Source organism: Lactuca virosa, chromosome 3 (assembly GCF_052849685.1).
Source record: "Lactuca virosa cultivar CGN04683 chromosome 3, Lactuca_virosa_CGN04683_v6, whole genome shotgun sequence".
Lineage (NCBI taxonomy): Eukaryota > Viridiplantae > Streptophyta > Magnoliopsida > Asterales > Asteraceae > Lactuca > Lactuca virosa.
In genome coordinates this window covers 25,753,235-25,897,413 of record NC_136428.1, presented here as the reverse complement: position 1 = coordinate 25,897,413, position 144,179 = coordinate 25,753,235, and the positions used below count along the sequence as shown (strand labels likewise).

Below are 144,179 nucleotides of genomic sequence, written 5' to 3'. Positions count from 1 at the left end.
ATGTTATTATGTATGCATACTAAAATGCTAGTGGTATTGTTTTAAGTACTCATAAATCATTAGATGAATATCACACATGGTTATATGAATTATAATCTTATGGATGATCACGTGTGTATGATTCAATGTTAGTGGTATTGTGTTAAATACCCGTAATATAATAGATGAAAGATAGAGTATTTAAGTGTGATTATATGTAAGTGATATTTTGTTGAATACCCATAAGATGTTAGATGAAGATAGATTATGATTATATGTTTTTAATCATGTAAATGAATATATATGTATATTTATATAATAATGCTATTATGTTAAATACCTACAAACTGATAAATAAAGCTAGAGTATATATGTGTGGTTAGATATCGATATCGTTCGTTTAAATGCTCATCATATATTAGATGATGATAGTGTAGAGATGTATGGATAGATGATAATGGTATTGTGTTGAATATCTATATGTTAGTAGATAAAGATTTGGATTACGTACTTAATGGATTAAGTACTTGAGTGGTAGAAGAAGAACTCTTCATGAAATGATGAGATAGAATGTTATGTAACATTTGATGTATAAAACTATAGGAGACCATAACATTCACATGAAGGATTATGAGAAGGAGATCATGATTCCTTTGGGAATGAGATTTTGTTTCCTTCAGGAATAAAGATATATGATTCATTTGGAAATGAGATGATGATTTATTCGGGAATGGAGATAGATGATTCCTTTGGGAATAAGATTTTGTGTGGTTATAGAAGATTGTTTCCATGATTGGAAAAAGGCAAGAAGTTTCTTTAGAGAAACATGATATAATTTGTGAGGGAATTTTAATCCATTCTGTTGCCATCTTCGAAAATACGAGCCTTTGAAAAACGAAAGGTTATGAAAAGGGTATACAATCAATAGTAAAACATATAATTGTGATGAAAAACAAAATCCAATAAAAGTATTATAAGAATCTCTATACAGAAAACATACTTGAAAGATTACAACCACGAATTTGTAGAGATTGAGGCCTGTAAGTACTGTCCTAAGACAGAAATTTCCAGGGTATGGATATGTCTTGAGGGTACAAAAATATATTCAATATATAATCTTGAATCTGTACAATGTCTCCTTAAACATAGATGAGAAAAACGAGGATGAATGTTTCAGATATTTGTGTGTAGTGATCAACTCGAAAATCTGAAGCAGTTGTGGTATTTATAGGCTTTGAAGTTGATTGTTATTAACTGTTAACCAACTCTAACTTCTAAAAACTTGCATGGAGAGAAACTACCATAAACCTGTTAAATGACAGGTAATTTCAAAAATTAAGATAAAATAAAAAATAATTTTCGGAATTATATATATTACTAATTAATCTGAAGAGTCCAAGAGCCCCAAGGCTCAAGGCCAATCATTTCACCACTAGTATGTATGTATATATATATATATATATATATATATATATATATATATATATATATATATATTCTCTATTTACTTACCCAACATCACACAATTGACCCATGAAGCTTTATCTAATATTTGAACCATTTTCTTATATAAAGTGGATAAAGCCTTTAAAAGTTGTCACAAGTTTTTCTCCTCTTCCTATGTGGGACAAGTCCCACATGGTTATTCTCAAACAAAGTTCTAATTATACCCCACATTTGCTTCTCAAACTTCTAATAGTACCCCACATTTGAATAGAAAATATGAGAAGTTTGATATTCAATTTAAGGAGATAAAAGACGACATGCATTTAAGAAGGTGTTTAGAAAACTTGAACCTTTCATAGTGAATACTATTTGGATCTACTTTGTGGGTAGTGAACTAGAGTCTTGAACTAACCACTTATTGTAGTAGAATAAAAAACAAGAGGTATCATACATATCATATCTAAAGATTGATTGATTCTTACCGTTGTGTTCATTTCAGTCGCGAACAATCCTTTCTTCATGAGACTTTGAGAGGGCTTATCCATATTAAACTCCAAAGATTCGACCTCACATCCAATTTTGCATAGGTAATGCTAATCTAGAATAATCCGTACTATTCCACTATAAAAGCTATCAACATTATTAGAATAAAGATTCCTCCCTATATCATCAACGGAAAAAAACAAATAAAATATCGTAGGAGTGAGCATACCTTTGTGTTAGTGCTACTTTGAGTCTTTGCCGACTACTTATCCTATTCAACCTAGACATAGGATCTCCAATTTTGCTACTTTGTGTTTCCACCAAGTGGTGAATCATTGTATTGGCTTTAAGCCTATTCCCCTCGATGTAAAGAGAACTTGCTCTATACTAATGCATTTTGTTAAAGGATTATCTATATTTTCCTTTGAATTTATGTAACTAATGGAAATGATTCCATTTTTGAGCAAGTCTCTTAATGTAATGTGTATGCGCCAAATATATCTTGACTTGACATTGTATACATGACTTTGTGCTCTATTGAGAGCAGCCATGCTATCATAATGTAACTAATGGCAGTGACAGGTTGAGGCCACATAGGAATACCTTCTAGGAAGCTTTTAAGCCGCTCATCTTCTTCAGCAGCTTTATGTAAAGCAACAAACTTTTCCTCCATTGTAGAAATAGTATTCATAGTTTTGTTAGATGATTTCCAATATATGGTAGATCCACCAAGAGTGAACATATATCCACTTGTGGATTTTGCCTCAAAAGTATTGCAAATCCAATTTGAATAAAACTATCCTTCAAGAAAAGGAGGATATCTCATGTAATGCAATACATTATTTATTATATGCTTTACATATCTAAGCACTCTCACTAACGCATACCGATGATCTTTCCCAACATCGTGGGAGTAACGACTCAATCTACTTATGTTTTATGCCATGTCCGGTCTAGTATAATTCATAATATACATTAAGCTACCAAGAACTTGAGTATATTCTAACTGAGCAAAACTATCACCTTTATTCTTCTTAAGATGACTTGAAGGATCCAAAAAGGTGACTATCAGATTGACAACATAGTGTCCAAACTTCTTGAGTACATTTTCAATATAATGGAACTGAGTAAGAGTATCTACATCTTTTGTTCTTTGAACTCCTACACCAAGGATAACATCTACTACTCCCAAGTCGACGGAAAAAGGAGGAGTGCAACATTTTCTTGATTTGATTTATCACATCCAACCTAGTACCCATTATAAGCATACCATCCACATACAAGCATATGATGACACAAGCATTTCTTGTATTGTTTGACATAAACAAATTTATCACATTCATTAATTCCAAATCCATTAGAAAGTAATGTGTTATCAAACTTCTCATGCCATTTCTTTGGAGCCTGTTTTAGTCCATAAAGTGATCTAAAAAACTTATAGACTTTGTTTTCTTGACCTTTAACCACAAACCCTTCAGGATGATTCATGTATATCTCTTTATCTAGTTCACCATACAAGAAAGTTGTTTTCACATCCATTTGGTGTATTTCCAAATCATGATGGCTGAAATTGCTACCAATGTACGAATTGATGTAATTATTGTAACATTTGAATAGGTGTCAAATAAGTCTTTAACTTCCTTTTGATGATACCCTTTAGCTACTAAACGAGCTCTATACTTCTCAATGCTAGCATTAGGTCTAAACGTCTTCTTGAATATCCACTTGTGCCCAACAGGTTTTTGACCACGTGGGATATGTACCAATTTCCAAGTGTTATTCTACACAATGTAGTCAATCTCACTTTTGATTGCCTCTTTCCAATAAGGAGCTACATGTAACCAGGTCCAAAATCTATGGCAAATTTACCCCGTTTGCTTCTTCTAGGTTCTGAGTGTTGGATTAGGTGTTTAAGCCCATAACTATAGTTGGTATGTACTTGATCCAATAGTAGCATGGTCCTTTTGGGTTGCCTTCACCGGAGCAATTTGATAGAGATGGATATTTGAGAAAGAAGTTATTTATGATTTATTAATATATGATATGAATAATATATTAATTGAGAAATCATATTATTTAATTTGTATTGATCAAGAATAAATTTGCAATTAATTTAGTGATCAAAAGAGACTAATTAAATTTACAGGGACTGATTAGGTAAATCAGTAATACTTATAGTTTGGGATAATGATCCATGTTGATTAGTGATGGACTAAATCTATATGAGTGTCCATGAAGTTTTAGTCCAAAGGGACTATCAAATGTGAAGAGTCATGATGAAGTAGGGTTTACAAGTTAAAACCCTAGGAATTTCACACTATAAAAGTAACCACTAGCACCCCTAAAATCAGCCAAGACTTCCAAGAAGAAACCCTAGCTGATTTTGGTGCCTCCTGTTGAACCAGTTGACCATACCTTACCTTTGAGACTTTCAAGAGTTAAGCGATGAAGGAACGTCTAACACTAGCACTCAACCTGAGGATGAGACTCATGTTGAACCAGTTGACCAGTCCTTACCTTTGAGACGTTCCAGTAGAGTTAGTGTTCCACCTGTGTTATATGGTTTTCATATAACAAGTGAAGGTGATACGTTTATCAGTGATAGCACACTGGTAAATTTGGATGAACCTAATAACTACAAGGAAGCCATGGCGGGACAAGAGTCTGCAAAATGGAAAGAGGCGACGGACAGCAAGATTCACTCTATGTATGACAATCAAGTTTGGAACTTGGTTGACAATGTACCAGGTCGTAGGACGGTCGGGTGTAAGTGGATCTTCAAGAAGAAAATCGACATGGATGGGAAAGTACACACATATAAGGTACGATTGATTGCGAAGGGCTTTACTCGAACTCCTGGAGTTGACTATGACGAGACCTTCTCACCAGTAGCAAAGATCAAATCTATAAGGGTTATGCTAGCCATAGCTGCGTTTCATGATTATGAAATATGGCAGATGGATGCCAAACCCGCTTTCCTTAATGGGAAGTTGGCTGAGGATGTTTACATGAGTCAGCCAGAGGGTTTGGTAGATGCGAAATACCCTAATAGGGTGTGTAAGCTTGAGAAATCCATTTATGGATTAAAGCAAGCATCTCGCAGATGGAATCTTTGTTTCGATGAGAAAGTCAAAGAGTTTGGTTTTTCGAGAAGCGAGGATGAGTCATGTGTATATGTCAAGGCTAGTGAGAGTGTAGTTAGCTTTCTGGTGTTATATGTGGATGACATATTACTCATAGGAAACGACGTTCCAACCTTACAGGAAGTAAAGTCTTGGCTTGGGAAGTGCTTCGCTATGAAGAACCTCGGCGAAGCAGCTTACATTCTAGGGATAAGGATATTGAGAAATATGAGTAAAAGACTAATAGGACTTAGTCAAAGTACCTACTTGGACAAGGTGTTGAAACATTTCAACATGGAGAATTCCAAGAAAGGAGAATTTCCTATCCAGAGCAATACCAAACTGAGTAAGACTCAGAGTCCGAGTACCGATACCGAAATAGCATAAATGAGTCGAGTACCATATGCTTCCGCCGTTGGCTCGATCATGTATGCTATGACATGTACTCGCCCTGATGTGGCTTTTGCTTTGAGCATGGTTAGTCGATATTAAGGGAATCCTGGTAGAGCTCACTGGATAGCAGTAAAGAACATTCTTAAGTACCTGCGGAGGACTAAAGAATGGGTCCTTACCCTCGGTGGGAGTGACAACTTGAGAGTGACAGGGTATAGTGACGCCAACTTTCAGACCGACAAAGTTAATTTCCGCTCTCAGTCGGGCTGGGTATTTACCCTAAATGGAGGAGCAGTAACATGGAATAGTTCTAAACATGAGATTGTAGCTGATTCAACGTGCGAATCAGAGTACATAGCATGTAAAGGAGCCTATGGAGATTTTCTGTGACAATGAGGGTGTGGTCGCCTTAACCAATTAACCAAGGGATCATGGCAGATCCAGGCACATCGACAGAAAATATCACTTCATAAGACATCGAGTAGAAGAAGGACTCCTCGTACTGAAGAGGGGATCGTATGAGGATAACCCAACAGATCCCCTTACGAAGGGACTGATTAGGGTTAAGCATTTACAACATCCTAAAAGCATTGGCCTAAGTGACGATATTAGTTTTAGTGATTAGATAGACAATTAGAAACTTGTAATAAATAACTGTAATTGACATTTGATGATTAAATAATAAGGATTTTATTTATGAGTAAAGTTTACTGTCTTCTGTCAATTGTTTATTTTATGTTTCATTTTTTTCATGTTTTGACTTCCAGAATAATATGATTATTCGAAGTATCCACATTCGATCATACTTTGGAAGTAGGTTATGAAGTTAGACTGTCATGAATTGGCTTGCAAGAGGTTATTTTTGATTTATTAATATATTAATTGAATAATATATTAATTGAGAAATCATATTATTTAATTGGTATTGATTAACATCTAATTTGGAATTAATTTAGTCCAAAGGGTAAATCAGTAGTACTTATAGTTTGGGCAAATGATCCATGTTGATTTGGGATGGACTAAATCTATATGGGAGTCCATGAAGGTTTAGTCCAAAGGGCCTATCAAATATGAAGAGTCATGATGAATTAGGGTTTACAAGTTAAAACCCTAGGAATTCCACACTATAAAAGTAACCCCTAGCACCCCTAAAATCGGCCAATACTTCCAAGAAGAAACCCTAGCCGATTTTGGTGTCTCCCAGCCTCTCTCTCACTATCCTCCTTTTGCTTTTGGTGTTTATGACTTATTAGAGGTATCACATTTGAAGTACTAAGATTTTGAAAGTCCAAGAACTACAAGCTACAACAAATAGGTATTCATCTAACTAGTTTTTATGTTGTAAATCTCCAATTGTATGCTAGCTAGGGTTCATGCTTTGGAGAAAATGAAATTACATCTATAACTTGAGAAAACTTAGATCCAAAACATTTAGGGTTGTATGTGCACCATAGGATTGTTATTTTTCTCAAAACCCATCACTAAATTGTCTTCTTGAACCTTGGAAGAAATCTCTTCACTTGATTGTAACTCTTGTCAAGAATGGTTTCATTCAGCCCATCATCTAGAGGTCTTTTCTTGGATCAGGAAACCTCTTTCCCCTTATCCTTAAACGGTAATTTTTTTAAAAGAATTCAGCCTTTACTGATTCTCTGATGGTATGATTATGGATATCAACAACATGTCATTTATAAACAAGAAATCTATAGCCTGCACTATTCATGGCAGGGCCAAGATAGATGCAATCAATGGTTTTTGGTCCAAGTTTAGTCCTCTTAGGAAAAGGTACCTGTACCTTAGTAAGGCAACCCCACATTTTCATCCTTTTTGTAAGATGGTAATCTCCTTTTCCATAGATGATAGGGTGATTTATCATTCATTTTATGAGGAATTCTATTAAGTATTGAATTTGCTGCAAGACATGCTTCTCCCCACAGATTATGTGGTGCTCCAGAAGAAATTAAAATTGAACTAATCATGTTTTTCAATGTTTTATTCTTCCTTTCAGTCATTCCATATTTTTGAGGGGTGTATAGAGCAGTTGTTTGATGTACAATACCATGTAATAAACACAATTTGGCAAAGTCTTTGGACTCATATTCTCCTCCTCGATCAGACCTTAGAATTTCGATTTGTTGAGTTGATTTTCAACTTCAGCCTAATACTTCTTAAAATAATTCAAGGCTTCATCCTTTGTATTTAACAAATAAATATAACAATACTTGCTGCACTCTCAATAAAAGGTATATAATAATTATTTACTCCTCTTCTAAGTGTTGCTATAAAATCACATAAATCAAACTGGAATATGCCAAGTATGTTATTAGATTTTTCTACTAATTTATGAGAATGTTGTGAGAATTTTAATTATACACAAACCTCAAACTTCATATTTTTATCTAACGAACATTTTGGTAACATGCCAAGTTTCACCATTCTTTGAATAGAACAAAAATTGACATGTCCTAATCGAGAATGCCTTAAAAATGAAGGATCATCCATATACATAGAAGAGGGGATAGTAGTGCCCTTTATTGCATTAGCATTAACATTTGGTACATCATTATTGTTTGGTGTTTCAATACCATAGTACAAAGGTAAAAGACTGACTTTGAAGAAACCCTCACTAAGGTATCCCTTTCCAACACACACCCCACCCTTGGTGAGAACAAACTTATCAGACTCAAATACTAGTTTTAATCCCTTTTTACTAAGAATAAGACCATAAATAAGATTCTACGTAATCTCAGGAACAAGAAGGACATCACTTAGAACAAGTTCTTTGTCAGAAGTCAGTTTCAACTTCATTTTTCCATTTCCTTTAATTTTTAAAGTAGTAGCATTCCCCATAAACATTGGTTCAAAATCAAAGACTTTATAGTATCTATAGAACATGGTTCGAGAGTTGCAAATGTGCCTTGTGGCTCCAGTATCAATCCACCAATCCACACAATTGCTAACCATGTTGGTTTAAATCACAACAACAAACTGATTTGGTGATTTAACCATGTTGGTTTGACCATGAGTTCCTCCACCAGAGTTTCCACCATTTTCCCTCCATTTTACCTCCTCTGTTGCCTCCTTGACCTTTCCTGAATTTGCAATCTTTGTCCTTGTGTCAAGTTCTACCACAAACATAACATGGTCCTAAATTCTTATTGAAATTATTCTTGTTTGGGCCATGATTTTTGCCATTTTCGGAAGAGTTTTTGGATCCATTTTTCACTTTCGTGTTGTTATGTAACGACCCAAAAATCAACGGTAAAAATTTCATCTTTAATATAACTAAAACATTGATACCATTTATTTCAAACATTCCAATCATCCTTAAGCAAAACATACATAATCATATATCATATAAATATCTACACATAACACAAACATAAACCTGTAAGGATTCCATGGGCTACCCCACATGGTCTTAACCTAGGAATGTCATGGGCTACCTCACATGATCTTACGTCCAATTTCCAAGGGCTCCCCCCGGGGTCTTCCATGCAAGTATCACAAAGACAAGTAGCATATCACATATCATATAATCACTAGCATACCACTTAGCATAAAACTAACTACCATACCACGGACCTCTAGTACAACTATTGTACCACATAACATAACATGGGCCGGCCTTGGTGCCTTAGACTCATTGGTATGGTGACAAGACTCACCTCGCACTGCAGAAGCTTCCCGCATGAATTCCTTAGCTGTTGCCCCGCAAGCTTCCCGAGCTGTCACTACCAATCAATATACCCAATTAGCAATTGGGTCCTATACCATAATCCCTAATCCATGCATGGGGTAAAATGACTATTCTACCCCTGGCCCAGTATGATCCGAAATTAAGGCCCAATCACAAAACAAAAGCCCAACACTAGGTAGGCTTTTCCAAGCCCACTAGTGGCCCACTAATGACCCAATTTGCTAAATTGGGCCCAATCCCTGGAATGGGCCTTAACTTTAGCCCAAACATATTCCTGACCTAAAACATTTGACTTATCATGGTCCACTATGGCCCAAAGGCCCAAAGTCCACTGCCTGGCCCAACCCGAGGCCCAAAACACTCCAAGCCCATAACTGATGAGTACGCGGGGCGTACTCCCTTGTACGCTAAGCGTACTGGCTGAAGGTGGTGTACGCTGCGCGTACCTGCATGTACGCCCAACGTACTCCTCTGTTAAGCTACTTTTCCATTAAGTGTTTAATACTCCATTCCAGCAGCTACAATTACCGATCCAAGTCCTCTTCGACATCTTAAGCCATAAAGTTGATTACTTGGTGGCTTGTAATCCACCAAATGAGCCCAAACTTTAAATGTGACAACAAACTTCCATGAAAAGGGCTAGATCTCATGCATGGCCACAAATGAGCCCTAAAGATTGAAACTTTACTGCTTATGGGACTCATATGATACTAAGGGTGGCAACCCTAGACTTAGAAACGTGCTTGAGTCATAAAGATCCATTCTTGGGACCAAAAGAGTCTATAAACTCATCCTAAGAAAGATCTAAGAGATTAATCATCAAGCTCAAGACTTTATACCTTGAAAAGGTCTGAAGTGAAGCAGGAATCCTAGATCTGAAACTTCTCTTTTGCACCAACACCTTGCCTTGACCTTTGCTTCCTTGAAGGGTGGATCCAAAACACCAAAATGCTCTCACAAATCCCTCCAAGCTTCAAGAACACTCAAAGAAGATTAAGGTTTCGTGAAAATTGTCTAAGGGTGAGAAGGAGGCTGACCCTTGAGGGTATAATGTTCTTTATATAGTGGCACACCCTAAAATTTAGGGTTTAGGGACTCTGAGCGTACGTTGGGCTTACTTCTCGTACGTTGGGCGTACGTCTCCAACACCCGCGACCACTTATCCCCTCTACGCTGGGCGTACCCCATCTTACGTTGGGCGTACTCTTGTGCTGGCCACCTTGCATGCATGGGATCTCCTTGCCACTTTTCTCCACAAAGGGCCAATAATGCCAATAACCTCCAAGTACTATAACTTCTTCATTCTAAGTCTGTTTCCTACGAACTTCATATCCACGAAAAGTTGGTGAGAAACCCTACGCTCCCAGCTCCACACCCGAGCCCTTTAACCTTCCGATTAAGACTTGAGACCCATGAAAGGCCGAATTGGGAGGTTATGTTTATACCCTTGGCCTTCGAAGTCGCAACCAAGCACCTTCTAAACCGGGTGTTACAACTCTCCCCCACTTAAATTAGATTTCGTCCTCGAAATCATGCACCTCCGTCCCCGTCGTACCAAACAACCTGATCACATCTGCTCCGTCTGAAATCTGAAGTTTCGAGATGGTCTGTCTCCCTGAAAGACTGCCCACATCGAATCATCATCAAACTGATTCCACAAGAAAACTACTCTAAATAGAATACTTTCCACCCATCATACCTTTAGGCTTCCACAAGGACAAAATCACTGGTCAACTGCGGTTAACGAATAACAAGCAATTCCACACACAGAACCCAAATCACTGAAGTCGCTCCTACTCCTCTTGCTGCCACATGACTGCTTTCCTGAAGAACAACCAGCGACCCCCTTGGTTCCTACCTGTCTGCCAACTGTCCGAAACACTGGACACCTACTCGATAGCTGAGCCGAAAACACACGCGACAGTCCCCTGCGACCTCCGAAGGATACCTCGTCTAACCTAACAGACCTATCTCCTTTAATTTGTTTGATCCATCCGATCGTGATAGGCTGACAACATGTCGCCACTGAATCCGATGCAAAAAGGTGAATTGTAAGGTCCTGAAAAGGATCTTTACCAATGATCAAGCAACAAACAATCACAATAGAAGTAGAAAAAGAAAAGAAATCAAGCTTGCACACGTTTATAGCATAAAACTTCTGGTACAACTCGACACAGTACACCGTAAACTCTCTGGAATCAACAACTAGACAAAGACCTACACCTCTACTATATATACTCGACTGGGCTGCAAACTGGGTTTACGGCCGTAAACGTGTTTACGACCGTAAACTCACTCACCGACCGTAAACAGCTAAACAACCCAAAAAAATGCATTAAAGACTCATACTGAACTAATATAATGTAAGCCTAGACCAAACCATTAACTGGACCCTTCAATATCCCCCTTGGTTTGGTGCTAGCTTGGACTCAGTTTTTGTCGATCACCAGCACATCAGATTTTCCCATAGCTCGTTCCACATCTCTTTCTTGATAATCTCAGCAACCATTGAAGTGTACTCCTTTGCAGCGGACTCAAAAAGGTCTTCAGCCACCTTGATGTGATGAATGGAGAGCTGATGTATATCCCACTTACCAAATTGAAGCAAATCCCTCTTGTCATACAAGCGGATACAATCGTCTTTAAGCTTGATGACAGCAGAAGACGTAGTTTCATCAAACACCCAGTATTACATGGATGCGAGAGAACCATCTGGATGATTTTGAAGGACGAGAATCTGCTTTACTTGAGCAGTAGCGGGCCACATCACTAACCGAAGTGGCTGACTTGTTTTGGGATCAATAACGCTAAGGTAATTCTTGATGATAGACTCTGCAGTCTTCATTGAAGGGAACCCCTTAGCCACTTGATCTTCCAAAAATGATTTGAACTGAGTCGCCATGGGATTATTTGATGGATTTGAGAAAGGAGCATTAGACAGCTCCGTAAGATCAACCCTAGTGAAAGAGTGAAAATCGTGAGCATCTTTGTACATTTCAGTATTGCCGCTCTTTCTTCTCACCATCCACATGTTCATAGTGTCATGGAATCCCTACGAAATGATTCCTGGCCTATCACCATAAACGTCTCTGAAACGATGTTCTCCCAGATCCGTAAAGGTGATCTTTGATTGATCCCAGGGAGCATTATGATCTACGCTCCTTTTGAATAGAAATTGACCCTTTTCAGCTGACTTGGCCAATTTAGCACTTTTCAATGCCACTACACTTGGAGCCTGAGCCGATTCCTTGTCAAAACGGTCAACAACGGTGGTTGTTCTTGTAGGTTGTGGAACTATGGGAGCATCTTGATCAGGAAGATAGATCTTTGGCTCGTCAACAGATGACTTGAATTTGTCGCCAAAATCTTCTTCCAGCTTCTTCTTAAGATCGTAGTAGCTGGCGGTCAATAAGCCGAAATGCGTCTGAAGATCAGTAATTTGCTTCGTCTTCAGAGCTTTATCTTCGATAAGTTCGGCAACTTGAATATTGAGCTTTGCATTTTCGGTCTGAAGGTCTGCAACCTTGATATCCAGCTCAATATTTTTCTGATCTAAATCAATATTTTTCTGATTCAGAGCATCAATCTCCTTCTGAAGTCCAAGTAGTGAAGGATTCTCTTCTCCTGAGCTGCCACCTCCAATAGAAATTCCTTTGCCACGTGAGGGAGGCGCTGTGAATTGTTCTTCGGCCAAAAACCTGGCTAGCCTCATAGAAACAACATCATGGTCTGGCCTGGGAGGAGAGAAACCTATGGGGAAGGAAGAGCCACCAGCTTCATGGAAGGTGCTAGGACCTTCACTGACGGGTTCAGATGAAACTATGGCAGGAGTTGTTGTTGGTGGAGTTGTAAAGCTTTGAAATACACCCAAATTAGGAATTCCCTGTCTAGGGTCAAGTCTTCGTCTTTTTGTTGTAGGTTGAGAGGCCTGTGTAGTTGTGTGATCACTTTCCAATGGCTGAGATGTAGGTGGAACAACATCAAAGGGAGGAATCCCTGACACTGTCACCATAGGAATTGCTATTTCCGCCATTGGATTGGTAATAGGAGGTGTGGCTTCGAGAACGTCTTCATTTTCCCTTATCTCTGTTGCTGTTGAGCAACTTCATCGATATTGTCAAGTAGCGTGTTGAGGTTTTCACCAGTCATGAAGTCTTCATTACAACCAAAATTTAAAGGAATTTCATCGTTATCAAACCCTGTGAGATTGAGGTCTTCATACAAATCAGTCTCCGTTCCAGTTTTAGAAGACCCCTCGTTATAATCGCTTTGGGCCTGAATAGATGTCAGTTCATGTTCCTCAGCTACTTATGCATTAGGAGCTGAAGTGTCTTCTTCTTCAGCGCGATCTGACACTGTAATAACATCATCTTCCGAAATAACTCTCTCAGAAGAAGTGGGCTCAGATGACATTTTTTCTGACGTTCCATGAGATTCGGAGGATTCATTTATCTCAGCAAATTTTCCGAATTTCACAAGAGGATGTAATCCTTGAAAGACGACCTTGCCCTTGCGATTCTGCTTAATAAGACCAATAGTGTGAGGGCCTAATGACTTCATGTCTAGCGTGTCTCCCTCTTTGACCATCCCGGAAATTGGTTGTCAACGAACAGCTGAATAAACCTAGGATACAGAAAGAAAGAATCTCTGGTCTCCCGGCTTATAGCATTGATGTTTACCAAGAACTCATCCAAAATGAACTTTGAGAAGTTGAATTTGAAACCAGCAACCACTGAAACAATTGCCCCTATGTTCCTGAGTGAGATTTCATCAGCACCTGATCTTCTGCCCGAGATACAGCTCACGAACACATGCGCCAAGAATCTCCAGTAGGGTGGCAGAAGCTTTTTCACCGTGAGAGGGTAGATGCCTTCATACCCCATTTTCTTGAGAATCTTTTGCACATCTTCAATCCCGATTTCAGTAGGAAAATCGGGTTGATCATTGATCAGCAATGTTTCTCTGATGTACTGCTCAGTGATCATAATCTTGCATCCTTTAACCACAGCTTCAACTGTAATCACTCCATTAGCTTTTGACATCTTAGCAGTCTGCCAGAACTCCCTGATAATCTTCTGATAGATGACTGGATTCACAGTAATGGCGAAGGCCAGGCAGCATTCTCTCAGCCTGTAAATCATCGATCTGAAATCTCCATGAACAGCAGGAGGGTCATCCAGTACAATTGCCAGGTTATGCATGTCAGCAAACTTAAGACTTGCCATTGATCTGCACTAAACCAGGCCAAGTAAGAAAACAAAGTATTTAAACAATTAAAGCTTTAAGTTTTCTTAATTAATCAATTTCATATTGGCCTTAAAAAGAAATATTTTGATAAAAATTTGGAGTTTACGGTCAAACGTGGTCAAAGTTGGGTTTACGGTTCAAATAGGGTTTACGGTCAAAATGGTCAAAGTGGGGTTTACGGTCCAGATTGGGTTTACGACCGTAAACCCACTGCAGTAGTCTCCTGACCGTAAACGGAGTTTACGGTCGTAAGCTCCAAAGGAGTTTACGGTCGTAAGCTCCTAGACCGTAAGCTCAGACCGTTTACGGTCGTAAGCCCTCCCTAAATCGTATCCTCCAGTTTCAGTCGAATCGATGAGCAAACCACATATCCTCAGTCGGTTTTAGCATACCTTTGATGTGGACTAAACGATTTTGCAAAATCTCACAAAAAATTTTCGAGGATGAGAGAGAGTGGAGAGAGTTTGCAGCCGGAAGGAAGAAAGGGGAGGTGGAAAGGGTTTACAGCAGTAAACTCCACCTTTTATACCTCTTTTGAATTTTACCTGTCTCCCACACAGTATAAGGCACAGTCCAAATCCCAATTAAATTTTCAAAAATAAAACTAAAAATAAAATAAAATAATTTCTAAAATTTAAGAATTAAAGAATTTAAAAAAATAAATTTTGACAATTATAAAAATAAAATAAAAGTAAAATAAAAATAAAAATAAAAATGAGATAAAATAAATACAGGCAAAATTTATCTCAAAAGTCACTGAAAATAATCTTGTGATACTGGGATCAGAGTTGTTAGATAGCCTTAATCCACTTGTCGGTACCTTTATCTTCACGTCTTTGTCTGGTCGATCGCCGGTATTGTGGTCCACTTAAACATGAAAAATTGTGACAGAATTAGGACATCCCATTAGTTACAAGACAAAGTGATCCTAAGTTCCTAGATAATATTTCTTAAGGACCATTCAGCTGACGATGACCAGGGATATTGTTATCCACCTAAATTGAGCAGCGAGATCTATAGACAATCTGTAAGTGTTCAATTTTAATTGTACTAGAACATGTTTCCCGCTTCCTGATATGCTCTAGTAATCAAGGACTTCCAGAATACTCCTTACATCGGGTGAGCAGACAATTATTAAGAGAGAAGATAGATTTAGAATGCATATACTGTGTACCATATGACTAACTGAAGTTTTAGAGGGATTGAGAGAAAGAATGATGCATATACTGTGTACCAGGTCGGATTGTGAGTCATGCAGAGGAGACAGTATATGGCTAACAGATAGAAAGAATTGCATAGATAGAAGATGCAGAGAAATGGAGTTGCATATGTTATAGTCCAGGTCGGATCTTTCGATCACGCAAAGGAAGCAACATATGACTAATAGACAGATAGAGAGAAAACAATTTTCTACAGACCTAATTTATTGGAATTCACCAGTCACCCCATCAATACCGGAATTAAGGACATAATCCGCACATCGAGGAAAAGTTAATCCACGGTTCCAGATACAGGTTCTGTTAATGTGACTAGTAGATTCCCATATTTATCTCCCTGCTCAACCTATCCAAGCGTCGTATTGTCGGGCTAAAAGGATCTAACTAGGTCAAGATTTGTCAAGTCTATGAATTCCTTAAGTTCAACTCTGCCTAGTTATGACAACTGTCAATTCAGGTCATTCTCGGACTCATGCATCTTTATAAAAACCATTCATGCACAACATGCCATGGCCTAGTAGTATAAATTAGGTCAAAATCTTGCATAAACTAGGATCCAACTAAGATCTAGGACTAATATACTTGACTCTTACGATTCTAGTAAGTTGTTTAACTACAATAGGAAATGCCAATATCATAATTAGAATGAAACTTCAAACTTTGTTACAATTGAAAAAGGGTATAAAACCCTAAAAATAAATTAAAATATTCTAATTTCATTCCAATATGATGGTGAATATCAAACAATGTTCCAAAAACTCAAAAGAGCCCAAAAATCCAAATTTATAAACTTTAAAGCTTAAAAACTTTATAAAATTTGCTATAAACTTCCTAATATAAAATTTTTATTAATCAAATTATAGATTATAATCAATGAAATAGAAATTTAAATTATCATACATTAATCATAATTTATTAGTTAAAAACAAGATTTTTAAATAAATCAAAAATTGCTTAAAGAAACATTTTTATAAAAATTTAGGTTTTATAAAAATTGAAGGGAGAATTATATAATTTGAATTTTTGGAGAGAGGGAGCCTCTCTCACTCATAAAATTCGTGCATCCTCTCCCCCATGCCCTCTCTCTTCCCAAAACTTCAATCATTAAAACACAATCCCCACTCTTCCACTTCTCTCTTCACTCTCTCTCACACTCCACCCTTTCAACTCTCAAACTCTCCTCCTCTCTCTCCAAACCCACGAAAATCATCAGCCAAGAACACCTCTCCACACTCAAATCTTCATCTTCTAAGGTTGTTCTTCAAGGTATTCACGAAAATCCTTCATTTTCCTTACTTTTCCTTCTTGTTTTTAAAGGGTTTTCTTGTACTTCTCCTCCTTCTACACCATTCTTTATGAACATTCATGAACATGCTCATGAATATCATGTTTGATGATGATGGTGGTAGGGTTTCACCCAAGAACAACATGCATGTTGTTTAATGGTGAAATCCAAGGACCAAAACCTATGTCAAACACTAAGGTTCGGATTTTTAAAAGTTTTAAGGCTCATACACCTTATGCATTCAAGTATTTCCTTTAAAAACATCACTATAACAAACATATGTCCATGCATGGTCTTCAAACCGTGATGCATGTGAAGAACACCAAGCTAAAGAGCTTGATGATCAAAGTACATTGTTAATAGTGCATGTAAATGATTTTGTCTAGAAAAATATCTAAAAGTTCTTTTCTGCTCAAATCAAAATTTTTCCAGATTCCCATTAAGGTAATATGAATATCTGGAAAATCCCAAGAGTTTTTATTGTTTCCTTGATTTAATAAAATTGTTGCAAGAAAACAAGGGCATAAATCACATAAAATACTTCCAGAGGTCTATAAATCCGGAATAAATTCGTGGATGACCCCTATGGTGAATGATGACCTCTCATTAAATTTCATCGATTTATGTTGCCGTTTAGTATGATTTTCGATTTTCTTTTTGTTTGGGTGCAATAAATCACAAAACCACTTTAAAGAGTGTGAAAATTGTATCTAACAATTTTTGCAGTTCTTACCTGTGGTGGGAGACTCAGAAAAATAATTTCAGAATTTTTCATCATGCCTTTCTATTTTTCCCAATTTTTGGTAGTTATAATGGCCTAAAAATAAGAAAAATAGTTCTGATTATCCAAAATTCATGAATATTTACCAGAACATCATGTTGTACATTAGGAGGATACATAAAAATTTTGATGATTTTCCTCTACTGTATACTATTTTTCTCCTATTTTCTAAGGTTAAATACACTTAAATACACTTAAATACACATAAATATCCAAAACCGGATTATACAATATGAAAACCACTTTTGGTATTTTTTCCCAGATTAATTACACTGTAAATGATGTCACGAAAATTTTTGGTAATTTATTTTACCTGTTTGTTATTTATTCTTCAATTAATGATTATTTAAGGGGATAAAACAAGCAAAAATAGAAATAACCACTGAAAAATATCTTTTATATTTTTCCCAGCCTAGTTATGTATAATAACAGTTAAATAAAAAGTTTGAGTAATTTTGGAAACTGTTTTCTATTTATTTCAATTTTTATTAGAATAAATGCTCAAAAATCATAAAATATAATTAAACAGCTTGGAAATCAATTTTTATATTTTTCCTAGCTTAGTAATGTATAATAACAGTTAAATAAAAAGTTTGAGTAATTTTGGAAACTGTTTTCTATTTATTTCAATTTTTATTAGAATAAATGCTCAAAAATCATAAAATATAATTAAACAGCTTGGAAATCCATTTTTATATTTTTCCTAGCTTAGTAATGTATAATAACAGTTAAATAAAAAGTTTGACAATTTTCATCCTTTGAATGCTATATTTCGTGAATTTATTTGCTTATGAAGGCTTAAAAACTTGGAAAAATAGTTAACCATATCAAAAATTCAAGGGAAATTTTCTGGAAAACCTCTATTGTATTTAGAATGAAAATACAAGGTTTGACAATTTTTGGAAACTATTTGATAATATTTTGCATTTTTAGGAATTTAAAACACCTTTAAATGTGTTGAAATACCCCCAAATTATATTACTAAATCTGGAAAATTAATATCCAAAATTGTCTTAATCACATAACTTATAGAATTTCACCATTTCAGAAAAATTGTAACCAATTAATATAAATCCAATATTAGAACATAAATTGGCATTTCACTATATGTAGAGTTTAGTATATTACCATTAGACTTCGACATGGAAACTCACTAGTGTATGTTTGATGTCATAGGATCCCGGTAGTAAGACGTTGGTGTATTCCGAGGCACCACTTGTACCTACTCGAAACATTGTGAGTATTCACGCACTCCCTATTTTCAGTTTTTATGTTTTGGGGTGGAAAAGCATGTCCCGAAAAACTATTATTTGAATGTTGTATTTAAATTGATTTGTATCAAACATGATTGCTATTTTATTGCTATGTCTATCTATGTATGTCTATGCATCACGGAACATGAGAACTTATCGTACTAAGGCCCTTCCCTTATCTCTAACCATTAACTCTTTGAGCCAATGGTCATTATGGATAGCGCTATTAGGAATTGACAACTCCTCACTCGCCCTATTGCTGGAGTGCATGATACCATATTCATCTATGGAACGATAAGCATAGATCTTGATAGGGCTTCAGTCATAGGTTTGGTTGAGACTCATTGTTTGCTCATACACATACAAACTCGTTACACATTATAGCAATAAACTTGTTATCTATTATGGCAATAAACTCGTTTATCAATTTTAGCAATCAACTTTGTTTCTCATTATAGCAATGAACTTTGTTCTCATTAAAGCAATGTACTTGTATTTATGAAAAGTCTTATACCAAATCTTGATTTTATAAACCGGTGAACTCACGAACTATTTTCATAGTTGACGCTCGTTTTACATGCTTTTTCAGGAAATAATTAGTAAGTGGATATAGAGATTCATCATCATAGAGCATGCTGCATCGTGTGGAAGTTATTTTATGAAGTTATATTTTGAACAATGTCATTTCGGAAAACTTGTACTTTGTTTTGTTTAAGCTATGGGTTGTAAACTTTTAAATATTGCTATGGTGATGTATCTTTATCTTTTGCAATGAAACCTTTGTCGCTGTCATACCTTGCGTTTCCATTTTAGCGGGGTGTGACACTAGTCAAGTCCTTTTAGAATCTTTCATGCCTACCAGCGCATCAAACACAGAGCATAGACAACTTAATTTTGGGTACGTTACACAGAGTCAGATTGCCTGTTATCACTTGATAATATCACTTCCCAGTACAACATCCACAAGCAAGACTAACAGAAACATATTTTTGTTTTTTTATTTGTTTTATAATGTTTTTGGATTTTTCTTATTTTCTGAAAAAAATAAAATAGAAATAAAATATTTTTGGATTTCTGATTATTTCTCCCCCTAAATTTGTGCATAGGTGAGAATGAAATCACTAAAATGCACAAATTTAAACTAACCTAAGTAAAAACAAAAATTTAATCCTCAAAACGAATCATTTTTAAAAATCCCACAAGCACATCGAATCGAGCTTTGTTAAAAGGCTTGGTGAACATATCCGCCACATTATTAGCAGTGGGAACCTGTTCCAGCCGGATGAGCGAGCGCTCATAACAATCTCTGATAAAGTAAATTTTGATGTCAATGTGCTTGGTTTTGGAATGTTGGACAGGATTTTTAGTAATTTGAATTGCGGCCTCATTATCACAGTGAATGGAGGTTTCTAGATAATTCAAACCGTAGTCCAACAGCTGATGTTGGATCCAGATAACCTGAGAACAGCAAGCAGATGCAGCAACGTATTCTGCTTCTGTTCTTGAGGTTGAGACGGTATGTTGTTTCTTGCACTGCCACGACACCAGCCTATCTCCAAGGAATTGGCACCCTCCTGAAGTAGATTTTCTGTCAAGCTCACAGCCTCCATAATTACTGTCAGCAAAAGCATATAAATCAAATTCAGAATTCTTCGGATACCAAAGACCCAATTTTGGGCTGCCTTTGATATACCGAAAAATCCTTTTGACAGCAATAAGATGAGAAAGTTTAGGATTAGCCTGATAGCGAGCACATTGACAAACTGCAAACATGATGTCGGGACGACTTGCAGTAAGATATATCAACGATCTGATCATCGATCTGTAGTGTGTCTGATCTACGGATTCGCCATCAATATATGGCTTCAGCAGGGGTCTTTCAGCCATTGGTGTCGATGCAGGTTTTGTGTCTTGAAACCCGAACTTCTCAAGAATATCCTCCACATACTTAGCTTGATGTAGCAGGATTCCGGTTGAATTTTGTTTGACCTGAAGCCCCAGAAACATGGTCATTTCACCCAGTGAACTCATCTCAAACCGCTTTTTCATCACGCCTTCAAACTCTTTGCATAGTTGTGGACTGGTAGACCCGAAGATAATGTCGTCAACGTAAATCTGGACTAGAATCTGATCATTACCAACATGCTTGATGAATAAAGTTTGATCAATAGTGCCGCGAGAGTATCCATGCTCGAGCAAGTGCTTTGTTAGAGTCGCATACCATGCTCGAGGAGCTTGATGTAACCCATACAACGCCTTGTCCAACTTGTAGACATGATTAGGAAACTTTGAGTTAACGAACCCAGGGGGCTAATCAACGTAGATTTCTTCCTTCACCTTTCCATACAAGAAGGCAGTCTTGACATCCATTTAGTAAACCGTAAATTTCATGTAGGAAGCATATGCAAGGAAGATACGAATACCCTCCAAGCGAGCCACGGGAGCATAAACCTCGGTATAATCAAGACCCTCAACTTGTCGAAACCCGCAAACGACCAACCTTGCTTTTTTGCGCACTATTACACCAGAATCATCCTGCTTGTTTCGATAGACCCAGCGTGTGTCAAGAGACCTTTTGCCCTTTGGTAACTCAACCAATTTCCAAACCCCGAGCTTTTCAAACTGATTTAGCTCTTCATGCATCGCATCTACCCAGCTGGGCTCATTCAAAGCCATGTCAACGTTCTTGGGCTCTATTTGAGATATAAAGCAAGAGTAGAGACATGCATTGACATCTCCACTCTGACTTCTGGTTTTAACTCCATCACCCAGCTGACCAATGACGTTATTAATAGGATGATCGCGTTGAATTCTTGAAGGTATGTCTTGGCTGATATCATTGAGTGAAACAGGAAGAGTGTGAATGTTGAAACCTCCATCATTTGCTAATTGATCCACATTAGATGAATCTACTACAAACTCATTAGCAATTTCTTCAGGTAAGAGTAGTTCCATAAAATTTGGAGTGACAGCGGAAGCATCTCTAGACATGAACTCTCTTTCAACAGGGGTAAGAGGTGTAGCGTCAGCATCAGGAGTTCCATTTTGAACTTTAGACTCTGGACTATCAAGTCGATCAGATGACTACCCTTCAGGTGGAGTAGAGGACTCCCCCTCAGATGGAGCAGAGGACTCCCCCTCAACCGTTGGAGGTCTGTAAACAACTTCTTCATCTTCGTCTTCAGAAACAATCTTCGAAGCAGAAGAGGATCCATTTGAACAATCTGAAGACACATTTAAGGATTTGAAAAGCGATGTGTAATCAAATAACCAATCAGGACCCACTCGAGCGTCTGTTTCATTCTCCTCCAACCAGTGCACGTCATAGGATTCGAAAATATGCTTAGTCTTCTTGTTGTAAACCCTATACGCGGTGCGCGCAGCATACCCTACAAAGTAACAATCATCGGCTTTGGCATTGAATTTAGGGTTGGGTTCCAAGTGAAGAAGAGTGCAAGGGCAGCCAATAGAGAATCTCGTACGGTGTCTTCATCTGAGCTTTGTTGATTAGAACACGATTCTGCACGTAGCAAGCAGTGTTAATCGCCTCGGCCCAAAAGAAAACAGGTAATTTAGAATCACAAAGCATTGTCCTTGCAATGTCTTTTAAAGTTATATTTCTTCTTTCAGCAACACCGTTTTGTTGAGGCGTGTGAGCAGAGCTGTATTGACGCACGATCCCCTTTTCTGCGCAAAAATGGTCAAGAACCGCATTCTTGAACTCATTTCCATTGTCAGTACGAAGCGCCTTCACCTGGTTGTTGGTTTGATTCTCAATCATCACAATGAACTTCTTTATCAGATCAGCAACCCCAGCTTTGTTGGATAAGAAGAAGACCCACGTAAAACGAGAGAAATCATCGATCACAACTAGACAATACGAACTTCTGTTGATGCTCAGGACGTTGACCGAACCAAATAAGTCCATATGCAATAATTGGAGCACCTGACTGATTGAGTTAACTTGCTTTGGCAGGTGTGGTTTTCTATGATGTTTTCCTTGGGCACAGGACACACACTTCTCAAATGTAATAAAGTCTCTGACAGGTAAGCCTCGGACCATCTCCTTTTTAGCAAGGCGATTCAGGTTTTTCGCGTTAGCATGACCTAGTCGTCGGTGCCACAGCATCGCATTTTGTTCGGACACTTTTGAAAATAGGCAAGTGACTTGTTCAGGTATGTTACTGTTCATGTCAATAATGTAAGCATTCCCATCCCGCTTAGATTTGACGAGAATCCACTCTTCCGAGATGACAATGCCTGGCTTGAGAATCATGCATTCTTTATCGGTAAAATGGGTAGAATAGCCTTTGTCGCAAATTTGGGAAACACTCAACAAGCTATGCTTTAACTCTGGAGCAAAGTTGACATTTTCAAAGCTTAGAACTCCATTTGTAACGGTTCCTCTCTGAGTGATCTTGCCACCATCTTCGCCCGCGAAGGAAACATACCCCCCATTAAAAGATTGAATGTCGCTCAATTGGGAGATGTCTCCTGTCATATGCCGGGAGCAGCCGCTGTCGACGTACCAAGGACGAACCATATTCCTCCGCAACTGTCCCTGCAAAATGAGCGGGATCATTTAGATTTGGGAACCCAGGTCATCACTATCATGGGTTTCCTTTTCGCTTTCTCTGATTTATCTTTTAATGTTTTCAAATTAGGATCCTCATTCCTAATCACTTCAGAGGATGGTGACGATGGATTGGAAATTGATTTGGGCATCCAATGATATTTAGGTTTTATAACATTGTCAGGTGGTTTTGAAATAAGTTTCTTATTAGTTTGCACTGAGCCTCTGGATGTTCTACCAGAAGTGGTTGAAGATCCAGAATTGCTCTTTGATGAAACCGATCTTGGCGGAGCCTTATTCGGTTTTGGCAAACTATTTGGAGCTTTGTTATTAAAAACCTTTTTATTCTTTTGAAAAACAGCCCTTTTTCTGCTTCGATCATCTTTCCAATCATTATTTCGAGAACGAGTTCTTGAGGATTTTCTAATTAAAGACCTTCCTCGAGATTCGTTCTCTCCTCTTTGTGACATATAGTTCACAAAGATCCTATTTTGACAATTCCTAGCTATATGACCACCAACACCACAATTAAAACAAATCTGTTTATTATTTGAACTTGTACTGCAATTTTCAGATTTGTTTTCTTGACAGACACTCTTACTCTTCTCAGAAGAACATTAATGAGAAATAGGTTGTGAGATAAGTGAGGGTGCCTCAGATGGTGTGACTTGTGGAATTGATGGATTTTCATGAGAATCACAAGCATCAGAATTACAAAACAATTCATCAAACATATCAAAGAAATTAAGTTCAACAGTAGCAGATGTGGAAACATCACACGAAACATTCTCAGTCTTAACATCAGAAACACAAACTTTTTCATTTGAAACAAAAATATCAGAATCAGAAACAGAAACAGAAACAGAAACAGATTCTCCAACTTCACGCTTTGCCTGATCTAAGGGTTGATCTGCAGGGGAAGTAGAAATGTTAGTACTTTCAACATTAATAAATCCGCCTGAAACGAAACCTTAATGGCTTGCCATAAATCATAAATGGTTCATTAGCAATCTCATCCTTGGATAGGTGTTGATACTGATATGTATGATTATAAGGAGGAGGTACACTATCATATCCTAAACCCTTTTTTTTTGGTTTCGTTTGAACTGCATGCAGTGATCAATCATGTTGGCAACTACCTCGCTTGATCCATCAAATTTTCTAAAATCAAAATTTGCAGTTTCAAATTGTCTTTTTAATGTATCAAGCTCGGTAATTAACTCATCATTTTGTCTCTTAACATAATCATAAAGCTTACATTTTTCACTGTATTCTGTCTGAATTCTTTTAAAATCTTTTATTTTTGTCTCTAACTGGGCCTTAAGGGGTTTCTGTCCTTTCCTAAGCTGATAGCCCTCATATCTAAGGTCCTCTACTTCTCTACGTAATAATTGAATTTCATCATGAAGAAGTTTTACATATTCATTACATGTCTGAGAACAAGACGGTAGATTTACCTCACTTTTCCTGGGCTCGGAAGTAGAAGACACCATTAGAGCAAACTGTAGCTCCATCATTTCTGCTTCAGGATCAGCTGCATCATTCTTCAGGGGATCATCATCAATTTGAGCTAGGTGAGCGTTTTCTGGCCCTGAAATATTCAAAGCCTGCATCTGGTCCTCCCAGTCAAAGGACTGAGCGACCATAGCAGTCTCACCATTAACCGCAGCACGTGCACGGTTGTTTCCCACTGCAACCATCGTGCTGTTGTTGTTCGTCCTACGATCTGGTTTTGGACACTCACGAGTAAAGTGACCCGGCTCATGACAGTTCAAACATCACAGCATGCCCTTGTTGAATCCCACCTTCTTGTCTGTATTCATGCCCCAGTTGTTCTTCCCTGTCTTCTTAGCAAACTGCTTGGCCCTAAAAACAGCCATATCAATCTGCCATGTAATGTCCATCTCTTCCACGTCTTCTGGATGAATTTGATCCAGGTCAGCAAATGATAGCTGAGGTGGAAGCTCTCCAGCTACAAAGGTATTGTAGCAGTTAACAAGCCCAGTGGCTAGAGCCAGATTATCATAAGTGTCTTTCGTGTTTGAGGAAGAGGCTACAACTGGCACATTTGGAGGCGGAACAGCTGGTGGAGTGACAAATGGCTGGCTTTGAGAATAAGGAATGGATGATGCATCAGCGAAGGTCTGAATCTGAGGTGGTTGAGCAGCAAAAGTTTGACCTGAGGAAGACATGATTGAGGAGAGAGCATTGTTGGATGAGATTCCAAGATTTGCAGTAGAGTACGAGTTCACATGGTTAATTTCTCTCTGTTTGTCATCAATATCACAAGCTTTGATGATCACCATGATTTCAGCAAGAGTGAGGCGATTTAGATCCTTGGTCTTCTTAATCACAGCAACATTCATGTCCCATGACCTGGGAAGAGCATTCAGAAGCTTCTTGTTAATCTCTGACTTGGTCAAGAAAATCCCAGATATATTCATGTCAGTGGTGAGAGTTGTGAACTGCTGCAGCTGTGCCTCAAGAGTCTCTCCGGGAATGTAGTTGAACATATTGAACATTTGTCACAACATGTCCTGGCGACTCTCCTTCACATCTTCATTGCCCTCATATACCTCAATTAGGGCTTCCCACAAATCTTTAGCTGAAGTATACTCTCGGAAACATTGAGCAATATCAGGAGATAATGCCATGGTTAGAGTGGCTAAAGCCCTTTCTTGTTCTTCAACTTTCTCAAACTCCTCATCTGTGTAGTTTTCAACAGCCTTGTCAATCACTTGTCCTCCAACTGTCATAGTGATTCTAACAGGGCCTCTAAGAATGCTTCTCCAGACTTTAAAGTCCTTCATTTTAATGTATTTTTCAATCTTGTATTTCCACTCAGGAAAACCATCTGCAGACATTAATCTTGGAATGCGCGTAGTTGTGCCCATGACAGTATCAAGTTCGTGAAAATGAGTTTGACTTTGAGATTCCATTTGAAATTAAAGCAAATTAAAGTCACAAAAGAGTTTATGGTTGATGTGATTACGAACGTAAACTGGATTTACGGTTAATGAGTTTACGACCGTAAACTTGGTTTACGGTTGAGGTGTTTACGACCGCAAACTGGGTTTACGGTTGAATAATTTACGACCGTAAACTGCGTTTACGGTTTGGATGATTACGGTTTGAACGTTTACGGTTTAAGCGTTTACGGTTATTGAAGCTTAGTTTACGGTTAATGAAGATTCACAGTTTACGGTTGTTTAAGGTTCTTGAGTTTACAGCCGTAAACTGAGTTTACGGTTGGCAGTAAACTCCCAGAAGATCTTCAAAAACGCGTTTTTGGTGTAGATTCGGTCCCTTTAACCACGAAAACACTAAAACCAATCTCGAACAACAAGGAATGTCAGTCTAAACAGCCGAAAACTCGATTGAGTGAAGCTTTGACACCGGTTTTTGCTCTGATACCAATTGTAAGGTCCTGAAAAGGATTTTTACCAATGATCAAGCAACAAACAATCACAATAGAAGTATAAGAAGAAAAGAAATCAAGCTTGCACACGTTTATAGCATAAAACGTCTGGTACAACTCGACAAAACGTAAACTCTCTGGCATCAACAACTAGACAAAGACCTACACCTCTACTATATATACTCGACTGGGCCGCAAAATGGGTTCACGTTTACGGCCGTAAACTCACTCACCGACCGTAAACAGCTAAACAACCCAAAAAAATGCATTAAAGACTCATACTGAACTAATACAATGAAAGCCTAGACCAAACCATTAACTGGACCCTTCATGAATACTACTAGAATAGTTGTAGTCTTACATCATACCCGGTCTCCTTCGACCTACCGTTTCCTGATTCCAACATGTCGTGGCTCTATTACGGATAGAGCCACCCGAGACACGTCACAAAGGCTTAAACTACTATCAAACCAAGCCGTTCATCACCCTGGAATGCTGCCCTCGATGCCCTTGGCATATAGATGCCCCACATCCCATCTCACTGAAATAAAATCCTGCACCAACACATGTGCGAATTCTGATTTCGGGTTCCTATCCAAAGCCAAATTGATCCTCCGCTCCTATCTAGAGATCCTCAAATAGGCATTTGCATAATGCACCACGACTTCCCGTCATCCTTTACTCGACCGATTAATAAATACCCTTAGCCGATTCCCTGAGACTACCAGTCTCGCACCCGGTCCAACCACCAGGTTCTTATGAGGTCCAATATCAGGGCTACCCTGCCGTAGCCCTATTGTGACATGCACTACTCATCCACATGATCCTATATCTCAAGATCCAACCCTTTTCTCAACAATCTCTATCGGTTCCAACCTGAATTCCCATAATCGTCGGGGCTCGCCCCCGGATAACTAATCGATCAATCACCTCTGGTCCAGATCCATCTAACTTGTGGCTCCCTACAACCCTGCAAACTATCCTACCCTAGTCCAAATCACCTGAAAGAATCCGTGAACGCTATGGCACCCCGCAGTCTTACAACACTTCCCACGCTATCTAACCGATAGTGAATGCTACGGCTCCCCCATAGTCTTACAACACTTTCCACACTGTCATGATCACTGCCCATAGTCCTATCGCTCATCTATCAATCCGAACACATCTCAACGAAGAGCGCCAACGTGGTCTATCATCCCAACTAAACTCAAATACTGACTAGAACTCTACCTGGTTCCCTCCCCCAAAGCCTACTATATGGCCTCTGAAAGACGCGATCCAAATGTTGGGGAGTTTCCCGAACTCCCATCCCACGATATCCTATATTCAATCAGCCCCTAAGGCCGCCTGTCGTTTTCCCAATGGGGATGTGAAATGCATCAGAGTTTCACACTTGCTTCTGCCCTGAGTATCTGAATGGTTCTCCCCCACTTAGATTCAACTAAGTCTGTTAGGCACATGAAATTTGAAGGATTCCCAATCCTCCTTTCGTTCCAATGTTCACTTTGCTGACGACTAGTGCTTACCAAAGCTAGCGCACCAAAAGTATCCCTGTCCAAACAACACACTTCCTGAAACCAGCTAACACCTCTTAAATCCTAACAACATTAGTGACTCCAGATGCTTAAAAATGACTGGAGCAGGAGACCTCACTGCTCCTCCCTGATCGTCAGACAATCGATCTCCTTGTTACCCATCTGATCACAACAAAGTAGAACGAACTTGCCCCCTATGGGCAATCCTTGATGACGTGGCCAAACCTGCTACACATGTAGCAACCCAAATCACTGAACAGATTCTGACAATGATTCAGAGCAATCACGGTACCCGCGGAACCCGCTCTGCAAGATACGCCCGTCTGAAGAATCCTCACACATTCCTCGGCATGCTGAATGGCATCTGACAACTCTTGCTAACTCAGACACTAGCAGATAATCAACCAGAGATCTAACTTATCACAATTCTAAAGCGATGCAAATTCCTGATATCCATTGGAAATGGTAAAAGATAGCATTTACGCAAACATATGAAGGAATCCTGACATCCTCCTCCTGTGTTACCTCGACCACCCTGACACACTCATCAGCTCAATCAACGATTGAACTGTAATTGCTGGAGCAACCCATGCTCTAAACCGGGCTACAAACTATCCCTAAGACATAGTCTCCACTCCCGAAAGTGCAATAGATCGCACAATCAATCCTTGTCGTCTGATACAAGAGATCCAAGGAAAACTCAAAATCCTGACAGTCCTTCCACTAGGTGGCTCACCACCGGATCCGGGACCAAACCCTGGTCCTTCCCATACGTGCTCATCCTCATTCTGCAAAGCAGCTATTCCGAGAGTCAAGGCATAACCAAGAATTCCCCTTCCCGTAAGCTTCTCAGATTCTCCAAGACTCTCACCGATTCGAGTATGGATCCTGTGCTTTCAGTAGTACGGGCCCAATACTACCTTCCACACCTATCCATACTTTCCTCAGTAATCCTCCTGAATCCTCTAAGTCACTTACTCCAACGGTATACTAAATGTTTGCTAAACAGCAAGACGATCTCTACCGTAGCACCTCCTAGGCTCCCCCTAGGTTCCCAACTTCACCGAATCGCCCCACTAAGCTCGCTAGAGCATATCCTAGGCTTTCCTAGGTTCCCAACCTCACCCTGCCCTCAGCTGTAGAAAGATTCCAATTAATGTCAACTAGCTACTTCATGAATATAGCCACATGTAGAAGAGATCACATAATCCTTCATGTAAAGGACTCATCCCTAGAACGGTTGGACTCATACAAGAGCTGCGCAATAGGGTAAAGTCCATCACTCTGAGATTATCCATTATGTGCTACATGTGACTTAGCATATTCACTTAATAGTTAACTCACATTAATAAAAGTCCTACAAAGCACAAAGCAAGCAGCATTCAGGTAATCGGTAAATCTAACCACCATACACTAGACAAGTCAGTCTATCCACAGATACAATCCGCAAGCAGGTAACGCTTGTCGCTAACCTCATCCTAGGGTAGTCTCCGACCCATGAACTATCATAAAACATTCAGCTCACATACCACCACTCATGTTGTCCGCATCCATCCATCCTCGCTGTCGGCTGCCTTATGCATGCAAATTGTACACAGAACAGGAAACGAGCCAGACCACTTATTCTAAGGCTATAAGATCCTAACCGTATACAATTTTCAAAACATACACATTGCAGTTAAAAATTCCAATTATCATTCTCATTCCAGCATGACATCCAATATCCTCATGGCTACAAGCACCACATATCAGACTAACCTATTGCTGACTACTCAGCACTAGCATGCAAGTCTACCACCTCATACAACATATACAGGCATCTCCCCTAGTCCTAACTAGCATGCGATTCACAGATTCATAATCAAATCATAACAGATAACAAATGTGGGTATTCTGGGGAAACTTACTTGAGCTCGGCTGATTGCATGTACCACACACTTCCTTTTCTTAGAAAATGTTTCCTTGAAAACATTTAAAAAAAACTTTACAGATCCTCAGTTTGAGTTCAGACACACCCGGAAATATGCCCGAATCCCTCAAACCAAGGCTCTGATACCAACTTGTAACGACCCAAAAATCAAGGGTAAAAATTTCATCTTTAATATAACTAAAACATTGATACCATTTATTTCAAACATTCCAATCATCCTTAAGCAAAACATTTATCAAAGTTCATCCCAAAATCATCCCTTGCGTAAATCATAGGTGTGTGCACTGCGATCAATCCAAGCCCTTCCTTTCCAAAACGATGATACCTGAAACCATAAACAAACCTGTAAGCACGAAGCTTAGTGAGTTTCCCAGAGCATACCACACACACAATCCACATATCATATAACCTATCAGCTATAAAAGCTACATATATCACATAAGCCATACATACATAAACCTGTAAGGATGTCGTAGGCTCCCCCCAGGGTCTTACACCATTGTGCCATGGGCTACCCCACATGGTCTTTACCTAGGAATGCCATGGGCTACCCCACATGGTCTTACATCGAACGTGCCATGGGCTACCCCACATGGTCTTTACCTAGGAACGTCATGGGATACCCAACATGGTCTTACGTCCAATTGTCATGGGCTCCCCCCGGGGTGTTCCATGCAAAAACATACATAATCACATAACATATCATATGTCATATAAATATCTACATAACACAAACATCAACCTGTAAGCATGCCATGGGCTACCCCACATGGTCTTAACCTAGGAAAACCATGGGCTACCCCACAAGGTCTTACGTCCAATTGCCACGGGATCCCCCGGTGTCTTCCATGCAAGTATCGCAAAGACAACTAGCATATTACATATCATATAATCACTAGCATACCACTTAGCATAAAGCTAACTACCATACCACAGATCTCTACTACAACTAGTGTACCACATAACATAACATGGGTCAGCCTTGGTGCCTTAGACCCATTGGTATGGTGAGAAGACTCACCTCGCACTGCAGAAGCTTCCCGCACGAACTCCTTAGCTGATGCCCTGCTAGGTTCCCGAGCTGTCACTACTAATCAATATACCCAATTAGCAATTGGGTCCTATACCATAATCCCTAATCCATTGATGGGGTAAAATGACTATTCTACCCCTGGCCCATTATGATCCGAAATTAAGGCCCAATCCCAAAACAAAAGCCCAACACTAGGTAGGATTTCCAAGCCCATTAGTGGTCCACTAATGGCCTAATTTGCTAAATTGGGCCCAATCCCTGTAATGGGCCTTACCTTTATCCGAAACATATTCATGACCTAAAACATCTGACTTCTGATGGTCCACTAAGGCCCAAAGGCCCAAAGTCCACTGCCTGGCCCAACCCGAGGCCCAAAACACTCCAATCCCATAATTGATGAGTACGCGGAGCATACTCCATTGTACGCTAAGCGTACTGGCTGAAGGTGGTGTACGCTGCGCGTACCTGCATGTACGCCCAACGTACTCCTCTGTTAAGCTACTTTTCCATTAAGTGCTTAATACTCCATTCCAGCAGCTACAATTACAGATCCAAGTCCTCTTTGACATCTTAATCCATAAAGTTGATTACTTGGTGGCTTGCAATCCACCAAATGATCCCAAACTTGAAATGTGACAACAAACTTCCATGAAAAGGGCTAGATCTCATGCATGGCCACAAATAAGCCCTACATATTGAAACTTTACTGCTTATGGGACTCATATGATACTAAGGGTGGCAACCCTGGACTTAGAAACGTGCTTGAGTCATAAAGATCCATTCTTGGGACCAAAAGAGTCCATAAACTCATCCTAAGAGAGATCTAAGAGATTAATCATCAAAATCAAGACTTTATACCTTGAAAAGGTCTGAAGTGAAGCAGGAATCCCAGATCTAAAACTTCTCTTTTGCACCAACACCTTGCCTTGACCTTTTCTTCCTTGAAGGGTGGATCCAAAACACCAAAATCCTCTCACAAAGCCCTCCATGCTCCAAGAACACTCAAAGAAGATTAGGGTTTCGTGAAAACTATCTAAGGGTGAAAAGGAGGCTGACCCTTGAGGGTATAACGTTCTTTATATAGTGGCACACCCTAATAATTAGGGTTTGGGGACTTTGAGCGTACGCTGGGCGTACTTCTCGTATGTTGGGTGTACGTCTCCAACACCCGTGACCACTTATCCCCTCTATGTTGGGTGTACCCCAGCTTACGCTGGGCGTACTCTTGTGTTGGCCACCTTGCATGCATGGGATCTCCTTTCCACTTTTCTTCACTAAGGACCAATAATGCAAATAACCTCAAAGTACTATAACTTCTTCATTCTAAGTCTGTTTCCTACGAACTTCATATCCACGAAAAGGTGCTGACAAACCCTACGCTCCCAACTCCACACCCGAGCCCTACTGCCTTCCGAATAAGACCCGAGACCCATAAAAGGACGAATTGACATGTTATGATTATACCCTTGGCCTCCGAAGTTGCAACTGAGCACCTTGTAAACCGGGTGTTACATGTTATGCTTTGTCTTAGAAGTCTTTGCATCTCCAACAAAGCTTTCACTTGGTTCCAAGATATTTGCATCATCCTTTCATTGAATCTGTTATCTTCTCTAACATGAATTCTCAACACAAGTTGCTCAAAACTGATGTCATTAGTTAAGTTCTTAAGATATAATTTGAAATTCTTCCAAGAAGGAGGAAGTTTTTCAATGATTGAACCAACACGAAAGTTAGAGTTTATTCCCATACCTTCAACTTCAAGATCATGAGAGATTACTTGAAGTTCCTCTACTTATTTAAGGAGAGGTTTGGTATCCACCATCTTGACTTTCATGAACTTTCCAATCACGAATTTCTTGGAACAAAACCACTTATGTTTTGTATTTCTTTTTCAATGATTCTCATATCTCTCTTGTAGTAGTAATTGTAGAGTAGATATATAGAGGTATAAAATCACTTCAAATTGTAATGTTATGACAAGGGTATAAAATCAACAACAAAAAGTTATGACAAGGGTATAAAATCAACAACAAAGATTACAACCACGAATGTTATGACAAGGGTATAAAATCAACAACAAAAAGTATAATTGTAATGAAAAACAAAATCGAATAAAAGTCTTATAATAATATTTATACAGAAAACATGCTTCAAATTGTTTTACACAAAGATTACAACCACGAATTTGTAGTGATTGAGGCCAGTAAGCAGTGTCCTAAGACAAAAATTTCCAGGGTATGGATCTCTCTTGAGGATACAACAATATATTCAAGATATAATCTTGAATCTGTCGAATCTGTACAATGTCTCCATAAACATAGATGAAAAAAAAAGAGGATAAATGTTTCAGATTTTTGTGTGTAGTGCTCAACCCAAAAATATGAAGCATTTGTGGTATTTATAGGCTTGGAAGTTGACGGTTATTAACTGCTAACCAATTCTAACTTCCAAAAACTACCATAGAGAGACACTACCATAAACCTGTTAAATGACAGGTAATTAATCAAAAGAGCCCAAGAGCCCAAGGCTCAAGGCTAATCTTTTGACCATTATATATATATATATATATATATATATATATATATATATATATATATATATATATATACACACACATGTACTTTTAAACCCAAAAGTATACGTTTAAGTTGTATAGATATAATATTTCAACAAATATATAAATGCATTTAGAGTGTTCTCAACGTTATAATGAGTCCCTATAATCGAGTTGTTGGTGAGTGGTTGACACTCCCGACGATGTTGTTGTACGTCGTAAAATGAATCTCGATGCGTCATCGGACATCTTAAAAATGTAGACAGTTATCACCCGATGTGACTCTTCCGTCAAGGTTGTAGCTAGCAACCACAGGTGGGAGTGTCAACCCATATAGATCTATATATAACTCTCCCACTCACTTAATAATTAACGGTTATAGATCAAGGATCTTTTCTAAGTATTACACTTTGTGATGAAATGTATCATGTAACCATCGAATTAACAAATCTAAATATGTGTGTGCCTTAAATTTAACTGCTAAATTTACCAGGCAAAAGTTTGACGGGTTATAACTATTGTATATAGTTTATAACCATATTTTGGCTGCATAACCACTATAAATGTTGTATAACCAGATTTTGACAGCATAACCATTGTAATTGTTTATAACCAATTTTGACCAATTCATAACTATCATACCAGATATGTAAACAAAGTTTCAACAACTGTACATATCAGTTTAAAATAAACATAGGTTTATCAAACAGATGAATAATGATTTTATATAAACAATAACTAACCATTTAAGGTTTATATAAATAATATATACTAGTTATATGCAAGTATTCTCCCCTAAAAGTTGTAAAAAGGGTTTGAAAATGGGGTCGTGCATACTCACTTTCATAGCGTGCTTTAACGTTTGGGTTTTTGTTAAAAGCGTTGGATCTCGTTTTAAAACAAATCGGGCAGCATTTCAAGCAGCTCAAGAAGAGGTCGGATCAGATTTGGAATGGCTAGAAAAATGATTGCCAAAAAACTTTTCCGATCGCCAGAATTCTCGTCGGACATCTGTTGTCGACGACAATGGAGTGGTGGTTGGCGGTTGTGTTGCGTTGGAAAATAAAGTCGAATGGGAGGGGAGGGCTGGTTTGGGTTTGGACATTGGCACAGGGGTTGTTCGGGGTTGCTCTGGTGGCTGAAGGGTGACAGACGGTGGCAGTGCATGGTAGCGCCAGTGTAGGCCGTCGGTGGCGCGTCGTTGAGATAGTTAGAGAGAGAGAGAGAGAATCTTAAAGAGAGGGAGAGGGTGATTTTGGAAAATCATAGCTCCTCTCATTCTTTTTTAGGGTGTTTGGTAATTTGAGTTGAAGAGAGCACGTCGTGTGTTGCATTCTCGGTCCGGATGCGAGGGGCCGATGATATCCGACATCTCGTCATACATTCGAAAATGGCAGATTAAAGTACACTATTTCCTGGTTCATAAAACATAAAATTGTATTTCAAACAGGTAGTGTAGCTACACGAACAAAGCGTTTGAAAGTACGATAATGGTGGATTCTGGTTGCTGTGATTTGACTGTTTTTACGGAAGTACTAAAACTTCGTAAGAATGAAATTCCAGGAACTGAATCAAATACTAGCATATTTACTAATTCGTATAATGTTAACATGTTCGTCAAACGAGTTGCGTAGCTAACCTACGAGTCGTTTGAAGATTTGTTAACGGGAAAGCCGGTGTTGCACTGTCCGATCCTTATGGATTTTTTGGGCAAAATGAGTTAAGGATAAAAGTGAATACTAGATCGTAGTGTGATCGAGGGAAATTGTTTGAAGTTGAAATTAATCATTTAAGACCCCTAACGAAGCATTTGAAGTTTCATTAATTACGTCGTTTGGCGGCCGACTTGTAAGTTTTCATCGAAAGCTCGTAACGTTTGCATACGAACTTCGTTTTCGGCACTTTTTATATCCACAGAATCATAGTTACATGTACTTTCTCATCATGGTATTATTTATACAAAATAATACTTAATACATATACCTATTTCAATATATGTATTAACTCCCCTTTTATGTACAACTACAAGTATTTTTTTTATCCAAGTTTTTCACAATTTGATGATTTAAATGGTATTTCGTATGCATATTGAAGTATAAAATTGTACTTGCATTACAATGAGTGGAATATGTCATAGTTCTCCAATATGATAAGTGAAGCTATCATATGTGGTTAGACTGGTTGGGTCTAAGGGAGAAAAGAAGGGCACGACATGAGAATATGAGAATAGAAAGGCAAAAGGCGAAAAGAGATGAGACAAAGATAAAGTAAGAGTAACGAAGAGATGTGTTGTTAGAGAAATAGAATGTATGAGATGGAATGAAGTTAAAGTATCATATGAGCATGGAAAGAAATGAGAAAGCATGAGGTAAGATAGAGTAAGAGTTTGAGATGTATACGAGAAGATATGAGGATATAATAAATGAGATGAGAAGAAGAGATAAGAGTTAAATAGGATGATTGCATGAAAACAGAGTATGATGTAACTCACCATAGTTGTGGTCTAATGTTGTAGATTTTTCATGTATTGTAGGTTTAGGTAGTAGTCGTTGTGCGTGAGGAGGTAAGAGCAGTAATGACTTGGATGAGAAGTAGCTTTTATTTTTGTACATTCCTTGTTGCTTTAAATTATGGTTAGGAATACTATAAACCCAATTGTAGCATGGGATGTAAACTGTTTTTGAGATTTATTATTCCGCATTTTAATAGAAATATCTGATAATCCCTAGAATAATTAATGGAAAAATTCGGGTCGTTATATATATATATATATATATATATATATATATATATATATATATATATATATATATATATATATATATATATATATATATATATATATATAGATCCGGTAAGAAATTTTTTTTGGTAGGAAGGTAAGAAGTTTTTTTTCTACATATTTTTTTGACGAACAAAATAAATGAATCACTAGATGATTCATTTGTAAGATGATTCACAAGAAAAAATTCCCAAAAAAACATCTTTATGATTCATTTTTAAGTAAATTAAGAAAAAATTCACTTTTATGACAATTTTAGTGAATAACAACAAAATCATTGTATAAATGAATCATCGAGATGTTTTTTTTGAGAATTTTTTCTTGTGAATCATCTTTCAAATGAATCATCTAATGATTCATTTTGTTTGTTCGGGAAAAAAATGTGTAGAAAAAAAACTTCTTACCTTCCTACCAAAAATTTCCTTCTTATTTGATCTTGACTATATATATATATATATATATATATATATATATATATATATATATAAGGCCCGTAGATTCGGGCTAGTAAATTTATAGATTATGAGCGTAAAAATGACTTTTAATAGAAGGTTATTTAGGATAAATAAACTTAACCAAAGTTATAATGTATGTGACAAGGGTTCCGTACATATAAAGAATGTTGAAATCCAACTTCGTATGATGAAGTTATGCTTCTTCGAAGTTTCGCGATTTAAATCGGCATGAATCTGTGCATCGTAAAAAGTAGATTTTTTTTCAAATTAATTTTTTGCTTTAGTAATCTAAATTAAAGTTGTAGGAGTCGCTAAACCGAGAGTGTGCATATAGAGATCGTCCAAATCTTACTTCGTGAGAGGAAGTTATGATTTTTCTAAGTTTCGGCATAACAGTATTATTCTCAAAAATCAAATTTTAGATCGGTTGACTTTTAGCCAAAATAATCTAAATGATAGTTTAAGATCTCATTTTTAGAAGTATAACAATAAAGGTCTGGTAAAAACGGACTCCGGATGAGAGAGTTATGCTTTTTATAGAGGCTTTAACAGTCTAAGCCAATGTGTAAAATCTAATTCAAAGTTATCCGATGGAATATAAACGAAAGTTGTAGATCTCGTCGAGGGCTTTCCAGGGATATAAAAAAGCCGAAAACAGAGTTTGTATGAACGACATACGCAATTTTGAAAATCTGAAAAATGGTACGCGTGCGTGTGAGGCACACGGCGTACCCGGCAAGACCACACAGCCCCAAACACTTTACGACACGTGTCAGACCAGTATTTCGCCAAGTCACTATGTTCCGAACAGGAGCGCGGTGTTCCACCATCATTCACGATGCGCATCCCAATAATTCAACCTATAAATAGCAGCTCATTCATTCATTTCTCCTTACACCATCCATTTGAATTCTCTCTAAAACATTCGTTATTTAGCCCATTTTCCCTTCATTTCTGCTCTGTAGAGAAGCCCTACAACGCCCCTAAGTAATCATCTGAGTAGTATCCTTCGAGTAGGAGATACTAAGTTATTATTTTTCCCGCATAGATCCAGGTTCTTGTCTATAGTACTCTTTAAGTGAGCTACACTTACTCTGCCTCTGTGTAATTTATAATTATAATTATAAGTCGTTACTAAGAACGTATAAGTAATATTTATCAATGATTCTGAGTCGTTATACTACTTGATCTGTTTACGGGTGTAATGTGTACGTTGGATTTAGTAAGGTGTTTAAAGTGGGATTTTTAAACAGCACACACTGTATACCAAACGGGCCCTACCTCCGATATGATCCTACTTGGTTATTCCTTGTTCAGATGTTGAAGTAGAATTTGGGGTTATTGAGGAATCTAAGCCCTTAGGATAATAGACTAAGACATAGTGTTATGTATATCTAAGGCTTTTGGAAAAGGTGTAAGGCAAAGCTCTACCCGATTCACCAATCACCAGACACGTTTGTCAGGTGAGTGCATAGTTATTTTCAAACTTCCACATAGATACAAGTATTCTAATTGCTTAACTGCTATGTGCACTATTTTTGTTGTGTTTAATATATTTGTACAATATGATATTATTTTTACTTGATCTAATCATATACTTAATAATATAATTGGGAAGTAAAGGGTTGTGCGTAATAATAAAGGAGAGGTTGTGTTAGGGCCGTATAAGTTAGTGGTTGTGATAGGTTATGTGAGAGTTGTGCGAATTAATAAGTCTTCACCTGTCATGCTTATCCAAGTACTATTTTACTGCCGTGCCTATCCAACTACTATTGTATTGCCATGCTTATCCAAGTACTATTGTTTTGTCATGCCTATCCCAGTAGTTTTGTACTGCCATGCTTATCCAAGTACTATTGTATTGTCGTGCCCATCCAAGTACTTTTGTACCATCGTGCTTACCCAAAATGTTATCATACTGCCATCAGAGATCCTTTAGGAAATATCTCTCGAGATCGTCACACTAGGAAATATCTCACCAAGTTTCGCAACATGACCCACTCAGTTTCTTTGAATCACAGGAAGCAATACAAAGTTACATGCATGATGAGAGATTCAAGGAGATATGGACCGTTAGATTATTAAGATAATGTAAGTCTCCATTTATGCTTATGTTTCTATATTGACGATGACATCCCGACTTTTATAAATAAAACACATTTCTTTGAAAGTATTTTAATAATATTATTATCATGTTTTTGGGATAAATTTCGCATAACTTTTCGAAGTGATAAGGAGAATTACACGTCTAAGCCTTCTATATCTTAGATTTCTCGTCCCGAACGACTACTTTGGGATACAGAACGTCATGGTGAGTACACGTAGTGGATTAGGAATCGATAACGAAAACTGCAGCCTGAACCCCATGTGATCGAGCCTGCACCTGAACTAGCGTCGGAAGTTGAACCTGCCATGATGGCAATGATTAAAACCATGTTAGCTGAACAGAGGGAGGAAATCAAACAGTTCATCCGAGAGAACGGAAGAGAATGCTATGTGCATGTTGTGCAGCCCGAACTGAATGAAGGTCAGTCGGAGGAAGGAAGTTATAGTAGAACCGTGAGTCAAGCTGAACCACAAGTAATTTGCAAGAACGACCCGGATGAAGGGGCTGTTAGGAACAGATGCAAGTATAAGGACTTTATAAATTTCAAACCCTCATCCTTTACCGGAAAAGAAGACTTGGTAGGAGTTATGGACTGGATTTCGGAAATGGAACAGACTTTCATTACTTGCAGTTGCATAGGAAAGTTGCAAACCACCTACATAGTGAGACAATTTAAGGGCTCGTTTGTTCGTTGGTGGAACACATTGAGAAATATATTAAGACCAAATGCGCCATTGCAACTTACATGGACAGAGTTCTTGGTGCATTTCAAACGAAAGTATTGTTCTGCTCAGAAAATACTAGAGGTGGAGAACCAGTTCCTGAATTTAAAGAAGGGGAGTTCGACTGTGGAATAGTACACTAATTCCTTCACAGATAAGATGGATTTCGCCCTGCATATTGTCCCGTACAAACTAGCCAAGATTGATAGGTACACCAAGGGGCTACCATGGGAGTACATTGTGACAGTTAAGCAGGAACCTACCTTTGAAGCAGCCATATGGACAACAAAGTCTGTGGAAGATATGATTAACCAGCGAACCGCCGAAAAGACTGAGGTTGGTGAGAAAAGGAGAGGTGAAGGAAACTCAAATTCCTATAAGAAAAGTAAAATCTCAAGGCCTGAACCCAATGAAAAACGGTCTGGGAGTGTCAACGAAGCAAAATGGTGCAATAAATGCAAAACGAAGCATGATGGGCAATACAAAAGAGAAGTGACCTGCTATAGTTGTGGAAGACATAGTCACTATTCAGATGTGTGTCTATACGATATAAGGGTGTCTTTTGAATGTAAGGAGTAAGGGAATTTCATGAAGGACTACCCAAAGAATAAAGAGGATGTCAATCCAAATATTCCACCAAATCCAAAAGCCAGGGCATATTTTATGGGGCTTGATGAGGAAACAAGAGGGCGAGAATTTGGAGCTGCTTGTTTGGAGTACTTGAGGGAAGGAGATAAATGAGTAGTATTAGGGTGTGTGGCTTGCTGTAATAGGAAACTAGTATAAATAAATCGTGTAATCATTTTCAAGAAGTAAACTAATCCTTAGTTATTTTATACGACTCAATGTGATAAGTTGTTGTCTGATCTCCTCTTATGGTACCTTAGTGAACTACGAGATGACTCTTGGGACGAGTATGAGTAGGTGTGAAAGGTAGTAGAGGCCTATACTACTGGAAGCACAAGACTCACACTTGGATCAAGGAAACTCACAAAGCTACTAAAAGTCTCTAAGTAGTGGAGCTATTTTATCCATTTCCATCATTTCCTTTGTTTCGGTAATGACTTAGGAGATAAGTATTAATCCGACCCTAGTGGTCATCTCGAATTGAGTCCGACTAATCTAAAAAGTAAGTTCGACATAGTGTCCAACTATAGTTATAATATTAATGAGGGCAGTAATCGATTGGCAGATTGTAAATCATCATTTGAGCTTGGCAGTCAATAGCTAGAGAGTGCTACCTGCTATAATGTAATTATACCACATTATTGAAGGGTTTTGAGCACTCTAGCAACCTTATGGTGCACATGCAACCCTAGATGCTTTGGATCTATGTTTTCTCTAATTATACATGCAATTTGATTTTCGAAAGCACACATCCTAACTAGCATACAATTTGACAATTGAACAATATAACTAGTTAGATAACTTACCTCTTAGTAGGACTTGTAGTTCTTGGCCTTCAAAAGCTTTAGCACCTCAAATGTGATGCCTCAAATGTGTCACAAACACCAAGTGAAAAAGGAGGCTTAAGAGAATAAGTTACTTAGCATAAAAATCGATTCACACTCTCCAAGAATGTATTGGCCACCAATTTTAGCTCTAGGGAGTTCCTTTTGTTGTGTGAAAAGTGCTAGGGTTACATCTACGCAAACCCTAATGCACCATGACCCTTCATATTACTTAGGCTCCATGGGTTAAACCACCATAGACTATCCATGTTGATTTAGCCCATCCTAAATAACCATGGATCATTGGCCCACACTGTAAGAATTATTGATTTACCAAATCAGTCCCCGTATATTTAATAATTCTCTTTTGATCACTAAATTAATTCCAAATTAATTCTTGATCAATACTAATTAAATAATAAGATTTCACATTAATATATTATACTTGTAATATATTAACAAATCACAAATAACCTTATTTTCAAAAGCCCATCCTATCAAATTGCATTGGTGAAGGCAACCCAAAAGGACCATTCTACTCTAGGGTCAAGTACATACCAATTATAGTTATGGGCTTAGAAAACTAATCCAACGGTCTCCCACTTGGATAAGTCTAATAACTATAACTGCAACTATGACTTAAACAACCGACTAGCAATCGTAACTCTTAAAAGCCGCTGTCGAACTCTTACCCAGTCAGTGACGCTTCCTTTAGATAAGGGATCATATAATCCTCTGTTCTTCAAGATATCAGCCGGACAAATACATGGAACAATGTCATACTTATTGTCCAGCAGTTTGTTTCTCGATTTTCGATTTGTTTGACGGAGAACTTAATTGAACACATCAATTTAGTCCCGAACGGGCCCGATACATAAGTCAAAACAAAATCATCGAGGGGCCTAAGATATCACTTTTAATCCTCCAAGAATTAAAAGGAATAGATAAACTTCGACATTATATGCTTGTACTAACTATTCATTAAATCATACACAACAGTGCGTTTTAGAACATCAAGTTACTGATGCGTTTTCGCACTATCAATGTACAACCAACTCATAGTCAATAACTCATATATCATGGTTTGAAGACTTATATGATATTATCATCTCACGATCATTCTTGATAACTTCCATGATGTGATTCAAGTGAGCGTGGGTTTAATCCAATATTCAGACCTTATGAGCACTCATGAATGTTGTAGCAATCTCTTGCTATGTCTAAAACACTTCAGACAATCTACAAGCCAAATTCATGACAGTCATGCCTCAATACCTACTTCCAATGTATGATCGACTGTGGACAGTTTGAATAATATAATTATTCTGGAAGTCAAAACATGCAAAATGAAACAATAGTAAACAACTGACACAAGATAGTAACTTTACTCATAAATAAAACACCTTTTATTTAATCATCAAATGTCAATTACATTTTATCTATTACAAGTTTCAAAATAGCTATCTAATCATTAAAACTAATATCATCCTTCAGCCCAATGCTCCTCGCATGTTGTAAATGCTTAACCCTACTCAGTCCCTTCGTTAGGGGATCTGTTGGGTTCTCATCTGATGATACCCTCTTTACCACGAGGAGTCGTTCTTCCACCTGATGTCTTATGAAGTGATATTTCCTGTCGATGTGCCTGTATCTGTCATGATCCCTTGGTTCCTTGGTTAAGGCAACCACACCCTTATTGTCACAGAAAATCTCCATAGGATCCTTTATAGCTGGAACAACTCCAAGGTCTCCGATGAAGTTCTTCAGCCATATCGCCTCCTTCGACGCTTCGCTTGCTGCTATGTACTCTGATTCACACGTTGAATTATCTACAGTCTCCTATTTGGAACTTTTCCGAGTTAATGATCCTCCATTCAGGGTAAAAACCCAGCCCGACTGAGAGCGGAAATTATCTCTATCGGTCTGAAAAGTAGCATCACTATACCCTGTGACTCTTAAGTCATCACTCCCACCAAGAGTAAGGACCCAGTCCTTAGTTCTGCATAGGTACTTAAGAATATTCTTTACCGCAGTCCAATGAGCTTTTCCAGGATTCCATTGATATCTGCTGACCATGCTCAAAGCAAAGGCCACATCAGGGCGAGTACAAGTCATAGCATACATGATCGAGCCAACTGCGGAAGCATATGGTACCCGATTCATCTCAGCTATTTCAGCCTCTCTACTCGTACTCTGAGTCTTACTCAGTTTGGTATTGCCTTGGATGGGTATGTCACATTTCTTGGAATTCTCCATGCTTAATCGTTTCAACACCTTGTCCAAGTAGGTAATTTGACTATGTCGAATTAGTCTTTTACTTCTGTTTCTCAATATCCTTATCCCTAGGATGTAAGCAGCTTCTCCAAGGTCCTTCATAGTGAAACACTTCCCAAGCCAGGACTTAACCTCCTGCAAGGTTGGAATGTCATTTCCTATGAGTAGTATGTCATCCACATACAACACCAGAAAGCTAACTATACTCCCACTAGCCTTGACATACACACAGGACTCATCCTCGCTTCTCAAAAATCCAAACTCTTTGACTTTCTCATCGAAACAAAGATTCCATCTGTGAGATGCTTGTTTCAATCCATAAATGGATTTCTCAAGCTTACACACTCTATTATGGTACTTGGTATTGACAAAACCCTCTAGCTGACTCATGTAAACATCTTCAACCAACTTCCCATTAAGGAAAGCGGCTTTGACATCCATTTGCCATATTTCATAGTCATGAAATGCAGCTATGGCTAAAATAACCCTTACAGATTTAATCTTCTCTACTGGTGAGAAGGTCTCATCATAGTCAACTCCATGAGTTTAAGTAAAGCCCTTCGCAACTAGTTGCGCCTTATATGTGTGTACTTTCCCATCCATGTCGGTCTTCTTCTTGAAGATCCATTTTCACCCGACTGTCTTACGACCCGGTACATTGTCAACCAAGTTCCAAACTTAATTGTCATACATAGACTGAATCTCGCTGTCCATAGCCTCTTTCCACTTTGCAGACTCGGGGCCTGCCATGGCTTCCTTGTAATTGTTAGGTTCATCCAAATTTACCAGTGTGCTATCACTGATAAATGTATCACCCTCTGATGTTATATGGAAACCATACAAAACTGGTGGACCACTAACTCTACTGGAGCGGCTCAGAGGTACGGACTCGTCAATCGTTTCACCAGGAGTTTCCTCCTCAGGTTGATTGCTAGTATTCGAGGTTCCTTCACCACTTGACTCTTAAAGCTCTTCAAGGTCAATTTGCCTCCCACTGTCCGCTTGGCCTATGAGTTCTCTCTCGCGAAAGACTCATCTCCTCGCAACAAAGACAACATTGTCACTCGGTCTATAGAAGAGATATCCAAAGGATTTCTGTGGGTAGCCGATAAAAATACACCGCTCACTACAAGGTTCGAGCTTGTCGTGAGTCTCGCGTCTCACGAAAGCCTCGCAACCCCAAACCTTGATGTGTGCTAAGGAGGAAACCTTCCCTGTCCACATCTCGTGAGGTGTTTTGGCAACCTTCTTAGTTGGGACTAGATTAAGGATACGGGCGGCAGTCTCTAAGGCATACCCCCAGAATGAGATAGGTAACGAAGCTCGACTCATCATGGAACGAACCATGTCCAACAAGGTTCGATTGTGCCTCTCAACCACACCATTAAGCTGTGGTGTCCTAGGTTGCGTCAATTGTGAAACAATCCCACATTCCATAAGATAGTCTTGGAACTCGATACTAAGATACTCACCACCCCGATCGGATCGGAGCATCTTTATCTTCCTGCCCAGCTGTTTCTCCACTTCTTGTTTAAACTCTTTGAACTTTTCAAAGGTTTCTGACTTATGTTTGATTAAGTAGATATATCCATATCTGCTATAATCATCAAAAAAGTCACATAGAAGCGATTAGCATCCCTTGTGGCGGTTCTGAAACGTCCACACACATCGGTGTGTATGAGATTAAATAAACCTTCACCCCTTTCATAAGTACCAATAAAGGGTGACTTGGTCATCTTTTGTAACACCAGTCAAATTTAGGTCAAAAATAAATTGATCAATAATCGTGATTGGGATGAACAAAGTGGTAGAGATTGTAACAAGGTTTCCAAAAATATAAAGAAGACTGAAATCTGAGTTATAACGAAAAAGTTATGACCAATCGAAGATCCGCGACAAAACCGACAAAACACTATTCAGTGTAAAATGTGAATTTTTGATAAAAGGCTTTTTAGCCTTAACAATCTAAATGAAAGTTGTAGAATATGTTAAACCGAGAACTTTCATAAAAAGAACGTAAGAATCTGACTTCGTATGAGGAAGTTATGATTTTTCTAAGTTTCGGTTTAGCAGTAGACAGCTAAAAATTCGAAATAAAAATCGATCGATATTTAGCTGACACAATTTAAACAAGAATCAAAGGTCTCGTCAAAAGTAGTACAACGGGAAAAAGACAGACGAAAACGGACGTCGGATGAAGAAATTATGAATTTTTAACGAATTTCCTGTCCCGGTCTGTTGAAAATAAGAATATTAAAAATAAAATCAAAATTAGCCGACGAATTCTAAATGAAAATTGTAGAGTATAATTTTACCTACGGGTGCATTAAAAGAACGTCGAAAACGGAGCTCGTATGCGAAAGTTATGAATTTCGCAAGTGGTTGGCACGAAAACCGAAAAATGTTGAAAACCGGGAAAAATCGCATGGTCATCCTTCGTCCACGTCACCTCACATGCGAGGCTTCCCCGTGTCACCACGTGTTCACTGCTGATTGGACCGAAGTTGCTCGTGGCACCTCCTGATTGAATCGAAGTTCGGTCCACTTCTGATCCGACGCGCATCCGAGACTGCCTCTTGCTTCGCTTCACCTTCTGACGCGTGCCCTCCTCGCATGCGAGACACCTGTCCTCCCTTCGGATCCGAGACTTCGGCCTCGTGGCCTTCGCTGCTGACACCGCGTGTCTCGGTAACTCATCTCGTCGACCGAACCCTTGCCCCTATATAAAGGGTGTCTGAGACTCTCCGGTTCTTAAGCCATTTTTACAACATTTTTGCTCCTTTTTCACCCCTTTCACTTCCATAAACTCACAAACAAACCCCAAGGCCCCGGTATCATATCTAAAACCCGAAGCAAGACCCGAAGCCTCGGAATTCTCGAGAAGCTAACCTCTTTCCAGTCTAAGTGCTGCCCGCATAAAGCCCGGTTTTTAATCAAAAACGCGCGGTTTCTGCGAGAAAGATCATCTATAGAAACGAAACGCAACCCAAATCACCACTTATCAAGTGAGTTCATACCCCTATAATCTACCTTTTTAATGGTTTTTAAATTCTTTTTAGGGGGGGAATACAAGTTGAACACAATATAAATTGTGTTAATAATTGTATGTGATAATAATCACACAAAGGATTTCCTTATGCTTTTAAGGATTACCAAATACTTCCAACATGACTTAAAGTCATGTTAAATCTTTAAAGTCATACGAACTCTTTTAATACTGTTAAATTCTTTGAAAAAGGTTTTATAAACTATTTCAAATTATAATTGTCAAAATCATGTTTATATATGGATAAATATATAAATAAGATTTGAAGGGCTTAGGACTAATGAATTATCTTATTTCCTTTTCCTTGTTTGGATGTGGAATTAAGGTGGTGTTATATATCTGAAGGTCGTTCCCTTCTTAATTATATATATATATATATATATATATATATATATATATATATATATATATATATATATATATATATATATATATATATGTATATTCTACATATATGAATATAAAATGTTACTTCATTCGGTATCATTACCTTTGTATCATGCTAAGCAAAGGTGTTCATCCATGAGAAATCATGCTAATCAGATAGAACATATAAATTATAATATGTATAATTTATGATTCAAACTAAATATACAAGTATGATTCACGATTGTATACTTTTCATTCCAAAGAAATCACTAACAATTCATTTATCTATACCAAGATACGTATAATACTTTAGTATATGGATAATATATTAAAGAAGTAATAATACATCATACCGGGTTTGCATTAACAAGGGTACAAATACAACGTACCAAGGTTAGCAATCACGGGGTAATAATACATCATATCGGGTTTGCATTAACATGGGTACAAATACAACGTACCAGGGTTAGCAATCACGGGGTAATAATACATCATACCGGGTTAGCATTAACAAAGGTACAAATACAACGTACCAGGGTTAGCAATCACGGGGTAATAATACATCGTAATCTCGTTGAAACAATAAATTTGTGAGACTCTTCATGGTGTACTTATCTAAGTACGACCTTAAGTCCTGACTTATTAACCAGAATCTCCTGGAGGGAGAGCGTGAATTTGTGTATAGATCTATACAGGACTGATAATCTCGCACCTTCACTGTTCGCTATAGTTTGGCCGGCAGGCCTAGGGTGACAAAGGTCATATCGTTTTCGACGCCTGAAGAACGTCGCATCAGGCACATCAATCATATTAGTATGGTTAATCACTACAAGAAAAAAGGGTATTAGAGACTGACATGATCAGTCTCCAATGGTCAATAATCAGTCTCTGATAAGAATCAGGGACTGATTTAGCTAGTCCCTAGCTTGTCCCTGAAGTCTAGTCCTAGATAGTCGATTTTTTATGTATCTAGGACTGAAAATCAGTCCCTAATACATCGAAGTATCAATGACAGAAAATCAATCGTTGATAATGTCTCATTCAGTCTCTAATTTGTTTTCCTCAAATCCCCGATTGGATGTCATATCAGTCCCGAATTCCATATTTTAGGGACTGAATATCAGCCCTTTATAATTATTATTCAGTCTCCAATATGTTTCATTGAAATCTCAATTTTATGTCGAATCAATCTTGATACTATCTTTTAAGGAATAAATATTAGTTTTTGATACTATCATGTGCATAGTTCAATATATTTCCTTCAAGGCCCCACTTATATCATACTAGTCCCTAAATTATATGGAATATAAAATAATAAATATAAAAACACAATATTATTATTTGAATTAAAATTTAGCTACTAGAACAACAATATTCTCAATATTGGAAACACAAGTATAAATGTTTTGCTAGTAAGACTCAAAACATAAAATTATAAAACTAGATACTTGCTGAGGAAGAAACATGAAAGTTGCATGTAGATGAACTTTACATAATTGATCTTCTTGTTTGTCCACCTTACATGTAGTTGCCTGTCATATAACATAATACATCACATAAAAACATGTTAGAGAAGTCTTGCAAGTAGCCTAATACATAAAATAAGTTTTGATCATAATTTTGATTTAAAAAGAAGAATAATATAAAATATAATTAAATAAAGAGGTAAAGTAAAAGAAATATACCCTTTTTCAAGACTTTTAAAATAAACGGTGGCTTTGTCTGTGGATTTCAAAAACGACATCACCCATTTTTATCTGTTTGATCAAACAAATGATTAGGTACATATAATAGACCATAATTACCGATAATAGATCTCTAAATTTCTATATATCAACTTGGCATTTTCTATGCATATAATTAAATACACAAAAATGGATTTCCCCATAACAATAACAACCGAACCTATCTCCTTTCTTCACTCTACAATGTTACCATGAGTCAATACTGAAGCACAAAAAATACAAAAAATATGAGCAAAGGAAGTAAATCAAACTTTAAAAATACAAAAAAAACTAAATTAGTTTCTTGTCACATATTACAAATATAGGTGACAAAGTTGGCATTCCAATCACCATATGTGCAGTAGGTTACGTTCTTTCCCAATTTTCTTTTTGCAAATATGGAAAAGTGAAGAACCAAATTGTCAAGAATCCATTTGAAAATTGATATCATACTCAAACACCGATATTTAAAACATATATAACTATTGTTGCAATACACAATCAAAATGTCACTTGGCAATTGTCTATTTGGTTGAAATATTACCATATTAGACTCATTTTTCTCTGCAGTAATTACTTATCAAATCTTAATACAATATGTCAATACCTTTTAATAACATTTTATAATTTACAAATATAAACTCCCTAATTCCATCTAATCATTTTGAAAATTTGAAACCCATATTAATCGTCTATATAATCCATTCAATAATTTCAACTTTAGTGACATTAATCGACTCGAAATACATCAAATCAGTTATCGGTTTTAAATAAAAAAACAAACCTCAGGTCCAATTGGAGGTCATGCCATAGTCACAGACTCGAGTCGGACGTGTTGTTGTCTTAAATTCGAGTATGAACGATGAACTGTCAAAAGATACACAATGAATTATGAACAGTTAACATAAGCATACTCCACGTTCCTCTTACTGCAATCTCGATGGTCAATGGCCATTTAAAAAAGAATCATAATTAGAAACGGAGAATGAAAATTAAAAACGATTGTGTACGGTACTGATAGTCAGATTGAAGATCTAGGGTTGCAATAAGAACATACCTTAATTATTATAAAGGCGGACAACGACGAGGTCACTTACGATGACTAAAGGATGAACAAGCGGAGTAGCGGAACAAAACGAATATATGGGATAAAGTGCGATGTGACGAAGTTGGGGTGGAGGTGCGGAGAGGCGTCGAAGAGACGAAACGATGACCCCATTAAAGAAAACAATCAGAACCCTAGATGTAGAATGGTTAATATCAAAATAAATATATTAAAATAAAATAACGCAACTCCAACCTATATTGGGATTTTAAAAATTAAGGAACTTTGAAAAAAAAAAGAGACGAAATATATGAAAATAGAAGCGGCAAAAGAGGGCGAATTAGAAAGTATCATAATCTTTGTTTTTAAATTTTTTGAATTTATGGGCATGATATTACGTTATTTTAACTTTTTTAAATTTACTTCCAATTTTTAAAAATTTAAATTTTCTCAGATTTCATATATATATATATATATATATATATATATATATATATATATATATATATATATATATATATATATAAAAGAGGTAAAATAAAGAAATTTTGTGGTAAGAGGTAAGAAGTTTCAATCTACATATTTGTTTGTCAAACCCAAAAAAATGATTCATTAGATGCATAAAAAGTAACAAGATTCACAAAACAAAAAACAAAACAAAACAAAACAAAATCCAAAATTACATTTGATAATTTATTTATGTGATGATTTTGTTATTGTTCACTTAAATTGTCTGAAAAAGGAATTTTTGATTGATTTACAACAAAATCAAGCAAAATAATGCACGTCTATTAAGTACTGAAATTCAGTCTTTAAAAAGTTTCTCATCTAAAAGACAAATTGGTTTACATGTATCAATGATTGAAATTCAGTCTTTAATAAACTCTACACACAATCAAGACTGACACAAGTCTAATAAGGATTGAAATTCAGTCTCACGTAACTTTTGCTTCGAAGCCAAAGTTTACATTAAATTATTCGAGACTGAAATTCAGTCCCCAATGTGTTTCACACCAAATCTAAACCGGCGAAAACATATTAGGGACTGAATTTTAGTATCAAATAAGTTTTGTCAGTCTCTAATAATTCAGATATTAAAATCAGTCCTAGATAGTATCTAAGACTAATTAATCAGTCCCAAATACATAGTTTCCAAGACTGATTAATCAGCCTTTGATATTTTAGTCACAGGAGCCCCTTTTTCTTGTAGTGAATAGAACTCACATGGATAAAACAATGAGTAAATTACTTAGTAATATACTTCTCTTAAAACAGTAAGAAAAGATAATTACATCCTATCTATTTTACTTACCAAATATACCTTCTGTTAGTTTTTACTTATAGTAAAAACTACGTATCATGAAATCAAATATAGGAAATATACTTGTACTTCTGGTTTTGGAACGTTTAAAACCATAAATCAGTATTTTGGAAAATATAATATTTTCCAGGATTAATACAAATGTTAAAAAGATCTTCTCTGGTACGTCTATAATTACTAAGTGGATACGTTAAGGTTACATATAGTTGAGATTTCATAGACTTAGAATATGTGATTTTCACTCTACTTCCTTTTCCTTGTTTGGATGTGGTTTTAGAGTAGGATTACTTATTCGAAGGTCTATTTGATATGGATTATATATAATCGGTACACACCATGTCATTATAGAAGGACCAGAAAGGATCACCTTCGTAAAAATTTAAATTTTCTCATAGATTCTTTAGACATTCCCATTCTCGTATAAACCCCTTAGATGGATGTAGTCACTCCAGCAATCAATAGAAGAGTCAAGGAGGATCCAACAGAATTTCATTAGGAGAATTCTGAGAAAGAAATAGATGAGAAGTAAAGATACTATAGAAATCATTTAGTGCCCTTACCCTATTAAGGACACCAATGAGAGATTCGCATGAACTTCCGAGAATCAAAATCTTCATTACGAAGTAATGGGGATCAGTTTCAGAATCGGAAGTAAGACAGCTCAGGAATTCAATATACCTACGGAGGAGAAGGACACCCTATATATACCAGGAGAGAACAAATCATTACCACCCAGAATAGAACACAGAACAAAGGAAAACCACGCGTGATTCATGTGAAGTGTTTGAGCGCCTTTTCACCTAAGTAATAACTAGTAAATCAATTCAACCTAGTGAGTTAGTATTTACATTACTCACATTAGGTTTTGAGCTTATCTTCTTTTCCTGTCACGACTAATAACAATAAATCGGATCACGAAATCTCAGTTGATAGTGATTACTTCTAAAATTCATAAGTCTATTTTATGTAGACTTTATTATGAATTGTTTTCAAATCATTTTGAAAGTTGGAAAACGATGTCCACCAATGGAAGGTAACTTAGTTCGGATGACACTCAGTTCATAACCATTCTAGAAACTTATTTCTTCTCCTTACCAAGACTGTATCATAGGGATGCAGGTCGAATCATTGAGAACAGTATATCAAAACGAAAGATTTATATGTAGATACAAATGATTAGAATACATCTAGAGCCAACGATAGTCGCTCACGAGCTCATTTTCTTATCATGTACCAGAATCATGCCTTCGAAGAAACGTAACCAACCCACCAGCAAAACACCAATCCTTAAAATAGATGCGGCTACGTTTCAAGCTGCAGTCACAGCATTCATATAATTATCTATAATTATGATTACTCTCCCGTTCAAATTAAATCACAACATTCATATAAAATTTGAAACCCTAACAGGTAAGCTATGATGACTTAGTGTATACGTAAGGGTCATTTATAATTATGATTTGTAGACTTAGAGTGAGTAATCCCGCCTCATTTCCTATTACTTGTTTGGTTGTGGATTTAGGGCAGGGTTGCTCAGTCAAATGTCTTACCAATCTTAATTATACATGAATTGTATACACCAAGCGATTATAGAGAGACCTAGTAAGGATCATTTCATGAAAGTTCATAATTTCAAATTATCAGAACCCTCGTATTGGTAGTACCCGCCAATTTCAAATCAAAAAGGGGATTTGTAACTAGAAGCGCTAAAAACTTAGGTACATAGGATAGTTCATTATCCTAGTAATCATTTCCCCCAGAACGACTTAATATCTATTTCGTTGAGAAAATTCCGACATCATCATTCGACATGGTTTGGCCTGGTCCTTACCATGTGAAAATTCTTATGATGTGTAAGAGAACTTTTTCCTTAATCAGCCGTAAGATGAAATTCTTCCAATCCATAACGCAAACCCTTAGGTTGTCTCTCATTTCAAAACTTCAGGAGTACCCATGCGAAGGGTACCACGCCCTTTTAGCCTACTCAGTAGACAGGAAACTTCAAACGAAAAGCAGCGAAGTAGTCTTAGAAGTCAGTAACCACCGAAGTACCCTAATAGATCTCATAGGAAAATCATTGTACCGCAGGTCAAGTTCAAGAAAAGAGACTAAGAACTCATTAGGTTAATTTATCGTTGCTAAGTGTATACACGAGAGTGGTATATAATGTAGACTTAACAAGATTTAGGATGTGTAATTCCGCCCTATCTCTTGTTCCTTGTTTGGTTGTGGACCTGGGGCAGAGTCACCCATCCGAACCTTTAGTGAAATCTAAATTATATACGACTTGTATACATGAGGTGATGGTGGATGAGCCAAGTATAAGTCTTATCATGAACTTCGGAGCAAAAACCTTCATCATATATTCAACTCGGAGGAATTCAACGTGAGACCACGACAGTGGGTCGAACTACTAAATGACTACGAATTCGAAATTCGTTATCATCCCGACAAAGCCAATATAGTAGCTGACACCCTAAGTCGGAAAGACTACTCAGGTCGTAGAGCCAATCATGGACTATGATAACCCATTCAAATATGTCCACACAAAGTAAGGAGGTTCAACAGGAAGCCTTGAGACCTGAAAATGTGGCAGGTGAAACCTTGGGAAGAATGGATAAGAATGTATGTGATCGACCTTGGTAAAGCATGGGATACCCATTTATCAATTAGTCAAGTCCTTTATCATGCTAGTATTTAAGTTGCTCCTTTCGAAACCTTCTGTGGTCGCAAGTGCATATCCTATCTGCACTGGACTAAATTAGGTGACACGCAACTAGCTACAGGTCCAATTTCCACACAGCACCTTCACTGGTCTGGAATTCATCCGAGAAACTACCGAAAAGAAAATCCGAATCAGGAAGCGACATAAAGCTTCCAGAGTTAATCAGAGAAGCTACGGCTTCAATAAAAGAAAACCCTTGGAATTCCAGGTTGATGACCTTGTCATATGAAGGTCTCACCCCGGAAGGGCAAGATACGCTTGAGAAAGCGTGGAATACTAAATCCAAGGTACATAGGACCATTCGAGATTCTTACCAGAATCGGTCTTGTAGCTTATAAACTTAAACTACCACAAAAACTTAATAACATTCATCCCACCTTTCACATATCTAATCTAAAGAGGTGTCTATCCGATGAAACACTTGTTATTTCACTCGATGAAATCAAGTTAAATAAAATTCTACACTTTTTTGAAGAACCAATGGAAATCATGGATAGGGAAATCAAAAGAACCAAGCAAAGTCTTATCCCGATAGTGAAGGTTGGCTGGATTGCAAACCGGGGACCTGAATTCACTTGGGAAAGGGAAGATTAGATGAAACGAAAATATCCACATCTTTCCCCTAGTCCATGAGTATCACTTTAGACTTAATTTCGGGACGAAATTCCCTCTAACGGGGGGATAATGTAACACCTGTCAAATTTAGGTCAAAAATAAATTGATCAATAATCATGATTGGTATGAACAAAGTGGTAGAGATTGTAACAAGGTTTCCAAAAATATAAGGAACACTGAAATCTAAGTTATAAAGAAAAAGTTATGACCAATCAAAGATCCGCGACAAAACTGGCAAAACATTGTTCAGTGTAAAATGTGAATTTTCGATAAAAGGATTTTTAGCCTTAACAATATAAATGAAAGTTGTAGAATATGTTAAACCGACAACTTTCATAAAAAGAACGTAAGAATCTGACTTCGTATGAGTAAGTTATGATTTTTCTATGTTTCGGTTTAGCAGTAGACAGCTAAAAATTCGAAATAAAAATCGATCGATATTTAGCCGACACAACTTAAATGCGAATCGAAGGTCTCGTCAAAAGTAGTTCAACGGTAAACTAAAAGACGAAAACGGACGTCGGATGAAGAAGTTATGAATTTTTAACGGATTTCCTGTCCCGGTCTGTTAATAATAATAATATTAAAAATAAATCAAAATTAGCCGACGAAATCTAAACGAAAGTCGTAGAGTATAATTTTACCTATGCGTGCATATAAAGAACGTCAAAAACGGAGCTCGTATGCAAAAGTTATGAATTTCGCAAGTTTTTGGCACGAAAACCAAAAAATGTTGAAAACCGGGAAAAGTCGCATGGTCACCCTTCGGCCACGTCACCTCGCATGCGAGGCTTCCCCGTGTCACCACGTGTTTGCTGCTGATTGGACCGAAGTTACTCATGGCACCTCCTGATTGGACCGAAGTTCGTTCCACTTCTGATCCGACGCGCATCCGAGACTGCCTCTTGCTTCGCTTCTCCTTCTGACGCGTTCCCTCCTCGCATGCGAGACACCTGTCCTCCCTTCGGATCCGAGACTTTGGCCTCGTGGCCTACGCTGCTGACGCCACGTGTCCCGGTGACTCATCTCCTCGGCCGAACACTCGCCCCTATATAAAGGGTGCGAGACTCTCCGGTTCTTAAGCCATTTTTACACCATTTTTGCTCCTTTTTCACCCCTTTCACTTCCATAAACTCACAAACAAACCCCAAGGCCCCGGTATCATATCTAAAACCCGAAGCAAGACCCGAAGCCCCGGAATTCTCGAGAAGCTAACCTCTTTCCAGTCGAAGTGCTGCCCGCATAAAGCCCGGTTTTTAATCAAAAACGCACGGTTTCTGCGAGAAAGATCATCTATAGAAACGAAACGCTGCCCAAATCACCACTTATCAAGTGAGTTCATACCCCTATAATCTACCTTTTTAATGGTTTTTAAATGCTTTTTACGGGGGGGGGGGGGGTGGGGGGAGGGGGGAATACAAGTTGAACACAATATAAATTGTGTTAATAATTGTATGTGATAATAATCACACAAAGGAGTTCCTTATGCTTTTAAGGATTTCCAAATGCTTCCAAAATGACTTAAAGTCATGTTAAATCTTTAAAGTCATGTGAACTCTTTTAATACTGTTAAATTCTTTGAAAAAGGTTTTATAAACTATTTCAAATTATAATTGCCAAAATCATGTTTATATATGGATAAATATATAAATAAGATTTGAAGGGCTTAGGACTAATGAATTATCTTATTTCCTTTTGCTTGTTTGGATGTGGAATTAAGGTGGTGTTATATATCCGAACGTCGTTCCCTTCTTATATATATATATATATATATATATATATATATATATATATATATATATATATATATATATATATATATATATATTCTACATATATGAATATAAAATGTTACTTCATTCGGTATCATTACCTTTGTATCATGCTGAGCAAAGGTGTTCATCCATGAGAAATCATGCTAATCAGATAGAACATATAAATTATAATAGGTATAATTTATGATTCAAACTAAATATACAAGTATGATTCACGATTGTATACTTTTCATTCCAAAGAAATTACTAACAATTCATTTATCTATACCAGGATACGTATAATACTTTTAGTATATAGATAATATATTAAAGATGTAATAAGACATCATACCGGGTTTGCATTAACAAGGGTACAAATACAACGTACCAAGGTTAGCAATCACGGGGTAATAATACATCATACCGGGTTTGCATTAACAGGGGTACAAATACAACGTACCAGGGTTAGCAATCACGGGGTAATAATATATCATACCGGGTTTGCATTAACAAAGGTACAAATACAACGTACCAGGGTTAGCAATCACGTGGTAATAATACATCGTAATCTCGTTGAAATAATAAATTTGTGAGACTCTTCATGGTGTACTTATCTAAGTACGACCTTAAGTCCTGACTTATTAACCAGAATCTCCTGGAGGGAGAGCGTGAATTTGTGTATAGATCTATACGGGACTGACAATCTCGCACCTTCACTGTTCGCTACAGTTTGGCCGGCAGGCCTAGGGTGACAAATGTCATATCGTTTCCGACGCCTGAAGAACGTCGCATCAGGCACATCAGACATAGTAAGAAAAGATAATTACATCTTATATTTTTTACTTACCAAATATACCTTTTGTTAGTTTTTACTTATAGTAAAAACTACGTATCATGAAATCAAATATGGCAAATATACTTGTACTTCTGGTTTTGGAACGTTTAAAACCACAAATCAGTATTTTGGAAAATATAATATTTTCCAGGATTAATACCAATGTTTTACTGTAGAACGGATATAACTAAGAATACTTTTACAAATGAAACGGTTTATGGGATTAAACTACTTTTACAAATGGAACGGTTTTATGGGGATTTAAAACTACTATACAGAAACAGTTTTATGGGGATTTAAAACTACTTAGTAGATGGAACTTAGTCATTCACTCTCTTTAAACTAGTATAACATAAAGGACCTTTAGTGGCTAATTCTATAATTCTTTAGTTTATACATCAGAGTTATATATAACTAATATCCGATTGAAAATGAAATGTGTGACTTCCGCCTTACTTCTTGTTCCTTGTTTGGTTGTGGGCTTAGGGCGGATACACCCATTTAACTGTCCATTCAATATTAGGTTATATATAACTAGTATCAACTAAGTAATTGCAGAGGGAACTATTGAGGTTATCATTTTATCACATCAGGAAATATAGTATTTTCTGGAGGAACCAGTGAACTTTTCCAACGAACTTAGAGTATACTTTATGGAACTAAAATACTTATGAACTCACCAGCTTAAATGCTGATCTACTCTTTCAAAATAACTTGTATTCTCAGGAATCCAGTAGACAGGTACACTCCCGAAGCTTTTGAGAAGACTACCTAGTACCGTACTGCGACTCTTGTCTTCTACTGTATCTACTTTGGTGTTTGAATATGTAATGTTTAAACACTTATGTAAAACTTATACTTATTAATGAAATGGTTGTTTGTACTTTGATTACTATATTGCATGTGTTGTGATACATACATGAAGTCCTCCGCCCCCGAACGATTCCGCCGTTCTGGTTTTGGGGGTGTGACATCTTTCCTAGCAAACAAGATTCGCAAGTTGTTGGAAATATTTTTATGTGATTGTCACTTGAAATGAGTTGAGTATTGATTTACATTTTCTAACAAACATTATCAGAATGTTTCAGGTTGGAAAGATACTGAAGATTCAACATGTGTTTGAAGAATCAGATGTTAGAGCACTTGAAGTTTACTTGGAGCACTTGCTATACACATGGAGCACTTGTTGAACATGGATCACTTGGTGAAAGCTAGTTGGATCATCATGATCTCATATGGCACATCTAGATCATATGTGGAGCATCAAGACACTGATGGATCATTTGGAATATTGATGGTTCATCAGAAATATTGTTGACTCATCCACAACTCTATGACTCAACAAGAGTTGATGGCTCAACAGGAATACTTGGTGACTCAACTCAAGTCAATGGATCAACATGATCACATTGAGGGCTCAACAAGACTGCACATGACTCATCATGTACAATGAAGGCACATCCAAATGTACCCAAAGGAACATGAATTTCATCCATGGTCCATCATGAACATGTGGTGGTACATCTTCAAGTTCAAGACATAGTCCAACGTTCAAGAAACTACTCAACATGATCAACAACATTTATGGAAGTTGATGACATCTAAGAAGACAATTGAGCAACTTGATGCTCATGAAATTTTCACTGTTGATCATGAAGGTTCAAGAATTATGAAGACTCATAACTTGGATGGAACCCTAACGAAATACTAACGGAATTGGAATATTCCATCCATTCTCCGTTAAGTAGGGCAAAGGTGTCAACTAATGACTAAGTCTTGATAACGTGTCAACACCTGATTGGTCAAGCCATGTCATGAGCTTTTCCAAAGCCTATAAATAGGCCCCGTGGGATCCATTATAAAGTTGCTCTTCCTTGCTCATTTCAGATCATTCTGCACAATTATTGTTGAGATTAGTCTTCAGAGATCCATTTGAGTGTTTTAGCTTGTCTATCATTCAAACACTTGTAAATGTCAGAGTCAGTATTTTCAACACTTGTAACTGAATCGTGCACCTATCCTTGTGCCTAGTGAATACACTTCATGGGCAGATCGCATCAAGTACTACCTGGAAGGTCATGACTCTGACATTTGGACCTTCATCTCCACTAGAAAACATACTCCAGAATTCTTGAAGGACATCAGAGTTCCTGAAGCTGATGTCTCTCCTGAAACCTCCAAAGTTATCTCTGGATCTGTTTCCTCTGGTGCTCAACATCGTGACAGGAAAATAAAGAATTTTGAGGCTAAGGCAATACAAGAGCACTTATCTGGAATTCCTCATGACATATATGAGCAACTTCCTGATGAAGATAAGAGTTCACCCTTCAATGTCTGGAATGCACTCAAGAAACAATTTGAAGGAACTGATAAAATCCTTGCAAACAGGAAGAAAGCTGCATTGACAGACATGGACAACTTCAAGATGTTACCTCATGAAACTCTCTTTGATGCATATTCTAGGTACAACATTGTTGTCAACAGGGTGAAGAAACTCAAAGGAGAAAAATCGCAAGAGGATTTCAATCTGAAATTCTTGAACAGTTTATCTCCAAAATGGGATACAGTGCATATGATCATACTGCAAACTACAATCAATCTAGACACCATGTCTCTGTTTGATCTGTATGTTGAACTGCAACAACATGAGCCAAAGGTCAACAAGCTAGCTCAAGCAACTCCTTTTGATAATCAAGGACTTGCCCTGGGAAATTCAGCACCCATGGCAAATCTTTCTCAAAACTTGATTGCAAATCACAATCCAATCCCAAACCACTTTGCTGATCAGTTTGCCAACCAAGGATATGGAGCATATCCTTATTAAAGTTCGAGTATGGCTCAACAGTACAACCAGAATCCATACATGTCAACTCAACAACCTCTTCAGATCGCAAATGGGTACATGGCTAATCATCAAGCTTTCATTGGAACCACAATGGAATCTCCTCAAATCAATGAGGAAAAGGAGTGTGAAGAATGCTTGGCACTCCTGACCAAGTTCAATCCAAACTTCAAGAAGTTTGTGAACAAACCAACTGGGAACTTTAGAGCACAAAGTTATCAACAACCCCAACACTATCATCAAAACTCTGGAAACTTCCAAGGAGGAAGCAACAGTCAACAAAACTTCAACTCTCAGAATTCAAATTCTGAAAGTTACAATTCTCAGAGGATGAACTCAAGGGTTCAAGATAACAAGTTGAAATCCCATGAAGATAATGAAGTAATCAGGTGCCACAACTGTCAAGGTAAAAATCATTTTGCCAAGGATTGCAAAATGAAAACCAAGAAGGTCAAATACGAAGCATACTACCTTCAAAAAGTGAAGCAGATCAAGAAGCAGTCAAAAGACAAAGCCTTCATGGTCATGGAAACTCCAAGTGTGGAAGTCTGGGAAACAGATGATGAAGTAGATCAAGCTGAAGAAACTGAAGCCTACAAGAACTACTTCTATTTCATGGCTGATGACGACAAAGAGCCTTCTCCTCTCCATCAACAAGTTGTTGAAAAGGTACGATTTATGCTTCGTGATAATCATTTAACTATAGAGACTTTTAATGATGACATTAACCATATTTCTGAAATGATCAAAGAATATGTCACCAATGCTGAATATCGTGTCAGTTACTACAAAGATGAACTGACCGACACTCAGTTCAGACTTGAAGAACTGAGATGTCGTATGGCTAAGTTAGAAAATGACCTTGTAATCAAAACTGAGGCACATCTTACGTCAGTTGAACAATACGAAATTGTATTGAATCAACGTGACATTATTGCAAAAGACAATCGTGAGATGTACGCCCAAATAAATACAAAAGTCAATAGCTATAAGGCATCCAAAACCCTTCTTGAACAGAACTCACATGCCATTCTCAAGGGACCACAAACTTCATGGATCAAATATGGCCTTGGTTATGATGAAATGAACAAGGAAATCATGGGTCTCAATACTCAACCAAAGTTGTTAGCATGTGATCCAAGTCTCTTCACTAGAGACAATGAGGATCATAAAGAGGTGGTAACTTGCAGTCCCGATGTAATTGCCACTTCATCCTCAAGCATCCCATTGGAAGTTATATCATCCCATGATCTTCCAGACTCGTACACTGGTTCTGACTCTCAAGTAGAATTTTCTCTTGAGTGTCCTACCATTGAAAGTTTCAATTTAGAAGATGCCACTTCTGAAAAACCAAATATCCCTGACTCTAAATCTAGTGATAAACAGTCCAAATCATTTGAGCCAGTAGGATATTCCAACACTGAACCCATTGAATTTCTCAGTCAAGAAACATTTCCATCTCTTAGTGCTTCTGTCTCTGGAACAAAGGACTTAGGATGTAAATATTCTAAGAAACAACAGATTGGAAAATCTCCAACTCCAGTCAACAAGGATAACACCTTGAAGACTGTAAGTAACGATAAAATTGTTGTTGAAATACTCAAGAGACCTTTTGTTCCAATCAAGATCTCTTCACCCAGTTCTAAACCACAGGAGACAATTGTAAATCCAACTAATGTCTCTAAAGATAAGGGAAAAGAGTAAATTAATGTCTCTAAAGAACAAGGTCCAACTGTAGTCCATCCTTCAAAACCCAAAGTGGATAAGACTACAAATAATGATAAGGATAGGAAGACCAAGAGAGTACCTAAGGCTAAGCCAAGCCAAAGGAAGACCAGACATACCAGTCCTCCCAAAACTTCAAGGACTCAAAGAACCTCTCCTTCCAATCATGGTTTCTCGAATTCTGGATTTCCAAACCCAACTGGAACTAACTATCAGAAAAATTTCAGACCTAACAATCATCCTGATTTGTCTGAAATGATGAGACCAAGACCTGTTCAAACCAACCCTTTCATGTATCAGAATAGTAATTACCCTATGAATTATATTCTTGGTCCATATTATGGTTTTTCTTCGTCTATAGGAGGGAATCACATGTTTGGGGGAAACTCTGGGTTTCCAATGATCAATCAATTCAGGGGAAATACTAAGTTTCCCATGCTTGATCAGTTTGGAATGCCTGCGAACTATGGATTACCCTCTCTAGGAATTCCTACTCAGTTCACCAACTCTCCATTCTTCCCACAAACCAAACCTCAAAATATGACCTCTAGGAAAACAAAAAGCAAGGTCACAAAAAACCAAGCAAAACCCAAATAGGTTAATGCAAAACAAGAAAAGACTGTCCCAACTCCCACAAGTCCGAAGGAAGCTAACATTCAAGGACCCAAATCTACATGGGTACCTAAACCTTCTCTCTAATTGCAGGCTTTTTGTGTCGGGGTACCACATGATGACACATGGTACATTGATAGTGGATGCTCCAGGCACATGACCGGGCACAAAGGATATCTTAGAGATTTCAAGATCACAAAGCCAGGTCAGTATGTTACTTTCGGAAACAACATGAAGGGAGAAGTTATGGGACACGGAAACATATCAAATGGGAACTTTACCGTTAAGCGTGTAGTATATGTAGATGTTCTTAAACATAACCTTATCAGTGTTGCACAACTGTGTGACAATGATCATGAGGTTTTGTTCACTAAAACCAAGAGTTTGATTATGGATACCAACAAGCGCATCCTTGTTGATTCCCCACGAAATGGGAACATGTATCCTCTTGATATTGAACTAATTGAGGGAACTCCTGATATTTGTCTTCTTTCCAAAGCTACCTCTGACATTAGTTGGTTGTGGCATAGAAGACTCTCTCACCTTAACTTTGGTTATATCAACAAACTCATTGGAAAGGATCTTGTGAGAGGACTACCATTGTTAAAACTTGACAATGATATCCACACAAAAGTATAACATAATATAGTATATCTGAACCTCTTCAGCTTATACATATTGATCTGTGTGGTCCCACTACAGTTCCTAGCTTAAGTGGTAAGAAATACATTCTTGTGATTGTGGACGACCATACCAAATTCACTTGGGTGTACTTTCTGCAAAACAAATCTGAAACCACCAATGAGCTAATCAACTTCATTCGCTACATAGAAGTTAGGGTAGGCAAGCCACTTAGAAGACTGAGAAGTGACAATGGTGGCGAGTTCAAGAACAACGCCTTAGATAGCTTTCTTATATCTAAAGGCATCGAGCACAATTTTTCTGCACCCTACACTCCACAACAGAATGGTGTAGTTGAAACAAAGAACTGGACACTGTGTGAAGCTTCTCGATCTATGTTGATCTTCGCAAACCTACCAAAATACTTTTGGGCTGAAGCCACTACAGCCGCCTGTTTCACTCAAAACAGATCCCTAATCAACAACAGGCTTGAAGTCACTCCCTATGAAGTAATGAACAAGCGGAAGCCCAACGTCAAATTCTTTCACATCTTTGGCTGTCGTTGCTACATCAAGAACAATAGGGATCAACTAGGGAAATTTGCACCCAAGGCTGATGAAGGTATCTTTCTTGGATATTGCCTTCATGCTGCAGCCTATAGGGTTCTGAACAAAAGAACCAGGGTGATAGAGGAAAGCAATGATGTGACTTTTGATGAAAGTTATGTAAGGGTTCTGGATCCAAACCACTTTGGTCCTCAAATGGTAGTACCATTTGATAAAATGAACCAGCCATCACCTGCTAATGCTTCTTCTCCAGTCCATGCTATTGAAGTAGATTTTGATTTCCTCATTCCAACTCAACCTTCTGCCCTAGAATCAGAAAAGCTCACGAAAATAGCTTCTCCTGATGTCTCTCAACCTCATCAATCATCAAAAGTCTCAAGTTCCATCAAAGCTCCAGTTGAGGGGGAACCATCTTCTGAATCTTCTGAACCTTCTACCCCAACCTCCCATCATCAATCTGGACCAGTCATAACACCAGTCACTGCATCTTTCGAGGGGGAACCACCTTTGAACGGTTCCATTCTTAAAGGTACTTTACAATTCTCCTAACCATCCAGTCCATGGTTTCAGGGGGAACCCCACTCGACTGGTTCCAGTCCCTCAAGTTCCTTCACGTCTACTCCATCTGTTGAATTCAAGCATGCAACAGTTGAGGGGGAACCACCTGTTTCAGGTAGTTCTGGACTCTTCCAATACGATCTTTTTGAAGGAACATTCACTTCCGACTACCCTCCTCGTCCAAGAGAACAATATGAGGTAGTTTGCACTCCTCAAATCCATAAGGAAGCTCGCCTCACAAAATGGACAAAGGATCATCCAGTCGATCAAATCATAGGCGATCTAGATTCTGGAGTAGTGACTCGTTCAGCAACCAAGAATGAATGTGTATATGCAAGCTTTTTATCCATGATAGAGCCTAAAGGAATCAAAGAGGCTCTACAAGATGCAGATTGGGTAAAAGCAATGCAAGAAGAGTTAGCTGAATTTGAACGCAACAATGTGTGGGACTTAGTGCCAACACCAGAAGGAGTATCAGTTGTTGGTTCACGATGGGTCTACAGGAACAAAAGTGATGAAGATGGAGTCATCATCAGGAACAAAGCCAGATTGGTTGTTAAAGGCTACTCGCAACAAGAAGGCATAGACTATGATGAAACCTTTGCACCTGTTGCACGAATAGAAGCCATTAGGATTTTCTTGGCATTTGCTACACACAAGAATTTTAAGGTCTACCAAATGGATGTGCAGTGTGCATTCTTAAATGGCGAAATCGATAGGGATGTCTATGTTCAACAACCTCCTGGAATCGAAGATCCAAAGTTCCCCAACCATTGCTATAAGCTTCAAAAGGTTGTATATGGATTAAAGCAAGCTCCAAGAGCATGGTATGGAACACTGTCCAAATTCTTGGAAGAATCCAAATTTCAAAGAGGTTCTATCGATCCCACTCTCTTAAGGAAAATACACAACAATCATCTTATCGTCGTGCAGATCTACGTCGACGACATCATATTCGGTTCAACCAGTAAGGACCTTAGTGATGAGTTTGCTGAGTTGATGAAAACCAAATTTAGAATGAGTATGATGGGTGAGCTCAATTACTTCCTAGGTCTACAAGTTCGTCAATCTCCTAAGGGAATCTTCATTGGTCAAGAGAAGTACATCAAAAATCTGTTGAAGATATACTCCATGGAGAATGCATCATCTGCAAAGACACCAATGTCAACATCTTACAAGCTTGATTCAGACCTTGATGGGAAATCTGTAGATCAGAAACACTACAGAGGAATGATTAGCTCATTACTGTATCTTACAGCTAGTCGACCAGACATCATGTTTTCAACATGTCTGTGTACACGCTTTCAAGCCAATCCCAAGGAATCACATCTCATTGCAGTCAAAAGAATTTTCAAATAGCTGAAAGGAACTGCTTCTCTGGGTCTATTCTATCCTGCTAAAGGCAACTTCTATCTCCAAGCCTTTACTGACTCAGATTATGGAGGATGCAAGCTCGATAGGAAGAGCACTTCTGGTAGTTGTCAATTCTTAGGAGGTAGATTGGTCAGTTGGACCTCAAAGAAGCAAACATGTGTTTCAACCTCTACTGCTGAAGCTGAGTATGTTGCTGCCGCCAGTTGTTGTTCTCAAGTGCTCTGGATGCAAACACAACTGAGAGATTATGGATTCAAAATGCAACATATACCAATCTATTGTGACTCTAAGAGTGTAATTGTAATCTCTCACAATCCAGTCAACCACTCAATGACCAAGCACATTGATATCGGGTATCACTTCCTTAAAGATAATATTCAAAAAGGTCATATTGAGCTTCATTTTGTTCCTATAGAAGAAGAGACTGCAGATGTGTTCACTAAAGCTTTGGATGAATCCAAGTTCTTACACTTTCTAGGACGACTTGGCATGCTTAATCCAGATTTTCTACGCATTTGAAAACTTTTTCTTTCTCACTTTTTTAAGAAAACTCCAAAAATATTTTATTTCTAATTCATTGTTTTTTGCTTTACTTTTTCACAAAAAAAAAAAAAAAAACCAAAAAAACCAAAAAAAAGATTTCACAGTTTTACTTTACATAAGAGAAAGCTACAAAAAGACTTTATTTTCTGTATTGTGTCTTTACTTTAAACAAAAGAAAATACCAAAAAAATTTTAACTTTATTTTTGTTAGGAAAATGCAAGTTGTCATCACAACTATGCTAATGAAGAAGGTTAGTTGCTCCACACTTTATTGATTTTTCAAAATACTAAATTATGTGGTTCTTCAGTTTGCTTCAGTACACAACTAATATTGGTACTTCAGTGACCATTAACAAGCTTCATGGTTATACTCTACTTAGAGCTATAACATACATCAAGTACTAATGTTATGTGGGATAATTTGAGGCGAACTCTAAGGTTTAGTTAAGCCAATGTGTTATATTATATTTGTGGCTTCCCTGTCCTAGTGAACTCATGAGACAAAAATGTGAACTTGTGTAGTTTGAGGGACATAAAAAGTTTTGCCTTGTGAATATCTATACCCAATAAAAATCTTCTTAGTTAAAACAAAGCGAGTCAAGTTCCAAGTATATCTGTTTAATTTCTGCACTTTGAGTCTAGTTATATATTCAATAAATTATAGTTCAGGAGTGGAGTCAATTTGTGACCTATGAGAACTCGGCCAGTAAACCCCACGGGATAAGTAAAATATTTCCACCTGCAGTACATTAACGCGGATCGGACCGGGAAGAAGTCCGCTACATGGGTTTTCATAGAAAGTCATGGACTCCATTAGTGACCTAAGAGATTCCGAGCACTCCAATGAATTTCTTAGAAAGTCACAAACTAAAGTACAAATAGAAGTAAAGCTAAGAATTATTTGCTTGTGTACTTTGTCAAACTTAGAGTTATAAGAAAATATTCAAAAAAAAATCTAGTTATATTCTTAGGTCAACTATTATATATAATATATTTTTTTTCTTTTAAAGTTGTGTCACTTGGAATTTGGCGATAGCTTTTGAAACAAAAGGAGTAAATGAAAAGGTATAGGTGGTAGGAATGCCAAAAATGAATGTTGTTCAAAATAATTGGGGAACGTTTATGAGGATTGTCAGTATTTAGGGCTTGGGAAGTAAGTAGGCCTTAGACACAAATATACACAGTGCGGTGAGACATAATTGGTGAGTACAAATCGGGTTATTCTGTGTGATGTTAAGGAATTCAAAACATAATAATCCACAAGGGAATTCTTTACAATGCGAAGTGAAGAATCAAACACAGAATTTAGTTGCTTGATAAATCTGTAAGTAACAGCAGATAATCCTCAATGTCTCTAATTCAGTCAATAAGTGTTTCCTTAAAGTTCTTGTTTCCACATGCACACACTTCACTGCATTTTACTATTTCCTTCTCAGATTCTCTATCCATATGCACACACATCACTTTCAAAGTTAGATTATTCAGTGTTTGCACTTTTATACTTTCTGTTTAACTCATGCCTTAGAAAATAGGTAAAGCAGCTAAGTAAGATAGAGAATATCACTTACTTGATCATAAAACATCCTTAGCCAAGTGAAGCATCTTATGACAATAGATCATCCTCTTCAAGAAAACCATATGTGTCTGTCTTGGTTTATGGAGCATTCTTGTACATTGTGAAGAAGTTCAAAATCAAAAGCCTTAAAGAACCATCTTGAAGCAACTTCGTGCTCTTGGACCAATATGGAACAGCTTCAGGAACATGGACCAAATTTGAAGCAACAACATAAAATTTGGACCATCTTGGACCATCTCCTCATCTTTGGACCAAATGGACGAATAAATGACGCATCTTCATCAACTTGATCATCTTGATAATCTTGACCATCTTGAGGCATGTTGGACTATCTTCATCAACTTGATCATTTTGATCATCTTGACCATCTTAAGGCATCTTGGACTATCTTCATCAACTTGATCATCTTGATCATCTAGACCATCTTGAGGCATGTTGGACCATCTTCATCAACTTGATCATCTTGACCATCTTGAGGCATGTTGGACCATCTTCATCAACTTGATCATCTTGATCATCTTGACCATCTTGAGGCATCTTGGAATATCTTCATCATCTCGATCAACTGGAACTATCTCAGAGAAACTTCACAAACGTTGGACCATGCTCAAAAACATTGGAGCATGATCAAGAACACTGGCTCATGATCACAGCTAGAAGCATCTTCAACCAGTTGATGCATCACGCCCATGTGTTTCATGTTGGGTTTTGAGCATTCTAACACTCCTGTGGTGTACATGCAACCCTAAATACCTTGGATCTATGTTTTCTCTGTTATACATGCAAATATCAATTTTCCAAGGTATTGTTCTAACTAGCATAATATAAAGTACACATAATATAAATTCTAGTAGAGTTACATACCTCTTGTTTGGTGCTTGATTCCATGAAGCTCAAGAGCCTAGTGCCCCAAATGTGACACCTCAAATGGTTCACACAACATCATATGCACTTGGAATAACATAGAGAGAAATCATCACTTCATGAAATCGGCTTGCCCTCTTCATGCACACATGGTGGACGATTTTGCAAGAATAAGATGCTTATATAGTTGTTACAATTAGGGTAAACCCTAATTGTCATGGCTTTCCATTTCCTTGGATCCATGGGTTCAAATACACCATGGAGCATCCTATGGGTTTTGGCCCAACTTGATAATCCATGGAGTCTTAGCCCACTATACAAGTATGGATGATTTACACAATCAACCCATATATTTAATTAGTCTTCTTTTGATCACTTAATTAATTCTAGATTAATTCTTGATCAATACTAATTAAATAATCTCATTAATATATTAGAACTTATAATATATTAATAAACCTTAAGTGTTATTTCTCTCATTTTAGTCTATCCAAATGCATGATGCCATGCAACCCAAATGGACCATGTCGGGTCAGGTCAAGTATATACCAATTATAGTTATGGACTTAGACACTAATCCAACAGTCTCCCACTTGGATAAGTCTAATAACTATTATTGCAAGTATGCCTTCACAACCCGACCAGCAATCGTAGCTCTTAAAAGCTGCTGCCGAACTCTGAACAAATCAGTAACGCGTACATTAGATAAGTGATCATATATTCCTCCATTCTAGATATCATATGGACTGAGACATGGATTATAATCATTCTCTCTGTCCATCTGTTGTTTCCTGATTTCCGATTTATGACGATGGACTAATTGAACAAATCAAATCAGTCCTGGCCCGGCCGAGCACTTACGTTTTGTCATCACTAAATCATCGAGGGCCCACAGATATCGCTTTTATCCCGAAGGTAAAAGGAATGGATAAACTTCGACTCATATGCTTGTACTGACTACTTGTTGAATCATACACAAAGGCACGTTTTATAACATCGAGTTACCAATGCGTTTACGTGCAATCAATGTATAACCAACTCATAGTCAACAACTCATATCTCTAGGTTTGAAGAATATAAGATATTATCGTCTCATGATTCACTCGTGATAAAATCCATGAAGTGATTCAAATGAGCGTGGGTTGAATCCAATACTCAGAACTTATGAGCATTCATGAATGTTGTTGCAACCACTGCTATGTCTAATGCACATTAGACAAATCATACAAGCCAAATTCATGACAGTCTTGATTCATATCTACTTCCAACATATGACCGACTGTGGATGGTTTAAATAACTTAGTCATTCAGGAAGAATGACCTAGTTATTCTGGAAGTCAAAACATGCAAAGTGAAACACAAGAATAATAATAATCCTATATGGCCCCAACACTTTGAGTGTACATAAAAACCCTTTTATCTAAGCACCATATTGATTACTCATTATTCATGTTTCGATTAATCAACTTAATACTTGAATTGAAACAATAGTCATGCCATGCTCCAAGCATGCACACTATGTTCGTCCAAACAATAGCTATGCCATACTCCAAGTATGCACACTATGTTTACATGTGGTCCTCTCTTTGTGAAACATATCGATTGACAACATTTCAATGATGCTCATTTCACAATCCCAAATCCTTTACAATAAATGTAAAAACACCAAATTCTTGTCATTTACCGTAATCTTGTTAGATTCTAAACTTATATGGAATGATCCTCTTGTAATGAATATGCACACAAGTCACAAAGACTTGGCAATAGACATTACAAAGTATTCAAATGGAAAGCAATTCCATGGAAACGAAGTCTCAAATTTAAAGTACATTCCTTTGAACATCCTTCTTTGCGTTAAGTTCTTTAATCTTACACAGATTCAAAGAATAACTTCCACCTATGGAAACAATTCCACATTCCCATTTCGCCCATCACTTTTGAACAAGAGTTGCCTCTTTTCAAAATATGTCAATATGGTCCTTACTCTATACTTCCAATTGTCCATGAGTAACCAATCTTTGGTAAACCTCAAATTCTCCTCGACAATTGCTTAATCATTTTAGTCATATCCAGTTCTAATCCCTTTTCCCTTCTTAATTCCCTAAGCATTAGGAAAATTTAGAATGGATGAATATTATAGCACATGCAATCGATCCTATATCTGAAGCATATGGGACACGATTCATGCTATAAAAAATTTTTATTTGCCATATTCTCACAATTCGAACTATGAAGAGGTATGCCGTAATCATAATCGAAATTTTGAGAACGCAACATATATAGAATTTCCTTATGTTGAACCATTCCAACATAACATTCATATATATCCTAGACTAAAGTTGATTAAAATTTCAATCTAAGCTTGTAGAATTGGAATGAAGTATAAAATCCTCTCCCTTAATTATAGGGAAACAACTTTTCAAAGCGAATTGAAACTTTTGTTTTCTATAATTAACATTGCTAACTTGCAACATAATCATCATGCTCCCACTAGCATAATGATTATTATCTTACTAGCATAACACTTATGCTCCCACTAGCTTTGACATGTACTCAGAAATCAGCTGGACTTCTAGAAAAAAAACAATTCTTTATTGACTTTCTTACCAAAGTTCAGATTTCTGATAGAAGATGCTTTGATAAGACTTTATGAAAATCATACACCTTTCCTTAGATAGCTCACTTGTGTGTCTAAACAATTATGAAGAGGGATGCCGTAATCATAATGTTTAGACCTTTTGTCATTCTCACAATTGCTATCTACTTAAAATCTACTTAGTGAAAGAGTTTCCTCACCATCATTCTCATGAATCGGAGAGAAACCTTATGACACTTAAATTTAATGGTGTATGTGTTCCTATCCATGTGAGTTTGTCATAACCATAATCACAAGACAAGGTTAGAGGCAAATCCAAACACATATGGACTGAGCTTGTGCAATCTTAATTTCTTGCCAACTGGCAGCACAAGGGCCTGCCATTGCTTCCAAGTTGTTATGCAACCAATTGAGAACTCTCAGAACTCCTATGCAAAGCCAACTTTAACTGGAATAGGCACAGAAATGTCAACACGATAGGTTATAAACCTCAAGTCATGTGCTAGTGAAGAACTTCAGGTTTTATTCTTGATTAGTTCTTGGAACTTTCAAGAGCTTTAAGACTCCCACTGTCCTCTTGACATATAAGACTCTCTTGTCAAGAACCATTTCTTATCAAGGGTCAGTGCAGATTCTTATCAAGACTAACACTTCACATAATTGGCCTTAGTTGGTCTCTGTTTAACCCAAAACATCACAACTTACCAATTTCAAATGCACAAGAGTAAGAAAACATTTTACTCTACATTTGACAAGTGTTTTAAACCTTTCTTAATATTATGTCACTCAAGGCTCAATCTTGGAGTATGACTCTAAGATTTTATTTTGGAACGAAGTATGATTTATCCTTTGATTTAACCATTTCCACAATTCACGATTCCTCTCCTTAGCCACCAAATGCACTAAGGTGTCCTTAGAGGATCAATTGGGATATGGTTCCATAATCACTAAGATAATCATAAAACAAGATACACAAGTACTCTCCCATCTCTTCAGATTGGAGAAACTTTTATCTTTCTGCCTTATTTGATTCTTCTTATTCAACCTTTGTGGTGGACCTGACTAGTACACAACCTAATGTACCCAATCCTTTAGTCCTTCGCTTGACTCACATGCGAATGTGAACAAGGAATTAGTCTTAATTTACCAAAGATGAAAAATCTCATTCATCACACAATACAACTTGCATGATTCCAAGTTTCTATCCAACTGAAACTTGGGTGATGAGAATCTTTCCTTATTTGATAAATTATGGCACTACCACAAACGAAAGAATCAAATTCATTTTCCAATATTGCTTATCAATGGAAACATATAAACAACAATTTTTCACAAATGCCTTTGTAACGATAATTAAAATAAATAAAATCAAAACTTTTCATTTATATTAAAACTTGCGGAAAAACTTGTCCTTACAATGCAAATTCATATGAAAACTTTGTTGTTATCTATTCCTAAGCAATATCTCATAACTCTTATGTAGTGGCTCAAAATTCTGGTCATCGAACCATGCGATTAGAATCAGCACACTTTTACTTTAAGCTTCCTTTGATTCTTCAAAAACATCAAAATGTAATTACATTACATCATGTATTAAGAATCTCCAAAAGAGACTTAAGAGAGTTAGATAACGAACTTTACCTGAATTAGAGTCAAACTTTTGACTTTACCATCCTTATGAGGTTTCAGGTAAATTCGGCAGCTTCGCAACCAATGCCCCTTTTCTTTGGCAATAGGCACATATGGACTCTTTGGGAATGGCACATGGGACTATCTCAGACTTAGCCTTTCTCTTTACCATTTGGTCAACCGAGTTGACTATGGCCGATCCCTTTCCATTGGGAAGAGAAAGTTTTTCTGGATTTCCAGTGTCATCATTGTCAATATCCACGAAGTTTTGGGAAGTCGATCTTCTAATCAAATTTGCTTTACCAGTGTTCCAAATCATTGATGATTCAGCATCACCAAACAAATGGATAAGATCATTAAAGGGTCATGTCGTGATCTGTCATCAGGGAGTGACTGAAGAACCAAGTCAATAGCCAGTTACCTCGAGACTTCGACACCCGACTCTCCCGACTTGTCAATATGTGACTTAATCTCCAAGACCTAAGCACACATAGACTTTGTCTGCCAATAGGGATTGAGTGACTTAGAACTTATCAAGTCTTGAAACTTGTGGGATAGGGAGATTTATTGGAGGAGGTGGAGGAAATGAAGTATGATTTCCAGTCCCATTAGTGCTCAATAAAGGGATTAGTCTTTCACCTTTATTGCCTTATGGGATATCATCTTCATTAGGATAGCTTGTTCCTAAAGATTTGGGAAGACCATAGTTGTCTGAAGGAGACATCTATAAGGGAGAAATCCAAGTTAGTTGATTTAAAGTCCTTAATATAACACCCAATATGAAATATTAAGGCTAGGATCCAACAACCTATTTATAACTGGACGGGGGATGCCGTAATCCGAGTTATAAAATAGTTGAAGGTATGTAAATGACGATTTACCAATTTCCATCATGAAAAACGAAATATAATTAAGTTTTAATTGGATTTGAAACTCCTAGATCTTTAGAGATACATTGAACTTTCAATGGCATGTTTGAATCTCGATTGTGCCCTCTCAAGTTTGTGACTGGGATGCCGAGGATCACAAACAAGGTGTGAATAACCATGCAAATTGACTTGGTACCCTTAATTTTATCACCTAATCGATGTGCCGGTTAACCACACACGCTCCACCGATCTATAATAAAGTCAAGTTACCCTTTGCCACTCTTACTAGTCCTTATTAGTGTGTCGGTTAACCACACACGCCCCACTAACGACTTGGTAAGTTACAAAGTGTAATTCCATGGGTTAATACCTATTTCACATTTTCCTAAGTAACTGAGATTGGGAATTTATAAGTGTTTAGTTACTTAGTATTTATCATTATACTTTTAATGAAGGGAGAATTATAGTCCTTTCCTACCCGTTCGGCTAACGACCCTCCACCAGTCAAGGAAGCGGTGGGTGAGAATGGACACCCATTAAACTGTCATTTTATAGGCAGTAACTTTATACCCCCCTTATAGACCGGCTTCGTGAATGAGGCCTACTAATGGTAAGATTGACTTTATCTTATACATATCTATATAATTAAAATTATAATAATAGTATAAGGGTGTATTTTAAACATTTAAAATACTTAGTGGTTTAATCTATTAATTAAACTATACGCTTAATTTAATTAAACTTAAACCATGTCTTTATGGAATTATTAACTCTTTTAATTAAACACTTTAATTAATTTAATGAAGTCCATAAAGTTTGAATTTTAGCTTTTAAAATTCTAAGGGTTCAATTTGGAATTAAAGTATACATAAAGAGTAACTTTACAAATTCCAAAACTTGAGGGCAAGTTTTGAAACTATTCAAGACTTTTCATTTCATAACTTATGAGTTTAATGTACATTAAAATGAAGACTCTTCATTTTTATGTAACTCCTTTTCTTTTAATGACATCTTTTAAAGAAGTGACTCTTTAACATCCATAACTTGAGGACAAGTTATGGAGTCATAATATTATTTAATGAAAATGACTCTTCACTTTTATGTAACCTATGACACTTTTATGAGTTTTAAGATTCATAAATATGAATTTTCATATAACTTGAAGACAAGTTACAAAAACATATTTTATGAACTCCTTTTAGATTAATTTGGATCAAAAACAACTAAAACACAATTTTTTTCATTAATCTAAACTAACTCATAAATCAAGGAAACATAAAAAACTTTTGGTAATCCATAATTTGAGGACAAGTTATGGACTCCTTACAATTTCATTGAGATCAAGAATTATAATAACAAACAATTTGCACATAATTCCTATGATCTACCAAAACTCATAAGCATGAACATTCACAATCAACAATTTTCAAGAATTACATAAACATATATAAACTTGAAACTTTGATTATAGCATTGAAATTGGTTTAACATAATCATTACCACATTAAAAACAGGTTTTATAAGACCAAAACAGTCAAAGGTAATGATTCTAGACCAATTCCAGCACCAAAACTCGAAGATATGCTGTTTGGGGGTCCAACTCGTTGAGTGCACGAACCAACTCGACGAGTTGGATGCATTTTGTCTTGGACTCGTCGAGTCCATCAGTGAACTCGGCGAGTCCACTGTCCCAGCAGCAAAAAAACTTCGATTTTAAGCAGTTTGCATCAACTATAAGTGAAAACAAGCCTAGTCTTTGATACCACTGTTGGGTTTTGAGCATTCTAACACTCCTATGGTGTACATGCAACCCTAAATACCTTGGATCTATGTTTTCTCTATTATACATGCAAATATCAATTTTCCAAGGTATTGTTCTAACTAGCATAATATAAAGTACACATAATATAAATTCTAGTAGAGTTACATACCTCTTGTTTAGTGCTTGATTCCATGAAGCTCAAGAGCCTAGTGCCCCAAATGTGACACCTCAAATGGTTCACACAACATCATATGCACTTGGCATAACTTAGAGAGAAATCATCACTTCATGAAATCGGCTTGCCCTCTTCATGCATACATGGTGGCCGATTTTGCAAGAGTAAGATGCTTATATAGTTATGGACTTAGACACTAATCCAACAGTTCATTAAGTCCACATAGAGCATAATAAATGTGTCATGCACGTTTTGAATAGGTCATACATCTTTTTAATGAGCCACACGCATTTCGTGTAGATCATGCACATCTCAAGTGACCCATGCACGTTTCAAGTAGGCCATGCACATGTCAAGTATGTCATGCACGTTTCGAGTAGATCTTTCCTTAGGCCCCATGCAAGTCTCAAAGATAACATCCATGTATGCACCACCTTTTCTTTCTTGATTCTCAAGGCATCATTCTCGCGCTCGCGACTCAAGTTGACATTCTCCTATTTATACTTGAGTACCATCCAAACCTTATGGGCTCACTTATTGGCCCATGCAAGCCCTATTTCGGCCCATTGAGAAACCCTAGAACCCTTCAACTATAAATACCTCACTTCTACTTCTCATTCTTGCTTTTTCACTCTCTCACAAATTCTTACCTTCATACTCACTTGGAGCAACAAGGCGTCGTGAGCAACAGTTGCGTATGCAACATGCAACTTAAGTTGGTGAGAAGCAAGAAGTAGCCTTGGCACAACAGCAAGTTTGGCTCAACAACAAACCCATTTTCGAAAAACCTCTCTTGAGCCACAAGTTTTTTTGTTGTAAAACCCTAGTTTGGCTCAACAACCATCCTATTTTCGAAAATCCCTTCTTGAGCCACAAGTTTCTCTCAAAACCCTAGTTTGGCTCAACTACCTCCCTATTTTCGAAAAACCCTCTGGAGCCATAACTCTTCTTAAGTTGCAAACCCTAATTTGGCTCAACAACCATCCTATTTTCGAAAATCCCTTCTTGAGCCACAAGTTTCTCTCAAAACCCTAGTTTGGCTCAACAACCCTAGTTTGGCTCAACAAACCCTAATTGTGATCAACAAGGATTTTGGATGTCCTCTTGAGTCATTCCTTATTTCGAAATCCTTCTTGATCCTCAACAACCTTCTCTTGAGTCATCACTAATTTCGAATTCCCTCTTGAGCCATCAAGTAATTTCGAAATCCCTCTTGAGCCATTCATGATCAACAAGGTTTTTGTGCCCTCTTGATCCATCAAGTAATTTCGAAATCCCTCTTGAGCCATTCATGATCAACAAGGTTTTTGTGCCCTCTTGAGCCATCAAGTAATTTCGAATTCCCTCTTGAGCCATTCGTGATGAACAAGGTTTTTGTGTCCTCTTAAGCCATTCATGATCAACAAGGTTTTTATGCCCTCTTGAGTCATCAAGCAATTTCGAATTCCTTCTTGACCCAAGCCAAAATTTCAAAATTCACTCCTGATCATCAACAACCCTATCTTGATCACCAAGCAATTTCGAAAACCTTCTTGACCCAAACCCTATTTTCGAAATTCACTCTTGATCATCAACAACCCTATCTTGATCATCAAGCAATTTCGAAAACCTTCTTGACCCAAACCCTATTTTCGAAATTCACTCTTGATCATCAACAACCCTATCTTGATCATCAAGCAATTTCGAAAACCCTCTTGATCATCAAGTAAATTCGAAATCCCTTCTTGACCAAACCCTAATTTCGAAAAACCATCTTGATCATCAACAACCCTATCTTGATCATCAAGCAATTTCGAAAACCTTCTTGACCCAAACCCTATTTTCGAAATTCACTCTTGATCATCAACAACCCTATCTTGATCATCAAGCAATTTCGAAAACCCTCTTGATCATCAAGTAAATTCGAAATCCCTCCTTGAGCCATCCCATTTTCGAAATTCTATCTTGATCATCAACAACCTTATCTTGATCATCAAGTATTTTCGAAATCCCTTCTTGAGCCATCCCATTTTCGAAATTCTCTCTTGATCATCCACACCCTTATCTTGATCATCAAGTATTTTTGAAATCCCTTCTTGAGCCATCCCATTTTCAAAATTCTCTCTTGATCATCCACACCCTTATCTTGATCATCAAGTATTTTCGAAATCCCTTCTTGAGCCATCAAGTAACATCGAAATTCCTCTTGAACATTGCTTATTTCGAAACTCTTCTTGAACCTCAACAACCCCCTCTTGATCATCAAGCAAAACCGATGTTATCTTCTTGAGTCATCAAAATTCCTCTTGAGCACTCCTTATTTTGCAACTCCTCTTGATCCACAATTTTTTTTTATCAACAAGGATTTTGAATTCTCTTGCTCATCAAGTACAATCGAAACCCTTCTTGACCCACAAGTATCTTTGTGATCATCAAGTAAAATCGAGACTACCCTCTTGAGCCATCTAATCTCTCTTGCTCAATCTCTTTTTCTTTGTGATCATCAAGTAATATCGAGATTACCCTCTTGAGCCACACTTCTCTTCTTGTTCTAGACTTCTATTCGTGATCAAGCAAACCAAGATACCTCTTGCGCCAATTTTTTTTTCTCTCTTGGGTATCAAGATAACTCTTACGCCACTCGTGATCAACAAGGACTTCGTAGACCTCTGTTGAGCCATTTTCTTTTTCTTTCTTGTGCAACACCCCTTCTAACCCTACCCTTCATTCGCTAACCACTCTTGCGCCAAGAACCTTTCTTGCGCAACATCTGTTCACAAAAACACTTCTTGTGCCATATATCTTTAGGGCGCAACATCTATGCTTGGCACATCAATCAAAAACGCTTGGATACTTATTCATCTTCCATCTGTGATTGTTGAATAAACCTCATGTGCCATTGAACAATGTGATATTCTCGTTGGCATCACACACGCCTGGCGCAACTCCTCTCCCTTGTGTGCCATCAACCCTAGTGAGTCTCCACATATTTTTTCTTTTCTGGCACATTTGATCACGAAAACAATCTCATGCACTCCATAATAACATCCTTGGAGATTGGAGGTACATCAACAAAAATATTTTGGGCGCAACCTCATCTCGTTTTCATCTTGGCGTATCCTCTGTTCGGTACAACATCCATTGGCATCAACCTCATCTCGTTTTCTACTTGCGCCACCTGTTGTGAATCAACCTCTTAGAGCAGCATCACCGGGTGAAACATCCTGTACAAATGATCATATTTACCAAACCCTTTGAGCGAACATCCACCTATTGTTGTTAGTTATTGGCTGGTCTTCAATCCATGCTCTTGTCCATCTCACTCACGTACCTTCTGCTCAATATGTGGAAGTTGGAAACACATCCTTAATCCCCCATGCACATTCACATGGAGTGTTTTGTGTTTGAATAACTTGTAATTGGATCTGATGTCATAGAGATATTCAAAATTACAAGTGAACAAATTGTTTGTTTGATGTCTTGATCACGTTGTACACACACATGCATAATGTGTCTCTTCTCACCAAATCCGTTCACATGCAGCTTATTTTGGTCACAAAACATTATGTGGAAGTGTTCGTTGAACCCAAACACATAGCAGCCCTTCATGTGCCTTTGATTACCTCTTCCGCATTATCCGACACGTTCGTTTCTCTTCTTCACTCTTGAATAATCAAGAGCATGTAATTCTTTTTCTTTTGTATTTGGTTTATTTAATTTAATCGCAGCAACAAGACCCACCAATTAAGCCCACGATATGTTGCTGTGAAGATGCAAAAAGTTATTTTTTGTGACAATTGGCTATCTTTTTTTGTGACACTTGCATGCAGCTTTTGTGACAGTTTGGGTGTCAAAAAAGGAATACGTAAATTGTGGTGATAATATATCATACAATTTTTTGTTGGTTACACACTCACACACATGCACGATTCATCTTTTTCATATATTCTTTTCCTTTTCTTTTTTTTTTTTCAATTTTTTTAAAATTTTTTTTTAATTTTGATAGCTATCTCTTGGATAAGGCATCAACAAACACTATCCTATTTTAAATTTCACATCATTATCAGGTTCTTAGTGTTTATCTGATATTCAAGGGATATATCTATAGTTTTTATTTTTTTTATCCAAACCTATTTTGAAAATATCATTTATGATAAAAATATATATATAAATTTTTTTTTGTTTTTTTTTAAATTTTGTTTTGATACGCTATGGTCCTATAAAGCCTAGACCTAACAACTTTGTTTTATCATAACACTCGTTGATATGATTTAGAAAAATATGAAAGTATTTTTTTTTCTTCGTTTGTCGAAAAAGATAAAGTTTTTCATTCTTATTTAACACTTGATATTTTCTTCAAACTTCTGGCCTAAATAAAACACAACACGAGTTTGCAAGTTATTCCTATTTGTCACTTAATTTTTCTTATCTTGACAAAACAATTTTTGTCTAGATCATGCAAATTCGAACATTTTTTTTATTCAATTCAAAAAATTTCAATTGTCATGTTGACAGTTAAAATTTTCTTTAACCAAATTTTTCAAGTTCTAGAAACACATTCTCTCGAATAATTTTTAAAGTTTTTTTGTATATCTGCTTCAACAGAAAATTCCATTGAAGCAGAGGGGGAAAATGTTAAATCAATATTTTTCCTTTTGCACACTTTTTACAACTCCTTATTTCAGTAACCATCACATAGGGGGAAACTGTTGGGAATATTTTTATGTGATTGTCACTTGAAATGAGTTGAGTATTGATTTACATTTTCTAACAAACATTATCAGAATGTTTCAGGTTGGAAAGATTTTGAAGATTCAACAATTGTTTGAAGAATCAGATGTTGGAGCACTTGAAGTTTACTTGGAGCACTTGCTGTACACATGGAGCACTTGTTGAACATGGATCACTTGCTGAAAGCTAGTTGGATCATCATGATCTCATATGGCACATCTAGATCATATGTGGAGCATCAAGACACTGATGGATCATTTGCAATATTTATGGCTCATCAGAAATATTGTTGACTCATCCACAACTCTATGACTCAACAAGAGTTGATGGCTCAACAGGAATACTTGGTGACTCAACTCAAGTCAATGGATCAACATGATCACATTGAGGGCTCAACAAGACTGCACATGACTCATCATGTACAACGAAGGCACATCCAAATGTACCCAAAGGAACATGAATTTCGTCCATGGTCCATCATGAACATGTGGTGGTACATCTTCAAGTTCAAGACATAGTCCAACGTTCAAGAAACTACTCAACATGATCAACAATATATCTGGAAGTTGATGACATCTAAGAAGACAATTCAGCAACTTGATGCTCATGATGCTCATGACATTTTCACTTTTGATCATGAAGGTTCAAGAATTATGAAGACTCATAACTTGGATGGAACCCTAACGGAATTGGAATATTCCATCCATTCTCCGTTAAGTAGGGCAAAGGTGTCAACTGATGACTAAGTCTTGATGACGTGTCAACACCTGATTGGTCAAGCCATGTCATGGGCTTTTCCAAAGCCTATAAATTGGCCCCTTGGGATCCATTATAAAGTTGCTCTTCCTTGCTCATTTCAGATCATTCTGCACAATTGTTGTTTAGATTAGTCTTCAAAGAGCCATTTGAGTGTTTTAGCTTGTCTCTCATTCAAACACTTGTAACTGAATCTTCATGAATATGATAAACATTTGAATCATTGATTTTGAACATTAAAAAACGTTTTTCTATTAACTTGATTGATTCACAACTCTTTATTTTCCGCACTACTTGCCACTTGACGATTCTGAAACTTTGTTTCAGTATTTTCAACACTTGGACTATTCTAGTCTAGGTTTACTGGATTTTCTCATTTCTTCACAAGTGTCATCCATCCTTAAGTCGAATGACTCCAAGACTCCAGCCTTTTTGGAGTTGGCCTATGTGCTTCTTGTTAACATGTACAAGACGACAATGCCACAAGCATGCCTTATCCAAACTATCGGAAGAATCAATGTGCAACACATTATTTCCTAAGTTGTCTACAACCATCACAGTTTCATATACACCATTACAAGGCAATGCTTTAAAATAAAAAATGCCATTATAAATAGCATTAATACCACCAATTTCATTATCAAATGAAAAACTAAAACCTTGTTTGTACAAACCATGAAAGGAAATAACATTTCTCGCCATTTCAGACGAGTAGCAACATCTATTCAAATCTAACTCCAACCTTTTAATAAGTAATAAACAATAAACTCCAATTTTGGTGACAGGAGACATTTTCCTATTCCCCATGATCAAGTTCATCTTCCCGTGCTCCACATCCTTACTTCTTTTTAGTCCTTTCAAATCAAAACAAATGTGAATTCCATAACCTGTATCAAGGACCCAAGAACAAGAATGTGATGATTTATTAGATAGAACAGTATAAATACCTGCATGAGTGGGCTTAACCTCCCCATCCTTGACATCCTGCAAGTACTTAGGGCAGCTTCGCTTCCAGTGCCCTTTATCATGACAATAGAAACACTCTGCTTCTTTCAGGTTGGTAGAGGTATTAGCATAACCAGCTTTGGTCCCACTTGAAGAGGATCCATCAACAGACTTTCCCTTGCGACTCTTAGAGGGAGCCTTCCTCTTCTTCCCTTTCCCATGTCCAATTGCCAAGACAGGGGCAGTAGCAGTAGGAGTAGAAACAATAGATTTACCTTTGAGACTACTTTCAGCAGTCCTCGAAAGGCGTTGAAGCTTGCTAAGAGTGACCTCCTCATTGTTCATATGATAGGTCATACGGAACTGATCATAACATGGAGGTAAAGAGCGTAGAATGATATCTATCGCCAACTCTTCATCGAAGTTCACATTCAACTTCAGCAAGCGGTCCACATACCTTTCCATTTTCTGCAAGTGAGCTGTGATGGATTCTCCATCCTTCATCTTTGTTGTTATCATGGAGGCGATGATTTCATACCTCTCTTGACGAGCACTCTAATGGTATCTTTCCATCAGGTCTTGGTGCATCTCAAAAGGGTAGAAGTCATCATAGGAATTTTGGAGTTCAGCTGTCATAGTAGCCAGCATGATACAAGAAACCTTAGTGGCATCCTCCTCATGTGTCCTAAACTCAGCGATCTCCTCAGGAGTAGCAGACGACTCATCAATTTCCTTAAGCTCTTTGTAGAGGACATATTCCTTGTCCTCGTAACGAGTAACCATCCTGATGTTCCTGATCCAATCATTAAAGTTGGAACCATCAAAGATAACTCTCCCACACAAGTTCATTGGGGAGAAAGAGCCAGTAGGGTTTGATCCAGAAGCATTGTTGGAAGACATCTGAAAAAGAAAGACAAAGTTTAGATTAGATAAGAGTCCTTAATATAACACCCAAATGAAATATTAAGGCTAGGACCCAACCCAATATTTTACAGTTTGGAAGAGGGATGCCGTAATCCAATTGCAAAATTTTTGAAGGTATGTAAATGACGATTTACCAATTTCCACCATGAAAAAAGAAATTGATTATTAAGTTTTAATTGGATTGAAATTCCTAGATTCTTTTAAGATTCATTGAACTTTTCAATGGCATGTTTAAATCTCAATTATGACCTTCAAGTTTGTGATTGGGATGCTGAGGATCACAAATAAGGTGTGAATAACCATGCAGTTGTACTTGGTACTCTTAATTTCATATATCACCTAATCAATGTGTCGGTTAACCACACACGCTCCATTGATCTATGATAAACATCAAGCCACCCTTTGCCACCCTTACTAGTCCATGTTAGTTTGCCGGTTAACCACACACGCTCCACTAACGACTTGGCAAGGTGCAAAGTGCAATTTCATGGATTTGCATCAAATTCACATTTTCCTAAAGTAACTAAGATTCGGAATTTAATAAAATTTTAGTTACTTTATAATTATCATTATACTTTTAACGAGAATTAATGTCCTATCCAACCCGTTCGGCTAACGACCCTCCACCAGTCAAGGAAGCAGTGGGTGAGAGTGGACACCCATTAAACCACCATTTTATAGGCAAGTAACCTTATACCCCCCCCCCCTTATAGACCGACTTCATGAATGAGTGCTACTAACGGTAAAACTGACTTGTCTTATACATATATATAATTATTAAACTTTTAATATTATAATGGTATAAGGGTTGAATTTTAAACTTTTAAAATTCTAGGGTTTGGAATTAAAGTATTCATAAGTGTGACTTTACAAATTCCAAAACTTGAGGGCAAGTTTTGAAACTCTTCAAAACTTTTCATTTCCATAACTTATGAGTTTAATGACTTTTAAAAGTGAGACTTTTCATTTTCCATAACTTGAGGACAAGTTATGGAATTCATTAAAGGCATTTAGATCAACATTTTAATTAACAAAATAATCAAATAATTTATCTAAGATCTACTTAAACTCATAAGTCAAGATAATTCATATCAACAATTTGCAAGAAATTAGCCTAATCATATAAACTAATACAAATCTTGAAATTTTGACAATTATCTTTTAATTGGATGAGAATGATCACTACCATATCATAAAAAAACAGATTATATGATTCAAAATACTTTGTGGTAATGATCCTAATCCAATTCTGTCCAAAAAACTTGAAAAACTGTTGTCTGATCATGCACTCGTCGAATTCAAGGCAAAATGCAACCTACTCGTCGAGTTCAAGGCAAAATGCAACCTACTCGTCGAGTCCTATCATGCAATCGTCGAGTAGGTGCTGTCAGAATAGTTTTTCAGCATTGAAAAATAATAAGCATCAAGTATAACAGAAAACAATCCTAGACTCTGATACCACTGAAGGGTTTTGAGCACTCTAACAACCTTATGGTGCACATGCAACCCTAGATGCTTTGGATCTATGTTTTCTCTAATTATACATGCAATTTGATTTTCCAAAGCACACATCCTAACTAGCATACAATTTGACAATTGAACAATATAACTAGTTAGATAACTTACCTCTTAGTAGGACTTGTAGTTCTTGGCCATCAAAAGCTTTAGCACCTCAAATGTGATGCCTCTAATGTGTCACAAACACCAAGTGCAATAGGAGGCTTGAGAGAATAAGTTACTTACCACAAAAATCGGTTCACGCTCTCCAAGAATGTATTGGCCACCGATTTTAGCTCTAGGGAGTTTCTTTTATAGTGTGACAAGTGCTAGGGTTACATCCATGCAAACCCTAATGCACCATGACCCTTCATATTACTTAGGCTCCATGGGTTAAACGTCCATGGACTATCCATGTTGATTTAGCCCATCCTAAATAACCATGGATCATTGGCCCACACTATAAGAGTTATTGATTTACCAAATCAGTCCATGTATATTTAATTAGTCTCTTTTGATCACTAAATTAATTCCAAATTAATTCTTGATCATTACTAATTAAATAATATGATTTCACATTAATATATTATACTTGTAATATATTAACAAATCACAAATAACCTTATTCTCAAAAGTCCATCCTATCAAATTGCATTGGTGAAGGCAACCCAAAAGGACCATGCTACTCTCGGGTCAAGTACATACCAATTATAGTTATGGGCTTAGACACCTAATCCAAAAATTATAACATGAAGGAAGGTACCTTCAGGGGTAGGCATTCGACTCTTAGGACAAGAGTCTAGTTCATTACATAACTATTCTAGGATACAATACAAGAACACAATAGTTATGATTACCACCTAGGATGGAAAGGTAACATGTGGAGTCATTATAAAAGCCCTGATTTTTTGATGATTACGGGACGTAAGTATCCTAAGGGGGGGATAAGGGTAACGCCCACAGATTCGGGCTAGTCAATTTATAGATTATAAGCATAAAAATGACTTTTGATAGAAGGTTATTTACGATAAATAAGCTTAACCAAAGTTATAATTGATGGGTTTTGATCATTCTAACACTGCTAAGTGTGCATGCAACCCTAGAAAACCATGGATCTATGTTTGTCTAAAATACATGAAAAATACTTTTTCCAAGGTTCATAATTCTATCTAGCATACATGGGGAACTTTAAACATAAAAGATGGCTAGAATTACATACCTTGTAGTTGATTTGATTCCTTGAAAAACCTTAAGAGCCTAGCACTCCAAGTGTGATGCCTCAAATGTTTCACACAACACCAACTGCTCTTGGAATAAACTTTGAGAGAATGTAGAACACTTCTAATTCGGCTTGCCCTCTTGTCTCACTAGTGTAGCCGATTTTGGTTGCTCTAAGTATGCTTATATGGTGTGTTGCATTAGGGTTACACCATGTAAACCCTAATGTGACATGGCTCATCATTTCCATTACCCATGGGTTTGTAACTCCCATGGAGCATCCTATTGACCTTGGCCCAACTAGATAATCCATGGAGCATCTAGCCCACTATACAAGTATGGACGATTTACACAATCAACTCATATATTTAATTAGTCTCCTTTTGATCACTTAATTAATTCTAGATTAATTCTTGATCAATACTAATTAAATAACACTATTAATATACTAGAACTTATAATATATTAATAAACCACAAGTGTTATTTCTCTCATTTAGTCTATCCAAATGCATGATGCCATGCAACCCAAATGGACCATGCCGGGTCGGGTCAAGTACATACCAGAAATAGTTATGGACTTAGACACCTTATCCAACAGTCTCCCACTTGGATAAGTCTAATAACTATAACTACAAGTATGACTTCGGGAACCGATCAGCAATCGTAGCTCTTTTCAAGGCCTCTCGGAACTGAGAAGATGATGATACGCCATTTAAGATAAGTGATCATATAATCCTCTGTTCTAGATATCAGCCGGACAAATACATGGAACAATGCCTTACTTATTGTCCAACAGTTTGTTTCCCGATTTCCGATTTGTTTGACATAGAACTTAATTGAACACATCAACTTAGTTCTGACCGGGCCCGGTACGTAGGTCAAAACAAAATCATCGAGGGGCCCAGATATCGCTTCTAATCCAAGAAGGAACAAATAAACTTCGACTCATATGCTTGTTCTACTACTTGTTAAATCACACACAAAGGCACGTTTTATAACATCGAGTTACCAATGCGTTTTCGCACGATCAATGCATAACCAACTCATAGACAATAACTCATATCTCTAGGTTTGAAGACTTATATGATATTACCGTCTCGCGATAACTCGAGATAAATTCCATGAAGTGATACCAGCGAGCGAGGGTTGAATCCAATACTCAGAACTTGTGAGCACTCATGAGTGTTGAGGCCATGTCCAACATTTTAGACCTCTACAACCAACTCATGACAGTCTTAATTCATATCTACTTCCAACATATGACCGACTGTGGATAATTTGAATAATATGTAAAACATAACATATATATTCTGGAAGTCAAAACATGCAAAAGAAATAATAGTAAACGATCGACAAAAGATAGCAACACTTTACTCATAAATAAAACACACCTTTTATTCATCATCAAATGTCAATTTACACTTTACAAATTTCAAAATTATCTAACTACTAAAACTAATATAATCCTTCGGCCCTATGCTCCTTGCATGCTGGAGATGCTTAACCCTACCCAGTCCCTTCGTGAGGGGATCTGCTGGGTTCTCATCCGATGATACCCTCTTTGCCACGAGGAGTCCTTCTTCTATTTGATGTCTGATGAAATAGTATTTCCTATCAATGTGTCTGGATCTCCCGTGATCCCTTGGTTCCTTCGCTAAGGTAACTGCACTTTCACTATCACAGAAAATCTCTATGGGCTCCTTTATAGTTGGTACAACTCCAAGGTCTCCAATGAAGTTCTTTAGCCATATCGTCTCCTTTGCTTCCTCGCTTGCCGCTATATACTCTGATTCGCGAGTTGAATCAGCCACTGTCTCCTGCTTGGAACTTTTCCAAGAAATTGCTCCTCCGTTTAAGGTAAAGACCCAGCCCGACTGAGAGCGGAAATTATCCCTATCTGTCTGGAAGCTAGCATTACTATACCATACAAATCTCAAGTCCTCACTCCCACCAAGGGTAAGGACCCAGTCCTTAGTCCTTCGCAGGCACTTGAGAATATTCTTTACCGCACTCCAGTGAGCCTTACGAGGGTTCCCCTGATACCTGCTAACCATGCACAAAACAAAGGCTACATCAGGACGAGTACACGTCATAGCATACATGATCAAGCCTATAGTTGAAGCATAAGGTACTCGACTCATTTCTTCTATCTCAACCTCGGTACTCGGGCTCTGAGTCTTACTCAATCTAGCGTTACTCTGGATGGGTAACTCTCCTTTCTTGGAATCTTGCATGCTGAACCTCTTCAGCACTTTATCCAAGTATGTACTCTGACTAAGTCCAATTAATCTTTTACTCCGGTCTCTCAGAATCCTTATCCCTAGGATATAGGCAGCTTCTCCAAGGTCCTTCATAGCAAAACACTTCCCAAGCCAGGACTTCACTTCCTGCAAGGTTGGGATGTCATTTCCTATGAGTAGTATGTCATCCACATACAGTACCAAAAAGCTGACTATACTCCCACTAGCCTTGACATATACACAAGATTCATCCTCACTCCTCGAAAAGCCAAACTCTTTGACTTTCTCATCGAAGCAAAGATTCCATCTGCGAGGTGCTTGTTTCAATCCATAGATGGATTTCTCAAGCTTACACACTTTATTAGGGTACTTTGTGCTGAAAAAACCCTCTGGCCGATTCATGTAAACATCCTCAGCCAACTTTCCATTATGGAAAGCGGTTTTGACATCCATTTGCCATATTTCATAGTCATGAAATGCAGCTATGGCTAACAATATCCTAATAGACTTAATCTTGGCTACTGGTGAAAAGGTCTCATCATAATCAACTCCCGGAGTTTGAGAAAAGCCCTTTGCAACCAGTCGCGCCTTATAAGTGTGTACATTACCATCCATGTCGCTCTTCTTCTTGAAGATCTATTTGCACCCAACTGTCTTACAACCTGGTACATTGTCAACCAAGTCCCAAACCTGATTGTCATACATGGACTGTATCTCGATGTCCATTGTCTCTTTCCATTTAGCAGACTCGGGGCCTGCCATGGCTTCCTCATAGCTGTTAGGTTCATCCAGACTTACCAGTGTCTCATCACTGATAAGTGTCTCACCTTCCACAGTAATATGGAAACCATAGTAGTGCTGAGGTGCATTCCTAACCCTTGTGGAACGCCTCAGAGGTACAGACTCGTTAATTGGATCAACAGGAGTTTCCTCCTCAAGTTGATTGCTAGGGTTTGAGGTTCCTTCACCGCTTGACTCTTGAATTTCTTCAAGGTCAATTTGCCTCCCACTGTTTCCTTGGCTTATGAATTCTCTCGAAAGACATCCCTCCTTGCTACAAAGACCACATTCTCACTAGGTCTGTAGAAGAGGTAACCAAAGGATTTCTATGGGTAGCCGATGAAAATACACCTCTCACTTCGAGGTTCGAGCTTATCGTGAGTATCACGTCTCACGAATGCTTCGCAACCCCAAATCTTGATGTGGGCTAGATTAGGAACTTTTCCAGTCCACATCTCGTGAGGTATTTTGGCAACCTTCTTTGTAGGGACCAGATTAAGGATATGACCGGCAGTCTCTAAGGCATACCCCCAGAATGAGATTGGTAGCGAAGCTCGACTCATCATGGAACGAATCATGTCCAACAAGGTTCGATTACGCCTCTCAGCTACACCATTCAACTGTGGTGTCCTAGGAGGTGTCAATTATGAGACAACCCCACATTCCCTAAGATAGTCGAGGAACTCTGTACTAAGATACTCACCACCACGATCGGATCGAAGCATCTTAATGTTCCTTCCCAATTGATTCTCGACATCCTGTTTAAACTCTTTAAACCTTTCGAAAGTCTCTGACTTATGCTTGATTAAGTTGACATATCCATATCTATTATAATCATCCGTAAAAGTCACATAATAACGATTAGCATCCCTTGTGGCAGTTTTGAAGGGTCCACACACATCCGTGTGCACTAGATCCAACAAACCTTCACCCCTAGCACAGGAACCTGTGAAGGGTGACTTTATCATTTTTCCAAGTAAGCATGATTCACAACTATCATCTGACTTTAGGTCAAATGACTCCAAGACTCCCTCTTTTTTGAGTTTGCCTATGCGTTTCTTGCTTACATGTCCAAGACGACAATGCTATAATGATGCTTTATCCAAGTTATTATCATTAGTAGAATCAATACACAACATATTATTTCCTAAGTTATCTACAACAGACACAGCTTCATACACACCATCATAAGGTAATGCTTTAAAATAAAACACATTATTAAAGAAAGCATTTATTCCACCAACTTCATTATCAAAAGAAAAGGTAAACCCTTGTTTGTACAAAGCATGAAAGGAAATAATATTTCTTGCCATTTCAGGCGAATAACAACATTTATTCAAATCTAAAGTAAACCCACTACTTAGCAACAAAGTATAAACTCCGATCTTGGTGACAGGTGAAGCTTTCCTATTCCCCATGATCAAGTTTATCTTTCCATGCTCCACATTCTCACTTCTTCTTAGTCCCTGCAAATCAGAACAAATATGAATACCAGAGCCGGTATCAAGGACCCAAGAGTTAGAATAGGGTGAGTTATTAGATAATATAGTGTAAATACCTGCATGGTTGGGTTTTACCTTCCCATCCTTCAAATCTTGCTGGTACTTTGGGCAGTTCCGCTTCCAGTGCGCCTTTTCATGGCAATAGAAGCATTCAGCCTCTTTGGGATCAGACGAAGGAGTGACAAAACATTTTTTGGTTCCGCTTGAAGAGGAGCCATCAAGGGTCTTACCCTTGGTACCCTTCGAAGGGTTCTTCCTCTTCTTCCCTCTACCTTTCTCGATTGCCAGGACAGGTGCGGAGTTTAGAGTAGGAGTAGGAGTGGTAACAACCGACTTACCTTTTAGACTACTTTCGGCGGTCTTCAAGAGTCCTTGAAGTGTGCTAAGGGTGACTTCTTCCTTGTTCATGTGGTATGTCATGCAGAATTGATCATAACACGAAGGTAAGGAGTGCAAAATGATATTTATTACCAACTCCTCTGGGAAGTTCACATTCAGCTTCATTAAACGGTCCACATACCTTTGCATTATCTGCATGTGGCCTGTGATGGGTTCACCATCCTTCATTCGGTTTGTTATCATGGAGGAGATGATTTCATATTGCTCTTCACGAGCACTCTGATGGTAGCGGTCCATCAAGTCCTGGTGCATCTCAAAAGGATAGTAGTCCTCATAGGACTTTTGGAGCTCGGCTGTCATAGTAGCCATCATGATACATGCCACTTTGGTAGCATCTCTTTCATGTGCCTTATATTTAGTAAGCTCCTCAGGAGTAGCAGTTCGCTCGGGTACCTTAAGCTCCTTGTTGAGAACATATTCTTTGTTATCATAACGAGTGACCATCCTCATGTTCCTGATCCAATCTGTAAAGTTGGATCCATCAAAGATGACTCTCCCACAAAGGTTCATGAGAGAGAAGGAGCCGGTAGGGTTTGAACCAGAAGCAGCATTGTTGGAAGACATCTGAAAAGAAGAAAAGACAAGTTTAGTTTAGATATAAAGATAGTCCTTAATAAAACACCCAAATGTAATATTATGGCTAGGATCCAATCACAATATATTATAACTTAGAAGAGGGATGCCGTAATCCAAGCTATAACATATTTGAAAGGTAGGTGAATGACGATTCACCAATTTCCACCATGAAAAACGAAATATATAAGTATTAGGTTTTATTTGGTTCTTAGAAACTCCTAGATTCTTTTGAGATTCATTGAACTTTTGAATGGCATGTTTCAATCTCGAGTGTGCCCTTCATGTTTTGTGAAAGGGATACCGAGGATCACAAAACAAGGTGTGAAGTAACCATGCAAATTACTTGGTACCCTTAATGTTTTTCACTTAATCGATGTGCCGGTTAACCACACGTGCTCCACCAACCTATGAAAAACCTTAAGTCACCCTTCTCCTACCTTGTTAAGTCCAAGTTAGTGTGCCGGTTAACCATACAGCTCCACTAACGACTTAATCAAAGTGCAAAGTGTAATTTCATGGGTTAGCACCTTATTCACATTTTCCTAAAGTAACTAAGATTGGGAATTTATAAAAACATTTAGTTACTTTATAATAATCATTATACTTTTAATGAGAATTTTAAGTCATTTTCCTACCTGTTCAGCTAACGACCCTCCACCAGTATAGGAAGCGGTGGGTGAGAGTGGACACCCATTAAGCTGTCATTTTATAGGCAACAACCTTATACCCCCCCTTATAGACCGGCTTCGTGAATGAAGCCTACTAATGGTAAAACGACTTGATCTTATACATATATATATATATATATATATATATATATATATATATATATATATATATATATTATTAAACTTATAATATTATAAAGTATAAGGGTTGAATTTTGTAACAAACCGTTATTTCAAACCTATGTAATAATGTAGGTCAATTTGTATTTCTTGTTAAAATAATAAATAGAAATTTTAGCATACTGTGTATATTTACATAATTGACCCTCAAAAATAAATTATTAAACAATCTCGATTAGGATGAACCAAGTGATAGAGATTGTAACAAGGTTTTCAAAAACATAAAGAACACTAAAATCCGAGTTATAACGAATAGGTAATCACCAATCGAAGATCGGCGACAAAACCGGCAAAACACTGTTCAGTGTAAAAACTGAATTTTCAATAAAAGGCTTTTTAGCCTTAACAATCTAAATGAAAGTTGTATTTTACGTTAAACCGAGAACTTTCATAAAAAGAACGGCAAAATCTGACTTCGTATGAGGAAGTTACGATTTTTCTAAGTTTCCGTGTAGTAGTGTACAGCTAAAAACTCGAAATAAAGATCGAGTGATTTTTAGCCGACACAACCTAAATGAGAATTGAAGGTCTCGTCAATAGTAGTACAACGGTCAAAAAGACAGATAAAAACGGACGTCGGATGAAGAAGTTATGAATTTTTAACGGATTTCCTGTCCCGGTCTGTTAAAAATAATAATATTAAAAATAAATTCAAAATCAGCCAACGAAGTCTAAACGAAAGTCATAGAGTATAATTTTACCTACGCGTGCGTATAAAGAACGTCGAAAACGGAGCTCGTATGCGAAAGTTATGATTTTTGCAAGTTTTTGGCACAAAAATCAAGAAATATTGAAAACCGGGCAATTTCACAAGGTTGACCTTCGTCCACGTCACCCTCGCATTCGAGGCCTCCACGTGTCATCTTCTGGTTGGACCGCAGTTCACCGTGTCGCATTCTGATTGGACCGCATCCGAGGTCCACTAAGCAGCCGACACCCTCGCATGAGACACCCCCGGACACCCCTCGGACACATGCCCTCTTCCCATTGGACCGAAGTCCAGTCCAGTCCGAAGCCACCACCTCCGAGCCATCTATCCGAGCCTCGCCCCGTGTACCCTTCGCATGTCCGACGCGTGCCTAGCTGACTCACCCTTCGGTCCGAGGCTGCGGCCTATAAAAGCCATACGAGGGCTTCCGAAGAATTCACATTTTTCACATCAATTTTCACACACTTTCACCCCTTTCACTTCCATAAGCTCACATACAACCCCTAAAGCCCCGGTATCAAGTCTAAAACCCTAATCAAGCCTCGAAGCCCCGAGATTCCCGAGAAGTTAACCTCTCTCAGTCGAAACTCTGCCCGATTTGAGCCGGTTTTTCGTCAAATAAACTCCTTTCCGGGAAACGAAACGTTGTCCGAATCACCACCTATCATGTGAGTTCATACCCCCGTATTTTCATAATTTCTACTGTTTTAAGGGGGGAATACAAGCATAACACAAGAACTTTGTGTTATAAAATCATGATTTTAAATCATGATAAAACGACATTAAATCATCAAAAATACTCAAAACATTAAACTCTTTTATAAACTTATATATTTCCCCAAAATTCATATTTGTATATATATATATATATATATATATATATATATATATATATATATATATATATATATATATATATATATATATATGTATATAAATAAGATTTAAAAGGCTTAGGACTGATAACTCATTCTGGGTCCTTTTCCTTTTTTGGATGTGGGCTTATAGTACCGGTTATTTGTCCGAGTGTCGTTTAAATTTTACTTATATATTAAATTGTATATGTATATAAATATAAAAGTTATTTCATCAGTTCAAATACCTTTGTAACATGTTGAGCAAGGGGTTACATGCAAACATAGTTAAATACCGATTCAGAAAGTACATATAAATTATAATAGGTATAATTTATTATACATAGAAAAATAATTCATGATTCAAGTATAATAGAATACACTATTTTACAAGAAACAAGGGTTTTGAGTCGGAACAAACCAAGGGTTTACACTTGTCAAATACATGTTCGGAATACTAATTCAAGAACATACTGTCAATCATTTATTTCAGAATGATTGGGTTTTAATGACTAATATACATGTAACGTTTATATGCTTTTTATGAGACATTCAATTTAGGTTGTTTAATTCATTTTAGACAAGCAAGGTAAAGTCCTGACATTATAACCAGAATCTCCAGCCCGGGGATCGAAACAAGTTGTGTGTAGATCTATATCCGGATTGACAACCCCGCACTCAGGCTGCTAGCTACCGTCAGGCATACACGCCAATGAGTGGCAATTGTTATAAACAGTTTAAACGCCCACAAAGCGTTTGTTTCAGGCCATCCGTCATAGTATGGTTATAATAACTCATTAAAAAGATATTAACAATACGTTAATGTATAAACAACTAAACGAAAGTACACCTTCAAAGTACCAGTTTACAGAATACATACTACAATGGTTCAATACAGTTTTCAATAACAGCTGGTGGAGCCAGGCACACTCTCAGTTACAAGTTTTTCATAAAGGAATACAAATACAAAACATTGATACAAAGAGAATGGTTTTATCGGAATAAAACTACTTTTCATATACAACAGAAAATATAGGATTTTCTGGAACATTTTACTTATAAAAGATACAGAGATACTCTTTCAAACATAAACACTTATGCACTCACTCAACTTTATGTTGATACTCTCTTTTCAAATTACTAGTATTCTCAGGGAAATAATACACAGGTACTCCCCGAGCTTTTTGAGAAGATGGAGCTATGTTGAGTCATCTTCTTTTGTATAACTATTTTGGTTCAATATACAATGATTGAACACATGTAAATACTTATACTTTTTAAATACAATGGTTGTTTGCACTTTGATTACTATGATGCATGTGTTGTGATACTACAATTGAAGTCCTCCACCCCCGGATGTTTTCGCCGTCTGGTTTGAGGGTGTGACAGATTGGTATCAGAGCATTGTTTATAGTGAACTCAGTATATCAATCCATAAAAGATATACAAACTATAAATACATTGGGGATAAGAGCTCTGACTACAAGTATACTTTTTAAGAATTCTAAGTATTTTTACAATAAGTATTCTAACACTCATACCTACAAGTACAGTATCACAGTCATAAGAACTTAAAAGTATTTGGATGTTGAACACTAAAGTCAAACATGGGCAGTTATGTAATCATATCTGGAATTAATATAGCCTGATAAAGTATATTGATTTGAGATATGACCAACATGTGTTTGGGAGTGATAGTAGTGTTGCGACATGTCTAAAACTTACCATACATATTCAGAAGAACTATAGAACAGAACACAAAGATTAAAATACTACGGAGAGTATTTTACTAACCTTACTTCTAATACAGAACCTATGGCTGAACCCTATTTACCTGGGGACCCCTACAATCCACAAAATGCAGGCTGGATCTCATACTCAGATGAAGAACCCTTTGAGGACAGCGAATCAAGTGGTACGGATACAGAGCCACAAGTCTGCAACCCTGGGGAGCGTCCCCTGAGACAAGAGGAAGCAGAACCCATACCCGAGTGGGGCCAATACATAAACCATTGAAGTCGACAAGAGGCCAACGCCCTCCTTACGGAATGGCACGAGGTTTCTATAACATCTCGAGAAGAGGAACAACTGATAGAGCTCTTCCAGTTATAGTAAACCGAATAGCCCGGCAATTCGATCAATCAAGGATTTCGATTAATCGAATCCTTCAAGTGAATACGGTTGCGTAGGCTAACACTGCAGATATCCTTCATTTTGACGAAATGCAGGATGACACCCAACACCATAATGAAGCCCTTCAAAGGCAAGAAAGCCGCAGGAAAGCACAAGACGAATTGAGGGAGCATCAAGCTGCCCAAGAAAGGCGCAGGAAAGCACAAGACGAAGCGGAACCCAACAACCGTCGTAGCAACCGCCGCAAGTAGTGTTAGCACTACTTCTACTTCTACTTTCTATATCGAATGCATATACTACTTTTCACGATATATACAAAACCGAGTATCAATAAAAAAATAAGCACTTTACTTCAACAAGAGTTAGTACAATTCTCATAAGCGTCCTATTCCAAAGTTTTGGATCACAGAAATGTTCCAGTGTTATTTTTCATGCTTTCAATACGACCGCGAAAATGTTATTTTCGGTAGGTCGGTTGGATGTCGACACTTCCTCAGTTTTGTAGTATATTATAGACCTGCTTTAAGGTCAAGTGTTCCAGATTACATACACTTAATATATCAATACAGTTGACATGTACATTCATACTCTTTGAAAAATAACTATTCAATTTCATATTATCCTGTTGCAAGTTGTACTTGCAGTGGATTTCAATTTCCAATTCTTTACAAGATTCACGTTGAATTAAGTGTTTCGTTCAGAGATGTCAAATTCATATTCATTCTTGATATCTTACCATCTTTTATCTTTTAACTATTATAGAAAAGATGCCTCCTCGTAGAAATCCACGACGTGACAATGAAGCACCGACGCCACCCCCACCACCGCCTCCTCAATTCGACCCCGCTATGTTTCAAGAGGCGGTCACAGAGGCTGTAGCGGCTGCCATGTCTCATATCCATACTCCTGGTGTTAGTGGGTCGGGAGTTGGTGCACATCCTTCTAACCATGGCGAAAGTCATGGGCATTCGCGAGAGTGCACTTATAAGGATTTTTCTAATGCCAAACCCAGGACCTTTAATGGGACTAGGGGAGTTATGGCACTAAGGCAGTGGATAGAGAAGACAGAAGCAATTTTCGAAATTTGCTCCTGTCCAGAGGGTAGCAAAGTTAAATTTGCTATCTGTACTTTTTCAGATAGGGCCCTAACGTGGTGGAATGGCCTCATTAAGTCACTTACTCTGGTAGTGGCTAACTCTATTAGCTGGGAGAGCCCAAAAGCCATGTTAATGCGGGAATACTGTCCGCGAGGGGAAATACAGAAACTGGAGCAAGAACTATGGGGTCTTACAATGGTTGGCTCTGACATATCAACCTATACCGGTAGGTTCTGTGATCTGGCAATTCTTTGTCCGGATATGGTTCCTATGGAGAGCAAAAAGATTGAGAGATATATTTAGGGTATGTCGCCCCAAATTCAGTCAAGTGTTTTAGCTTCGAAGCCTATTACTTTTGACAGTGCCAAAGAGCTAGCACAATCTCTTATCGACCACGGAGCCCGTCAAAACTCTGTGGTTTCTACTCCTGAACAACCCAAGGAGAACAACAACAACAGCAAGAAAAAGGGTTGGAACAAGAGGAAGGGAAAATCTCCTCTGGAACCTGCAAAGAAGCAACAAGTAGTGGCAGTCCATGCTACTACTGTACCCGCTACCATACCCGCTATTGTACCTGCTGTTGTCCCTAATAACCTTGCACCAACTAAGCCCTATGCTGGTAGCCTCCCTAAATGCAACAAGTGCAATTTTCACCACAACGGAAATTGCCGAGAAATGCAGTGTCCTAACTGCAACAGGAAAGGGCATACTACCCAATTCTATAGAATACCACCCCAACCACTTAACCAAGTACCTACCGCTGGAGTAGGCCGACCATGCTACCATGCGGTGATGTGGGGCATTTCAAGAAAGATTGTCCAAAAGCTGGAAATGTCGGTGGAGTTGGGACGACTTTATCACTGGGTCATGAAAAAGCGGTGGCAGACCCTGCAGTGGTCACGGGTACGTTCCTTCTCAACAATACTTATGCATGCATTCTATTTGATTGTGGTGCTGAGAGGAGCTTCGTGAGCCATAATTTTAAACATCTACTAAATCAAAACTCCCAACCACTAAATCAAACTTTCACAGTAGAAATGGATAACGGGAAATCTGAATCCACCAACGATATATACATAGGATGTATCCTTACCTTGAATGACTTGTCTTTCCCAATAGACCTTATGCCGGTCTCTATCAAAAGTTTTGACATCATAATAGGTATGGATTGGTTGTGCGCCAACCATGCCGACATCCTATGTTATGAAAGAGCTATTCGTTTGAACTTGCCAACTAATGAAACTCTTATTATCTATGGCGACAAACCCGGAAAGAACCTTCGGATCATTTCTTGCATCAAGGCACAAAAGTACCTTCGCAAAGAGTATTGTGCTTTCTTAGCTCACGTCGTAGACAAAAATCAAGAAGTGAAAGATATCGCGAGCATTCCAGAGGTTTGCAACTTTCCCGATATCTTTCCCAATGATCTTCCAAGAGTACCTCCCGAACGACAAGTCGAATTCCGAATCGACTTAATCCCTGGAGCTACCCCTGTAGCCAAATCCCCCTATCGTCTTGCACCTTCTGAAATGCAAGAATTATCCAGCCAGCTTAACGAACTCCTTAGCAAAGGTTTCGTACGACCAAGCTTCTCACCATGGGGAGCATCGGTTTTGTTCGTCAAGAAGAATGATGGATCATTCTGCATGTGCATAGACTATCGCGGGCTGAATAAACTTACCATCAAGAATCAATATCCTTTGCCTCGCATTGACAATCTGTTCGACCAACTTCAAGGTGCGAACTACTTCTCGAAAATAGACTTAAGATCCGGGTATCACCAGTTATGGATTTTGGAGGAAGACATTCCCAAGACCGTGTTTAGAACTCGTTATGGTTATTACGAGTTTATAGTGATGCCATTCGGATTGACGAATACACCTGCTGTGTTCATGGATCTAATGAACAGAGTGTGTCGTCCATTCCTGAACAAATTCGTCATAGTCTTCATCGACAACATCCTTATCTACTCAAGAAGCAAAGAGGAACATAGACAACATCTTCGTCAAGTATTACAAATCCTTAGGACAGAAAAACTCTATGCGAAGTTTTCAAAGTGCGAGTTTTGGATTAGGAAGGTTGAATTCCTAGGTCACGTGGTCAGTTCAGAAGGAATACACATGGACCCTTCCAAAATCAAAGCAATTGAAAACTGGCCAGCACCCAAAACACCTACAGAAATCCGACAATTCTTAGGTCTTGTTGGCTACTATCGCAGATTCATCCAAAATTTCTACCGAATCGCTAAACCGCTTTCCACCCTGATGCAAAAGGGTGTAACTTTTAGTTGAGGAGAGAAGCAAGAAACAGCATTCCAAACGCTCAAACAAGCCTTGTGCGGTGCACCGATATTGTCTCTACCCGAACGGACAGAAGACTTTGTAGTGTACTGTGATGCTTCAAATCAAGGGCTTGGGTGTGTACTTATGCAAAGAGGAAAGGTTATTTCCTATGCCTCACGACAACTTAAGACGCATGAAGTCAACTATACAACACACGACCTTGAACTAGGAGCGGTGGCGTTTGCTCTGAAGATCTGGAGACATTACCTATATGGCACGAAATGCACAATATTCACGGACCATAAAAGTCTCCAGCACATCTTCGATCAGAAAGAGCTAAACATGAGACAACGACGATGGGTGGAGCTACTGAACGACTACGAATGTGAAATTCTTTATCACCCCTGTAAAGCAAACGTAGTAGCTGATGCCCTTAGCAGAAAAGAATACTCGGGACACCGAGTAAAGTCGTTGACCATGACAATCCATTCACATATGTCCACACAGATCAAAGAAGCTCAACTTGAAGCCTTGAAACCCGAAAACGTGGCAGGCGAAACTCTGAGAGGAATGGATAAGAACTTCGAAGTCAGGGATGATGGAGTCTATTATTTCATGAACCGGATCTCGACACCGAAGTTCGGTGGTTACAGAGACGTGGTTATGAATGAAGCACACAAAACCCGATACTCCATTCATCCAGGTTCAGACAAGATGTATCTGGACCTTAAGAAACTATACTGGTGGCCTAACATGAAGGCCGAAATCGCTACCTTTGTGGGCAAGTGCCTTACTTGTGCCAAAGTCAAGGTAGAGTACCAAAAACCTTCAGGTTTATTACAACAACCTGAAATCCCTGAATGGAAGTGGGAGCGGATTACAATGGATTTCATAACCAAATTACCCAAGACTTCGGGTGGTTATGATACTATTTGGGTAATCGTCGACAGATTAACCAAATCCGCCCACTTCTTGCTAATACAAGAAACCGACAAGATGGAGAAACTAACCAGAACTTACCTCAGGGATATTGTTAGACTGCATGGTGTACCAATATCTATTATTTCGGACCGAGATAGTAGATTCACCTTTCGTTTCTGGCAGTCTTTACAAAACTCTTTGGGAACTAGGTTGGACATGAGTACAGCCTACCATCCACAAACCGACGGACAAAGTGAGAGGACGATTCAAACATTAGAAGACATGTTGGGAGCTTGCGTGATAGACTTTCGAAAGGCATGGGATATTCATTTACCCCTTGTTGAATTCTCTTATAACAATAGTTATCATACTAGCATAAAGGTTGCTCCATTCGAAGCCCTCTATGGCCGCAAGTGCGGATCCCCTCTATGCTGGGCTGAACTGGGTGACACACAGCTAGTTAGACGTCAAACTCCTGACAGTGCTCTCACTGGTCCGGAAATTATTCGAGAAACCACCGAGAAAATCGTACAAATTCGAGAGCGACTTAAAGCTTCCCGAGATAGACAGAAAAGCTACGCTGACAAAAGGAGAAAACCCTTGGAATTCCAGGTTGATGACCGCGTCTTGTTAAAGGTCTCACCTGGAAGGGCATGATACGCTTTGGAAAGCGTGACAAATTAAATCCAAGGTACATAGGACCATTCGAGATTCTTGCCAGAATCGGTCCTGTAGCTTACAAACTTCGACTACCCCAACAACTAAATAACATTCATCCTACCTTCCACGTTTCGAACTTGAAAAAGTGTCTATCCGACGAGACTCTTGTAATCCCACTCAAGGAAATCGAGTTAAACGAGAGCCTCAACTTTGTGGAAGAACCCGTAGAGATTCTAGACAGGGAAGTTAAGAAAACCAAAGAAAGCCGGATCCCGATAGTGAAGGTTCGCTGGAATGCAAAACGGGGACCTGAATTCACTTGGGAACGGGAGGATCAAATGCAACAAAAATATCCACATCTTATTCCCTAGTCTATCTAACGGGGGGATAATGTAACAAACCGTTATTTCAAACCTATGTAATAATGTAGGTCAATTTGTATTTCTTTTTTAAATAATAAAGAGAAATTTTAGCATACTGTGTATATTTACATAATTGACCCTCAAAAATAAATTATTAAACAATCTCGATTGGGATGAACCAAGTGATAGAGATTGTAACAAGGTTTCCAAAAACATAAAGAACACTAAAATCCGAGTTATAACGAATAGGTAATCACCAATCGAAGATCCGCGACAAAACCGGCAAAACACTGTTCAGTGTAAAAACTGAATTTTCAATAAAAGGATTTTTAGCCTTAACAATCTAAATGAAAGTTGTATTTTATGTTAAACCGAGAACTTTCATAAAAAGAACAGCAAAATCTGACTTCGTATGAGGAAGTTATGATTTTTCTAAGTTTCAGTGTAGCAGTGTACAGCTAAAAACTCGAAATAAAGATCGAGTGATTTTTAGCTGACACAACCTAAACGAGAATTGAAGGTCTCGTCAATAGTAGTACAACGGTAAAAAGACAGACAAAAACGGACGTCGGATCAAGAAGTTATGAATTTTTAACGGATTTCCTGTCCCGGTCTGTTAAAAATAATAATATTAAAAATAAAGTCAAAATCAGCCGACGAAGTCTAAACAAAAGTGTAGAGTGTAATTTTGCCTACGCGTCCATATAAAGAACGTCTAAAACGGAGCTCGTATGCGAAAGTTATAATTTTTGCAAATTTTTGGCACAAAAATCAAGAAATATTGAAAACCGGGCAATTTCGCAAGGCTGACCTTCGGCCACGTCACCCTCGCATGCGAGGCCTCCACGTGTCATCTTCTTGTTGGACCGCAGTTCACCGTGTCGCATTCTAATTGGACCGCAGCCGAGGTCCACTAAGCAGCCGACACCCTCGCATGAGACACCCCCGGACACCCCCTCGGACACATGCCCTCTTCCCATTGGACCGAAGTCCGGTCCAGTCCGAAGCCACCACCTCCGAGCCATCTGTCCGAGCCTCGCCCCGTGTACCCTTCGCATGTCCGACGCGTGCCTAGCTGACTCACCCTTCGGTCTGAGGTTGCGGCCTATAAAAGCCATGCAAGGGATTCCAAACAATTCACATTTTTCACACCAATTTTCACACACTTTCACCCCTTTCACTTCCATAAGCTCACATACAACCCCTAAAGCCCCGGTATCAAGTCTAAAACCCTAATCAAGCCTCAAAGCCCCGAGATTCCCAAGAAGTTAACCTCTCTCCAATCGAAACTCTACCCGATTTGAGCCGGTTTTTCGTCAAATAAACTCCTTTCCGGGAAACGAAATGCTGTCCGAATCACCACTTATCATGTGAGTTCATACCCCCGTATTTTCATAATTTCTACTGTTTTAAGGGGGGAATACAAGGATAACACAAGAACTTTGTGTTATAAAATCTGTTAGAACAAAGTTCTCGTAGGATCGATTGATTCTAAGTAAAAAAGCAATAAATAACGTAATAAAGAACATAGGAATGGTTTAACAGATGTTGAATTATTAAGATTTAACACCTCAGAAGAGCTCGATTAAGAACTTCGACTATAGAGGTGTTTAGGATTACACAGCAATAATAATGATAATCACGATCGTATCTAAGGCATACATACATGCACTATAAATAGCTTAACCCTAATCAATAATCACGGATGGACAAGCCCAATCCGAATATACAAAAACAAAGCCCATGACGCAACACAAAATACCCAACAATCTCCCCCTTTGCGTCAATGGAGCCGAGAGCTCAGTTTGGTTGAGCTATAGAAGACTTCTTGATGGTCTTGAACACCTTCGGTATAATGCCCAATAGAGTATGACGCAAAGTAATATACCACCGAAGCATGTCAATGAAGTTCTTCTTGTCTGACTCATTGTTGTGCTTGCATCGATGGATAATATTGATTATGTGCTCCCAGCAGTCCGTTGAGAACAGATGCTTATCAACAAGAGCGAAAAGAAATCGGTTAGCTTCGCCTCTTGTGAACATCACTGTAAGATGTGTAGAATCAATTTGACCCAGCTGCATCTTGTTCACATCTCCAGGCTTTACAGTTGGCTTCACAGTTGGTTTCTTCTTCAAAACACTAGCAATCTCCTGATCCATTGTAGCAACTTCATGGACATAGGAAGCCAACATCCTCTTCATATGATCTAGGATCGGCTCATACTCCTTCGCATTAGTGAGCAAAATGTTGTACAATAAGATCCAATCATGAGGATTTAAGTTAGGAAGATCTGCCAGGGAAATCACAGAAACCGAGTTGTCTAAACCTCGGGTTATCTTGAAATTAACATTAACAAATTTCCCTGCAGGCGAAGGTTTTAGCACCTTGACTGTTGTAATCTTCTGTGCACTCCAAGTCATATACTGCGGCTGACCGAACTTGAGATAATAATCAATAAGTTCACGATCAACTTGAGGGTGAGGTGAGGGAACTTGAACTGTTGAATCAAAACAGTGAAAAGTAAATGCCTTTCGTGTTATAGGCATATCACACTGTGAGTCCCTCGTATTCTCACAATCAAACGAAGCTACAGGTTCCAGCCAGTATATGCTTGGAAACTCTATCGCTTCTTTGATCAGCGTTTCCCTAGTCCAAGGAGGAAACAAAGCCTTTTTGCAAATTAGGGCATCATGCTCTTCCTTCTTCTTTCGCTCCCTCTCTTCTTCTTCCTTTGCAACCCGAAGGTTTTCATCTAACTCATGATCCCTTTTCTTCCGTTTCAGGGCATCAGCAATAGTTTCTTGATCTTCATCACTATCATCAGCAAGACCATTCGTCTTTTCTTGATTACCAGAACCCGAAGCTACATTACCCTTCGGTTCTGTTTTGACAATGACCTTCGGTTCAATAGGAGTAGTTTTCTGAGCACCTTCTCCCCCTTGTTGCGGAGTAACCAATCGCTCCGTAACACCATTCATTTCACGTAGAAGTTCAATTGCAGGAAGAAGCTTGGAGGTCAGGTGATTCCGGATTGTCAGTGTAAGAATTGGATCATGAGCATGAAGAACATTGTGCAGCATATTAAGAACGTCACCAGCACAACTTCGAAAAACTACACGCTCAGTTTTCAACAAAGAAATTTCCCGATCGGCTTGAGCCAGTTGAACCTTCTGGACTTCAACGGTAGAGGTTTGACGAGCAAGATCATCCATCAATTTGCTCTCCTTTGCTAAATCAGCATGGATCTTTTCAAGACGAGAATTCACTAAGCTAAGAAGAGAAGTGTTCTCAGCTTGAATCTCAGAACGAACAATCTCGAATTTGGCTTGCTCCCCTTGAAGTGACTGTCACACCCCAAAACCGGAACGGCAGAAACGTTCGGGGGTGGAGGACGTCATGTTCAGTATCACAACAATGCAAAGTAGTAAACAAGCAACAACATCATCCATTGCATTAATAATATAATTTCATACAAGTGTGTTCTGTCAAGTTATATAGACACCAAAAATATACATCAAAATAAAAGATGAGTCTTGAACGAGCTCCATCTTCTCAAAAACCTGGCTCCATTACCTGTCTACTGGTGACCTAAGAATACAAGTTATTTTGAAAGAGTTTATCAGCTTTAAAGCTGGTGAGATCATAAGTATATTAGTGTCTATATTTGTATGAAAGTGTTTGTAAGTCTGTAATGTATAAGTTTGGTAAAAGTTTGTAATTGTTTGAACTCTCCTAGAAAACCCTATGTTTCCTACTAAAAGTAGCCTTCTACCAAGGCATCTAGTGTCTGTGTGTGTGTCTCTTGTAAGAGTATGTATTTTCCCAAATCTGACTATTATTAACCAAAAATATAGTTTTTACATTATTGTTTATTGTGTGAATATCACAAAGTAAATGTAAAGGGAAAATGAAATAGTACTGTAGTGTTGTATTAAGTAACTACTGCTGTACTAATTACTTTAAAGTATTTGTTATTTAAAGTACCATGTGATCGTCCTATATCCTGCTACCGACTCTATAGTAAAACGACGATGTAAGACGTCGTAAGAAATGACGTTTGGCACCTGCAGACTTGCAAGTCCCACTGTAGCGAGCAGCAAGGTGTAGGATAGTCAATCCAGTATAGATCTATACACAAACTCATACGCTCCCCATTTAAGGAGATTTTGGATACAAAACGGGTCATGGCAGGTAGTGTCATGCCCCCGTTAAGTGGCTCACATAACTGTAAGTAATGTATATGTATGTGCTAGCTGTATTGTGTGTTCTTTCTCTGTCTAGCTTGTATGTTTTGTTTCTCATCACTGTGTATTATGTTTGTTTCTCATCACTATGTATTATTTTTGTTTCTCATCACTATGTATTATGTTTGTTTCTGATCACTATGTATTATGTTTGTTTCTCATCACTATGTATTATGTTTGTTTCTCATCAATATGTATTACTCATGAATGAACTGACTCATTGTATGTTTCATTGTTCTAGTAATAGTATCTTCCTAAACTATACCTATTATAGTTTACTAGTAATGTTGTTTGTGTATATGAACATGTTTGTACACCTTTGCTACTCAAAGGCATTGAACTGAATGAAAGAAGTAACCTTTTATATCTATACACATATACATGATATATAACTAGGATTCAAACGACCTTCGGACAAATAACCCGAATACCCTAAGTCCACAACCAAACAAGGAACAGGAAGTAAGGTGAGCTATCAGTCCTAAGTCCTTGCAATCCTACTTATATAATTATATCCATATAGATACACAGAATATAAATTAAAAGAGTTGAATAAAAGTATTTGATATGTAAAAGAGTTTGAAGTAAAACAGTTTGATAACACAGTTTGAAAAGTAAGAAATCCACTTGTTTGGTAGTTATTAATCACATGTGATTGATATAATAACTATAATAGTTCAACTTGTATTCCCCCTCCCCCCACAAAAGCATTTAAAAACATTTAAAAGGTTAATTAAGGGGTATGAACTCACCTGTAGTGAGTGGTTTGGATGAACGGAATGTATAGGATGCTAGGTGTCAAGTGAAGACTTGTACACACACGATGATCCTAGTTAACATATAATATCACATATATGTATCCAATTAGTCTTTAAACAACTAATTAACAAAGTTAAGACATCCTAGGACATGTAAAACACCTTATTTAAGTGCTATAAGTCCTAAGGATTACACCTAAGTGTTGTAGGACATTGCTATTGAGTTTAGGGTTCAAGGGAACCCTTTATTTGAGTTTACGGTTTTGTGACCATAACTCATTGAGTTTACGGTCGTAAACCCAGTTTACGGCCGTAAACTCATGTTTCTTTGACCATCTTGTGTTTTGAAGCCTTAAAGATCACAAGAAGCATTCCTACTTCATGTTTAAGCCTTAGGAAGAGATTAGGGCACCATTTCACTCCTTTTAGGAGTTTACGGTCCTTGGACCATTTCCCTTTGGGTTTACGGCCGTAAACCCAAATGGTTTATGGTCTTTTGATGTTTTCAAGTACTAAGCACATCAAGGAATGGATCTAGGCTAGTTTCCAAGGCTTAGAAGGGACTAGGGCACACTTTGGCACCCTTTTTGGGGTTTACTGTCCAAGAACATCTTGGACCGTAAACACCCTTGATCCTTGGTTTCTTGGGTGTTTTCTTGATGCTTAGAAGTGTAACAAGCTCTCTAATACTCTAGGATAGAAGTACTTACTAGGTAGAAGCTTGAAAAGGTGCTAAAAGTCCAAGAACACTAGTGTGTGTTCTTGGTGTTCTTGGTGAAACTTGAAGATCTACACTTTTGGAATGATTTCACGGATGAAATCATGTTAGATCACTAGATTAAGTAAGATATCAACTTTTTAGGGCTAGAAACACTTACAATGTTGAAGATCAAGAAGAAAAGTCGATGATACTTGAGAGAGAATTGAGTTTTGGATCTTGAAATTGTGAAAAGTGATAAATAATGACTAAGTGTCATATTTATACCCTCTTTTAGGGTTTACGGCCGTAAACACCTTTGTTTAGGCTGTAAACTCCAAACTCTTGGAGTTTTGGAATAATATTGTTGCAAAATAAACCCTACGGCATCCTCTCTCCTGTTATCTCCTGAAGTACTAATCTTAAAATACTCAAACTTATTCCAAAAAGCTTGAAAATTAGCAGAAATAGTTTTGACTCCTATTGAAGTAAATGGTTGTACATAATAGAAATTTCGGGTTGTCACATCATCCCCCTGTTAGAAGGAATTTCGTCCCGAAATTAGAATTTAAGCAAATAAGTAGTTACAAATAACTAAGTAAAAAGATGAGGATATTTCAGTTTCTTCTGATCCTCTCGCTCCCAAGTGAATTCAGGTCCTCGCTTGGCGTTCCAGCGAACCTTCACTATCGGGATACGACTTTGTTTCGTTTGCTTGACCTCCCGGTCCATGATCTCTACTGGTTCTTCCACAAAGTTGAGGCTCTCGTTGATCTCGATCTCGTCGAGTGGGATTACAAGATTCTCGTGGGACAGACACTTTTTCAAGTTCGAGACGTGGAAAGTAGAATGTACGTTACTGAGTTTGCGTGGTAAGTTAAGTTTGTAAGCTACAGGGCCGATTCTTGCAAGAATCTCGAAAGGCCCTATGTACCTTGGATTTAGCTTTCCACGCTTTCCGAAGCGTATCAAGCCCTTCCAGGGTGACACCTTCAATAGAACACGGTCACCCACCTGGAATTCCAACGGTTTCCTTCGTTTATCAGCGTAGCTTTTCTGTCGGTCTCTAGAGGCTTTCAATTGTTCACGAATATGAACGATCTTCTCTGTCGTTTCCCGAATGATCTCCGGACCTGTGAGAGTGCTTTCAGGAACTCGTCCTTTAGCTAACTGGGTATCACCCACCTCAGCCCAGCACAGAGGGGATATGCACTTTCGGCCATAAAGGGCCTCGAATGGAGCAGCCTTTATGCTCGTGTGATAACTGTTGTTGTAGGAAAATTCGACAAGGGGTAAATGAGTATCCCATGCTTTCCCAAAGTCGATCACACAGGCTCGCAGCATATCTTCCAAGGTTTGGATAGTCCTCTCACTTTGCCCATCTGTCTGTGGATGGTAGGCTGTACTCATGTCTAGCCTAGTTCCTAGGGAACTTTGTAACGACTGCCAGAACCTCGAAGTGAATCTACTATCTCTGTCTGAGATAATGGATATGGGAACACCGTGCAGTCGTATAATCTCCCTAATGTAAGTTCTTGTAAGCTTCTCCATCTTGTCTGTTTCCTTGATAGGCAGGAAGTGTGAGGACTTGGTCAACCTGTCGACGATGACCCATATGGTATCAAGTCCACCCGTTGTCTTGGGCAACTTGGTTATGAAATCCATAGTAATCCGCTCCCACTTCCATTCTGGTATCTCTGGCTGTTGTAGTAGACCGGAGGGTTTCTGGTATTCGACCTTGACCTTGGCGCAAGTAAGGCATTTACTCACGAAGGTAGCAATATATGCTTTCATGTTAGGCCACCAGTATAACTTTTTAAGATCCAGATACATCTTATCTAAACCCGGGTGGATGGAATAACGAGTGTTGTGCGCCTTGTTCATGACCAAGTCTCTGAAACCACCGCGTTTCGGGGTCCAGATCTGATCCATGATAAAATAAGCTCCGCCACCCTTAACCTCCAAGTTGTTATCCATCCCTCTCAGGGATTCACCCGCCACATTTTCAGGTTTCAAAGCGTCGAGCTGAGCCTCCTTAATTTGCATGGACAAGTGTGAATGGATAGTCATAGTCAATGATTTGACTCTACGACCAGAATATTCTTTCCGACTTAGGGCGTCAGCTACTACGTTGGCTTTACCCGGATGATAACGAATTTCGCATTCGTAATCACTGAGTAGCTCGACCCACCGTCGTTGTCTCATGTTGAGCTCCTTCTGGTCGAATATGTGTTGTAGGCTCTTGTGGTCTGTAAAGATTGTGATCTTTGTACCGTACAGGTAGTGTCTCCAAATCTTCAGAGCAAACACAACTGCTCCTAGTTCAAGATCGTGGGTAGTGTAGTTGACCTCATTTGTCTTGAGTTGTCTCGAGGCATAGGCGATGACCTTACCTCGCTGCATCAGAACACATCCGAGCCCTTGATTCGACGCATCGGAATAGACAATGAAGTCTTTTATCCCTTCGGGGAGGGATAGTATTGGTGCGGTGCATAAGGCTCTTTTGAGCATTTGGAACACTCTCTCCTGCTTCTCTTCCCAGTCAAAGGCCACGCCCTTCTGGGTCAGTGTCGTAAGAGGTTTCGCAATGCGGGAGAAGTTCTGAATGAACCTGCGATAGTAGCCAGCGAGGCCTAGAAATTGACGAATTTATGTAGGCGTCTTCGGTGCTGACCAGTTCTCAATGGCTTTAATTTTGGAAGGGTCCACGTGTATTCCCTCTTCGCTAACCACGTGCCCTAAGAATTCGACTCGTCGGATCCAAAATTCGCATTTCGAGAACTTCACATAGAGCTTCTCCGAACAAAGGGTTTCTAAGACTAGTCGCAGATGTTGACTATGTTTTTCCTTACTACGAGAGTAGATAAGTATGTCATTGATGAAGACGATGACGAACTGATCCAAGTAAGGACGACACACCCTATTCATTAAGTCCATGAATACTGCGGGCGCGTTTGGTAATCCGAACGGCATCACTACGAATTCATAGTGCCCATAACGAGTTCGGAAGGCTGTCTTCGGAACATCCTCCCCTAGCACTCGTAGTTGTTGATATCCGAATCTTAAGTCGATCTTTGAAAAGAAATTCGCCCCTTGAAGTTGGTCAAATAAATCGTCAATACGAGGCAAAGGATAATGATTTTTGATGGTCAGTTTGTTGAGCTCCCTGTAGTCGATGCATATACGAAACGATCCGTCTTTCTTCTTGACGAACAAGATTGGAGCTCCCCAGGGTGAGAAGCTTGGTCTTATAAAGCCCTTGTTGAGCAGTTCGTTAAGTTGACAGGACAGCTCTTGCATCTCTGCAGGTGCTAGACAATAGGGCAATTTGGCTACGGGGGTAGCCCCTGGAACTAAGTCGATTCGAAACTCGACTTGACGTTGCAGAGGTAATCCTGGGAGTTCTTCCGGAAAGATGTCGGGAAAGTCGCGTACTACTGGAATGTTCTGAATGTCTTTCATTTCTTGGCTCACATCGACCACATGAGCAAGGAATGCGCGACATTCCTTTCGCAAGAATTTCTGAGCTTGAATGCTCGAGATGATACGAAGGTTCGTGCCGGGTTTGTCGCCATAAACTACTAGAGTTTCGCCAGACGGTAGATTAAGGCGTACAGCCTTTTCGTAACACATGATGTCGGCACGATGAAGACTCAACCAATCCATGCCGATAATGACGTCGAAACTTTTAATGGAGACCGGCATGAGGTCGATCGAAAATGAATGGCTATCTAGTGTTAGGGTACACCCTATGAATATACTGTTAGTGCTCTCTGTTTTTCCATTAGCCATTTCTATAGTGAACGGTTCTTTAAGTGCTCGTGATTTTTGCTTAAGTAAATGAGCAAATTTTTGATTCACGAAACTCCTCTCCGCTCCACTATCAAACAGAATGCATGTATAAGAGTTATCGAGGAGAAACGTACCAGTGACCACTGTGGGGTCGGCAACCGCTTCCTCGTGGCCTATGGCCAGAGCTCTTGCCACTCCACCGACATTCCCTGCCTTCGGGCAGTTCCTTTTGTAGTGGCCTACCTCGCCACAACCATAGCAAGTTTGGCTCACACCATCACCGGGGACTTGGGTGATTGGCCTCGCCGGAGCTTTGCAGAAACGGGCAGTGTGCCCCTTCCTGTTGCAGTTCAAACACTGCATTTCCCGGCAGGCTCCTACGTGGTGGAAGTTGTATTTGTTGCACTTAGGCAAACTTCCAGCGTACTGCTTTACCGGAGCAGCAGCGGCAAGTGCTATCGCAGCATGAACTGCCACGACCTGCTGCTTTTTGGCAGCCTTTGTCTTTCTCTTGTCATCCCAAAACTTCCGCTTGGAATCAGCGGTTCTGACGGGTTCTGAGATGGCCAGGGTTGTTGTTGCGGCCGGGGTACGAACCCCATGGTCTATGAGCCGCTGTACCAATCGCTTGGCACTATCAAATGTAGTGGGGTTTGAAGCCAAAACATTTCCCTGGAATGGAGGCACCAGCCCCCATATGTATCTTTCAATCTTCTTCTCCTCCGTATGAACCATGTTGGGACAGAGGGCCACCAGTTCACAGAACCTGGCGGTGGAGGAGACTATGTTGGAGCCCTTCATGGTTAGGCTCCACAGTTCTTCCTCTAGCTTTTGGATTTTGCCCCTCGGGCAGTACTCCTCAACCATTAGCTCTCTCAGAGCTTCCTAGCCCATAGCATTTGCCACTATAAGGGATAGTGACTTGACATGGCTATTCCACCATGTTAGGGCTTTTGACTCAAACGTGCAAGCAGCAAACTTGACCTTGCTCCCTTCTGGACAGGAGCAGATCTCGAAAACCGATTCGGTCTTCTCGAACCATTGCGAGAGGGCAATGACTCCGCCAGTCCCTTTGAAGGACAATGGTTTGCAGTTTGTGAAGTCCTTGTAGGAGCACTCCCTGGAGCGCACAGGGATTTCACCATGAGTAGATAGGACAGGGGTTCCTCCTCCAGTGGAACCAGAAGAATGATATTGTGCCATGGCTGTAGCCACAGCCGCAGCTACAGCAGCATGCAGAGCTGTCGTGTGGAATTGAGGAGCAGGTGCTGTCGGTGCGGGAGGATCGCGTCTTGTCGATTTACGTGGAGGCATCCTTTAACTATAGGATTAGAAACATGAAGGTATTGATAAGAATTTAATAGGAAGTAGATAAGAATGACTCATGGACTAACTCTCCATAGTCCAACAGCACAAATGAATAACACGATCGATTGTAAGCGAAAGCATTTGGATATAATTTCCATGAGATTAGATATATGTCAATAATACTGGGATTACAGATGTAATGAGTTCGGGAAAAATGACCTAGAAGTAGGTCTTACATCAACCAAGATGGAAAATTTTGACACACTACTACTTAATCAAGACCTAACGGGTCTAAGATTTACAAAGATAGGAAATTAGATTAGAGTTTTTACACTAACTAGGTTACATCCAAAAGAGAAGTCGATGAGACTCTAACGGCGACGAGAACTACTAGAGTGAGTTCTTGACTCCGACAGAAGACGTTCTATGTCCCTCATACGTCTTTTAGACCTTGCCTGCTGAGCTCGAAGTTCCCTGACTTCAGCTTGGGTTTCAGTAAGTTCCCTTTGCAGAACTGCATTGCGGACCTGAGTCCTTTCATGAGCAGGCTCAAGTTGGCGAATACGGACGGTGTTAACGCCGGAGTTGGCGTCAATCTCCACTACTCGGTCAATAGCTGCTCGACCTTGCTTAGTGTTCCGAGCAATCCTACGGACCATGATGGGTAGGACCCTGTCAGCTGAACCTCCCTCAGTGAGGTTGTAGAAAATTTTGTCTCCATTGTAGGGTATGGGGTGACCCTGTTCCTGACTCCATCTATTCAAGTTTGTGGCCCACATAGGAGTGGGTCCTTGAAATGTTGGACGAGGGTTCAGGTTTGGGTCTTGAGCAGCTGGGGGTAGGTTGTTGACTTCAGGCTCTGAGTCAGAACCATCAGAAAAGCCTTCAGCTTCGTGATCATCCAAAGGGATTGGGTGATCATCTTCTGGCTCTTCTCCCAGCCATCCTGCATTGTCGTGGTTGGGATAGTACGGGTCTCCGGGAATATGGAATCCAGCCATGAAATCTACGCGAGAAAAGGGATAAAGAAATAACTAAATAGACTAACTAATTACATAATTATAAGATGATCTTTATCAGTTACTTCAACATTCGCGTAGTGCATACCAGTCATATGTAACCAAGACAGGATAGACCTTCGAATAAGCGACCCTAACTCTAAGCCCACAACCAAACAAGGAACAGGAAGTAAAGCAAAGATCACAAATTCTAAGTCTATGATATCCTAGACACATATAACCTTAGCGTATCCACTCCGCAACTATTGACATACTTAATAAAGACCTTTAGTTCTCAGATAGGTAATTAATAGCAACACAAAATACTCCTATAGTATTTGAAGTTTATGTTCTGTTCTACTGTTCTCGTTGTAGTAGTGTTGGTAAGTTTTTAGACTTGTTGCAACCTCACAACCACACTTAGGCACATGCTAATCACTCCTCGGATAATGTAGTTGATCAGGCTACATCTTCCCAGGGTTGACCATATGTCTCTAAGTCTACTTGTGTTGTCCAACAATCGTAATACTTTTGTTCTGTCCTAGTGACACTGATTTTAGTATGAATGCAGGTATGTATACTTGGGTAAATATTTTATTATTTAAAAGTATAAACTCTTTATCAGAGTATTTTAATCCCGCTATGTTTATAGTTCGTATATCTTTTATGGGTTGATACACTCGATTCACTATAAACAATGCTCTGATACCAATCTGTCACACCCCAAAACCGGAACGGCAGAAACGTTCGGGGGTGGAGGACGTCATGTTCAGTATCACAACAATGCAAAGTATTAAACAAGCAACAACATCATCCATTGCATTAATAATATAATTTCATACAAGTGTGTTCTGTCAAGTTATATAGACACCAAAAATATACATCAAAATAAAAGATGAGTCTTGAACGAGCTCCATCTTCACAAAAACCTGGCTCCGGTACCTGTCTACTGGTGACCTGAGAATACAAGTTATTTTGAAAGAGTTTATCAGCTTTAAAGCTGGTGAGATCATAAGTATATTAGTGTCTGTATTTGTATGAAAGTGTTTGTAAGTCTGTAATGTATAAGTTTTGTAAAAGTTTGTAATTGTTTGAACTCTCCTAGAAAACCCTATGTTTCCTACTAAAAGTAGCCTTCTACCAAGGCATCTAGTGTCTGTGTGTGTGTCTCTTGTAAGAGTATGTATTTTCCCAAATCTGAATATTATTACCCAAAAATATAGTTTTTACATTATTATTTATTGTGTGAATATCACAAAGTAAATGTAAAGGGAAAATGAAATAGTACTGTAGTGTTGTATTAAGTAACTACTGCTGTACTAATTACTTTAAAGTATTTGTTATTTAAAGTACCATGTGATCGGCCTGTATCCTGCTACCGACTCTATAGTAAAACGACGATGTAAGACGTCGTAAGAAATGACGTTTGGCACCCGTAGAATTGCAAGTCCCACTCTAGCGAGCAGCAAGGTCTAGGATAGTCAATCCAGTATAGATCTATACACAAACTCATATGCTCCCCATTTAAGGAGATTCTGGATACAAAACGGGTCATGACAGGTAGTGCCATGCCCCCGTTACGTGGCTCACATAACTGTAAGTAATGTATATGTATATGTATATGTATGTGCTAGCTGTATTGTGTGTTCTTTCTCTGTCTAGCTTGTATGTTTTGTTTCTCATCACTGTGTATTATGTTTGTTTCTCATCACTATGTATTATGTTTGTTTCTCATCACTATGTATTATGTTTGTTTCTCATCACTATGTATTATGTTTGTTTCTCATCACTATGTATTACTCATGAATGAACTGACTCATTGTATGTTTCATTGTTCTAGTAATAGTATCTTCCTAAACTATACCCATTATAGTTTACTAGTAATGTTGTTTGTGTATATGAACATGTTTGTACACCTTTGCTACTCAAAGGCATTGAACTGAATGAAAGAAGTAACCTTTTATATCTATACACATATACATGATATATAACTAGGATTCAAACAACCTTCGGACAAATAACCCGAATACCCTAAGTCCACAACCAAACAAAGAACAGGAAGTAAGGTGAGTTATCAGTCCTAAGTCCTTTCAATCCTACTTATATAATTATATCCATATAGATACACATAATATAAGTTAAAAGAGTTTAATAAAAGTATTTGATATGTAAAAGAGTTTGTAAAACAGTTTGAAGTAAAACAGTTTGATAACACAGTTTGAAAAGTAAGAAATCCACTTGTTTGGTAGTTATTAATCACATGTGATTGATATAATAACTATAATAGTTCAACTTGTATTCCCCCCCCCCCCACAAAAGCATTTAAAAACATTTAAAAGGTTAATTAAGGGGTATGAACTCACCTGTAGTGAGTGGTTTGGATGAACGGAATGTATAGGATGCTAGGTGTCAAGTGAAGACTTGTACACACACGATGATCGTAGTTAACATATAATATCACATATATGTATCCAATTAGTCTTTAAACAAATAATTAACAAAGTTAAGACATCCTAGGACATGTAAAACACCTTATTTAAGTGCTATAAGTCCTAAGGATTGCACCTAAGTGTTGTAGGACATTGCTATTGAGTTTAGGGTTCAAGGGAACAAGGAGGTGGAGATGGAGGAGGAGTTGGAATTTTGTCATTGAGTTGTTCAGTAGGAGTTGGAGAACAAGGAGGTATATTACCTCTTGGTGAACCGTCACGTTGAACTTCTTCTTCCTCATCATCCGATTGCTCATCATCATGTTCTGAGCTTGAAGGGGTAGGACTCTTTGGTTTCCGTGCCATTTGCTTGACTTTCTTTGGAGCCGAAGAATCGGCCTTTTCAGCCTTTCGCTTTTTGGACTTGACAGGCTTAGAAGAAGGACCTTCGGTTTCCACCTTCTTGGTATCTGCCCTCTTCCCTCGCTTTGATGGCTTTTCCATAGCATCTAAGGCAGCCTGATGTTCAGGAGTCAGTTCTCTTGGGCCCTTGGGAGTAAGCTTCCGGTAGTCAGCCATCACATGACTTTCGCTCGACACACACCTGTACATTGTTTCAGGTATCGAACCATTGTGAGAAAACTTGGTGCATCTGAGAAGATAATCTTCTTTCTATGAAAAGTAGCCACAGAGGAGAACATTGCATCGTTCATAACTGGAATCTGTAAGTTTTCAATGGCCTGTCGGGTGATGATGGTCCAGAAACGACCACAGGAAATCTCTAAATGTCTCGTTGAGGAGTTGAGACTTTGCACCAGTTGCGACCAAATAATAGAGCCATAATCCATGTTAATACCATTGTAGAGACCATAGAGAATGGTCATAAAACCCTTACTCGTACCATCTGACCCAGCTACCCGTTCCGCCAAACCCTTGTTGATAAGAGTAAGTAACCCATTCCATTGTGGCAGCAAATAGGACTTCTTAAACTTTGTCACTGTTGTAAGGACATCAGTATACCCCATCTCATAAAACATCATAAACAACTGGGTTGTGGTGATGAAATCAGGAGAGATGACAAAAGCATCAACAGCAAGCCCTAACAGGGAGCAGAATCGGGCTTTCGAAACAGATGCCTTGTGATTGATGATTTGAAAATAGATCATCTCCTTGTTCTTGTCGTAAGACGCAGTAGAGTACACTTGTGACAGCAGAGACATGGGAACAGATTCCACCTACGTAAGAGCGATAACCGGTGGGGAGTACTTGAGACATTCGACAACGTGGACCATGTACGAATCATACAAAAAGGGGTTTAGTTGAATGATCAGGTTCTGATTAGGTTTGATCACAAGCAATGACGATGAAGCAGTATGTTCTTGAAGAGATGATGATTCTACCATTGTTGATGTAAGGAAGAAGATGAACAGTTGAAGGTCGCCTGTTGTATTTGAGAGAGTTTGAAGAAGGTAAGAAGGTACAATAGGTGCGAGAAACCCTTTATATACCGTTGCCAGGAGAGAGAAAGAATTTCCGTGATGATGATACGATCACTGAAACGTCGCCTGAAAAAGCGCGATTTGACAGCTTGGTTTCCCTAGATAGACGTCATCAAGCGTGGGTTTAGAAACCGTTTCAAATTCACGTGCCCAATATGAATGATTATCCGATGACGCGATTCAAAATCTTATCCACAGATTGTCTTTTCAAATTCACTTTCGCTCCATATGTCAAAATAACCACTTTCGCTCCAAAAAAAACTTTAAACAGACCATAAGGAACATCAACCAAAATTTTGGAAAATCACAAAGAATTGTCGTATAAGAGTGTGCCAAAAATAAAGAAATAAAGCAAAATGTGTATGGGATGTGAGTGATGTCTTTAATAAGACATGAAGCAGATGATTCCGGGCAAGAATCTCTTCCTTCAAAGTCAAGAGAGACTTGAAGTGCTTGTGTGGTTCCCTGAAAAAATACGATCGAGTGTTTGTAAAGAAACACCGAAAGGCTTCTTTTCAAATAATGGGTCTAAAGGGTGGCTTATCTTCAACCGAACTTCGATACTTAACATAAGACCGAAAGTTGGATGAAGTACTTGTGAGACCGATGTGGTCTGTTGAACAAGTAGGTTGGATAGAATTTGTTGTGACTAATGATGTTATAAAAATCTCAAAAACAAAAACCAAACTAGATCTTTGTGGGAAGAAATGTCTTGGTGTTAGACAATTTCATAAAGACCACTCAAAAAATAAAATGAGATTTCGTTAGGTAACAAGTGAGATCTTGAATATAAATATTCACCGTCAATTCATTATTGGTGTTGGATTTTGGGTCTCACTTAGCACGTGGTGTACACAGCTAAGATCATAAACACAAATTTTGTGTAACCATAAACCTCAGTGGTAATATCTTAGAGTCTCAAGGGTTAACTTGGTGAAACGAAAGTTGATGGAGAATGTAGAGGAGATGGTTAAGGAACCGAAAGTACCCCTGCTATATAAAAGTGACAAAGCAGAAAACTCTTAACTCATTTGAGAAGAGTAAGGTAGCTCATGACTTGAGTGAATTTAGCAGCCTGATTGGGAAGAAGCGATATGTATAGATCGAATCATTAAGCCCTTACTCATAGTCTTAGAGGCTTCGGTCTACATGCAGCAGCATGCTTCTAGGGGCACTTAACTAGTTCATATTAAAATGGTCGTACCTGCCCTAGCTCCAATTTATGTAGCAACGATGTACTTGGTACCTAGTAAAGAGAATAAACAAATACAAACAAACTACACACACAAACAAAACAAAAAAAACAGAAGATAATAAAAGAAAAAAACTTTTTGGAATTGTGAATTTTCTGAAAAATAATAAAAACAGAAATAATATTTTTGAATTTTGAAGTTTTCTGAAAAATAAGAAAAAGAAACAAGAATAAACGAAATTAATGTTAAAAACTCTAGGAATAAAGATAAAAGAAAAAACATAGCAAGAAAAAGATTTAAAACAGAGTTTACAAAGTATACAGCCGAAATCAAACCTTAAAGGAATGAAGCGAAATAAGCCGAGCGATCGGTTCATTTCGGTTCCCTAAAATTTCGGAGCCGAAATAGACCGAGCGTTCGGTTCATTTCGGTTCCCGAAAATTATGGAGCCGAAATAGACCGAGCGTTCGGTTCATTTCGGTTCCCGAAAATTATGGAGCCGAAATAGACCGAGCGTTCAGTTCATTTCAGTTCTCGATAATTTCCGGAACCAAAATAGACCGAGCGTTCGCTCTATTTCGCTTGTCTAATTTTTAGAGAGAGGTTTGAGGGTTCGGTACCGACTCTGCTTCCATCATTCCCAAACCTTGTAAAATTTTAATGAAGTTTGCTTCTGGTAAGGCTTTAGTGAAGATGTCAGCTAGTTGATCAGAGAACCGAACGAAATGAACTTCCACGTTTCCATCTTCAACATGGTCCTTGATGAAATGGTATCTTAGTGCAATATGCTTTGTCATTGAGTGTTGCACTGGATTGTGACATATTCTTATCGCGCTCTCAGAGTCACAATAGAGAGGTATTTTCTTCATACTCAGTCTGTAGTCTCTTAGTTGGCTTTGTATCCAGATCACTTGTGAGGTACAGGATGTTGCAGCTATGTACTCAGCTTCGGCTGTTGAAAGAGACACACAAGTTTGCTTCTTAGACTGCCAACTAACAAGTTTACCATCAAGGAATTGGCATCCTCCAGTTGTGCTCTTTCGGTTCAGACCGCATCCTCCAAGATCGGCGTCAGAAAAGGCTTGAACAAAGAATCCGGATCTAGCAGGGTACCAAAGACCGAGAGAAGAGGTTCGCTTCAAATAACGGAAAATAGTTTTCACTGCCACTATGTGAGGTTCTCTTGGATTTGCTTGAAACCTGGCACAATAACAAACAGAGAACATAATGTCTGGTCTACTAGCTGTTAGATACATAAGAGACCCTATCATTTAACGATAGAGTGTTACGTCAACAGCAAGTTTTTTCCAGAGATGGTGTTAACTTTGTTCCAAACGTCATGGGAACCTTCACCTTCGAATCTCCCGTCATACCGAACTTCGCCAGCAAGTTCTTCGTGTAGGCCTCCTGGTTGATAAAAATGCCTTCTAGTCCCTGTCTTATATTCAATCCAAGGAAAAAGTTAATTGGACCCATTGCACTCATTTCAAATTTAGTCTCCATCAACTTCCTGAATTCAGCCGTTAAGATAGGATTCGTGGAGCCGAAGATGATGTCATCGACATAAATCTGAACTATCATTAGATGTTCACCTTCTTTCTTTCGAAAGAAGGTTGGTTCAACCGAACCTTGCTTGAATTTCAACATTTTAAGAAAGCGAGTTAATGTTTCATACCAGGCCCTTGGTGCTTGCTTCAGACCATATACAGATTTATCCAACATATAGCAGTGATCAGGGTATTTCTCGTTTACGAAACCAGGTGGTTGCTCAACATACACCGTTTCTTCTAGTTCTCCATTTAAGAAAGCACATTTCACATCCATCTGGAAAACTTCAAAGTTTTTATGTGCAGCATATGCCAGAAAGATACTAACTGATTCCAACCTTGCTACAGGAGCGAAGGTCTCCTCATAGTCTATCCCTTCTTCTTGGCAATATCCCTTCACCACCAGCCGAGCCTTATTGCGAATGACGTTGCCCTCTTTATCCAACTTATTCCTGAAGACCCATTTTAAGCCGACCACAGAAGCATCCTTTGGAGTGGGAATCAGCCTCCAAACTCGATTACGTTCAAACTCATGGAGTTCATCTTGCATTGCTTGTACCCAATCAGCGTGATCAAGTGCAGCATTAACCGTCTTCGGTTCGATTTTCGAGACAAACGAATTAAACATGCAGAATTCAACATTTAGAGAATAAGGCAGTTTGTTTCTCTTTCAATTGAGAACGTGTGAGAACTCGCTCAGATGATTCACCAATTATTTGTGTTTTGGGATGATCCTTAGTCCATTTCGTTAGAGGATGGTAATTAGGGTCATAGACAGGATCCAACTCTGCATTTACCTCTTCTTCAAATTCTGATTGATCACCTTCGTCATTTGTATTCTCATTTTCCTCCTCAAATGGCGAAGCGTATCCCATGTCAGGTTCAGGATTCTCCCCCTCGGTTGGAGTTGGATTCTCCCCCTCGAAAGGCAAATCGGTTGTTTTTGGTACAGATGAACCCTCCTCCTTGAACATTGAGCTGCTTTTTGGAGGGTCAGTTGAGGGTTGACCACCAGTCGATTTAGGAGGTTCATTTTCCATATCTTTTGCAGCTTCATCGATGATCCTTTTCAGATTGTCGATTTTGTTGTCTCCTGCTTTCGCCTCTGAATGTATAGCCTTTTCTGGTTCATCAAATAGCCTTATGTACTCTTCAAACAAGTTGGAAATGGGAACCGAGACTTGTCCTGATTTTGGAAAAATTTCCCCCATGGTACTTTTGCATGTTTGAACTTTCTTCATGTAGTTGTCATCAAAGGTTACATAGTAGGTTTCTTCAATACGCTTGGAGTGTTTATTCAAAACCCTATATGCCTTTGAAGTGAATGAATAACCAAGAAAAATTCCCTCATCGACTTTGACGTCGAACTTGTTTCGGTTCTCTTTGGAGTTGAAAATGAAGCATCTTGAACCAAACACGTGGAAAAACTTAATGTTGGGCTTCCGATTGTTCAGAATCTCATACGGAGTGATGGAGAATCGTTAGTTAAGTAAGGATCGGTTCTGAGTGTAGCATGCAGTTCCAACTGCATTAGCCTAGAAGTATAACAGAAGAGAAGCGAAGCTCAGCATGGTTCGGGCTGCCTCACATAAGGAACGGTTTCGTCTTTCAACAATTCCATTCTGTTGTGGTGTATAGGGAGTCGAGAAGTTGTGAGATATCCCCTTTTCAGCCAGAAAATCTTCAAAATCTTTATTCTTGAATTTAAGCCTATTGTCGCTTCTAATATTCCTCACCATCTTTCGCAGCTGCAGTTCCACTTGCGTGATAAACGCCTTCAACCGGGGAGTCGCGTCTAATTTCTGTTTAAGAAAGAAAACCCAGGTGAAGCGTCAAAAATCATCTACTATGACAAGAATGAACTTACTACCACCGATGCTTTTGATAGCCGAAGGTACACATAAGTCAATATGCAGAAGTTCAAGAGCTTCAACAATCTTTGTATTGATACGTGTAGGATGGCTCTTTCTGCTTTGTTTGCCCATCTCACACGCTACACACAGGTGTTCCTTATCAAACTTGAGAAGAGGAAGGCCTCGAACATGATCACCAAGCACCAACTTATTAATGTCTTTGAAGTTCAGGTGCGATAGGCGTCGATGCCATAACCAGCTTTCATCAGAGTTCACCTTTGACAGCAGGCATATTGTTGGTTTTCCTCGTATTGGGTTGAGATTTAAAGGATACATCTCTCCCTTGCATTCAGACTTCAACAGAACTCTTTTGGACTGCTTTTCAATAATTTCTGATCCCTCATCATCAAATGAAACTTTCAAACCGGTTCCCACAACCAATTGAGATACACTGATGAGGTTGTGCTGCAATCCTTCCATGTAAGCCACTTTTCGAATTGTGAATTCTCCGTTGGTTATCATTCCATATAATTTGATTGTGCCATAAGAATTGTTTCCATACTTCACACATCCACCATCCTTAAGGGACCGAAACTCCCTCAGCTCTTCCCTCCTTCCTGTCATGTGACGTGAGCAGCCACTGTCTATGTACCATTCGTCATCGAACTGCTCGCCACTTATAACCTGCAAATTCAAGCAGATTTAGGAACCCAAAGTTTCTTGGGCCCTTGTGAGTCTTTTACAGAAAAAGGAATAGCAATAGAAAGATCAACCAAATAAGTTCTTTTTATTAGAGTGGTTTCATCTTTTCTTTTGATGGTATACACCTTGATTTTGTTTTTATCTTGTTTAAATTGTGGTGTATCAGATGGTTTGTTGTTAGATGGTTTTGGAATATTCTTTTGAGTCTTAGGGTTAGCTGACTTTTTCTTATTATTGATTTCAAAATTCGAATCAAGCTTTCCCTTTCCTTTGATGTCCTTCACTGAATACGGCTTTCGTTGGCAGCAAGAAGGACCGAAGCTAGACTTTCGGTTTTTAGCCTTGACGTTGTGACCGAAACTGGATGTTCGGTTCTGAGCTCTGGTGTTGGAACCGAAACTGGATGTTCGGTTCTGAGCTTTGGAATAATAGGAACTTGAACTGAAAATTTCCTTTCGGTTTGGCTTGTCATTTTCTTTGACATTTGACTCTTTCTTGGAAGGAACGTGGTTAGGGTTTTGAGACTGCCAAAACCGTTTTCACTCATTCATATTCTTCATGTATCTCTGATTTCTTTGGCGTTTCTGTTCAGCCAGCTGCTTTTGAGATTTAGGAATATTGAAGCTTGATTTTGGCTTCTCCTTTTGAGCTTCGGTTGTCTTGGAAGATACATTGGATGCCTTCTTTGGTTCTTCTGGTATCGCTTTTGTTCCACTCGAGCTTGGTTTATCAAAACTTGAGGGTTTGTTGATGGGTTCAGCAACGTATCTACCCTTTACCCTCCACGAGGTGCGCTCCGATAAGCCGACGGTTTCGTCTGCATTATCGATAGGGGCGGACCAGAAGTAATCGTCGCACCCTTCAGCATTGACTGTGTCGACCAAGATTTTCAATTTTGCTGTTTGTTTTTCAGTGACCCCTTTAACAGCATATACTTGATTTGGCACTGTTTGAACTTTCTGATAGACCATTGCTTTCTCTTTGAGTTTCTTTGACTTCTCCTTTGACAGGCGAGCATATTCAACCGACTTCTCAGATATGAGTGGTTTTTCATTCTTGGTTTCGCTCTTCAAAAATTCAGAGCAATCAACCACATCTTCCACCGAGATTTCGCTCATCTCACTTTCCTCATCAAATTCAGACGTGTTTTTTATATTCATTTTATGTTCTGAAATTAATGTGGCGTTAGACGAGTCAAATGTTTGAATGGTCTCGGACTTAATTTTCAACCTATCATTTTCATCTAAAAGATTTTTGAGCATACATTTATGTTCCTTAGAGTCAATAAAGGTTTCTATCTTGTCCAGTCCGATTTTATAAGTGATGGAAGTCTCTTCTGAGGACATTATGGATTCACACTCAGCGATGACCTCATCCTCCTTAAATTCAAGGAAAGGTAAGATCATCTTATGAATCTTTTTCCTTATTTCACAATTTAAGTGCAACTGAGTAATATTCGTATATAAGCGTTTAGCAATCAAGCAAAAAACATTTCGTTGTTTCAAAAACTTTAAATTGTTTCGTTGCAAATAAATAATCTCATCCCTAGCCCTAGTTAACACCGTCTCCTTCAGCTCAATCCACATCCTTCTCTCCTCACTCTTCGAAGACACCCTGCTGAGTTGGTCAGTTAGGTTAGAGTTCGCTAAGCGAGTTTGCATGAGACTACCACTTAAGTTAGAAAATTTAAATTTTAGTTCATTTAATTCTTCTTTATAATATGTTACGGGAACTTTAAGTGATTCAAGGATAGCTCAGTCAGGTTCGGTTCTTATTGACAGGGAACTTACTTCGTGCAAACTTCTTTGGGTTGGTGACCATCATTGCATATTCTTCGCCAGTAAGGTCACACTCAGACATATCTGAATCCTCCTCTTCTTCTGCTACACTTTTGCCTTTTGAGACAAGGGCCAGCGATCTCACACCCGAAACTACCTTTGCATCCTTGGTTACCACGCTTTCATAGGATTTAAGAATACCCATCAGTTTCGCTAGCGAGTATGATTTAAACTGTTCATGAGCTTTCACCGTTGAAACCACTGCCATCCATTATGGTCTTAAACCATTCATGAAGGTCACCTTTTGCTCAATCAATTTTCTTTCAATGCCATGATTGATCATCTTGTTGAGGAGATGATTGAAGCGATGGAAGGTCTGTATCAGTTTCTCTTCAGGTTTCTGTTCGAAAGCTCCAAATTCTGAGAGTAACAAGGTTTGGATTGAGTGTTCTAGATCCTCATCGGTTGAGTACAGTTCTTTTAACCTATCCCACATTTCTTTAGCCGTCGTGCATGAACCGACTAAATGAAAAGTGTCAGATTGCAATGCGAATCTGATCTTTCTCATGGCTTTCACGTTACATAGCACCTTATCCTTTTCATCTTGTGGAATCTTCTCTACGTCCACCAAAAGCTGATTATATTCTTTTTGAGTCTTCACTGTCCTGTTCGTTCCAAAATGAAAAAACGGCCCAATCGTGATAGCTTCCCAGATGAGATAACCATTATCTTCAGATCCAACTACGTAATCTTCAAAGTGATGCGCCCACACTTCATAGTCTTGAGTGTAAAGAATGGGAACCCTTGTAGTGAATCAAACGATGTTGGACATGTTGATGGGATTAGTTTGAGAATCGTCGTGAGACATGATGAGCCTTTCCTTGGAACTGCTAGAATCAGACCTGTAAACTTGAGATTTAGGTTTTATCAAACACAAGAGTTACCATTGACAGGAAGAAAACGGCTTCTTTATATTCGATAAAAGCGGAAACCCTAAAGAATTCTTCAAACAGAAGGAATGTGTATTGATTACACAGTCTCCTACTCTGATACCAATTGTTAGAACAAAGTTCTCGTAGGATCGATTGATTCTAAGAAGAAAAGCAATAAATAACGTAATAAAGAACACAGGAATGGTTTAACTGATGTTGAATGATTAAGCTTTAACATCTCAGAAGAGCTCGATTAAGAACTTCGATTGTAGTGGTGTTTAGGGTTACACAGCAATAATAATGATAATCACGATCGTATTTAAGGCATACATGCATGCACTATAAATAGCTTAACCCTAATCAATAATCACGGATGGACAGACCCAATCCGGATATACAAAAACAAAGCCCATGACGCAACACAAAATACCCAACAAAATCATGATTTCAAATCATGATAAAACGACATTAAATCATCAAAAATACTCAAAACATTAAACTCTTTTATAAACTTATATTTTTCCCCAAAATTCATATTTGTATATATATATATATATATATATATATATATATATATATGTATATAAATAAGATTTAAAAGGCTTAGGACTGATAACTCATTATGGGTCTTTTTCCTTGTTTGGATGTGGGCATATAATACCGGTTATTTGTCCGAGTGTCATTTAAATTTTACTTATATATTAAATTGTATATGTATATAAATATAAAAGTTATTTCATCAGTTCAAATACCTTTGTAACATGTTGAGCAAGGGGTTACATGCAAACATAGTTAAATACCGATTCAGAAAGTACATATAAATTATAATAGGTATAATTTATGATACATAGAACAATAATTCATGATTCAAGTATACTAGAATACACTGTTTTACAAGAAACAAGGGTTTTGATTCAGAACAAACCAAGGGTTTACACTTGTCAAATACATGTTCGGAATACTAATTCAAGAACATATTGTCAATCATTTATTTCAGAATGATTGGGTTTCCATGACTAATATACATGTAACGTTTATATGCTTTTTATGAGACATTCAATTTAGGTTGTTTAATTCATTTTAGCCAACCAAGGTAAAGTCCTGACATTATAACCAGAATCTCCAGCCCGGGGATCGAAACAAGTTGTGTGTAGATCTATATCGGGATTGACAACCCCACACTTAGGCTGCTAGCTACAGTCAGGCATACACGCCAATGAGTGGCAATTGTTATAAACAGTTTAAACGCCCACAAAGCGTTTGTTTCAAGCCATCCGTCATGGTATGGTTATAATAACTCATTAAAAAGATATTAACAATACGTTAATGTATAAACAACTAATCGAAAGTACACCTTCAAAGTACCAGTTTACAAAATACATACTATAATGGTTCAATACAGTTTTCAATAACAGCTGGTGGAGCCAGGCACACTCTCAGTTACAAGTTTTTCATAAAGGAATACAAATACAAAACATTGATACAAAGAGAACGGTTTTATGGGAATAAAACTACTTTTCATATACAACAGAAAATATAGGATTTTCTGGAACATTTTACATATACAAGATACAGAGATACTCTTTTAAACATAAATACTTATGCACTCACTCAACTTTATGTTGATACTCTCTTTTCAAATTACTTGTATTCTCAGGGAAATAATACACAGGTACTCCCCGAGCTTTTTGAGAAGATGGAGCTATGTTGAGTCATATCTTCTTTTGTATAACTATTTTGGTTCAATATACAATTATTGAACACATGTAAATACTTATACTTTTTAAATATAATGGTTGTTTGTACTTTGATTACTATGATGCATGTGTTGTGATACTACAGTTGAAGTCCTCCACCCTCGGACGTTTCCGCCGTCTGGTTTGGGGGTGTGACAAATTTTAACTTTTAAAATTCTAGGGGTTGGAACAAAAGTTTATTAGATGAATTTACATGTTCCAAAACTTGAGGGCAAGTTTTGTAACTTTACAAAACCTTTTCAATTCGTAACTTATGAGTTATTAAAGTGAAGACTCTTCATTGTTGTAACTTATGTGTTCTTTTAGTGGATTTAATACAAAGTGACTTTTGGTTATCCATAACTTGAGGACAAGTTATGGACTCCATTAAAACACATGAAGATCATGAATTCAGCATTAAACAAGTAATTCCTATGATCTATCAAGAACTCATAAGAACATGAATAATCATATCAAAATTTCAAGAACATATGAACACATATAATCATGTAATTTTGATATTAGCCATTGTAAATGGATTAGAACAATCATTACACCACCTAAAAGAAGTTTTAAAACACCAAAACAGTTTAGGGTAATGTTTCTAGTCCATTTCCAGCAGCAAAACTCGAAAAACTACACTCAGGGGCTCCTACTCGTCGAGTGCAAGAACCTACTCGACGAGTAGGATGAGTTTACTCATCGACTCGTCGAGTCCCCCCATGGACTCGGCGAGTTCATGCTTCAGAATGCATAAACACGAGTTTTTTCACAATTTTGCATCAAGTATCAAACAAACAAGCCTAGGCTCTGATACCACTGATGGGTTTTGAGCATTCTAACACTCCTAAGTGTACATGCAACCCTAGAAAACCTTGGATCTATGTTTGTCTAAAATACATGCACAATACTTTTTCCAAGGTTCATAATTCTATCTAGCATACATGGGGAACTTTAAACATAAAAGATGGCTAGAATTACATACCTTGTAGTTGATTTCATTCCTTGAAAAACCTTGAGAGCCTAGCACCCCAAGTGTGATGCCTCAAATGTTTCACACAACACCAAATGCTCTTGGAATAAACTTTGAGAGAATATAGAACACTTCTAATTCGGTTTGCCCTCTTGTCTCACTAGTGTAGCCGATTTTGGTTGCTCTAAGTATGCTTATATAGTGTGTTGCATTAGGGTTACACCATGTAAACCCTAATGTGACATGGCTCTTCATTTCCATGACCCATGGGTTTGTAACTCCCATGGAGCATCCATGGAACATCCTATGGACCTTAGTCCAACTAGATAATCCATGGAGCATCTAGCCCACTATACAAGTATGGATGATTTACACAATCAACCCATATATTTAATTTGTCTCCTTTTGATCACTTAATTAATTCTAGATTAATTCTTGATCAATACTAATTAAATAATACTATTAATATACTAGAACTTATAATATATTAATAAACCACAAGTGTTATTTCTCTCATTTAGTCTATCCAAATGCATGATGTCATGCAACCCAAATGGACCATGCCGGGTCGGGTCAAGTACATGTCAGAAATAGTTATGGACTTAGACACCTTATCCAACAATAATGTATGTGACTAGGGTTCCGTACATATAAAGAGCGCTGAAATCCGACTTCGTATGAAGAAGTTATGCTTCTTCGAAGTTTCGCGATTTAAATCGGCACGACTCTGCACATCGTAAAAAGTAGATTTTTGATAAATTAATTTTTAAACTAAGTAATCTAAACGAAATTCGTAGGAGTCGTTAAACCGAGAGCGTGCATATAAAGATCGTCCAAATATGACTTCGTGATAGGAAGTTATGATTTTTCTAAGTTTCGGCATATTAGTATTTTGTTAAAAATTCGAATTTTAGATCGGTCGTCTTTTAGCCAAAATAATCTAAACGAGAGTTGAAGATCTCGTTGTTAGAAGTCCAAAGATATAGAGTCTGGCAAAAATGGACTCCGGAGGAGAGAGTTACGTTTTTTATATGAGCTTGAATAGTCTAAGCCTGTGTGAAAAATATAAAGTGAAAATTAGATGGAGTCTAAACAAAAGTTGTATACCTTGTCGGGAGTTTTCCGGAGATATAAAGAACATCAAAAACAGAGTTTGTATGAAGGAGATATGCAATTTTGAAAATCTGAAAAATGGTACGCGTGTGCGTCATGCGCACGGCAAGCCCGACAAGACCACGCAGTCCCACCCACTTTTTGACACCTGTAAGACTAGTATTTAGCCACATCACTATGTCCCGAACAGGATCGCGACGCGCCACCATGATGCACGATGCGCATCCCAAGAATTCAGCCTACAAATATCGGCTCATTCTTTCATTTCACCTCACACCATCTATTCGAATTCTCTCTAAACCTTTCATTATTTAGCCTATTTTTCCTTCGTTTTTGTTTTGCGGCGAATCCCTGCAACTCCCCTAAGTATTCATCTGAGTAGTAGCCTTCAAGTAAGAGATTCTGAGTCAGTATTCTGCCCATGTAGATCCCGGTTCTTGTCTATAGTACTCTGTAAGCGAGCTGCACTTACTCTGCCTCTATGTAATTTATAATTATAATTATATGTCGTTACTAGGAACGTATAAGTAAGATTTATCAATGATTCCAATTCGTTATACTGCTTGATCTATCTACGAGAGTAATATCTAGGCTGGATTTACTAAGGTGTTTAAAGTGGGGTTTCCAAACAGTATACTCTGTATACCAAACGGGCCCTACCTCTGATATGATCCTACATGGTTATTCCTTGTTCAGATCTTGAAGTAGACTTTGGGGTTATTGAGGAATCTAATCCCTTAGGATAATAGACTAAAACATTGTGTTATGTACATCTAGGTCTTTTGGAAAAGGTGTCAGGCGAAGCTCTGCCCGATTCACCAATCACCAAACACTTTTTTCAAGTGAGTGCATAGTTACTTTCAAACTTACACATAGATACAATTATTCTAATTGCTTAAATTCTATGTGCGCTATTTTTGTTGTGTTTAATATATTTGTACAATATGATATGATTGTTACTTGATCTAATCATATACTTAATAATATAATTGGTTAGTAAAGGGTTGTGCGTAATAATAAAGGAAAGGTTGTGTTAGGGCCGTGTAAGTTAGTGGTTGTGATAGGTTAAGTGAAAGTTATGCGAATTAGTAAGTTGTGACCTATCGTGCTTATCCAAGTACTATTGCACTTCCGTACTTAGCCAAGTACTATTGTATTGTCGTGCTTATCCAAGTACTATTATACAACCGTGCCAATCCAAGTACTTTTGTATTGACGTGCTTATCCAAGTACTATTGTATTGTTGTGCCTATCCAAGTACTTTTATACTGTCGAGCTTACACAAAATGTTATCATACTGCCGTCAGAGATCCTTTAGGAAAGATCTCTCGAGATCACCATACTAAGGTTATGAAGTGAGGATAACTGGAATGGGGAATTGGGTTAATTGAATGCTGAAGAATATATAATTAAAGATTTTAATATTGTGGTTTGAAAACCCTATGTATCTCATCAGGTTTTCGAACCTGACCCACTCAGTTTCTTTGTATCACGAGAAACAATACAAAGTTACATGCATGACGAGAGATCAAGGCGATATGAATCGTTAGATTATTGAGACGTCTCCGTTTATGCTTATGTTTCTATATTGACGATGACATCCTGAGTTTTCATAAATAAAAGACATTTCTTCGAAAATGTTCTAATAATACTATTATCATGTTTTTGGGACAAATTTTGCATAATAAATCTTTTTAAGAATGCTCTGATTTAATAAGCATAAACAAATCGGTCTTTTTTTACCGTAAAAATGGGGATGTCACATATATGGGATGATTCACTAGAGATTCTAAAAGAAATTGAGATCTTAAGATTTAATATCAGCAATTTATTTCTCATTTGTCGCTATAATGCTCTAGTGTACCAACAGCAGTGGGGTATGCCTAATTATTAAGATTATATGGCAGAGAGGTATAGTCATATATGATTATACATGTTTATTATGTCTAATCATAATTGATTATACATATATGTCTGTTCACAGACTGAGTAATCAGATGTGATTATGGTGTTTGGTTATAGAGGAGGAAGTGGTGATTGAGGTGGCGGTCGTATAGGTGACGGAGGTGGCAGTAGTGGGGTCAATTGGTGGTAGTGTTCGTGGCGGTGTCGGTTGTGGTGGTGGGGAAGATGGCGGAGGAAAAAGGAACGGGTGGTGCCAAATAAGTATTTATGATTATAACTCTCCTGTCGTGCAGGTACACCAGTGCGTTAGAGCGGCAAATGATAAATATGTAGAGGCGGTTGCATCTCAAGATCTCTATTTTGTCAGAATCTCAACGGAACCTACTTGTGTTATATATATATATATATATATATATATATATATATATATATATATATATATATATATATATATATATATATATAATATTAATTTGACAGTACAATAGATTATTAATTAATCTTTTTATTGATATTGTAACGCCCGTGTTTCTAGACTAGGCATTAATATTGACCTAATGGTCTAGGTTAACCTTTGTAACTCATTTAGAAGAAACGAAAAGGAATTATGTGATTATTATGTGTTTTATGTGTTTTATGCTTAATTATTAGGGTTTAATAAATTAAGAATAAAAATGAGCGTCAAAAATTAAATTTTAGATAACGCCGATATCTATTAAGAAACTTGTAGTGGGCGTGACAAGGATTATGGATATATAAAGAATGCCGAAATCCGAGTTATAACGAAGAAATTATGACCTGTCGAAGTTTCGCGATAAACCGACACGGTGCTGAATGTCGTAAAAAGTGAGTTTTCGATAAACTACTTTTTAGCCTTAGTGATCTAAACGAAACTCGTAGTATTCGTTAAACCGGGAAGTTCGATAAAAAGAACGCCCAAATCTGACTTCGTATGAGGAAGTTATGATTTTTCGAAGTTTCAGCTTAGTAGTAGACAGCTAAAAACTCGAATTTTAGATCGAGTGATTTTTAGCTGACACGGCCTAAACGAGAATCGAAGGTCTCGTAAATAGTAGCACAACGGTAAAAAGTCTGACGAAAACGGACGTCGGATGAAGAAGTTATGAATTTTTAACGGATTTCCTGTCCCCGTCTGTTAAAAATAATAATATAAAAATTAAATTCAAAATTAGCAGACGAAGTCTAAACGGAAGTTGTAGAGCGTAATTTTACCTACGCGTGCATATAAAGAACGTCAAAAACGGAGCTCGTATGCGAAAGTTATGGATTTTAGAAGTTTTTGCACAAAAACCGAGAAAATTCGAATAGTCACGATTTGCCACGTCACCCTCGCTTAGAACGTGCCACGTGTCCGAGATTGGTGAGTCAGGCGAGCCTCGTGTCCGAGCTGCTGAGTCATCCGAGCACCTGGCCTTATCCGAAGCGGTCCAATCAGGAGAGGACAGCGAGGCCTTCGCACGTGCAGCCACCTGCGCACCCTCGCCTGCGGACCCCACCACCAGAACCGAGGCTTCGAACCAATCACAAGAAGCCAGCAGCCACTTCGCACGTGCAGCCTCGTGCGATCCATCCCCTGCGAGTCCTCAGATCAGCACACCTGGAGGCTTCTCAGCCGTCGGATCAGGAGCTTCGGCCCCTATAAATAGGAGGGTGCGAGACCTCCCGAGTATACTTTGAAAATTTGTCATTTTTAGCCCTTTTTCAATATTTCTTTCATCCTAACTTCCCCCAAAGCCCCGATATCGATTCTAACACCCGGAATAAACCACGAAGTGCCCGAGAAGCCCAGAAAAATTTATCTTTTCGGTTTCGAAGCCCGACCCTTAGCAGAGCCCGGTTTCTCAATAAAACTCCCGGTTTTATTATAAACGATCGTTTTAGGAAACGAATTGCTGCCCGATTTTCATTAAATCAGGTGAGTGTGTAGTTACTTTCACCTTACACATAGATATGAAGTATTTTACATAAAATACGTATTGTGTAAATATATATTGTTTGTTTATTTGAGATGGGTGTTGAAGGAATAATTTATACAGGTTTTTAAATAATTTAAACTGTATATGTATTTTTATCTACGAAAAATGTTGGGTAAAACATGGGTAGATGAAATAGTGGGTGTGATGAAAGGTGAGTTGGATAAAGGAGATGATCAGTAATATTGATCATGAGTTGAGGGTGAGTGGTGAAATTTGAGAGAATCACTTACCCAAAATGTTGGCCCCCGTCATTCAGAAGAGTATGGATGACAACCCTGGACTATTCTAGACAGTCTGTGGAACACTAGCAGGCCCGCAACTTGTAGGTGTAATGAACTATATGTTCATTTGTTGTACTCTAAAAACCCATTGACATGTATTGCAGGGGGGGAATACCTGTAAATAATACTGTCGATAAATGAGAGCTATGAACTTAGCATATGTTGAATAAACCTTGGCAGCTATGGACTTAGTGCCTGTTGTATAAACCCCGGTGACGAGGTGACTTTGTGTCTATTCCTTTGGATGAATCCTTAGGAAGGAGTGATAGTGGATTCTTAGGGTAAACCCTTAAGAAATAAATAAGATAATGGGGTTGGGGTAATTTGGTTGATTGATTGATGTTTAAGCATATTAAATTATGTATTGTGGGTTGAAAACCCTATATGCTCACTAGGCTTCCAAGCCTGACCCACTCAGCTTTTTATGATTACAGGTAGTGGACCCCGAGCATAGTCGGATGATGATGATGAGTGATTTATGGATTATAGGCCAGTAGTTATAAATAACTGTTGTAAGGCTTATAATGTCTTGTTTATGCTTTTGATCTGTATCGGAACATGACATCCCGAGGTTTTAATATAAAAGGAAATTATATATTTCTTAAAGAAAGGTTTTGACAAACTTTTATCATGTTTTGTTTTTGGGGACCAATTCCGCAATATCTTTTAAAAAGATTCTCTGACTTTATTTTTAAAAAAAAAAACATAAATTAAATCGGTCTTTTCTGGCCGAGAAATTAGGGGATGTCACAGATATGTTGGTTGAAGTGTCAGAAACATAATAATTACTCAATTATATTTTGTAACATATGTATATGTAGATATATAAATAATAACAAACTATAGAATAAGTTCTAATTATATCCTTACAGATCAGTAAATAAGTTTTGTATACTCACTTTAACTTAGAATGAACGTAATATAAAGTTTATATATAACTTATTTGTATATTTACATATCTAACTATTTGTATATTTCCGAATCTAACAAATAAATATTATTTATTATTTGAAGATTTTTTTTTAGAAATATCTTTATTTAATAACAAAATGATCATAATTGTAAATATTAATGGTGGAAATTTTAGTATCATCAATTCGTTTTAGTGTAATTAAATTTACAAGATTGTTAATGATGTTTATACATTGGTTTTATAAACTACTAGTTTATATCCTGTGAGAACTACAGTTATAAAATTAATTAAACTGTCATATTAAAAAATCAAAAGTAATAAATTATTACTTAAAAGATATTTTTTTGTTAAATAAAGTTATTATCGATGATTTAAAAAAAATGAAGTTATACCACTTTATAATCTATATTAATTTTATTTTGTTTTTTAATCTAATGTTATAATTTAATATAATTAGAATTAAAAATTTTAAATTTTCAAATTTAAAATAAAGAATCACTTGTTAATTTAATGTAGTTAGAATGGTAAATTTAAAATTTGAAATTGATAATTAGTAGGTTGACAAGTAGCATTATAGTTGGTATATAATATTAATTAGGAGTTATATTAGTATGATATTTGTCAATAGGAAAATAAACTTATTCATTTATTAGAATAGGGATTAGAGACAATTATCCGCATTTAAACTCTGTAACATATTTTGAATTCAACTTTGGGATCGTTTTTCAACACACTAAAATTCTGAAAATATTTTAAAATATTTAATTAAAGATTACTTCAAATAGGTCATGCGATGGGTGTTACAAAAATAAATGACAATAAGAATTTTAAAAAAAAAAATTAATAATTAATTAAATATTTACTAAAACAAATGATAGCATGAAAGAAAGTAAAAACGATATTTTTAAGAAAAATCAAAATTGTGCAAATTTCAGTTTTACATTTTAGACTTCTTGAACCGACTTGACCCAGTTCAGTGGAGTACTATGAAATTTGACACTAAATCATTTAGTGTCAAATTTCATAGTACTCCACTGAACTTGGTCGAGTCGGTTCAAGAAGTCTAAATGTCATATTTGCCCGGACTATGACTCGTCTTAAAGAAGCGTAAAAAAAAAATTGAAAACAAAAATCTCACATGCATATTGTTTTTTTCAATGTACACATGCACAAAAAAATACGAATATAAACCAAATATGCAGTTTCTCAAAAGTTGTTTTTTTTTAATCGCACACAAAGGAAAACTTTCGTAAAACCAAAAAATAAAATTTTCTATGCACCACATATATGAATATTTTAATGTGCACAAGTTTTCTTTCAATATTGAAAAATAAATAAATATTTTGTTTATTACTTTTCTAAAACATTTTATATGAAAAAAAACATATTTTGTGCATATACATATATTTATTGCATATGTATAATTTCCAAAACAAGGATATGCATTTGCGGAAGAAAAAAAAACATTTGATTTTTTATACATTTCTCTTATTCAAGTTATGTCTAATGTAATTGCGTAATTTTATATTAAAATTCATCGTGTATAAAAAGTTTTTTAATTGTCTCTCAAATTAGTTATATATATATATATATATATATATATATATATATATATATATATATATATATATATATATTAATTTCAAGGTTCTAAAAAGCTCGTCATAGCTCCAAGGCTTGTATGTGCCGCTAACCTTTACAAAAACGCCGCCTAGACTTATATATGTGTATAAAAATAAATAATAGTTGAAAATACATATAAAAATATTAATTATATACAAAATTGTCGCCTTAAGTCACGCCTTACAAACGACGTGGCTCACCAAAGCTCGAAAAAACTTGAGGTTTGACATTGCCGCCAAGTCACGCCTTACGTTATTTAGAATCTTGATTAATTTGCAAAATCCATGAAAAACTAAATTGAGACACCAAACTAAAAAACTTTTTATATACATGTAGTTTGGCAAAAAAAAAAGTTATTTGAATATGCATAATGCATATTTTTTTAAATTTACATGTGCAAATACATACTTAAAAAAATAATATTAAAAACGAAATAAAAGCAAAATTATTCTGAAATAAAAAAATAAAAATATATTCTTTTACATCAGTGAAAAATTTGCAAATAATTTGCTTATAATATTTAAAAAATAAAAGATTAATTTTAAAAAACTATATATTTTTATGCATATTTATATATTTTTATGCATATCCGATGTTCAAATAATATATATATATATATATATATATATATATATATATATATATATATATATTGAAAACAGATAACGATATGTCAAATACTAGTGTAAAGTTTATTTTTCGATTGTTGTAAATTCAAAACAAAATCAAGTAAGGCGTTGATTTTTACCATTATCTGAAGCATTTGTTCTCGAGAAATCAGTTGTTGACGGCATTTTTTATTTTATCAATGCTTTTATTTTTCGATTTTGAAGATTATCGGTGAAGATTTAGGGTTTTTTGCATTGTTTTTGCGAGGGTTTTCTTTCTAGTAAAGTAGGGAGAGAAGTTGTGGGGAACGAAATGAGGGGGAACGAGTAGCTATGTGAGGAAGGATTCAGTTTCGTTTTACATTTACAATATTGCGCTCGCGTTTTTAAATTTTTATTTGCTTTGTATCTAGTTTTTTAATTAATTACAAAACTGTCACCTTGTCAAACTAAAAGGTAATTTTTGTTCTCAAATGTTCTCCTGGGAAAAATGTTCTCGATGGAACGCTCCCTATATATATATATATATATATATATATATATATATATATATATATATATATATATATATATATATATATATATATATATATATATACATATGGGCGTTCAATAGAAAAACATTATTAACAATGAACCAAGGAACCAATCGTGAGCGTCGAAATTTAAAGCGATGAACGACCAAAGGAATGGGTGTACACTTGTACATTGGACGCACATACACCAGATTATATCATATAACCCATCTCTTTACCAAAAAACTCATCTCTTTTTTTCTTTTAAAAAAAAATTTTAAGCCACAATTATTATCGGAAAAAAAAAACGAATATATCGTTGCTCTCGATTTTCCGTCCTCTTTCCATAGAGATTCATATTGTTATATAAAAAAAAACAAATTATTTTTTCGAAGAAAACCCATTTCGTTTTTTTGTTTTTTCAACAATTAAATTTATTTTTATCCAAAAAAAACTAATTATAATTTCAATTTTTTTTACTCCATCAATTAACATCAACATCCATTCAAAAAACAAATTTAAAAAAAAAAACCCCACGAATGTTTCAATTTTAACATTCACTATGTGAATTTGACTTACTATTATTAACATTGTGAATCTACTCAGATTCACATTGTGAATCTGAGCGGACTCACAATGTGAATCTGAGCGGATTTACAATGTGAATCTGAGCAGATTCCGAATCTATACTGAAATATCGATTTTTTTTACATCAATATGAATCTATGTTTAAAGAGTACCAAAAAATATGAATTTTGATATATTTATTAAATTTTTTCGATAAAAATATGCCTTAACTTTTCAAAAAACAAAGAAATGAAGTGGATTTTTTTGGAAAAAAAAAACATTTTTTGTATATCAATATAGATCTCTATAGAAATAGGGCGAAAAATCATGAACAATGGTATATTTGGTTTTTTTTTTTTCAATAAAAAACATGACCTAAAAAAATTAAACGAAAAAAATGAAGTGAATTTTGTTATAATCCGATGCATATGCGTCTATTGTAAAAGTCTACAACACTTTATTTTGCCGTATATCGCTTTAGATTCTAACGCTTTAGATTGGTTCATTACTTACTTGATTTATATATATATATATATATATATATATATATATATATATATATATATATATATATATATATATATATATATATATATATATATATATATATATATATAAGGTCCGGATCCAATGAGGACTCAAAAAACGGAGGACAATTTTCGTCAAATCGTGTTCATTAAGGGCAATTCCGTCAAACAAAAAAAGTATTGGGCTGAAAAAAATGAGTTGGGGCGGGCCTGGCTGGGCTAAACCAAAAAACATGTTGGGATAATAAGGAGCTTATTATTCATCGTCTTCTTCTTCGTTCATCCTGCAAACACGAAGAAAACCTCAAAGACAATTAAATCGTCATTGTTTCTACTGAAAGCTTCAACATACGATTCAAATAACGTAAACTCATGTTAGATTCGAACATGAAAAGATATTTTACAGTTTATCATTATCCTCTGTTTCAAATTACACGGAATCAGCTTCTATCATAATGAATTCCTTTAAGAAATTGACATATTTATCTTAATTTTCTATTAAAAATTATGATTTAAAGTTATATTTTTTAATATTTGAAGACATATCAATATGCAGGAAGATTTAGTGGGAAGAAATTAAATTATAAAATGGTTGTTAACCGATGTTTATCGATGCCTACCAGGTGTTTGATGAAATGTCTAAGAGATTTCATGATCTCACGCAAACAAAGGTATGTTGGGGATTATTTATGAGAAAATTGAAGTATTTATATGCAAGAATTTGAATAGACTTTTAACATTTTTGGGCCAAGGAATGTGAAGACAAAAGCATAAGTTTTAAAACAAAGTTATTTCAGAGGTGAAGACATTCATTTTTCAAAAGGATGGATCAATTGTCTCCCTACCATTTTAAATTTGCATACTTTATACTAGAAATCAATTGGATTTAATTTATTTCTCAATGACTAGGCGGTGAGCTTGAGTTAAATCTAAGAGACCTTATTGTGCTTGCTTTTTCTCAAATTAGTTGATAAAATATCGATTTTATGGAGGATGATGATTGTGTTTTATTGTTTTTTCGGCTCAGCTTGTATGGAGGCTTTGACTAACCCCTCAAGATTTTGGTATTTTTATATGGTCAGAGTTTTTGAGTATTGGTGTTATTGGATTTCTTTCCTAAAAAGGGGTGTCGCATCTAATTTGTTTCTTAATAAGGTATATTGATGTAGCTTTTAGATTTCTTTCGCATAAAATTTCGAACAAGTATATAAACGAAAAGTGGTTTCTGATAAACGGTTCATTTTAAAAGGTTTTTTCCTGATATTTCAGTTATGTTTAATCTTAATTGTTGAGTTGGCCTCTCATAGGTTTATTAAATTATGATCCAGTTATACTTCACCTTGATTAAGTTGTTGCTGGTCTTTACACATATAAGTAGTGATATTATGTAATCTTGCTAGTTTTGTGATGTTTATCTTCTTCTTTTTTCTTACTTTTTCATTTTGTATTTGTACTTCTCCAACTAGTTATATGTTGTAATATTATGGACAAAATCTATGTGTGATATTAATCGACACAAGGATGGTTCTGGTTGTCCATACAAAGTTGGGTTGACATGTAGTTTTTATGTCATAATTTTTTTGTATCATAATACATTGGATCATAATACTTTTTAATCATATAACAAACTTTTGGAAACAACTCTTCGTAACTTCAATCATATAATTAAAATCATAAAATTTTGGTTTCTAACATTTTATATCATATAATTGAAATCATGTCATTTTGAATCATAACATTTCGAATCATATCATTTTGTATCATAATATTTTGGATCATATCATTTTGAATCATATAACAAACTTTTGGAAACAACTTTTCTATAATCATATTCTTAAAATCATATCATTTTGGATCGTAACATTTTTAATCATATAGTTTTAAATAATATCTATCATTTTTAGTCATATCAATTTTGAATCATCCGATTTTGGATCATATCTTTTGGATCATATGTTTTAAATAATATCATTTTTAATCAAGTTAAAATTTTCACATAAGTTGTTGTTCATAAACAATTTTTGATTTTCTAACAAATTTTGGATAGTCACTTATTAATTTGTTATGATACAAATAGTTTTATACTTTGAATTATATCACGTATTACATAATTTTTTGTTTGTATCTGGTTTTTCAATATGTTATGAAACAAACTTGAATACACATCAAATGGTTGCATGCTTTGAATCATATCATTTAAAATGATATCAAATTTAATCATAAAATTTTAACTCGTGTCAGGTTTTTCACATTAGTATCAGTTCATAACATGTTTGGTTCATCACAAGTTTTGAATCATAAAAACTTATGGATCATAACAAGTTTTAGTTCATAGAAATTATATATGAAGGTTGAATAATATGGCATAAAATGTGTATAGATTTTACAATGCATAACTTGAGAAAAGTACACTACATAGTTTATACATGTTTGGATCATAGTTGATCATTTTCATCAAAACACTGGAAGTATAATGTTATGTCATGTAGCTTTTGTCCATTGTAATGCATGTATAAAGAACATTTATCATTCAAAAAGTATTTGATCCAAAAAAATATATGACACAATTTATATGACCCGAAAATATAATATAAATAATTTTTTTGGATGATGACTATGATCGATAACTTAACGTGATCCATAATAATATGATTCATACATTTTTTTAATTATTTATCATAGATGGTTTGTAAAATATGTATCATAAACTTTTCATCATTACTATTAATTCGGATGCAAATATTTATGTTTAAAAAAGTCTATGATACAAAAAATATGATCTAAAATTTCTATGATTATAAAATACGACATGAATGATAAACTTTTCTAATTATTTATGATAGAAAATTACAAAAGATAGATAATCAATGTTAGCATGATATGAATTAGTATTTTAATCTTAGTAAAGTATTATCATGATTATGATCCACGAAATAATGATCCAAATAAGATGATATGTAACATAACTTGATCTAATACTTTTTGATTATGATGAACAATTTTTATAAAATCGATCATAGAAGTTTGAAATTAATAATTTAGTTTGAACATCCAAAAGTTATGAACACAATTTAATATCCAAAACCATATATAATATCTAGAACCATGCAATACTAAAAACTGAGAATGTATCTTAACAAGGTTCATAACCGAAACACACATCAGACTAACATTGTTTTTGTAACATCCCAATACCAGGTATACCTTATAAACCCTTGTTCTTTTGGTAATTGTCAAGTTTGGCCCTTATTTGAGAAAAGGTGGTAAATGAGTACGCGGGGCGTACACGAGTGTACGCTCAGTGTACTCATATGCGTGTTTTTGACGCGGAAGCCACCTAGTACGCTGGGCATACCAGAGGGTACGCTGGGAGTACTAGGCCCATAGTGAAAACCCTAATTAAGGGTGTGCCCCTATATAAAGAACATGATGGCCTTATTTCCGGCCACCATTCCCATACCTCAACCCTCTCAAACCCTAATTTCTCGTCCCTTGAGCTTGTGTGTCCATTTGTGAGCTATTAAGTTTTCTTGTGGTTTCTTTGGAGTAAAGAAGGAGATTTGAAGAGGAAGGAGTAGGAGTCCAGGCTTTGGATCTGAGCTTATCTGTGGTTGGAGCTTTAGTTAGAGGTATAAAGCTCAAAGATTTCTCATACTTTTTGATTTGTGCTTTATGTGGTCCATTTTAGGGTTTTAGGTCCCAAAGCTTGAAGCTTTATGAGTTGTTGGAACTCCAAAGCCTAATATTTGTCCCTTTGAGTGTTTTAATGGAGTGGTTTCATAAAAATGGAGTCTTGGACGTCAAAAACCACCCCATGCATGAGATATGAGCATTTTTGAGAATAGAGAGTAAGAGTTTTGGTGTTTGTGACTTTTTCAGCCATGTAAAGGCTTAAAGTCACAGACTTTATGGAGTATGAGCCTTTAGGGAGTCCAGATCTAAGATTTGAGCTAAGGTCTTAACGGATTAAGACCAAATTAGTAGAAAGAATAAAACTGGGACGTATGTTGAGCGTAATCCCAGTACGCGCAGCGTAGGGTCGAGAATCCTCGATGCGTGCATGGCGAAGGAGTACGCCCAGCGTAGAAGGCATGTACGCGCGGCGTACGCGCTGCCGTTGACCTTTAGTTGACTTTTAGGGTTTGGTCAATTTGTGGACTATAAAGGCCATAGAAGGGTAAAATGGTCTTTTATCCTTCTGTGAGTATGTAGAAGGGTTTAGTCTAGTTTCTTTGAGAGACGTTATTAATTAGAGATAATTATCATATGTATTAGGCGGAGGCTTGACCGGTGATTTGAGTTCGAGGTTTTCCGATTTCTTACGAGGTGAGTCTTCTCACTATACTTACCTAGAGTGGTAATCTTTATGTGACCGGTGGGTCTTATGTGCTTATATTGAGTATTGTGATATCCTGCATTATTTCTTTGTGATTTATGATGCTATTATTCTGAGCTTACCGAGTTAGGAACGGAGGGTCCACCCGAGTCATGGGACTCAAGGGTCCCACTGAGACACATTGACCGGAGGATCTTATTTGAGTTATAGCCATGAGAGGCTAATGAGATATGTGTGGTATTTTGGGGAACTCACTAAGCTCCGTGCTTATCGTGTTATGTGATATGTGTTTCAGGTACTTCTCAGGATCACGGGAAGGCGCCGGCTTGATTGTACACACACTTGAGATGGAGTTTATATTTTTTGGATCCTAGATTGTGTTTAAACAATTAATGAACATGTGTTTTTCATAACTCGATATTTAGGATTTTTATGGCTGTGTTAATGAAATTGATGTGATTTAAAACGAAATTTTTGTTTGGAAATTTACGGTGTTACAAATTGGTATCAGATCCTTGGTTCGAGGGATTCAGATATACCTTCGGGTGTGTCCGGACTCAAACTGATGATTTGAGAAAAAAAATTTCATAATGAATGATTTTTCTAAAATGAGAAAGAGTTTTTAAGAGAAAAACAAGTTGGGGCAGTGTGTACAATCAGCTAGAGCCCGAACGGTGATTTCCCAAAATACCCTTATTTATTTGTGTTATGAGATGTTAGTGATGCATGCTAGAGGATAGGCTAGGTATTTCATATTTAGGGCTAGAGTTGCCTGATTCATGATGCCTTACTCTAGGGTATGCTACTGAGTGATCTTATTTGTTATTTGCTCTGTGAGTAGGAGAGACATAGCAGGAATCTTTTAGAGAAAGTTGAGTGATCTAGGAGAGATACCTAGATAAGCATGGAGGAATCTACCGAGAGAGTAGTTGATATCCGTGAGGGATAGAGTACTGTGAATTAGGATCCTAGGAGGAGGACTTGGGATGACTACAGATTGGTGTGGAAGGTAGTATTAGGCCCGTACTACTAAAAGCATCGGATCTGTATACAACTGTGACACCAGTCACATTTTGGTCAAAAATAAATTGATCAATAATCGTAATTGGGATGAACCAAGTGGTAGAGTTTATAACAAGGTTTCCAAAAACATAAAGAACACTGAAATTCGAGTTATAACGAAGAAGTTATGACCAATCGAAAATCCGCGATAAAACCGGCAAAACACTGTTCAGTGTAAAAAGTGAATTTTCGATAAAAGGCTTTTTAGCCTTAACAATATAAATGAAAGTTGTAGAATATGTTAAACCGAGAACGTTCATAAAAAGAACGTAAAAATCTGACTTCTTATGAGGAAGTTATGATTTTTCTAAGTTTCGGTTTAGCAGTAGACAGCTAAAAATTTGAAATATAAATCGATCGATATTTAGCCGACGCAACTTAAACAAGAATCGAAGGTCTCGTCAAAAGTAGCACAACGGTAAAAAGACAGACGAAAACGGACGTCGGATGAAGAAGTTATGAATTTTTAACGGATTTCCTATCCCGATCGATTAAAAATAATAATAATATTAAAAATAAAGTCAAAATCAGCCGACAAAGTCTAAACGAAAATCGTAGAGTATGATTTTACCTACGCGTGCATATAAAGAACGTCAAAAACGGAGCTCGTATGCGAAAGTTATGATTTTTGCAAGTTTTTGGCACAAAAATCAAGAAAATGTTGAAAAATGGGAAATTTCGCATGAGTCATCCTCAGACACGTCATCCTCGCATGCGAGCTTCCACGTATCAGACACGTGTTCGCTTCTCATTGGACCGCAGCCTCACGTGGGACACGCTGATTGGTCCGAAGTCGACACCCTCCTTCCCCATTGGACCGAAGTTCGGTCCACTTAGAAGCCTCCATATGTTCGAAGCACGTGCCTCGCACCGGGTCCGAATCTGCACCGCTTTCGCAGGAGCTGCCGCGTGTCCTGCTGACTCACCTCCTCGCCTCGCCAGGTGGCTGTTGACTCACCCTTCGGACCGCACCCTCGCACCCCTATATAAAGGGTGCGAGCCTTCTCGGATTTGAAGGATTTTTCACCCCTAAATTCCCCATTTTGCACCATTCGGCTTTCTCACGACCCCCAAGGCCCCGGTATCGTGTCTAAAGCCCGAAGCAAGCCCCGGAGCCCCGGAATTCTCGAGAAGTTATCCTCTCTCCAGTCGAAACTCTGCCCGATTTGAGTCGGTTTCTCGTCAAATAAACTCCTTCCGGGAAACGAAACGCTGCCCGAATCACCGCTTATCGAAGTGAGTTCATACCCCTATAATTTACCTTTTTAATGGTTTTTAAATGCTTTTTAGGGGGGGGGGGGGAATACAAGTTTAACACAATATTAAATTGTGTTAATAACTGTATGTGATAATAATCACACAAAGGGTTTCCGTATGCTTTTAAGAATTAA

The 144,179-nt window shown here is 37.6% G+C and overlaps 1 pseudogene; it reads right to left on the bottom strand.

Annotated features, from left to right (window-relative positions):
- Nucleotides 1–65,641: 65,641 nt before the first annotated feature.
- On the bottom strand, nt 65,642–121,411 carry LOC145163366 (uncharacterized; annotated as a pseudogene).
- Nucleotides 121,412–144,179: the final 22,768 nt, after the last annotated feature.